We start from the raw sequence: 144179 nt of genomic DNA, 5'->3' as shown, positions 1-144179 counted from the left end.
CTAGAAGTGAAGCCATGGGACACAGTCCAGCTGAAGTCTCTGGGTGTGACAAAGGTGGTCATTGATAGGAATGTTAGAGGAGTAAAACTATCAGAAACCATGGGAAAACCTACCTTAAAAGACGTCTAAACCAGGCGTGGGGCTCCACATGATTAATCCCAGCACCCGGGCGGCAGAGGCAGACGGACCTCTATGAGTTGCAGGCCAGCCTGCTCTACAAAGCAAGACCAGGATAGCCAGAACTGGTTACACAAAGAAACCTTTTCTTACAAAAAAAATATAAAAAAAATCCTTCTAAATTATAAATTTTAAAATTATATTTTTCTGTATGCATGCTTTGTGTGTGTGTGTGTGTGTGTGTGTATCCCATTCATGCCTGGTGCTCTGGTGTTCTCGCCAGTTGAAGGTTTGATAACAAACTAGAGACATGCTTATAAAACTTAATAGGTGTTCAGAATTGAAACATGCAAATCAAAACAACCCTGAGATTTCACCTTACACCAGTCAGAAGGGCTAAGATTAAAAATTCAGGACACAGCAGGGGTTGGCGAGGATGTGGAGAAAGAGGAACACTCCTCCACTGCTGGTGGGGTTGCAAATTAGTACAACCACTCTGAAAATCAGTCTGGCGTTTCCTCAGAAAACTGGGCATATCAATTCCGAAAGATCCTGCTATACCAGTCCTGGGCATATACCCAGAGGATTCCCCAGCATGTAATAAGGATACATGCTCCACTATGTTCATAGCAGCCCTATTTATAATAGCCAGAAGCTGGAAAGAACCCAGGTATCCCTCAACAGAAGAATGTTTGCAAAAAATGTGGTATATATACATAATATTCAGCCATTAGAAACAATGAATTCATGAAATTCTTAGGCAAATGGATGGAGCTGGAGAACATCATACTAAGTGAGGTAACCCAGTCTCAAAAGATCAATCATGGTATGCACTCACTAATAAGTGGATATTAGCCTAGAAAACTGGAATACCCAAAACATAATCCACACTTCAAATGAGGTACAAGAACGGAGGAGTGGCCCCTTGTTCTGGAAAGACTCAGTGTAGCAGTATAGAGCAAAACCAGAACAGGGAAGTGGGAAGGGGTGGGTGGGAGAAGAGGGGGAGGGAAGGGGGCTTATGGGACTTTTGGGGAGTGGGGGGGGGCAGAAAAGGGGAAATCATTTGGAAGTAAATAAAAAATATATCGAGTAAAATAAAAAAAATTTAATAGGTAAAAGAGGAAATATTCAGAGTCAGTACGAATAATTTGATTTTCACATTTATATTCTACAGCTGAGAGTGCTTCTGTTCTTCAGTGTCTGGATGCTCCAGTTCTGTCTGATTCTGTTTGTCACAAGGCCTACCCACGTCGGATTACTAACAATATGTTCTGTCTCGGCTTCCTGGAAGGTGGGAAAGACTCTTGCCAGGTGAGTTCTTGTTGCCTATCTTTATCTGTCACTATGTCTGTCACGAGATGGTCTACCAGTCTTACCCACCGTTTTTCTCATATAAAACAGAAAATGGTAAATCTCTACCTGTGTCTCATTCTGGGAGGGGAGGGAGGGCTTTGAGAAAATATGTTTTCTCTTTTTGATAGGATGATAAATATTAAGCATAAAGAGGCCAAAGCGTTGATGCTGTGTGAACTGTAAACCCCGGCACCCTTGAACTGTGGGGAGGAGTCCGTAGGAAAGAGACAAACCTTGTGAGTCATAGTACACCTCTGCAGTCTCACTATTTTTTGTACACTATCCCCAAAATGACTGCAGGAAAAAGAGGTAGGGCCATAAAAAGAACAAAGTAATAGAGAAACTGGATATTAAAAAAGATAATAAGTGTTTTGTGGAGGATCAGTGGCCTGCAAAAAAATAGCCCTGGAATCCCATTATTTCTCTGGGCATAACCAAGTCTATTTTACCTTTGCTACTTAGTTGGACTCTGGTGGCCCTGTGGTCTGCAATGGACAAGTCCAGGGTGTTGTTTCCTGGGGCGACGGCTGTGCTTTGGAAGGGAAGCCTGGTGTCTACACCAAAGTCTGCAACTACCTGAACTGGATTAATCAGACCATTGCTGAAAACTAAGTCCCTCTATCTCGACAGGAGTCACCCGCTGGTGACCTTTCTTATGTGTCTAAAATCTATACGGAAATAAAACTTTTCTGTGCTCTAAATGTTTTGAATCTCATTGCTAAGTAAGAAATTGAACAGCATATAGCTATTAAAGAAAGGTTAGATGTTCCTCAGTCATTCACGGGACCTAATCAGACAATTTCACTGATCATCTGCTGTATTCCAGACTCTACATGAAAGATCATGACTGAAATAAGGATTCCTTGAAATAAAATTACTCTTAATATATCAGATTATCCATGGTATAAAGTGTTCTTACAATCCACATTGAGTCATAATATATGTAGTATATCATGTGCACATGATATCCCAAAAAGTATGGAGACTTAAAATTAGTTGCTAAAACTCAAATTGTTATTAGAAAAAGTATGATAGCACATAAGCTGTTCTTAGCCCTGATGCATGTCTCCTTGTATAATATGCTCACTTTATCTTTCATTTCCAAACCACACAATGTTTCATGGAAATAGTAGAAGAGAAACTAATTATTTGAAAATGTTTGGATTCACAAGTTTCTTATATTTTCTAGCTTTACCTACTCTGCTGGTTCAGTTTTCCAGGATCACTCTGTATTCCTATGCCCTCTGGAGAGTTTTTTTTTAACCCATTTACAGAGTTATCGATACAGTTCTATCCCAGAACAAAAATATAAGCCACAATAGGGAGTGTATAGCAGCAGATAAGTCTACAAAATGCAGGAGTAATACTTTTAGGACAAAAGTTCTTGCATTATAGAGGGGTTGACTGGAATTTTCATTCCTTGATAAGATTCACCACTCCTTACCTTGGATCCTTGGAAACTCTCCTCCAATTCCTCCATTTTGTCCATGGATCACCATGAAAAGGTTTTTTTGTTTTGTTTTGTTTTCTGGTGAATAAAACTTACTTTAATTTTAGCATCACACAACAATAGTTTTATATTGCCGTATGATGTGATCAAGAAGATACAAAAATTAAAATTTTAAGTCAATATTTACTTTAAATATGAACTCATTACATTAAATAGAAATAGCATTTTACATTGACTTTTAGTATTTTTCTAAATATTCTTTCCTAATTTTGTGACTTTAGTATTAGATACAGAGATGATTTTTATTTAATTTTCTACCAGTTCCAAGAGGCAACACTTGTGTAGGTTTTATAAAAAAGAGTCACTCATAAATATACATTTGTCATGTTATATGTTCAGTTTAATAATATAGTTTGAAAACGCCATCAGCAATAGATAAGATAAATGCATTTAATTAAGGAAAAAACATTGGTGAGCAGGGGGAAAGGGCATGGGTTATAGGGTTTTCAGAGGGGAAACCAGGAAAGAAGATAACATTTGAAATGTAAATAAAGAAAATATCTAGTAAAAAAAAAAGAAAAACATTGTTATTTCAATACTTTATTGTCACACATTTTCAGCTTTTCTGCCACATTCTTATTAATTTTTAATTAATTATTTTATTTATTTATATCCTAAATGTTATTTCCCTTCAGATCTCCCCTCTCAGAGTTCTTCACCATATCCCCCTTACTCTTAATAGAAACTGGAAGCAACCCAGATGTCCCTCAACCAAAGAATGGTTTCTTTAGACAATGAAAACGGTTTTGGTAGAGGCTCAAGACAGTATTCCTAGGAATATCTAGCACAGGTCAAAGAAAAGGACATTAAGGCATCTGAGCAAAAATGCTTCAAATAAGGCAGAGGCAGGCAGACTTCTGAGTTCGAGGGCAGCCTGGTCTATGGAGTGAGTTCCAGGACAGCCAGGGCTACATAGAGAAGCCCTGTCTTGAAAAAAAAAAACACCCTCTAAGAGCAAGAATTGACAAATGGGACCTCATAAAATTACAAAGTTTCTGTAAGGCAAAGGACACCATCAAGAGGACAAATCGGCAACCAACAAATTGGGAAAAGATCTTCACCAATCCTACATCAGATAGAGGGCTAATATCCAATATATATAAAGAACTCAAGAAGTTAGACTTCAGAAAACCAAACAACCCTATTAAAAAATGGGGTACAGAGTTAAACAAAGAATTCTCACCTGAAGAACTTCGATTGGCGGAGAAGCATCTTAAAAAATGCTCAACTTCATTAGTCATTAGGGAAATGCAAATCAAAACAACCGTAAGATTTCATCTTACACCAGTCAGAATGGCTAAGATTAAAAATTCAGGAGACAGCAGGTGTTGGAGAGGGTGTGGAGAAAGAGGAACACTCCTCCACTGCTGGTGGGGTTGCAAATTGGTACAACCACTCTGGAAAGCAGTCTGGCGGTTCCTCCGAAAACTGGGCACCTCACTTCCAGAAGATCCTGCTATACCACTCCTGGGCATATACCCAGAAGACTCCCCACCATGTAATAAGGATACATGTTCTACTATGTTCATAGCAGCCCTATTTATAATTGCCAGATGCTGGAAAGAACCCAGGTATCCCTCAACAGAAGAGTGGATGCAAAAAATGTGGTATATCTACACAATGGAGTACTATTCAGCCATTAGAAACAATGAATTCATGAAATTCTTAGGCAAATGGATGGAGCTAGAGAATATCATACTAAGTGAGGTAACCCAGACTCAAAAGGTGAATCATGGTATGCACTCACTAATAAGTGGATATTAACCTAGAAAACTGGAATACCCAAAACATAATCCACACATCAAATGAGGTACAAGGAGAAGGAGTGGCCCCTGGTTCTGGAAAGACTCAGTGAAACAGTATTTGGCAAAACCAGAACGGGGAAGTGGGAAGGGGTGGGTGGGAGGACAGGGGAAGAGAAGGAGGCTTATGGGACTTTCGGGGAGTGGGGGGGACTAGAAAAGGGAAATCATTTGAAATGTAAATAAATTATATCAAATAAAGAAAAAGAAAAAAATATTTAAAAAAACACCAAATAAATAAATAAATAAATAAATAAATAAATAAATAAATGCTTCGAATAAATGGATCAGGTTTAAAGTAGAAAAATAAGCCTCTACAGTAAGATGAGGCAAGCATACTAATTTAATCAGCTCAGACTACTGTGACAAAATTCCAGTGGATTGGAGGCCTTCTCAACACATTTAAATTTCATATTTATGGATGTAATTAAGTCCTAGATCAGGGTATTCATATTTATGGTTTCTAAGAAAGGCTAGTTTCCTGGTTTTCTACTATGTCCATAATCTTTTGGTATAGGTGAGAAAAGTGAATACAATTTGATGGTGACAATTTTCCGTCTTTGTTTCTGAGTGCTTTACCTGAAGACATCACTATACAACTATCCTGAAGTTTAGGGTTTTCTTGTTGTTGTTATGTGTGTTCAGCATGTTTCTTGGTATCTAGACCCAATTTCTCCTTTAAATAACACACACATGACTGTGTCAGATTCCTATGAATATCAAGAAATCCATGAAAATACATTAGCAATTGAATCTATAAATATAGATCTGTATATTTTTTTAAATTCCTGGCTCCCATGAGGAATTCTAAAGTTACTTATAGACTAAAACATATAATTTCAAATTTTGTCAACTATATTAATGGTTTGAGATAAAAATATAAACAGGATCATTGTAAAATAAAATCAGTCATAAGACAGACTTATTTCCCAATTTGTTGGTTGCCGATTTGTCCTTTTGATGGTGTCCTTTGCCTTACATAAACTTTGTAATTTTATGAGGTCCCATTTGTCAATTCTTGATCTTAGCAACCAACAAATTGGGAAAAGATCTTCACCAACCCTATATCAGATAGAGGACTAATATCCAATATATACAAAGAACTCAAGAAGTTAGACCCCAGAAAACCAAATAACCCTATTAAAAATGGGGTACAGAGTTAAACAAAGAATTTTCATATGAAGAACTTCGGATGGCAGAGAAACACCTTAAAAAATGCTCAACTTCATTAGTCATTAGGGAAATGCAAATCCAAACAACCCTGATATTTCACCTCACACCAGTCAGAATAGCTAAGATTAAAAATTCAGAAGACAGCAGGTGTTGGCAAGGATGTGGAGAAAGAGGAACACTCTTCCACTGCTGGTGTGGTTGCAAATTGGTACAACCACTCTGGAAATCAGTCTGGCGGTTCCTCAGAAAACTGGGCACCTCACTTCTGGAAGATCCTGCTATACCACTCCTGGGCATATACCCAGAGGATTCCCCAGCATGTAATAAGGATATATGCTCCACTATGTTCATAGCAGCTCTATTTATAATAGCCAGAAGCTGGAAAGAACCCAGGTATCCCTCAACAGAAGAATGGATGCAAAAAATGTGGTATATATACACAATGGAGTATTATTTAGCCATTAGAAACTATGAATTCATGAAGTTCTTAGGCAAATGGATGGAGCTGGAGAACATCATACTAAGTGAGGTAACTCAGTTTCAAAAGATCAATCATGGTATGCACTCACTAATAAGTGGATATTAACCTCGAAAATTGGAATACCCAAAACATAATCCACACATTAAATGAGGTACAAGAAAAATGGAGGAGTGGCCCCTTGTTCTGGAAAGACTCAGTGTAGCAGTATAGGGCAAAACCAGAACAGAGAAGTGGGAAGGGTTGGGTGGGAGAACAGAGGAAGGGAAGGGGGCTTATGGGACTTTTGGGGAGTGGGGGGCTAGAAAAGGGGATATCATTTGAAATGTAAATAAAAAATATATCGAATTAAAAAAAGAAAAAAAAGACAGTCTTATTTCTCTTTCTCAGACAGACACATCTATATGACAGAATTCTGACTGTTGATCAAGTTAATGAAGTACAGAAGAGGTAATATTTCTAATCTGAGTAAAATGGCTCTTTAGGCAAACCTTATTCTCATTTCAGTACAGAAGATCAAAGCTCAATTTCAGGACCAGAATCATTGTGCATCCAAGTAGCATGGCACTGAGGACCATAAGACTAGAAATCACCAGTCTAAAGTCGCTCTGGGCCACCTGCAAGGCTCTGTTAAAAAACAAACAAACAAACAAACAACAACAAAACAAGGTTAAAAGTACTATGGTTCAATTCTCAAAAAAAGCACATAATTTTCACCAACCAATCACACAAAATCTTCAAAGTTAATATTTCCAGAAACATCTTCATAGTGCTGGAGAGGCTACTCCCTGGTGAGAGAGCCCTTGCTGCTTTCCCTAGAGATCCAGGCTGGGTGCCCAGCACTCACAACCACAGTTCCAGCAGCTGGAACACACTCTTCTGACCGCCATGGGCACCCAAACAATATGCAACACACAAGCGAAATATATGTGTACATACAGCTAAAATAATAAATGACAATTCCTTTAATATTGTTTTAATCTTTCATAGCTTGTCTAAACTTATTTTACATTGATTTTTCTTTATTATAGAATCACAGTACATATAACTTTCAGAGAAGAATCAAATCATCTAATGAAGAATATTGCTTGATTTAACGTGATTTATAAGAAAACTAAGAAATTCAAACATTGACGATTTTATTTATGTGTATTCATAATTTATCTCTTCTTAGTAATTCTGAACTGTTCATGTGAAATCTGAAGAATCAAATCTAGGTGATCATTATCTAGGTATTTTGCTGATTTTCCTGTTTCCACTGTTTATTAAATAAATCTGAACTGAAAATCTACTTGTAGTCATGAGATAAAGGATTGTTTTAGTTATGTATTTGCAATCCTTGCCTAATCTTTCCTGCCCTGTGCTTTGCTTCATCAGGTAAGCACAATATCATTTACAACTTCCATTTGCCGGTTTTCTGTCATTACACCTGTAATCCCTGCAAGACCATAATTTCCGGAGCTCCATAGTCACTGTCCGTTTGTCACACCCAACATTCACAGGTGAAAACACAGCAGCCCCACTTTCATCTATAGTCAACATTGCAAGTCACCTACAACTGCTATCAATTATCTGTTTTGCCTATCCAGCAATCATAGCCTGCAAAGAGATTTAAAATAGCAGTCGCAAAGGGGCGGGAGGCAGAGATCCTAAAGAAGCAGAGATCCTAAAATAAACAAAAGCAGAGGAAGAGAAGGAGGAGGAGGAGGAGAAGGAGGAGGAAGAGGAGGGAGGAGGGAAGAGGAGGAGGGAGAAGGAAGAGGAGGGAGGAGGAGGGAAGAGGGAGGAGGGAAGAGGGAGGAGGAAGGAGGAAGGAGGAGAGGGAAGGGGAAGGAGTAGGAGAAGGAAAAGGGAATTTCTTTGAGCATGTATTATGGCTACCTCTCCTGTAGCCTCTGGTGCCCTAGGTCGTCCCAAGGACCCATAACTAGGCATGGGCGGTCCTCATAGTGCCTGTTTCCATCTCAATACTGGTCTGAATCTTTGCGATCTCAATACTTGCTTGTCTTCAAAATTGTCACCTCTTAGGCAGGGCATCATCAAAGCTGTCTGTGGAGAGATGAAAAAGGCCCTCAAGCCCATGTCTCTGATCAAATCTTGATCTCTAGCTCAACCAAACGAACAGTCACCACGGTTAATACCGGGCAACGTCTGTTGGAATTCTCCGCTACCTAGAGAGTTCACTGAGACTCTGAAGAGGAAATCCAGGCCCTTAAACTCAGCATAACTAAAACCTTTCAATGTGTTTGTATTGCTGGGAAAGGCCACACCACTGATACCTAATCATCTAAAGAATCCCTTAATGGAGTCTTCTCTCTCATCAGAGGGCACATTGTTTCCCAGGCAAGGAGTGTGTAGGGTGGCAATTTGGGAAGTTGGCATCAGTTGACACTGAGTTCTGGAGCAGCTTCGTGGGACACTGTGAGGGATAAAATAATTATTGGAGGTGCCTAACATGCTCAGCCATCCTCACAACCACAAACAGTTAAGAAATCTCCTTCTGGTCATCTGTGTCATCAACTGAGCTAACTGGTTTCAGGACAGGCGTTTCTCCACCAGTCTACCATCCTTAGTCAGAAAGTGTGTGAGGGAGATGGTCTTTACTCAGTCTCTTTTTCTGAGGCCATCATGCTGTGCAGGAATTTTTAAGGCCATCTCCATAAGCAGATAAGCACCTTACAGAATTAAATACATTGACCAAGCTTAGCTTCATTTTTGTTTAGCCATGTGTAATCTACTAAAATTTGTCTATCTTATACAAACTTCAGAAAGCAGTTTTTACATTTTCAACTTATTAGCTGTTATTTACTTTTAAGTCACTTAGCAACTAGTTAAATACTATATGAATTACACTATTGATTTTGTGTTTTATCAATATTCCCAATTTTTTAAAATATTCAACTGCAAATTTATGCTAGCTACAAGAAATTCAGGCATGGAGGATGGAGCAGAGACTGAGGGAATGGCCAAGCAATTACTGTCCTAACACGAGACCCTTCCTATGGTCATGATTTTTTTAAAGGAATGTTTTCATCATGGAAAGTCCTTGCTTCCTCGGTTATGGCAAATAGTTATATCAGGTACAATAGTATAGGTTGGCAGATGTGATGCTTTAGAACTCAAGAGTACATTGCTCAAGACTCTTCTGGATTTCATAGTTTCATAGTTTTCACTGAAAAATCAGGTGATAGATTTTGTATCCTGAAATATTTTCCTTTATATGTGACTTGTGTTTTTTTTTCTCTTGAAGTTTTCAGAACAAATTTCTTTGTTTAGTTTAGTTAATGTTTAAACTGATATTTTGCAGGGAGTTTTTCTTTTTTTGTTCCTGGCCTTATCTATTTGGTGTTCTATTAGCTTCTTGTAACTTTATGAGTATGTCTTTATTGAGTTTGGATAGTTTTTCTTCTATTATCTTGTTGGCCATCTGGCTTATGACATTGACCTGTGAGTTTTGCCTCTCACCTACCTAGACTGGGGCATCCAGCACCCTCAGGCCCAAGGGCCTCTCCTCCCAATGATGTCCAACTAAGTCATCCTCTGCCTCATATGCGGCCAGAGCCATTCTTTGGTTGGTGGTTCAGTCCCTTGGAGATCTGAGGAGGGGGGATGTCTGGCAGGTTGACACTGTTGCTTCTTCCTTGGGGCTACAAACCCCCTCAGCTCCTTCAATCCCTTCTCCAACTTATCCATCTGGGACCCTGTGCTCCATCCAACGGTTGTGAGCATCTTCTTCTGTTTTCATCAGGCTCTAGCAGAGCCTTTCAGGAGACAGCTGTATCAGGCTCCTGTCAGCAAGCGTTTGTTGATATCCACAATAGTGTATGGGTTTGGTGATTATGCATAGGATGGGATGCCCAGGTGGGGCGGTCTCTGGATGGCCTTTCCTCTGTCTCTGTTTCACACTTTGTCTCCATATTTCCTCCCATGTGTATTTTGTTCCCCCTTCTAAGAAGCACTGAAGCACCCAAATTTTGGTCATCTTTCTTCTTGGGCTTCATATGCTCTATGAATTGAATCTTGGGTATTCTGAACTTTTGAGCTAATATCCACTTATCAGTGAGCACATACCATGTATGTTCTTTTGTGACTGAGTTACCTCAATCAAGATGATATTTTCAAGTTCCATCCATTTTCCTGTTAAATTCATGAATTCATTGTTTTTAATAGCTGAGTAGTACTCCATTGTATAAATGTACCACATTTTCTGTATCCATTCCTCTGTTGAGGGACAGCTGGATTGTTTCCAGCTATTATATTCTAGCTATTATAAAAAGACTGCTATGAACATAGTGGAGCATGTGTCCTTATTACATGTTGGAGTATCTTCTGGGTATATGTCCAAGAGTGGTATAGCTGGGTCTTCAGGCAGTATTATGTTCAATTTTTGAGGAACCACCAGATTGATTTCCAAACTTGTTCCAGCTTGCAATCCCATCAGCAATGAAGGAGTGTTCCTCTTTCTCCACATCCTACCAGCACCTGCTGTCTCCTGAGTTTTTGATTCTGACTGGTTTGAGGTGGAATCTCAGGGTTGTTTTAATTCACATTTCCCTGATGACAAGCATGTTGAACATTTCTTTAGGTGCTTCTTGGCTTCGAGTTTCCTCAGTTGAGAATTCTCTATTTAGCTCTGTTCCCCATATTTTAATAGGGTTACTTGGTTCTCTGGAGTCCTACTTTTTATTTTTATTTATTAGATATTGGTCATCTATAGGATGTAGTATTGGTAAAGATCTTTACCCAATCTGTTGGTTTCCTTTTGGTCCTTATTGACAGTGTCCTTTGCCTTTCAGAAGCTTTAAAATTTTATGAGGTCCCATTTGTCAACTTTTGATCTTAGAGCATAAGCCATTAGTGTTCTGTTCAGGAACATTCCCCTGTGCCCATGGGTTTAAGGCTTTCCCCCACTTTCTCTTCTATTAAATTCAGTGTATCAGATGTCATGTGGAGGTCCTTCATCCATTTCGACTTGAGTTTTGTACAGGGAGATAAGAATGGGGCAATTTGCATTCTTCTACATGTTGACTGCTGGTTGAACCAGTACCATTTGTTGAAAATGCTGTCTTTTTACCACTGGATGGTTGTAGCTCCTTTGTCAAAGATCAAGTGACCATAGTTGTGTGGGTTCATTTCTGGGTCTCCAATTCTATTCCATTGATCTGCCTGCTTGTCATTGTACCAATTCCATGCAGTGCAGTTCTTATCACTATTGTTTTGTAGTACAACTTAAGATCATAGACGGTGATTCCCCCAGATCTTTTATTGTTGAAAATAGTTTTTGCTATCCTGAGTTTTTTGTTACTCCAAATGAATTTAAGAATTGCTCTTTCTAACTCTATAAAGAATTGAGTTGGGATTTTTATGGAGATTGCTTTGAATGTGTATATTGCTTTTGACAAGATGGACATTTTTACTATATTAATCCTGTCAATCCACGAGCATGAGAGATCTTTCCATAATCTGAATTCTTTGATTTCTTTCTTCAGATACTTGAAGTTTTTGTCATACAGATCTTTCACTAGTTTGGTTAGAGTCACACCAAGATAATTTATATTGTTTTTGACTATTTTGAAGGGTGTTGTTTCCCTAAGTTCTTTCTTAGTCTATTTATACTTTGAGTATAGGAAGGCTACTGATTTGTTTGAGTTAAGTTTATATCAGGCCACTTTGCTGAAGTTGGTTGAAGTTGTTTATCAGCTTTAGGCATTCTCTGGTGGAAATTTTGGGATAAGTATACTATCATATCAACTGCAAATAGTGATATTTTGACTTCTTCCTTTCCAATTTGTATCCCTTTGACCTCTTTTGACATCTAATTTCTCTAGCTTGAATTTCAACTACTATATGGAATAGATAGGAAGAGATTTGGTAGCCTTGTCTAGTCCTCGATTTTAGTGGGATTGCTTCAAGTTTCTCTCCATTTAGTTTGATGTTCGCTACTGGTTTGCTTTATATTGCATTTGCTATGATTAGGTATGGGCCTTGAATTCCTAATCATTCCAAGATTTTTAACATGAAGGGATGTTGAATTTTGTCAAATGCTTTTTCAGCATCTAATGAAATGATCATGAGGTTTTTATCTTTAAGTTTGTTTATGTATTGGATTACATTGATAGATTTCTGTATATTGAATCATCCCTGCATCCCTGGGATGAAGTCCACTTGATCATGGTGAATGATCATTTTGATGTGTTCTTGGATTTGGCTTGCACGAATTTTATTGAGTATTTTTGCATCAATATTCATAAAGGAATTTGGTCTGAAGTTCTCTTTCTTTGTTTGGTCTTTGCATGGTTTGGGTATCAGTGTAACTGTGGCTTCATAGAACGAATTGGGAAGTGTTTGTTCTGTTTCTATTTTGTGGAATAATTTGGAAAGTATTGGTGTTAGATGTTAGGTCTTCTTTCAAGTTCTGATTGAATTCTAGACTAAAACTATCTTGTCCTGGGCTTTTTTTTGGGGGGGGAAGGGGATTGGGAGACTTTCAATGACTTCTTCTATTTCTTTAGGGGTTATGGGGCTGTTTAGAAGGTTTATCTGATCCTGATTTGTATAATTACTATCTTTCTACTTGGTTGATTTTAGCCCGGAGTTTATTTACTGCTGTCTACTCTACTTGGGTATATTTGCTTCTTTTTGTTCTAGAGCCTTCAGATGTGTGTCAAGCTGCTGGTGTATGCTCTTTCCAATTTCTTTATGGAAGCACTTAGAGCTATAAGTGTTCCTCTTAGCACAGCTTTCATTGTGTCCCATAAGTTTGGGTGTGTTGTACCTTCATTTTCATTAAATTCTAAAGTCTTTAATTTCTTTCTTTATTTCCTCCTTGACCAAGTTATCATTGAGTAGGATAGTGTTCAGTTTCCACATGTATGTGGGCTTTCTGTTGTTTTTGTTGCTATTGAAGACCAGCCTTAGTCCTTGGTAATATGATAGGATGCATGGGATTATTTCAATCTTCTTTTATCTGTTGAGGCTTGTTTCATGACCAATTATATGGTCAGTTTTGGAGAAGGTACAATGAGGTGCTGAGAAGAAGGTATATTCTTTTGTTTTAGGATGAAATGATCTATAGATATCTGTTTAATCCATTTGTTTCAAGACTTCAGTTAGTTTCACTACTTAGTTTCTGTTTTCATGATCTGTACATTGATGAGAGTGGGATATTGAAGTCTCCCACCATTATTATGTGAGGTAGCATGTGTGCTTTGAGCTGTATTAAAGTTTCTTTTATGAATGTGGGTACCCTTGCATTTGGAGCATAGATGTTCAGAATTTATAGTTGTTTTTCGTAGATTTTTCCTTTGATGTCTATAAAATGTCCTTCCTTATCCTTTTCACAACTTTTGTTTGAAAGTTGATTTTAATCAATATTAGAATGTCTAATTCAAAATTAGAATGTCTAATATTCTATATTAGAATGCTCCAGCTTGTTTTTTGGGACCATTTGTTTCCAGCCCTTTTCTCTGAGGTAGTGTCTGTTTTGACACTGAGGGGCATTTCCTGTATGCAGCAGAACAGTGGGTCCTATTTATGTATCTAGTCTGTTACTCTATGTCTTGAGAATTGAGTCCATTGATGTTAAGAGATACTAAGGAATAGTGATTGTTGCTTCCTGTTTTTTTTTTTATGTTATTTTTATGTTTGTATAGCTATCTTCTTTTGGGTTTATTGAAAGATTACTTTCTTGCTTTTTCTAAGTTTCCCCCTTTGTGCTGACATTTTATATCTATTACCCTTTGTAGTTCTGGATTTGTAGAAAGATGTTATGCAAATTTGATTTTGTCATGGACTATCTTGGTTTCTCCATCTGTGGTAATTGAGAGTTATGCTAGGTATAGACGCCTGGGCTGACATTTGTGTTCTCTTGTGGTCTGTATGACATCTGCCCAGGATCCTTTAGCTTTCATAGTCTCCGGTCAGAAATCTGGTGTAATTATAATAGGTCAGTCTTTATTTGCTACTTAACCTTTTTCTCTTACTCTTTCTTTGTTTTGTGCATTTGTGTTTTGACTATTATGTGACAGGAGGAATTTCTTTTCTGGTTCGATCTATTTTGAGTTCTGTAGGCCTCTTGTATGTTTATGTGCATCTCTTTTTTTTATGTTAGGGATATTTTCTTCTATAATTTTGCGGAAGATATTTACTAGCCCTTTAAGTTGGAATTTGTGTATGGAGAGCCGTAACACAGGGTCAATTCTAGGGTACTGGCAGAAACCAGAAGGATCCTGTACTAGGCTGTACCTTGGTTCCTGTGTTCTGATGGTCTGGGCAGGTCCCTCTTGGGCCAGGAATTTGAGCAGAAGTGGTAGTCTTACCTATGCTTACAGGCGTGTCTGCACTCCTGGGAGACCAGCTCTCTCCTGGTGGTGTTCCGGTATAGAGCGCGGTGGCACAGGATCCTCCTGATATATTTTTAAAGCTGTAATTACTTATGAAATAAATTATTAGTTTAGAAGATTTATTCATTTTTATTTTATGTGTATAAATACTTCTCAGCACATATGCTGGAGTACTATCTGCTTTAAGAGGTTTGGCAAGGCCTTCATATTTTCTGGGGACCAATCCTCAGTCTTCTGCAAGGTTAGCAAATGCTCTTAAGTGCTGAGCCATTTTTTCAGGCCCAAGAAATTAAGCATTATCAGAGTCACTGTTCATCAAAACATGTTTTCATGTAAAATCTTTTAAATGACAAATTTATAAAGAACTATAGTTTTCAAAAGTTCTTTTAAATATTTATGACCAGATATGTGCACATCTGGTTTATTATATTGTTGATTTATTTATTAATATGTAAATATTTAGAGATCTTAGTGTACATTCGGTTAAGACATACAAAATGAGTAATGTGTTCTCTTTTGAACATTATGTACTACATGTAATCCTCCAAAGTATGAACTAGTCATTCAATTCTTGACATTATAATTTTTAAATCATATTTTCTAAATATTTAAACCTTTAAATATTATGTAAATCATGTTTTTAAATATTTAATCTGCATCTATGTGCCTTGAGTAAGCAACCTTTTTGTTACTGTCCACAGGAGTGGGAAGCAGTGCTGCATATCAGGGAGTAGCCTCTCTGCAGTCTCCAACACAGCCCTTAAATCAGTAAGCATTCTCTCTTCCTTTCCTGATACGCTGATAAAGTACCTTGACAAATACAGCTTAAGAGAGAATGTGGCTGACAGGTCCAGAGTGGACACAATCCATCCTGGTACAGAAGGCCTGGAAGAAAGTGAGGCAGAGCACTTTGCAGCACAAGTCTGGGAGAAATGGGAGGGGAAGGGAGAGAGGTGAGGGGGGAATCAGGGGAGAGGAAGGGAGAGAGGAGGAAAGAGAATGAGGAAGGAGGAGGAGGGAGAGGAGGAGGAGGAAGAAAAATTATAGCCACACCATAAAATCTCCAATTCCAATAACAGTGGTATGCTTTCTCTAGCAACCCCCTAAAGGTTGTATCACCTTTACAAATAACATTACTTCCTGGGGACCAAATATTCAAACACATAAGCCTATGAGGAATGTTTCACATTCAAACAGCAGCAAGGCTTTGGGCCTTAATTTTTGTCAGCATAGGTAACCTATTTTATTCAGCCAATGATTTTAAATTTCACTACATATGTAGAAAATGAAAGAAAATATGAAGTATTTCTATGTAGCTGTAATGCTAATAGTTACTGATTTCTTCCTTATTAAATTAAATTGTGTCCTAAGTATATGTGCCTTCAAAAGAGCAAAGTTTTAAAGAATACTTTATCAGATTTTTATGCTCCAAACTAAACTGGGTAACTCTTGTACTCTGAACTGCATCAAGATAACTAGAAAGGACCAGGCACGGCATATTCCAAGCAGAACTACTCTAAAAAGATTTGTCACTGAGAGAGTAAAACTGAAAACAAATAGAACATGTTCCACTTTATACATTTTTAACTCAGAATACAAAGTTAAATTGGATTTTATGTTTTAAAGTCCCATTATTGACAAATTATGTTACTTATTAAGCTGAGGCAAGAATTCAAGTACATTTATGAAGGGATAATATGAACAACTTGACAGTATTGACATGATGTTTTCAAACAATTATTACCCTAAATGGCACATGGAGAAATAAGCGTAGTACTGTTTTGTCAAGTAGAAAAACTTTCTTCTATTCCATTGGTCCACTTGTCTGTCACTGTGCCAATACCATGCAGTTTTTAACACTATTGCTCTGTAGTATTGCTTGAAGTCAGGGATACTGATTCCCCCAGAATTTCTTTTGTTGTTGAGAATAGTTTTAGCTATCCTGGGTTTCTTGTTATTCCAGATGAATTTGAGAATTGCTTTTTCTAACTCTGTGAAGAACTGAGTTGGGATTGTGATGGGGATTGCATTGAATCTGTAGATCACTTTTGGCAAGATGGCCATTTTAACTATATTAATCCTGCTAATCCACGAGCATGGCAGATTTTTCCATTTTCTGAGGTCTTCTTCAATTTCCTTCTTCAGAGACCTGAAGTTCTTGTCATATAGATCAGATCTTTCACTTGTTTGGTTAGAGTCACACCAAGATACTTTATATTGTTTGTGGCTATTTTGAAGGGTGTCTTTGCCCTAACTTCTTTCTCAGCCTGCTTATCCTTTGAGTATAGGAAGGCAACTGATTTGCTTGAGTTGATTTTATAACCAGCCACTTTGCTGAAGGTGTTTATCAGCTGTAGGAGTTCTCTAGTGGAGGTTTTCAGGTCACTTAAGTAGACTATCATGTCATCTGCAAATAGTGATAATTTGAGTTCTTCCTTTCCCATTTGTATCCCCTTGACCTCCTTATGTTGTCTAATTGCTCTAGCTAGAACTTCAAGTACTATATTGAAAAGATATGGAGAGAGAGGACAGCCTTTGTCTAGTCCCTGATTTTAGTGGGATTGCTTCATGTGAAATGCAGATCAAAACAACCCTGAGATTTCACCTTACACCAGTCAGAATGGCTAAGGTCAAAAATGCAGGAGCCAGCAGGTGTTGGCGAGGATGTAGAGAAAGAGGAACACTCCTCCACTGCTGGTGGGGCTGTAAGATGGTACAACCACTGTGGAAATCAGTCTGGCGGTTCCTCAGAAAACTGGACATGAGACTTCCAGAGGACCCTGCTATACCTCTCCTGGGCATATACCCAAAGGATTCCCCAGCATGCAATAAAGACACATGCTCCATTATGTTCATAGCAGCCTTATTTATAATAGCCAGAAGCTGGAAAGAACCCAGATGCCTCTCAAAGGAGGAATGGATACAGAAAATGTGGTATATTTACACAATGGAATACTACTCAGCAATTAGTAACAGTGAATTCACAAAATTTTTAGGCAAATGGTTTGATCTGGAAAATATCATCCTAAGTGAGGTAATCCAATCACAAAATAATACACATGGAATGCAATCTCTGATAAGTGGATATTAATTAGCCCAGAAGCCCTGAATACCCAAGGCACAAATTGCATAACAAATGACTCCCATGAAGAAGTATGGAGAGGGTCCTGATCCTGGAAAGGATTGATCTAGCATGGGAAGGGAATATAAGGACAGAGAAAAAGGAGGGAGGTGATTGGAGAAGGGATGGAGAGAAGAAGGTTTATGGGACATATGGGGAAGGGGGATCTGGGAAAGGGGAAATCATTTGGAATGTAAACAAAGAATATAGAAAATAAAAATATTTAAAAAAAACTTTCTTCAAATTTAAACCATTACTGCTTTAAGCCTGTTGCTATCCAGTGACAAGGCAGAGTTAAAACTAAACCACAGAATATTTTAGGAGCAGTGTATTCAGAGAAAACTGTTCAGACAAAAGGGGAGGGCTTGTCATAAAACGATGCCACACAGTCCACTGTGGCACACTTCTTTAATCCCAGCACTTAGAAACAGACTGGCCTTGAACTTGCTACCTAGCCCAGGATGATCTCAAACTCTCTCTCTCTTTCTAACAATGAAACCTAAGCATGCATGTAAAGGATCAGAACTGCGATATGGTTTTCTGAATGAATCTGCGAGTATATGCATTGCATTCAGTTGTATGCTTTGTGCCAAGAAAATCAACAAAGTATGTTGAAACAGCTATGAGTTACATGCCAAGGGGACAGGGTTTAACATAGTCCATTGGGCAAAAGTACACAAGTAGAATATTACATAAGAAACATGCAGCTTTGTACCATGAGTTGAATATAGCTTATTTCATATTGCAATGAACAGTTCCCACTAGGTGAATTTGCTTCCATTCCCATAGGTGTCTCAGAAAGTGGGCAATGTTTACATGTGGTCCTGCATTGTCTTTCATCTGTCAAGGCTTGATCTCTATTTTTTTCTTTCATTTTACAGTGAAATCTCTCTTGTGGCACCTATGGCCCTGAGTGTCAATGACAAATCTGGAGGTACAAATAGTTGTGAAGAAATAGCCTTTTTCCTATTGCCCAGTGCAAAACTAGTGAGAAATCATGAAGATCTTTCTCTTCCTGATTCACCTTGGAGCTGCTGGTGAGTCTTTCAAAAGAATGTGTCTAAGAGATATAGCATATAAATATGTGCTTTGAGCTTAGAAATCAACAATGACTGTTGAATATGGTATCTGAAAGCAAGATGGTAGAAATATACAAAAATTAACATGTAGCATATGTATGTATAAATGCCTAATTTACATCAGAGAAAATTCACGGAAACTAAGCATCAAGTATATGAGGCATGGAGATATGAAAAATGTTCTCGAATTCCTGTTGTTTCCAAGACTTTTAGCATGAAAGGATGCTGAATTTTGTCAAATGCTTTTTCTGCATCTAATGAGATGATCATATGTTTTTTTTTTTTGAGTTTGTTTATGTAGTGGATAGCATTGATGAATTTCCTTATATTGACCCATCCCTGCATCTCTGGGATGAACCCTACTTGATCATGGTAGATGATAGTTTTGAGGTGTTCTTGGATTCGGTTGGCAAGAAATTTTTAAGTATTTTTGCATCAATATTCATAAGGGAAATTGGCCTGAAGTTCTCTTTCTTTGTTGGATCTTTGTGTGGTTTTGGTATCAGCATAATTGTGGCTTCATAGAACGAGTTTAGTAGAGTTCCTTCTATTTCTATTTTGTGGAATAGTTTGAAGAGTATTGGTGTTAGGTCTTCTATGAAGGTCTGATAGAATTCTGCACTGAAGGCATCTGGTCCCGTGTTTTTTTGTTTGTTTGTTTTTTTGTTTTTGTTTTTGTTTTTGTTTTTGTTTTTTTTTTTTTTTTTTGGTTGGGAGACTTTCTATGAACCTTTTTATTTCTTCAGGTGTTATGGGACTGTTTAGATGATCTATTTGATCCTGATTTAGTTTTGGTGTCGGATATCTGTCTAGGAAACTGTCCATTTCCTCCAGATTCTCCAGTTGTGTTGAGTATAGGCTTTTGTAGTAGGATCTAATGATTTTTTGAATTTCCTCAGTTTCTGTTGTTATATCTCCCTTTTCATTTCTAAGTTTGTTAATCTGGATACTGTCTCTGTGCCCTTTGGTTAGTCTGGCTAAGGGTTTATCTATCTTGCTGATTTTCTCAAAGAACCAGCTCCTGGTTTTGTTGATTTTTTTTGTATGATTCTCTTTGTTTCTACTTAATTGATTTCAGCCCTGAGTTTGATGATTTCCTGTCTTCTACTCCTCCTGGGTGAAATAGTTTCTTTTTGTTCCAGGGCTTTCAGGTATGTCATTAAGCTGTTAGTGTATGCTCTCTCCATTTTCTTTTTGGAGGCACTCAGGGTTGTGAGTTTTCCTCTTAGCACTGCTTTCATTGTGTCCCATTGATTTGGGTATGTTGTGTCTTCATTTTCATTAAGTTCTAAAAAGTCTTTAATTTCTTTCTTTATTTCTTCCTTGACCAAAGTATCATTGAATAGAATATTGCTCAGTTTCCATGTGTATGTGGGTTTTCTGTTGTTTTTCTTGCTATTGAAAACCACTTTTACTCCATAGTTATCTGATTGGAGGCATGGGATTAGTTCGATTTTCTTATATTTGTTGAGATCTGTCTTGTGACCAATGATATGGTCGATTTTGGAGAAGGTAGCATGAGGTGCTGAGAAAAAGGTATATTCTTTTGCTTTAGGATAAAATGTTCTATATATATCTGTTAAATCTAATTGTTCCAAAGCTTCAATTAGTTTCACTGTGTCCCTGTTCAGTTTCTATTTTCCTGATCGGTCCATTGAGAAAAGTGCAGTGTTGAAGTCACCCACAATTATTGTGTTAGGTGCATTGTGTGCTTTAAGCTTTAGTAAAGTTTCTTTTATGAATGAGGGTGCCCTTGCATTTGGAACATAGATGTTCAGGATTGAGAGTTCTTCTTGTTGTATTTTTCTTTGATGAGCAAGAAGTGTCCCTCAGTGTCTCTTTTGATGACTTTGTATTGAAAGTCAATTTTATCTGATATTAGAATGGCTACTCCTACTTGTTTCCTGAGACCATTGCCTTATAAAATTGTCTTCCAGCCTTTTACTCTAAGGTAGTGTTTGTCTTTGACACTGAGGTGTGTTTCCTGTATGCAGCAAAATGTAGGGTCCTATTTACAAATCCAGTCAGTTATTCTATGTCTTTTTATTGGGGCATTGAGCCTATTGATGTTAAGAGATATTAAGGAATAGTGATTATTACTTCCTGTCAATTTTGATGTTATTTTTAAAATTTGATTGGTTATCTTCTTTTGGGTTTGATGAAAGAAGATTACTATCTTGCTTTTTCCAGGGTGCAGTTTCCCTCCTTGTATTGGTGTTTTCCTCCTATTATCCTTTGTAGGGCTGGGTTTGTGGACAGATATTGTGTAAACTTGGTTTTGTCATGGAATATCTTAGTTTCTCCATCTATGGTCATTGAGAGTTTTGCTGGGTATAGTAGTTTTGGCTGGCATTTGTGTTCCCTTACAGTCTGCCTGAGCTCTGCCCAGGATCTTCTAGCTTTCATAGTCTCAGGTGAGAAGTCTGGTGTGATTATGATAGGTTTTCCTTTATATGTTACTTGCCCTTTTTTCTCTTACTGCCTTTAATATTCTTTCTTTGTTTAGTACACTTGGGGTTTTGATTATTATGTGACTGGAGGTATTTCTGTTCTGGTCCAGTCTGTTTAGAGTTCTGTAGACTTCTTGTATATTCATGGGCATCTCTCTCTTTAGCTTAGGAAAATTTTCTTCCATAATTTTATTGAAGATATTTGCTGGCCCTTTAAGTTTTAAATCTTCACTCTCATCTATGCCTATAATCCTTAGGTTTGGTCTCCTCATTGTGTCCTGGATTTCCTGGATGTTTTGGGTTACAACCTTTTTGCATTTTGCATTTTCTTTAACTGTTGAGTCCATGGTTTCTATGGTATCTTCAGCATCTGAGATTCGTTCTTCTATCTCTTGTATTCTGTTGTTGTTATTTGCATCTATGGCCCCTGATTTCTTCCCAAGGTTTTCTATCTTCAAAGTTGTCTCCCTTTGTGATTTCTTAGTTGTATCTACTTCTGTTTTTAGATCCTGGATGGTTTTGTTCAGTTCCTTGACTTGCTTGTTTGTGTTTTCCTGTAATTCTTTAAGAGATTTTTGTGTTACCTCTTTCATGACTTCTGCCGGTTGACCCAAGTTCTCCTGTATTTCTTTAAGTGATTTTTGTATTTCCTTCTTATTGACTTCTATCTTCACAGAGTTAGAAAAAGCAATTCTCAAATTCATCTGGAATAACAAAAAACCCAGGATAGCTAAAACTATTATCAACAACAAAAGAAATTCTGGGGGAATTAGTATCCCTGACTTCAAGCAATACTACAGAGCAATAGTGTTAAAAACTGCATGGTATTGGTACAGTGACAGACAAGTGGACCAATGGAATAGAATTGAAGATCCAGAAATGAATCCACACACCTATGGTCACTTGATCTTTGACAAATGAGACAAAAATATCCAGTGGAAAAGAGATAGCCTTTTCAACAAATGGTGTTGGTTCAATTGGAGGTCATCATGCAGAAGAATGCGAATTGATCCATTCTTATCTCCATGTACTAAACTTCACTCCAAGTGGATCAAGGACCTCCATGTAAAACAAGACACACTGAAACTAATAGAAAAGAAACTGGGGAAGACCCTTGAGGACGTGGGCACAGGGGAAAAGTTACTGAACAGATCACCAATAGCTTATGCTCTAAGATCAAGAATTGACAAATGGGACCTCATAAAATTACAAAGTTTCTGTAAGGCAAAGGACACTGTTAAAAGGACAAAACGGCAACCAACAAATTAGGAAAGGATATTCACCAACCCTACATCTGATAGAGGGCTAATATCCAAAATATACAAAGAACTCAAGAAGTTAGACCCCAGGGAACCAAATAACCCTATTAAAAAATGGGATACAGATCTAAACAAAGAATTTTCACCTGAAGAAATTCAGATGGCTGAGAGGCACCTTAAGAAGTGCTCAACATCATTAGTCATTAGGGAAATGCAAATCAAAACAACCCTGAGATTTCACCTTACACCAGTCAAAATGGCTAAGGTCAAAAACTCAGGAGACAGCAGGTGTTGGCGAGGATGTGGAGAAAGAGGAACACTCCTCCACTGCTGGTGGGGCTGTAAGATGGTACAACCACTGTGGAAATCAGTCTGGCGGTTCCTCAGAAAACTGGACATGAGACTTCCAGAGGACCCTGCTATACCTCTCCTGGGCATATACCCAAAGGATTCCCTGGCATGCAATAAAGACACATGCTCCATTATGTTCATAGCAGCCTTATTTATAATAGCCAGAAGCCAGAAAGAACCCAGATGTCCCTCAAAGGAGGAATGGATACAGAAAATGTAGTATATTTACACAATGGAATACTACTCAGCAATTAGAAACAATGAATCCACAAAATGTTTAGGCAAATGGTTTGATCTGGAAAATATCATCCTAAGTGAGGTAACCCAATCACAAAATAATACACATGGAATGCAATCTCTGATAAGTGGATATTAATTAGCCCAGAAGCTCTGAATACCCAAGGCACAAATCGCATAACAAATGACTCCCATGAAGAAGTATGGAGAGGGTCCTGATCCTGGAAAGGATTGATCTAGCATTGGAGGGGAATATAAGGACAGAGAAAAAGGAGGGAGGTGATTGGAGAATGGGTGGAGAGAAGAAGGTTTATGGGACATATGGGGAAGGGGGATCTGGGAAAGGGGAAACCAGTGGGATTGTAAACAAAGAATATAGAAAATAAAAATATTTAAAAACAAAGAAAAATGTTCTCAACTTCTTGGCAGGCTCTCTAAACTAGGAAAGGAAAGGAAACCACAGTCCACATAAAAGAAGTAATGGTCTTGATTTCTAAAAACATGGTGTTAAAATGGTTAAGTGCAAACCTGAAGACTGAAGAGTTGGTTATTTCTCAGGGAGAAGGGATATGGCATGGCAAAGATATCTTATGTGTCACAGATACAACCTTACAGTTTGAGAAAACTGTTGATGAATTCTTGTTAGTATAAAGTCACATGTCATTTGATTGTGAGAACAAAAAAAAAGAGGAATTATCTATTTTAATATTAGTACTATCAAATTTTTATTACTTGTAATGGCTATTTCTGGTTGTCAACCTGACTATATCTGGAATGAACTATACTCCAGAATTGGAGGGCTCACCTGTGATCTATATGTTGAGGCTGAAAGACACAAGTTTCTAACCTGGATCTTGGCATGGAGATATTGAGGCATAGTGACTACAAAAAGCATAGGCCTAGGTAAAGTAGTACATGCCTTTAATCCCAGGAGACTAAGGCAAGAAGATCTTGGAGTTCAAGGGCAGCCTGGGACAAAACAAGTCCGAGATCCAGGTGTGGTGGTACACACTTTTAATCTGGGCCACATCTTCTTCTAGAGACCTATATAAGGACATTGGAAGAAGAAAAGTTTGATCTTCTTTGCCTGTTTGCCAGCACATCTATTGGAATCTACTTCTACAGAAGACTAGCTGAAACAACTAACCTTGTGGCATTGAGCAACAACTAGATTCTTAGACTTCTAATTCACACCTGACAATTGTGAGTTTGACTACAGACTGTAAGTCATAATAAATTCCCTCAATAAAGAAAGACATTGAATATGTTTTGTGACTCTAGAGAACCCTGATTAATACAGAAGTTGGTACCAGGGGTAGTTCTAGAGGGGCAGAAGTATAGGGATAAGTCTTTTAAGAATCTCGAGTCAGTTTAATAATTTTCCAGCACCTTCTAATTCACCACCACCTTAAACTCCTGAAACCTCTCCAGATACTCTCTTTCCTAAGAGCTCAGAGACCATTACTAAGTAGCTTATTGAGTTTGCTAATTCATTCAAGCAGAAGTCTAGGGAATATGTATGGAAATGGATTTAAGGATGTGGGATAATGGTAGAAGGAACATAAAACTTGATCAGGCTGAGTTTATTGACATGGACCCTCTGAAATTCTGGTTTAAATATGAAAGCTTGCACAGTTAAAAAATATGATTCAAAAGTCTACTGAAAAGGACTTGGAGATGCCGGATATCCTTGGCTTAGTGTTCAGGAAAGGATTTTTAAGACTCAGGGAAATTGCAATGCTAGAGTAGATACTTTGTATAAAAGCTAATCCTCCACAATGGGATAGCCCAGAAGATATGCTGTTCACAAACCTAAAATACAAACCCTAAGACGCAAATTGGTGATGCAAACTGGTTGGATGAATTAAATGTAATGGGTTTAATTGGGCCCCAAGTTAGCAAGGGCCAGGTGTCAGCACTAAATTGCCAGAGACAAGGTGATCATAGTTATTATAATGGGCAGTGTAGACAACATGTTACAAAATGTTACAAAATGTCATAATGACCTAGCTCGTAATGATCAGCACAGGAAAGGTGAAATTTATAATGGCATAACTCATACTGACCTTTGGTACTGTCATGGTGTTTCCAGGCATGAAATAGATAGGAAAAAAACCTACTGCATATCTGTTTGATCTGTATAAGCAGAAAGATTCTCAACCAAATGAAAGAAAGGCTACATTGGATAATGGCAAAAGGCAATCTTGGCCAGTGAATTAGTTTTCAGATGTGAGCCCGTTGGCAGACCCAGCAGCCCCTGAATGAAAGGATGGTCAAGTTCCCCTGAAGAAGGATCTTAATGAGATACCTAAAAGTCTTGCTGTTAGCCTTTCTCCGGTTCTTCCCCAAAGGGACATGTGGCCTTTTACAAGGGTAACTGTACACTGGGGGAAAGGAAATAATCAATACTGGTTCTAAATTGACAGGACATGGATCCCAGGAGATCCCAAGAAACACTGTGGACCTCCAGTTAAAGTAGGCACTTATGGAGGACAGGTGGTTAATGGAGATGTCCAACTAACAGAAGGTCCTGTGAAGTTTTGACTAATGGCCAACTCATAGGACAGTAGGTCCCTGATCACATTCTGGGATCATTTCCCCAGTTCCAGAATGTATAATTGGGATAGATATACGTAGAAATCAGCAGAAAATTCACATTGGTTCTCTGACCTGTGGAATGAGGACTATTATGTTTGGAAAGACCAAAAGGATGCCATTAGAGTTTCCTCTGCCAAAGAAAATAGTGAATCAAAAACAATTGAGGAATTGCAGAAATGAGGGCCACCATCACAGACTTGAAAGTTGTAGGGGTAGTGGTTCTCATCTCATCTCCCTTTAATTCTACCATCTGACCAGTGCAGAAGACAGATAGATCATGGAGAATGACAGTTGACTATCAGAAAACTAAATCAGATAGTAACTCCAATTGCAGCTGCTGTATCAGATATATTTTGTTACTTGATCAAATTAACATCACCTGGTATCTGGTATGCAGCTATTGATCTAGCAAATGCCTTCTTAGTATCTGTCCATAAGGATCACCAGAAGCACTTTGCTTTCAGTTGGAAAGGCCAGCAGTATACCCTTAGATTTTGCCTAAAGGATATATTAACTTCCTGCCTCCTAACTTAGTTAAGTCATAACTTAGGAGGAATCTTGATCACCTATCTCTTCCACAAAATATTACATTGGTGCTCTATATTGATGACATTACACTGATTGGTCCAAGTGAGCAGGGAAGTAGTAACCACTTTGGATTTATTGTAACACATATATGTATCAGAGGATGGGAAATAAATCCAACCATAATTCAAGTACCATCTACCTCTGTGAAATTCTTAGGAGTCCAGTGGTATGGGGCATGCAAAAATATTCCTACTAAGGTGAAAGATAAGTTATTGCATCTGACCCTCCCACATTTGGTCATTAATTTAGAAAATGCTTTACATCTAAATCTCATGGAGGCATTTCCTCAAGAGAGGCTCCTTTCTCTGTGATAACTTCAGCTTGTGTCAAGTCGAAACACAAAACCAGCCAGAACAATTGAATCCTTGTCAACTTGACACATATGCACATCACTATTAAGCCTTAACGCTTACTTTTTTTCCCCCTGGTGAAAATTTTTCGTTTAGCTCTGTACCCCATTTTTTTCTTTTCTTTTTTTCTTTAATTCAGTATATTCTTTATTTACATTTCAAATGATTTCCCCTTTTCTGGCTCCCCACTCCCCGAAAGTCCCATAAGCCCTCTTCCCTCCCCCTGTTCCCCCATCTACTCCTTCCCACTTCCCTGTTCTGGTATTCCCCTATACTACTGCACTGAGTCTTTCCAGAATCAGGGGCCACTCCTCCGTTCTTCTTGGACATCATTTGATATGCAGATTATGTCTTGGGTATTCAAAGTTTCTAGGCTAATATCCACTTATCAGTGAGTGCATACCATGATCTTTTGAGACTGGGTTACCTCACTTAGTATGATGTTCTCCAGCTCCATCCATTTGTCTAAGAATTTCATGAATTCATTGTTTCTAATGGTTGAATAGTACTCCATTGTGTAAATATACCACATTTTTTTGTATTCATTCTTCTGTTGAGGGACACCTGGGTTCTTTCCAGCTTCTGGCTACTACAAATACGGCTGCTATGAACATAGTGGAGCATGTGTCCTTATTGCATGCCAGAGAATCCTCTGGGTATATGCCCAGGAGTGGTATAGCAAGGTCCTCTGGAAGTGTCATGCCCAGTTTTCTGAGGAACCACCAGACTGATTTCCAAAGTGGTTGTACCATCTTGCAATCCCACCAGCAGTGGAGGAGTGTTCCTCTTTCTCCACATCCTCCCCAGCACCTGCTGTCTCTTGAGTTTTTGACCTTAGCCATTCTGACTAGTGTGAGGTGAAATCTCAGGGTTGTTTTGATTTGCATTTCCCTAATGATTAATGATGTTGGACATTTCTTTTTAATTTTTGTTATTTACTGATTTATTGATTTACTTAAACACTACTTATGCAGGCTATTTGCCAAACATGACTTCACTTGTTCCCTAACACACAATGGCCTGAAAAAAAAAAAACTGAAACAATGAGCTGTTGCTCTTAGCAACCTGCTGACTGCCATGGAGACTTCTATGAAGTCTTGCTTGCTTGCCTGCCCCACCTTGTGTTTTTTTTTTTTTTTTTTCTCTCTTTTTTTTATTCGATATATTTTTTATTTACATTTCAAATGATTTCCCCTTTTTTGGCCCCCCACTCCCTGAAAGTCACATAAGCCCCCTTCCCGCCCCCTGTCCTCCCACCCCCCCTTCCCACTTCCCCGTTCTGGTTTTGCCTTATACTGCTACACTGAGTCTTTCCAGAACAAGGGGCCACTCCTCTGTTCTTCTTGTACCTCATTTGATGTGTGGATTATGTTTTGGGTATTCCAGTTTTCTAGGCTAATATCCACTTATTAGTGAGTGCATACCATGATTGATCTTTCGAGACTGGGTTACCTCACTTAGTATGATGTTCTCCAGCTCCATCCATTTGCCTAAGAATTTCATGAATTCATTGTTTATAATGGCTGAATAATACTCCATTGTGTATATATACATTTTTTGCATCCATTCTTCTGTTGAGGGATACCTGGGTTTTTTCCAGCTTCTGGCTATTATAAATAGGGCTGCTGTGAACATAGTGGAGCATGTATCCTTATTACATGCTGGGGAATCCTCTGGGTATATGCCCAGGAGTGATATAGCAGGATCTTTCAGAAGTGACATGCCCAGTTTTCTGAGGAACCACCAGACTGATTTCTAGAGTGGTTGTACCAATTTGCAACCCCACTAGCAGTGGAGGAGTGTTCCTCTTTCTCCATATCCTCACCAACACCTGCTGTCTCCTGAGTTTTTAATCTTAGCCATTCTGACTGGTGTAAGGTGAAATCTCAGGATTGTTTTGATTTGCATTTCCCTGATGACTAATGAAGTTGTGCATTTTTTAAAGATGTTTCTCCGCCATCTGAAGTTCTTCAGGTGAGAATTCTTTGTTTAACTCTGTACCCCATTTTTAATAGGGTTATTTGGTTTTCTGGGGTCTAACTTCTTGAGTTCTTTGTATATATTGGATATTAGCCCTCTATCGGATGTAGGATTGGTGAAGATCTTCCCAGTTTGTTGGTTGCCGATTTGTGTTGGACATTTCTTACGGTGCTTCTCAGCCCTCCGAAGTTCTTCATGTGAAAATTCTTTGTTAAGCTCTGTACCCCATTTTTAATAGGGTTATTTGGTTCTCTGGGTTCTACCTTCTTGAGTTCTTTGTATATATTAGATATTAGCCCTATGTCAGATTTAGGGTTGGTGAAGATCCTTTCCCAATCTGTTGGTTGACATTTTGTCCTTTTGACAGTGTCCTTTGCCTTACAGAAACTTTGTAGTTTTATGAGGTCCCATTTTTCTATTCTTGATCTTAGAGCATAAGCTATTGGTGTTCTATTCAGGAACTTTCCCCCTGTGCCCATGTCCTCAACGGTCTTCCCCAGTTTCTTTTCTATTAGTTTCAGGGGGTCAGGTTTTATGTGGAGGTCCTTGATCCATTTGGAACTGAGCTTAGTACAAGGAGATAAGAATGGATCAATTTGCATTCTTCGGCATGCTGACCTCCAATTGAACCAGCACCATTTGTTGAAAAGGCTATCTTTTTCCCACTGGATGCTTTCAGCTCCTTTGTCGAAGATCAAGTGACCATAGGTGTGTGGGTTCATTTCTGGGTCCTCAATCCTATTCCATTGATCAGCCTGCCTGACATTGTACCAATACAATGCAGTTTTTTATCACTATTGTTCTGTAGTAAAGTTTGAGGTCTGGGATACTGAATCCCCCAGAAGTTCTTTTACTGTTGAGAATAGTTTTAGCTATCCTGGGTTTTTTGTTATTCCAGATTAATTTGAGAATTGCTCTTTCTAGCTCTATGAAGAACTGAGTTGGGATTTTGATGGGGATTGCATTGAATCTGTAGATTGCCTTTGGCAAGATGGCCATTTTAACTATATTGATACTGCCAATCCACGAGCATGGAAGATTTTTCCATTTTCTGAGATCTTCTTCGATTTCCTTCTTCAGAGATCTGAAGTTTTTGTTGTATAGTTCTTTCACTTGTTTGGTTAGAGTCACACCAAGATACTTTATGCTGTTTGTGGCTATTGTGAAGGGTGTCATTTCCCCAATTTCTTTCTCAGTCTGCTTATTCTTTGAGTATATAAATGCTACTGATTTGCTTGAGTTGATTTTGTAGCCAGCCACTTTGCTGAAGTTGTTTATCAGCTGTAGGACTTCTCTAGTAGAGTTTTTTGGGTCACTTAAGTATACTATCATATCATCTGCAAATAGTGATAGTTTGACTTCTTCCTTTCTGATTTGTATCGCTTTGAACTCCTTATGCTGTCTAATTGCTCTAGCTAGGACTTTAAGAACTATATTGATAAGAAATGTAGAGAAGGGGCAGCTTTGTCTAGTCCCTGATTTTAGTGGGATTGCTTCAAGTTTCTCTCCAATGCTTACTTTTTAATCACTCCCAAGATCTAAATAAATTAAAAAGTCCCACATTCCTTGCATATTAAAATTTCAATCCCTTTAAATATCAAATATCTTTTATAATTCAAAGTCTCTTAACTTAAAATACTTTCTTACTTCAAGAAGGAAAAAATACCAGGACACAGTCACAGTCAAAATCAAAATCAAACTCTAACTGTCCAATATTTGGGATCCACTCATCATCTTCTGGGCCCCTCCAAGGCCTTGGTTCACTTCTCCAGCTCTGCCATTTGTAGCACACAGCTCATCTTCTAGGCTCCAACTACCTGTACCCCACTGTTGCTGGTGTTCTTGGTTGTCATCTCATGGTACTGGTTTCTCCAAAACACTGCTGTTTTCCATTGCAACCGGAATTCACCAATAACCTCATAGACTCTCTTCATGGTGACAAGCTTCAACTGCTTGGCATGACCCCTTCAGCCCTAGGCCTTTAACTGCCACTGAGGCTGTACCTTCACCAGTGGCCATCTATAGCCTCTCACAGGGGCTTTCATGATCCCTTCATGCCTTCAAAACCAGTATCTCCTCGGTGACTCTTATACATTACCAAGTCCAGCTATAGCACAAGGTGCAACATTGATTATCTCTGGAACACAGCTCCTTTGTGCTCTCAGAAAACATTTCCAAGAAGATTTCACCTCAGTGATGCTGGTCTCACTTAATTTTTAGCTCCTGCTAACTAGTATCAATAGTCCCATTAATACCAAGGTTTCACCTTAGTAGTTCTGGTCTCTTGTTAACCACAGCTAATTGTTCAGCCCTAGCTAACCACATAATCTTCACAATCAAAACAGCAACAGCCCTGAATCTTTAATCTTTCCACTGAAAATTTTCAAACCAGGGCTCTATCATTTACACTGTTCGCAACATTATTTTCCAAGCTCTTACAGAACATCTTAATAAAGAGCTCTTAATACCCAATGGCTCTTATAGACCAAAGTTCCAAAGTCCTTGCACAGTCCTCCCCAAAACATGATCAGGTTGTCAAAGGGATACCCCAATATGCTGGTACCAATTTGTCTTACTCAGGGTTTCTATTTCTACACAAAATCATGACCAAGAAGAAAGTTGGGGAGGAAAGGATTTATTCAGCTTACATTTCCACATTGCTATTCATCACCAAAGGAAGTCAGGACTGGACCTCAAGCAGGTCAGGAAGCAGGAGCTGATGCAGAGGCCATGGAGGGGTGTTAACTTACTGGCTTTCTTTCCCTGGCTTGCTCATCCTGCTTTATTATAGAACCCAGTACTACCAGCCCAGGGATGCCACCACCCACAAGGGGCCCTCCTGACCTGATCACTAATTGAGAAATTGCCTTACAGCTGGATCTCACTGAGGCATTTCCTCAAAGGTGGCCCCTTTCTCTGTGATAACTCCAGTTTGTATCAAGTTGACATACAAAAGCAGTAAGTACATTATTAAAACTATATATTAACTATATATTTGCCATATTAAACAGGTATAATTTTAATACAGACTCAGAAACTTCTCCCTCAAAATTAGATTTTTAAATACTATAAAACAAAGCCTATATACCACAATTAAAGTCACTCATAGCTACAAGAAATCTTAACAAATATGCAGGTTATAGTTCTCAATGTTAAATGCAGTGATAAATAATAGAAAAATGCAGTAATAAATGGTAGAGAGATAATCAAGGTTAAAAAAAGATCAGGGGAAGGTAATGTAATGCTCTATACAATGCTCAAACACTTTAGGTTAAATCCAAAGAAAAGGCTGACAAGATAAAAATTCAAAACAATTATTTCCTTTCAGAGCTAGGATATTCTCAAGTGGTTTCTGCACACTCTGTTTCTATTTATCTGCTAGAAACAGCTAGTTCACACCAACGTACATCACCATAAACGTACACAACCATCACAGAGCTTAACTTATTTGCATGGATGTTGAGTCCAATTCTACCTTAAAAGTGATATTAATATCCAAAATAGCTGTTGAAAGACATTTATTTTATGAGTTTCTGCTGTGTTGTGAATACCCTTATATGTATGTGAAAATACATATATATTCTTACATGTTTATATAACACCAGTCAATGTTCAACAAACATAAAGCATTATCTAAAGGTGATTGCTTACTTATATAAAGAGGTTCATATAAGAGGCATATAATAAATTATGAAAATACCTACACTGAAGCTGGGTAGTGGTGGCACACACCTTTAATCTCAGCCCTCTGGAGGGAGAGGTAAGTGCATTCCTGAGTTCAAGGCCAACTTGGTCTACAGAGTAAGTTCTAGTGTAGCCAGGGCTACACAGAGAAAAAAGCTACATTGAAATTAATGAAATACTAAAACGAAAAGTAACAACTACCTGTCTCAAAAAAACTACATTGAAATTAATAAAATACTAAAAAGAAAAGAAAGAACTACCTACCTAAAACCCACATTTCCTGATTTGGTGACAGAGAACACTATAACCTCCTGTTTTATTAGTCTTCATAGGCTTCATGTATAGAATTATATGACCAATCTGTATAACAGAATTTCTTCCTCTTCCCTGACAGCTGCTATTCCCACTAATTATAATACTGTCAAGATTATTGTAGGCTACACATGTAAGAACATCTCTGTCTCCTACCAGGCATCCCTGAATGTTAGCTACCACTTGTCTGGGGGGCTCTCTTACCAGTGACCAATGGGTACGGACCACTGCTCACTGTTACAAGCCGTAAGTATTCAATATTCACAGTCCTAAACTGTCATTTTCCCTTAACTCCATAAAAACGTAAACAACATAGTAACATAGTTGACGAGTTAAATATTTTTTGTATTTATTATTTACTTGGGGATGGGGTACATGTGGAGGGCAGAGTTGCTATAGTTATTTCTTTCCTTCTACCATATGGATTCCAAGAATCAAGCTCAGGTCATCAGGCTTAACAGTAAGCACCTTTACCTACTAAGTCTGCCTGATGGATTCAAAAAAGAAAAATCAGAGTCTATGTGTGTTTATTACTCATATTAATTGAATAATTGATGACAGATGTTGCCCTTGGGTTTTACAGACACTTTTCTTTTTTTTTTTTTTTTTTTTTTTGTCTTTTTTTTTATTTGATATAATTTATTTACATTTCAAATGATTTCCCCTTTTCTAGCCCCCCCCCACTCCCCGAAAGTCCCGTAAGCCCCCTTCTCTTCCCCTGTCCTCCCTCCCACCCCTTCCCAGTTCCCCGTTCTGGTTTTGCCAAATACTGTTTCACTGAGTCTTTCCAGAACCAGGGACCACTCCTGCTTTCTTCTTGTATCTCATTTGATGTGTGGATTATGTTTTGGGTATTCCAGTTTTCTAGGTTAATAACCACTTATTAGTGAGTGCATACCATGATTCACCTTTTGAGTCTGGGTTACCTCACTTAGTATGATGTTCTCTAGCTCCATCCATTTGCCTAAGAATTTCATGAATTCATTGTTTCTAATGGCTGAATAGTACTCCATTGTGTAGATATACCACATTTTTTGTATCCACTCTTCTGTTGAGGGATACCTGGGTTCTTTCCAGCATACAGACACTTTTCTAAATAATGAATTAGTTTAGAAACCCGAGCCTATTTATACTGTATCAATAATTATATCTCAAAGGCTATTATGAAACTGTCATATAAAATGATAAAATGCATCATATTTCTCTAACATGGAAAAAGGAGAATATATTCTCTGCTCTAAATGCTTTTTATCTCTGAAGCCTTTCTTGCTTCCCCTTACATTTTTGTGATCAAAGGTGATTGCTTGGTCCAAAATCTCACTCAAAGTACATTTCTCTGAAGATAATTTTAGACCCGCATAGTCCTGAAATATATCATTCAATGTTAAAAAGTCTTTTTTGCTGAGATGATATAGAAAATACAACAAAAATTACCAGAAAGATATCAACGTATATAATTTACATGTGATTGGTAATTGTCATAGAATTAGATATTGGGCTAGTATATAGAATATTAAGGGATTCAGTTCGAGAACACAGTTTAAGAAACAGGTCTTTGAACCTCAGATCTGTCACTACTAACATTTTCATCCAAGAAAGAAAAACTAGTTGGTTAGAACAGTTTAGAAAATCTTCCAGGAAAAAAATAAACCTCCTAAATACTCAGACCTAGACAAGTTGGAAGAAACAAAGTATTGTGAGAGCAAAGAAAGAATGGGAAAGAAATATCATGGGATCCTGTGGATGATTATCCATTTCTGCTCTTCACAGACAGCTTCCCAGCTCTTCATTGTCTAAATGCTCCCATCCTGTCAGACTCTGCCGCATGGCCTAGCCACATCATATTACAAGGAACTTGCTCTGAATCGGCTTCCTAGATGAGGAAGGTGAGTTTGTTTTCCTCCTCTGTCCGGCTAATCAGTCTTGCTTCTCTTGAAGCATTTCTCCATATAAAATGCAGAAGATTATAAATATGTATGTGGGAGCTAGAAAAAATGGCTTAGTAGATAAATCACTTACTTCAAAGGTCAACAAGAGACTCTTTCTTGATAAATAAAAATGGAGCCCCGTGAAGGAAGATATTGAACATCAATTTTAGGTCTCTATTACCCACTCATACATGTGCATATGCTTCCCTACACACATATCACAATAATACAAATTGTGTGTACAAAAATTACAATATACATGTACACACACACTCCACATACATATGCAAAAATAAAATTAAAATAATTTTTCTGAGGTTTAATATGAAAGATGAGTAATAGATTTAGGATAAACTAAGTTTTGTTTGTAATTCAGTGGTTAGAATTGGGGGTTAAGATACTATAGCAATGGAGCACTTAGCATGGCTGTCCTTGAAGAGGCTTTACCAGAAGCTAAGACAGATGCAAATACTTGAAGCCAACCTTTGGATTGAGGTCAGGGACTCCTACGGAATAATTAGGGGAAGGAGTGAAGGAGCTGAAGGGCATTGTAACCCATAGGAAGGACAACAGTATCAACCTGACCCCTCAAAGCTCCCACAGACTAAGAGCTTTGAGGGGTCAGGTTGATACTGTTGTCCTTCCTATGGGACAACAAAAGAGCATAAATGAGCTGGTTCTTGGCTCCCAGCACATATGTAGCAGTGTACAGCCTTGTCTGGCCTCAGTGGGAGAGGAGGCACTTAATCCTGTAGAAACTTGATGCCCCAGGGGATGGTGATGCTGTGGCAGGGGAGAAGTTGGGATAGATGGGTGGGTGTGGGGGCCACTCTCTCAGAAGCAAAGGAGATAGGGGATGGGGTAAAGAACTTTGGAAGGAGGGGCCAGGAAGGGGGACAACGTATGGAATGTAAATAAATAAAATAATTTAATAATAATTAAAAAGGATACCACAGCAATGGTGTCTAGACAATATACACAGGCAACATTTTAAGATGGATTGCAAGAAACTCTTCTGGAAGAGCTGGTGAGGTGGTCATAAACCTCCAGTCTTCACCTTTTATTGCTTCTTCAATACTGTGTCAGAAGGAAGTGGGATCATCAAAAAAATTTATCCATGCTATAGTACGAAGATTGTGTGCTGGATTTCCAGGAATAAAGTGGGTACCCTTTGAAAGACTGAAGAAACAGCCCCTAGGATAATGAAGGAATACCTCTAATCTCATTATCTCATCTGAGCATCAACAAGAACACAGATTGTCTTTTTCTTCTTGGTAAGTATGACTCTGGTGGCCCCACGGTCTACAATGAAGAACGCCAAGGTATTCTCTCCTGGGGCACAAGCTATAGTGAGAAAAGGAAAACTGGAGTAGACACCAAAGTGTGCAACTACCTGGACTGGATTCAACAGACCACTGATGCAAGCCAAGCATCATTCCTGAGCCACCCTCTCATAGTCAACTTCACCTTTGTACTGTGCCTGAGATGGGTATGGAAATAAAAATGTATTCTGCCACACACTTATCTATGTATTGCCTTTATTTGGTAATGGTGAACTTTTGCTTTACACTTGCTGAGAGAAGGCTTTCATCAAGTTTCTTGTCATCCTTGTTTCCTCAAGGATGCAGCCACTGATGAATTGTTCATTTTTCAATAAATAAGTTCCTATGCATGGCAGCAATCAAAATTAAACTGAATGATTTTTAAAGACACCAACATAAGGAAGATTTTTTTGAAGTATGATTTCATTATGGTAGAAGACTAAGAGAGGGTAATAGAGATGAAAACTCAGAATAAAATTATACAAGCTGAATAGTTTATATACGAGTATGTATATCTATACACATGTGTACATGTACATGCAATAACAATAGTGAAAACAGAAAAAATGAGAGAGTAAGGAAGGGTGGGTATATGGGAACATTTGGATGGAGGAAAGGAAATAGAGAAATGTAAGTATATTATAATCTCAAAAATTAGAGAAAATAAAATATAAATGCAGTATATACATGTATAAAATTGTCAAAGAATAAAAACAGGTCAAAAGATAAAAAGATGAAAAATGAGACCATGGGCAAAATGTCAAACAACTTTATGGAAAGAATTTGAAGGACTTTTTTGTCAGTCATTTAACCTAATCAATAAAATCTCACTGATCCCAGATGGTTTGACATGTGGAAGACTAAACATTTTGGTTGTGAAAATGACTATGGTAATGGTTTCCATTACATTAAAAAAATTAGGTGTTTCATCAGAGAAATTTTGCTCCAATAAACATTTAACATGAGTTATAAAACTAAGACAATTACACTAAAATGCAGAGTTAAAAGTAATTTCCTAAGCGCATTTAAATAGTTTACAATTAAGGTAGAACAAAGCCCAGGTTGTCCACATTCCCAAAACACCATTGCTCCTTCCTGTGACAGGGTGCTACCTTTATTATTATTATTACTATTATTATTATTATTATTATTATATTTTAAAATCTAAAACCACAGCTTTTCTCTATTTATTCTTTATTCTTCAAGATCGTGTTTTGCAAAAGTGTACTACTACTTGTCATGGAGTCTGTATTGAATGTTTGGATCTTAGGGCTAGAATTTCTAGGAACTAGGGTCTAATTGGAGGAAATATAACATTGACAGGCATGGGACCCAGTCTCATCTCCTTTCTACAGCTTCTTGTCCACATTAAGGTGAGTACCCTTTGATACATGTTTTCATCACCTCGGTGTTCTGTCTCACCATGACCCAAAATGAATGCAGCCCAAAAGGTTGACCTCTGAAAAAATAAATACTTCCTCAAATTATCTTGGCTATTTATCCAAATAATGCAAAACTTGTGATCTTAACATTAAAGTAGCTGTGGTCCTCGGCAATAATCTACCCCTATCCCATCCCACCAATTAGCTCAGATTGTGTGTGAAGTTAAGGAGAAAATTTTAAATGGTCAATACGTACATTTAAAATCTGATTCCAAAGGTGGTGATTATCTGTGCTTTGAGTCCAGTATGAGAATAGATCTCTCTTTCTCTTTCTCTCTCTGTCTCTGTCTCTCTCTGTCTCTGTCTCTCTCTCTCTCTCTCTCTCTCTCTCTCTCTCTCTCTCTGTCTGTATCTCTCTCTCACACACACATTCACACACATACACACACACATATACTCATATGCACACATACACATACACACATGTACTCTCTCTCACACACACATATGCTTGCACACACGCGTGCACACAAACACACACACACACACAGCCTCAGTTCCTTACTGGCTGTCACTCAAGCCATCATTGCCTCAACAATCATGCACTTTCTTCCTGTTGTCATCTGAAAAATGATGTAATGGAAAGCACACAATGAGAAGTGGAGTCTAAGCACAGATAACACTGAATAGATGGAGTCAGCTTGAATAAGGAAGCACCCTAGGGTGCAGCCCACCATGCTGATAAGTTTAAAAATATATGGAGGTCAGCTCAAGTAGTCATCACATAACACCAGACCCCACACAATTAAAAGTCATATACACTTTCCAGGTTTGGAGGGTACAGAGTCTACAGATCAAGGCAATGGAAGGCTAGAGTTCTGATTTTCTGGTGTGCCCTCATAACTCCTGTAACAGCACCCTTATGTGATCACCTGAGCTACCTCTGGTCCTTCCACCTTAAAAACAGTCCATCATGGGACGTCCACATTTCCCAAAATACTTCACCTTTTCAAGACTCCTCTGTTTTGAACCATCTTACCCCAGTTTAATATTTTAACACAGCTATGAGAGGAATACAAGCATGTTGTCCACAGAATACTTTGACAATAAACAGGGTATAGGAAGATGGTTACACCATTACTTAATGTCTAACCCTTTTTAATTCTTGTTGATTTTTGATTAGATAAACTCTGTAGCTGTTTGTATTCTAATGCTAATTATGCCCCCCCAAACTGTTTGCACAAGAAAGTCCGCACATAGTTTCTAGGAACCTGCCCCCAGTTAATTTTGATTAGTAAAGAAAGGTGCCAACAGCCAATAGTTAGGGAGGAGAGATGGAGGCGGGGTTAGGGCTTGGGACTTTGAGGAAGCAGGAAGAGAGAGAGATCAGCTATGTTTTAGAAGAGTGTGGAGAAAGAAGAGACACAAAGGCCGCCATGGGGTAGAGAGGCTAGGAAAGCACCCAGGCTCTGGACCAAGAAAACGTGGCCCAGACAGCTGACTAATTGAAGTTTAAGACAAATGGTTGGAACTGGAAAATATCATCCTAAGCGAGGTAACCCAATCACAAAAGAATACACATGGAATGCAATCATTGATAAGTGGATATTAACTAGCCCAGAAGCTCTGAATACTGAAGACACAATTAGCATATCAAACGATTCCCATGAAGAAGGAAGAAGAAGGCCCTGATCCTGGAAAGGCTTAATCCAGCATTGTAGGGGAGCACCAGGTCAGAGAAAAAAGAGAGGGAAAGATAGGAGAATGGATGGAGAGAAGAGGACTGATGGGACATATGTGGAGGGGGGAACTGGGAAAGGGGAAAGCATTTGGAATGTAAACAAAGAATAGAGAAAATAAATATATATATATACAAAAAAAATAAAAGAACAGCCAAGATGGAACATAAAAATGAGTACATAGTAACTTGGAATAATTGGCAGGAGGTAAATTCTAGCAGCATGGAGGTTAAGTGGTCACTCAGCTGTTGGGCTACTTAAGGCATATGAAAATATAAAGGCTAGGTGTGTGTGTCTTTTAAATATTAATACTACAGTCTGAGTTAAAATGTAATATTATTGCCCCTAAGGTGAAGCTAAAAGTTTCTTAAGTGTGAAATCAATATACTGCTAAGGGTAAATCTACAACCTCAATATAATTTTCTTAGTTGTCACTAAATCACTCTGTTTTGTTGAGAGGAATATTGAGGGAACAGGAGAGGAGAAATGGGGGATGAATATGATCATATTTCATTATATACACTAATAAAATTCTCAATAAGAAGTAGAGATAAACCCACTTACTATTTGTTACCTATCTCGAGGTGAGGGTGGCAATCAAGAAATTATGTCAGATTTTCTTATTAAAAAAAAGAATACAGTTCATTTGGAAAAAAGCAGTGTACAAAATAACAAAAATATAAAAAGAAAAAATTAACTCCTTTCATTTACTATTCCAGCCAAATAGTATCATCAGCTGGGTAGCTTTGTCCCAAATCTTTTTGAAGGTGAGGAAGATTACTTGAGTTTTAGGTGGAGAAATTCAGAGTCAGGGTTGTTTTGGCAATCATTAGGGAAACTCTAATTCACTAAATAGAATAATGTTCTGAGAGCCTCTGAAGATGGCAAAGAGACACTGCAAAGACAGAGATGCCCAGGGAGGCAGGTTCAAAGTCACAAGCAGGGGTCAGGGAAGACAACAAAGAAAAGCCATGTCACAAAGAGGGGAGGGAAGCAGTCAGCAGGTACATCTGGTGACTGGGAAGGGTTTTAGTATCACACAGGAAGCACCAAGAACCAGTCTTGGTCTTCTTCCTCTCCACCTACATTAGAGCCAAATCCTGCTGACTCCCATACATCTTGACAGATCAGATCCTGAGGAAATAATTTGAAGATTTCTGTAAGATCCTTGCCTTTTCTTTGTGCCACAAGTGTTTCTCCTTCAGCTATTCTGGTCAAGGATCCAAGTCTCAAGATTGGACAGTTGACAGAGTGACCACCTGGACTGCTCTAGTGAGATCATAGCTTGATATGAAGACTTTTTTCATCTTCGCTCTCTTGGGTCTAGCAGGTAAGTTTAGAGTCTAGTTTCTGTTTAGGGTGAGATCCAGAAAAGTATACCAGTGGTTGACATAAAGGTGATGTAACGACCCACAGCTTATGAGATAGGATGGGCGATGAGGAATCATTTTAAAGACAAAATTAGCTGCTGAAGGAAATCAAAAACAGGACTCTCATTTCATATATTTTCCTAACAACATGTTTTCTCAGTCTCTCTGACATCTGGGATATTTTTGAATATTGTTTGTGCCAAGGCTTTGCAGAAAAATCCCTAGGAACAAAACAGTAGGCACTTGAGCACATGATTTCCCCTGAAAAAGCTACCTTTCCTTTTCCCCAAGAAAATGGTAAGAAATTTGGAATCAGGAAGGGAGGTGGGTTAATCTTAAGTTTTCATGCCAAAGTTTTTACTGCCAATGTCAAAAGGTATTATATTTACACCCCTATTATTGGCAAAAGTTGTTAAGAACTAATACTTAAAGTGCTTAATGATTTTATTCATTTTCCTAATATAGTGTTATCAAAATTTCTGATCAGCATCAGATGAGCCCATGTGATAGTATTAGACAGATCTGATATAGATACATCTCAACAAAAATAACCATTAGTTTCTTTAATATGTACAGATTGTATGACACATTATGTTATGTGAAAAATTTAAATGTCAAAAGTGAAGACCTTGATATCTCTGAATAACTTTCATTAGAGAAAGCTACCCTAGCTAAACTAGCTTACTAACTTTTTGTTTCTTTTCTTTCTCTAGTAGCAAATACTCCAGAAGCTATTCTGAAAGAAGATCACAGTTCAGATGAATACTTACCAGAAAATTTTAATGTTCCTTATATGGTCTATCTGCAGTCCAAGCCAGAGCCTTGTGTTGGGACTCTCATCGATCCTCAGTGGGTGCTCACTGCTGCTCACTGCTCCTTGCCGTAAGTGGTTTCTTATTCCCAAGAGCTTGGAGGGTTCTGTGCTGTTGAAGTTGGTCTGAGAGGCAACTTTCCATGCTTTTCATGGAATTAGAAGTTCCAAGAAGATAGACTCTTCTTCCATTTTTATGTACTTCAGTACAGAAATCAGTAAGAAGTCTTACAAGTTTCATTTCAATACTCATCAATAAATATCCTTCAATCATTTACTATACTATAAATACTATTCAGATAAACCACTGAGGGAGCAAGATATAAGTAACTTTTCCCCATGGACTATACATGCTGATAGAAAGAGTAAAGCAAAGCAGAGAAGGGATCGGGAGTAAAAAATAGAACAGTAGAGCAAGGTGTGGGGTGTGTCACGTGGGATGTATAATGAGGTTATGTTAGGCCTCTTTGAAGATATGAGGCCAGCAGGAAAAAACACAAGTCTGCTAAATGAATAAAGCCTGAGTATGTTCCAGAGCCCTTAAGGGAACAGCACTGAGCAGTCTCTGATGTAACAAAGGTTTGAGAATCAGTGCTGGCAGACTATAGGGGTCATAGTCACAGGATGAAATTGAAGGCATGGATGGAGATCACATCATATAAGTAAAGAGAAAGCAGTGAAGTTCTGTGTAATATAAGGCAGCTCTTGAAAAATCTACGTGTCAATCATTTTATTGTAATGAACTCACAAAAATACCACACAGTTAAAGTAACAGAACCACTCAAGCAAACGCTGTCTTATTGAGTTTTTATACATTCAGAATGGCCATTCTGAAGCCATGGAACTTCACTTATGGATTTATGGCTTCATTATCAATTACATTCGTATGCACTTATTTATAACAAGAAGAAAAAAGTTACAACAAAATTAGGAGAAAAATTAGTTTTATATCTTCTTTTACAACTCATGTGTTCTTTATCTTCATGTTATACTTCCTTATTACACACTACTAAACCACACACTGTCATTCTTTCTATACGTTATTTTATAAGCTGGTATATATTTGCTTAATATATGCATGCATATAGTACAAGTTAGGATACACATATAAGGAAGAACATTGTATCTTTTACTTTCTGAGAATCTATTTTTGTTGTGTGTCCTATTGTGAATCTATTGAGATGATAGAGACACACATCAGTACTTGCTGCTCTTGCAAGAGGACCTGGATTTGGTTCCCAGAACCCACATAGCTCAAAGTTCCAGGAGAATTTTATGTCCTATTCTGGCCTTCAGAAACACTTGCACATACATGGTACACATTCATACATACATTCAAAGTACTCATATACATAAAAGAAAAGAAAAGAGAATATTTGATTTTTTTTAAAAAGAAGAATAAATAGTTTTACTCAGAACTTCAGCTCCATTTTCACACTTATGACAGTTAGCCTTAAGGTTGTCCAAGAAAAGTTTAGCTCAACAGAGTTTGAAGGCTTGTTCTCTACATTAGCATATATTACATAGGAAACAAATGCAGTTGACAAGATGCTGGAGCTTGTCAATAAGACTATTACCCATAACTATTATGAACTGCTTTTAAAAAGGAATATTTTTTTTCTTGGTATGTTGCATGACTGGTTAGTTTGCCAAAGGGGCATCTATCTGGCTCTGAATTTGCCTAGAGGATATAACATGAAATGATGACTTGGTATCTCTACAACACTATTTATGTAGTTTGAAGAATTTAGGAAGTGTAGACAATGCCTGACAAAAATAATTACATAGTCCCAAGAAGAGCAGTGGGTAGGCTAAGGATGTTAGAGGCAGTTAGGAACTGCTCAAAAGCTGCCTGTACAGACAGGGAGTATATAAAGAGCACTAAAACCATCAAATGCTGTGGATTCTCTACTGACTGCTAGTTCATACTGTTCAAATCCTAATTAAAATAAGATCTACTGAGTTGACAATAGATTGTTCATCCCATATGCTTAGCAAAAAAAAAAAAACATAATCATCCTGTAAACTGCTATTTTATAGACAAGGTTAGTAAACTTCAACTTTGCAGTTGAAAAGTAAAGCTAAATTGATTGGATATGGTGACTTTTTACATTTTTTTTTGTAGTTTGTCATTCAGTGACTGTTTTTCTCTTCCTTCCCTCTGCCTTTCTTTTCCCCCAAGAACTAAAATCCGACTGGGAGTTTACCGACCCAACATCAAAAATGAGAAAGAACAGATATGTAGTTACTCATTGGCTGTAGTCCATCCTAATTTTGATAAAAAGTTCCTGAAAAATGACTTGATGCTGATAAAACTCTCATATCCTGCTACTATCAATACATATGTGGGAACTATAGCCATAGCTATGGAACCAATAGCGTTTAATGAAACCTGCTTCATACCAACATGGACCTGGAATAACTACAAAAACTGTAAGTGTTTGGCTCTGATCTTTTCAGCCTTGAGAAGATGTGGTTGAACATAATAATAGAAAGAGGTAATATTTATTTTAAAAAAAAGGCCTTAATCCTGCAGCGATTACCAGCAAGACTTGGTCTCCCAGGAGGTGACAGGATAAACTCATCAGACTGGTGCAGGGAATTTATTGCTCCAACAGCAATAAATAGGACAGGCAGTAATTTAGAGACTGTGCTATTTCTATAATACTTGAGAGCTAGGACTAGTGCACTGAATCGAAATAGATTTGAAAAACTTGGAGTCCTCACCGACTAAGATGATATTCAAAGTAGAGCCTGGGCTTCTCAGTGGGAACTGCTGCAAACCTACCGTGCACTTCTTAGGAGAGAGGTCTGGAAAAGCAAAGCAAACCTTTTGTGATAGATGAGGAGATAAAGGGCACTTTCAACTCTACCACAGAAGACCCAGACTGTGTCTAGGACATATGGACACATTCTTTCCACTGCACCTTGAATGAGGAAGAAATGTTGAAGGAGCAAAATCTACCCTCTTGCCAGGGCTGATTCCTTTCAGAGTATAATTTTCATACTTTGTATTACAGATGAATGTTCTTCACTTGGGGGTGCAGACTTGAAGGGTTCATAGACAAGTTCGCTAGTATAGCATATTTGTAGTTATATCTCTAACTTGATACTTGTCATGTGAAAATAATCACAGACCATAGTATGAGCACCCAACCCTTTGCCCTATGGATTCAACATGGGAGGAATAGAGAGATCTGCTGTCTGCAGGAGCCACTCTTCCAACATGGCTTTCTAACAGGCTTATTAGTCCTTGATGGCTCTACCTTCGTGTGACTGTTTATTTTAGGTTTTCTCAAACTTGTTTGGTCAGGTTTAAATCCTGCTTCTGGTGTCATAAAAAGAAAATGGACTTTCCAAATAAATAGTTTTTCACATAAAATAAACTATAGGAATATTAATTTTCTCAGTATTTTGCAACTTTTTATTTTAGAAACAAACTGTCTAGGAATCTAAGAGAATGTTCCTTATGAATAACAAAATGCATTTCTTTGTTTTTTCCATTTTTTGTTAATCATTCCATTCATTTAAATCTGAAATGATATGAAAATAACATTTCATAAAAAGAAAATGAACTTTCCAAATAGTTTTTTTCACATAAAATAAAGTATAGGAATATTAATTTTCTCAGTATTTTGCAATGTTTTGCTTTAGAAACAATCTGTCTAGGAATCTAAGAGAATGTTCCTTATGAATAACAAAATGCATTTCTTCGTTTTTTCCATATATTTTTGTTAATCATTCCATTCATTTACATCTGAAATGATATCCCACTTCCTGGTTACCCTTCCACTAACCTCCTATCCTACATCTGCCCTCCCCTTTGCGGGTATAACGGTGCTCCCCCACCCACCCACACTCTTCTGCCCTCTACTCTGGAGCATCAAACCTCCCCAGGACCAAGGGCCTCTCCTCCCATTTCTGTCGGGCAAGGCCATCCTCTGCTACATATGTGTCCAGAGCCATGGATCCACCCAGGTAGACTCCTTGGTTGGTGGTCTAAACTCTGGGAGAACTGGTTGGTCAGATTAGCCTATGTTCCTCTTCCAATGGGGTTGCAATCTCCCTCAGCTTCTTCAGTCCTTCCTCCAGCTCCCCAACCAGGTTCCCTGAGCTCAATCTGTCTGATGATTGGCTCCAAGCATCTGCATTGGTCAGTTGCTGGCCAGACCTCCCAAGGAAACAATACCCAAGGTTCCTGTCAGAAAGTGCTTTTTGACCACAGCAACAGTGTTGGGTTTGATGTCTGCAAACATGATGTATCCCCAAGTGGGGCCAGTCCCTGAATGGCTAGTCTTCTGTCTCTGTTCCATTTTTTTCTGTCCCCGTTTTTTCTGTAGACAGAAACATTTCTGGGTTAAAAATTATGAGATGGGTGGGTGGCCCATCATCCAGGGGCCAGGCCTATCTACTGGAGGTGGTCTCAACAGACCCTATCTCCCTCTTCTCTGCTCATTTTGGCTATAGTCATCCCCATTGGGTCTGAGAGCTTCACACTTCCCTGATGTCTGGGACCCTCCAGTGGCTATCCTCATCCCCCCTCTTCATATTTTTTTGTTCAATTTCCAGTCTCTCTGTACCTCTCTGACATCTACAATTCCTGTTACTGTCTGCCCTCCTTATTTCCTCCCCTTACTTTCTGCCTCCCAGGTTCCCCTCTCCCTCCAGCTCCCATAATCGTCCTGTTCCCCCCTCAATGCAGAACTGAAGAATCCACACTCTGGTCTTTCTTCCTTCTAAGCTCCATATGGTCTGTGGCTTGTATCATGGGCATTGTGAGCTTTTGGGCTAATATTCACTTATTAGTGAGCACATACCATGTGTGTTCTTTTGGGTCTGGGTTACCTCACTCAAGATGATATTTTCCAGTTCCATCCATTTGCCTAAAAATTTCATGAAGTCATCATTTTTAGTTGCTGTGTGGTATTCCATTGTGTATATGTACCACGTTTTCTGTATCCATTCCTCTGTTGAGGGCCATCTGGGTTCTTTCAATCTTCTATCTATTATAATTATAGCTGCTATGAACATAGTGGAGGATGTGTCTTTGTTACATGTTAGAGCATCTTCTGGGTATATGCCCAGGAGTGGTATAGCTATGTCTCAGGTAGTACTATGTCCAATTATCTGAGGAACTGCCAGACTGATTTCCAGAGTGGTTTTTATCACCTTGCAATTCCACTAGCAATGGAGGAGTATTCCTCTTTCTCCACATCCTTACGAAAATCTGCTGTCACCTGAGCTTTTAAATCTTAGTCATTCTGACTGGTGTGAGGTAGAATCTCAGGGTCATTTTGGTTTGCATTTCCTTGATAACTAAGAATGTTGAACATTTCTTTAAGTGCTTCTCAGATTCCATTCAAGATTTCTCAGTTGAGAATTCTCTATTTAGCTCTGGACTCCACAGGGTTATTGGTTCTCTGGAGTCTACATTCTTGAGTTCTTTGTATATTTTAGATATTAGCCCTCTATTAGATATAGGGTTGGTACATATTTTTTCCCAATGTGTGGGTTGCCATTTTGTCCTATTGACAGTGTCTTTTGTTGTACAAAAGTTTTTCAATTTTATGAGGTCTCATTAGTCAATTGTTGCTTTTAAAGCATAAGCCGTTGGTGTTCTGTTCAGGAAGTTTTCCCCTGTGCCTAAGTATTTGAGGCTCTTCCCCACTTTTTCTTCTATTAGATTCACTGTATCTGGCTTTATGTTGAAGTCCTTGATCCATTTGCACTAGAGCTTTGTGCAAGGAGATAAGAATGGATCAATTTGGTCTTCCTTCTTCTGGGGTTCATGTGGCTTGTGAATTGTATCTTGGGTATTCCTAGCTTCTGGACTAATAGCCACTTATTAGTGATAATAAGTGCCATGTGCGCTTTTTTGTAATTGGGTTACCTCACCTAGGATTAAAGGGCCTTGTCAGACATCGATGAGAGGAAAGACCCTAAGTCCTGTGAATACTCAATGCCCCAGTGCAGGAGAATGCCAGGACAGGCAAGCTGGAGTGGGAGGATTGGTGAGCAGGGGGAGGGGGGATGGGACAGGGGGTTTTCGGAGGGGGAAGGAGGAAAAGGGATGACATTTGAAATGTAAATAAAAAAATCTAATTTAAAAATGGATGAATTTGCATTCTTCTAGATGAAGACCACCAATTGAGCCAACACCATTTTTTCTTTTTTCTGCTGAATGTTTTTAGCTTCTTTGATCAAGTGACCATAGGTGTTTGGATTCATATCTCAGTCTTTAATTCTATTCCATTGGTCTACTTGCCTGCCTCTCTACCAATACCATGCAGTTTGTTTGTTTGTTTGTTTGTTTTTATCGCTATTGTGCTATAAATTGAAGAAGACCTCAGAAGCTGGAAAGATCTCCCATGCTCATAGATTGGTGGGATTATAGTAAAAATAGCCATCTTACCATAAGCAATCTATAGATTCAATTTAATCCCCATCAAAATTCCAACTCAGTTCTTCCTAGAGTTAGAAAGAGCAATTCTCAAATTTATTTGAAATAGCATAGGATATTGAAAACTATTCTCAACAATAAAAGAACTTCTGGGTGAATGCCTATCCCTGACCACAAACAAAATACATTTCATGTGGATTTTGCCATTGATTTGTTTAAGCTTTATTTGAAATAATTCCATCACACCTTGCAAAAATAATTTATTAGGCACATTTGAAATAAAGCAGACTACACTACATGACAATTTCATTGTATCAGCTCTGTATATCAAAACAATGAAAACTAATGGCAGACTACTGCTAAAAGACATCTGTTATAAAGGTCCCAGTATCTATTAGGAAGTCTTTATTCCAAGTAACTTATTTTCACGTAGTGAAATTTCAAGCAAATTTTTCCTGAAAATAAAACTAAATATAACTTCTCTCTCTCTCTCTCTCTCTCTCTCTCTCTCTCTCTCTCTCTCTCTCTCTCTCTCTCTCTCTCTCTCCCTTCCTACTTGTTTTGGTCTAATTTACATGGAACTGTCTTACTAGATATGCTATCAACTCCTTGAGTAATACAATACTTCACTCACTTGATAAATTGTCACTTCCTTTTTTTTTCTTACTATCTCTATTAGAGATCAAAATACTTAGTATCTTGTTAAAGTTTATGTTCCCAGATACTTAGAGTATAGTAGCAATTTCTATGATGGAGATGAGCAATATGACCTCTCAGGTAAACATGTGTATATACATCTCTATAGAGATACATACTCACTTAAATAACCATTAATAGCCAAGAATTACATAATGTTGTTTCAGACAATGAGGAAAGATATGTCATAACAATTCTGCAAAATTTATTGTATAGTTTAAAAATATCCTATCAGGCTGGAGAGATAGCTCAGTGGTTAATATCACTGATTGTTCTTCCAATGGTCCTGAGTTCAACTCCCAGCAACCACAACCATCTGCAATGGAGTCTGATGCCCTCTTCTGGTGTATCTTAAGAGAGTAATGGTGTACTCATATTACCATTATATATATATATATATATATATATATATATATATATATATATATATATATATATATATAATCATTTTTAAAAATCCTTTCAAAAGTATTATACCAAATTTTTCTATGTTCATATGTGTTTAGATACACAATTTGTTACTCCTTTGTGACAACAATATTCACTGAAATAACACGCTAAGCAGGTTTATAACCTAGGCATGACAAACTATAAAATGTAGCTTAGATAAGTAGTAGTCTTTACAAATTAGATTTGTGTAAGTAACTTTGCCTAGTGATACATGTCTTAGAACATTCCAATGTTACATGAGGCATGACTTGAGTTTTTGGGCTATCAAAATGGCTTTTCTAGTAAAGGCACTTGCCACCAAAACTGATGGCCTTAGTCCAATACTCATAACCAACACAATTGAAACAAAGAATTGAATCCCACAAGTTGTTTTTTTACCTTCCCTGATTCACTTTGGCGAAAGTACATGTAGGCATGCACACACATGTACACATACACAAATATACAAACTCTCACATAAATAAATATATTAAAAGAGCAATTATATATATATATTATGTGATAAAATGTAAAGAAGATGAAATACTCAACAAGTTTTGTAGTAATTTTGGAGAACAGTGGTATTGCTTCTTTTTCTTTGTGCACATTTATAATCTTCATATATTTTCAAAACATTATGAATTATGCACAGCAGATAAAAACTATACACCTAATGGTGAATAGATGGATAACTTTGGAATCTACTTCTCCAACATGGAGATTCTGCATGAGGAACTCTTAAGAGTGATTGGTGCGTCTATAGTTACTTGCATTGAATATTCTCAAGGATTAATACATTCACAAAATCGGGGCTGGTTCAAGGTCACTGGTCAGAAGAACAGCTCTGAATCTCATCTATTTTTTCTTTACCACAGTTAGTGATCCTGACGTCTTGACATGGGTAAATGAGTATTCCCTTTCCCCAAGTGACTGCTGGCGCATTCTCCATCAACAGAAACAAGAAACAAGACTAAACATTATGTGCATAGGATATTCATCTAATGCTGTACCTGCAACTAAGGTATCTTTTCTTTCTCCATGCAAGAAGATAGTACAGGATCCACCAAAGACAGAGGTGGTGTGGGAATTTCAAACATCACATATCAAAAAGATCCTCCAGAGACTAAAGAGAAGAAAAGCTGATGTCCTTCTCCCGGACTTAACATTCTGCAATGCAGTTCATTCCCCTCCCTGTCTTAAGTGAGAGAAGTCTAGGATAGACTATCTGTCCTTCTACTTGCACTCAAGTTATATAAAACTTGAACTGAAAAGGGAGAAAAGACATCAGATAGAAGTAAATATTATCACTTCTTTCATACAATGGATTCATTCCCCAAGATGCTTTGGCTACTGTTACATGCCATATCTTAAGATTTATTCTTGATCTGTGACAACAAATTGACATTATCACCTTATCTCTTTTTATCAGGAAGTCTCAGCTGCTCCAGCCATCTGCAATGGGAGGGTGCATGGAATATTGGCCTGGGGGGAAAGCAGGTATAACCAAGGGAGGTGAAGGCTTCTTCACTGAAATTCATCCCTATGCAAGATGGATCTTAAAAATGATGCAATCACACTGAGAAGTACCACTCAGTATAAAACAATGCAATCTCTACAATGGTTGAACAACTCATCATCTGTCTTACTGAAAAGATTCCAAGGGAAAATACCCAATAAAATATCACCAGAAATGTATGACTCCTACCTTTATCATAATGTAAACTTTGAGAAAAATGAGAAATTTAGTAACAAACTTGTTTATTCACACAAAAAAATGATCTATCACCAGACACTTAGTAGATTCTGATTGTGCTAAGAGAAATGTGTGTGACTATAAAGTGTCCTTTGTCATAATTCAGCAGATTCTGTAATCTTGTAATGATTACTCTAATGTGGATGATCAATAGTCTTCAGTTGAACATAATTCTAACTATTCTGCATTGTGGGAGAATCACCAAGGAAGTAGACAAACTGCATAGGAAGTAGATAAACTAAACATAATTGATTAAAAACCAAAGAAGTATATAACTGTTATGCATCCTCAAAAATCTTTGTATATAACAACACCTGAGGGAGAAAACAGGCTTTAGAGAAGGAGAAATAATATAATAATTTTATGTAGCTTGAAGTCAGTCCCTGGCCATATCTAAACTGCAAGCTGCTCTTTGCCCATCTCTTTCTATCTCATCCCATTTCCCCAAGTCCTCTTTTGCTTCCCCAAGTTTGCTTCCCTGACTGGTGCTCTGCTGGGAGCCTGCCTGGTCTGGAATAGGCTTGAAGTAGGACTCAGCATTGGATGTTGCTTTTAAGACTGATGTTTTCTAGAAGTAGTTTGGCCTTCAAGCTCTCTAACTATACTGAATGCTTACTGATAGCTTCTAAAAGTTTCTTGAAACTTTCTTGCTTATTCTATGGTTTAAAAAAAAGTTGACTTCAGCACTCTTAACTAAACTAGATCCCTGAGATCTCTCAGACATTGAGCCACCAACCAGGAAGCATACACAAGCTGGTCTGACACCAGCAGAGGACTGGCCCAGTGGGAGATGTGCCTAACTGTGGAGAGGCTTGAGGCCCCAGAGAGTTGTGAGACCTGGTGGGGGGCAGGAATAGGCCATCATCCTCTTGAAGTAGGGGAGAGGAGGAATGGGATGAAGAACTGTGGGAGGGCAGATCAGGAGAGGGGCAATGACTGGACTGTAAAAAATTAAAAGTAATTAAAAAACAAAAACGCTGGCTTCTTTATTCTTTAACTATATGCTTTATAAACATTATAACCCTCTGTGTGTTATTGTCTTAGTCAGGGTTTCTATTCCTGCACAAACATCATGACCAAGAAGCAAGTTGGGGAGGAAAGGGTTTATTCAGCTTACACTTCTGCATTGCTGTTCATCACAAAAGGAAGTCAGGACTGGAACTCAAGCAGGTAGGAAGCAGGAACTGATGCAGAGGCCATGGAAAGATGTTCCTTACTGGCTTGCTTCCCCTGGCTTGCTCAGCCTGTTCTCTTATAGAACCCAAGAACACCAGCCCAAAGGTGATACCACCCACAAGGGGCCCTCCCCACTTGATCACTAATTGAGAAAATGCCCCACAGCTGGATCTCATGGAGGCACTTCCCCACCTGAAGCTCCTTTCTCTGTGATAACTCCAGTCTGTGTCAAGTTGACACACAAAACCAGCCAGTACAATTAACCCCTTGTCAACTTGACACACAAACACTATTAAACCTCAACCCTTACTTTCTTATTCATCCCCAAGATCTAAATTACTTTAAAAGTCCCACAGTCTTTACACATGAAAAGTTCAATCACTTCAAAATGTCCAATATCTTTAAAATTCAAAGTCTTTTAAAAATTCAAAGTCTCTTAACTGTGTACTCCACTAAAATACTTTCTTCCTTCAAGAGAGAAACATATCAGGGCACAGTCACAATCAAAAGCAAAACTCAAACTCCAAATGTCCAATGTCTGGGATCCAACTCACGATGTTTTGGGCTCCTCCAAGGTCTTGGGTCACTTCTCCAGCTCTGCCCTTTGTAGCACACAGCTTATCTTCTAGGCTCCACCTGCCTGTACTCCACTGCTGCTGCTGTTCTTGGTAGTCATCGCATGGTACTGGCATCTCCAGAACACTGCTATCTTCCACTGTAATTAGGCTTCACCAATAGCCTCTCATAGGCTCTCTTCAGGGTGACAAGCCTCTGCTCCTATGCGTGACCCCTTCAAGTCCTGGGCTATCAATTGCAACTGAGGCTGCACCTTCACCAACGACCTTCTGTGGCCTCTCACTGTGCCAAGAACCTCAGCTGCCCTTCATGACCCCTTCATGCCTTCAAAACCAGAACCATCTGGGTGACTCTTACACAGTACCAAGTCTAGCCACAGCACAAAATACAACTGTGGCTATCTCTGGAACATAGCCTCTGTGCTCTCAGACAACACTTCCCAGAAGGTTTCACCTCAGTGATGTTGGTCTCTTCTTAATCACCACTAATTTCTTAGCTCCAGCTAACCAGCATCAATAGTCCCAGTAACACAAAGGTTTGCTTTAGTGGTTCTGGTATCTTGTTAATCATAGCTGATTCTTCAGCCCCAGCTAACCAAAACCACAGAATCTTCACAAAACATGGCCCCTTTAAGAGTAATCTTCCCTCTGAAATTTCACAAACCAGGCCTCCATTTTCTGCAATGTTCTCAACTTTATCTTCCAAGCTCCTACAGAACATTCCACAGAGCTCTTAACACTGAATGGATCATCTAGCCCAAAGTTCCAAAGTCTTTCCACAGTCCTCCCCCAAACATAGTCAGGTTGTCACAGGAATATCCCACTATAGTGGTACCAATTTGTCTTAGTCAGGGTTTCTATTCCTGCACAAACATCATGACCAAGAAGCAAGTTGGGGAGGAAAGGGTTTATTCAGCTTATACTTCTGCATTGCTGTTCATCCCAAAAGGAAATCAGGACTGGAACTCAAGCAGGTTAGGAAGCAGAAACTGATGCAGAGGCCATGGAGTTTCTTACTGGCTTGCTAATTGAGAAAATGCCCCACAGCTGGATCTCATGGAGGCACTTCCCCAACTGAAGCTCCTTTCTCAGTGACAACTCCAGCCTGTGTCAAGTTGACACACAAAACCAGCCAGTACAGTTATTTAACTCTTTATGCTTAAATAAACACTGGAAAAACTTAACTCTTTCTTACTCTTCGGTGCTTCCTTAAATGCTAAAAATTTAACTCTTTATTACTTTTGCTTTAATAAGAGCTAATAACTGGTAATTAATGCATGCTGCTTAGCAGATAGGAATTAAATAAAAGGATTTATTGCTAGTGTTCCTTTTTCTGGTGAGTTCCAGAACCCTTTCTGGCTAAGCTGATTAACTCTTTGTGAACCAGAATGGAAGGAAAGGAGAAGAATTAAGATGTTTTAGACAGTCAAATATGCAGACACATGCACATTCAAACATTACATTCATACACACACACACTGGCTAGGCCTGACTTTCTGTCATAATGAACTCAACAAATATTCATTCATGGTTACATGTATGCACATACAAACATATAAATGGACATACATTTGGATGATGGATGGATTATGGATGGATGGATGGATGGATGGATGGATGGATGGATGGATAGGCAAAGCTTCCCAATCCAAACCATTCAGCTAACAACTTTATTTCTTCTCTCTGGTCTTTTATACCTTCTTAGACAAAGCATTCTTTAGAAAATTACCTTAGAGATAAAATATTACATAGAATGGAAGTTAAAGAAGGATGTTGATATTAAGTTCAAAGCAGTGTTTCATTATAATATAAATTCAGAGCAACAGTTTTTACATGGCTTTGCCTAATCAAAGTGCACAACTATAAGTTTATCCTTAAATCTAAATATCATTTTCTTGAACACAAAATTATACAGTCTATTTCTCTTTTTAGTATAATTATGAAGGATCATTGTTATTTCTTATTATGCAACCTTTATCTACTATTGTGAGGAGTAGGCACATTCTATTCTTGATTCTAACTTTATTACAACTTTCTAGCAACCAAGACCATCTCTAAAAACATTCTTCTTAAAATTATTTGAATCAAGTCAGGAACTCTGTAGAATCATTATCTATTTGTCTGTATAGCATCACTACAAGATAGTGCATCTTTGTAGGTCTGTAGAAATCTGTTCAAAAGTATAGGTCGATATCTAGTGGTTGTTACATATTTAATAATAGCAGGAAAAGCATCTAATAGCAGAAATCTTTCCTCAGGTTTACTCTTCTTGGCCTTGCCTAGAGAAGTAAATCTGTCATAGATCTTAGTCCATGGTGGAACCATCTCAGGAATAGTACCTGCTATTTTTTAGCTGCTCCTAGATCACTCTTGGTAGTGCTTCCTGCTGCCATACTGAATTACAGCTATGTTTGTGCCAGGGATTTCTATAACTCTTAAATCACATCTTCAGAACTTAATGATCATACATTACAATTAATTGCATTATTCTCCACAGCAGTTCTTAATTTCAAAGCTTCTCTCTCCTCAAAGTTCTCTTTGTGAACTAGCCACCAATTATTTCCTCATATTATATTTAATAACTTTGCTATACATGCCTATGCAAGAAACTAATTTAAACTCATCAATATCACACAAAAATGTGAAAGTATGGACTGGGAAGATGGTTCAGACATTAAGTGCATGTTCTGCTCTTCCAGAGGACTTGAGTTCTCCCAGCACTTCTTATATCAGGTGGTTTACAACTATAACTGCAGCTCCCATGGATCAAGTGGATCTCCACAGGCATCTGCATTCACACATAATACCCACATCTGTATACATGCAAATCCTACCGGCGTGCACCACTACAACTGGCCACATCTGCATACAAGCACACACATAGACACAGACACAGACACATGCCTACATACACTTAATAAAATAAATGTTTTAAATGTTGAAAAAAGGAGGAGAATTTGTTGGAAAGAAGGAAGGCAAGGATTACCTCCCTATGAGTTATTGGTCAGGGAAGCCTCAGGCAACCAAAATTACACAGATTACAAATTGCTATAACCTTGATTTCTCAGCACAACTGTATTTTAAGACTCTACTTCACTTTGTCATACACTCTGGTGAATAACATAGGGAAATCAATTTCAAACTGATCAGGACAATCTTCTGGATGCTAAAAGTGCCAGAAGTTGTCATTCAGTCTAAAGAAGAAAATATATCAGAGATATTACCCAATGCTGCACCTTGCTACAGTCTAACCTGTCAGGTAAGATGTGCTTATTGGTTCAATAATGATATAACTTCAGTGGGGATAAACAACTTGTTTCTGATTGTATCTGAAGCACTTTACAGAGAGAATTCATGCATGGTACTATAAACCTAGTCAAAAGCCCTAGGTTGGGGAATGACATGATAAGGGAATCTAATTTTTTACTAAATGGTCATGTTTTCAAACTATATTCTAAATAGGTTTATATCAAATAGATTTTCACAGTTCTCAATTTTGGCCATAGGAAGCTGTCTCTCAGAGAAGAGGAGACAGAACCTATAGAGACCACCTCCAGTAGATAGACATGGCCACTGGTCAGGGCCTAGGGTCACACACCCATCTCAAAGTTTTTAACCCAGAAATGTACCTGTCCAAAGGAGAACAGGGACAAAAAATGGAGCAGAGACTAAAGTAAGGGCCATCTGGGGACTGCCCCAACTGGGGAGCCATGCTGTCTGCAGACACTAAACCCAACACTGTTTCCATGGACTAGAGGCACTTGCTGACAGGAACCTGGTGTGACTGTTCCTTAGGCAGTTTAGCCAGCAATTGACCAATGTAGATGTGGATGCTTGGAGCCAACCATCAGACTGAGCTCTTTGTGTGTTGGGGGTGGTGGTGGCAGAAGGACTGAGGAGCTGAAGGAGATTGCAACCCCATAGGAAGAACAACATCAGCTGGGTGGACCATCTAGTGCTTTAGGGACTAGACTACCAACCATGGAGAATACAGGGAGGGATCCATGGCTCCAGATACATAGGTAGCAGAGGAGGCCTTGCCTGACATCAATGGCAGGGAAGGCCCTTGGTCCTGTGGAGGTTTGAAGCCACAGCATAGGGGAATGCTTGTAGGAAAGGGCTGGCCGGTGGAGGAGCACCCTCATAGAGGCAAAGGGGAGGGAAGAGAGGGAGGTTGTGGGATAGGGAGCTTGTGGAGGGTTAACCAGGAAGTGGGATATCATTTGAGATGTAAATTAATGGAATGATTAATTTTAAAAAAGCATTCTCAAAAAATGAAGAAAAAATAAATGTCCTTCAATGATAATGACCTGAGCATGAGATAATGCAAAGGTGAGACAAACACATTCTGCTTCCTAGTCATGGCAATTTTGTCCGCTCCTCTGCATTTCTTACCCAGGAATCCTAAAAGCCTGACCTCTTCCACCCTGCCAAGCCATTGGTCATTGGCTATAGATTAATCCAAAATTGAGGACAGAGACCTTCAGAGTACAGACATGCAGATTCCCATGTGATTTGGGAAACCAAATTAAGATAAAGCATTAGTGGTCTTCAATAGCAACAAAAATAACAGAAGGCCCACTAACACATGGAAGCTGAACAATGCTCTACTCAATAATAAATTGGTCAAGGAAGAAATAAAGCAATTAAAAGCTTTTTAGAATTTAATGAAAATGAAAGTACAACATACCTAAACTTATAGGACACAATGAAAGCAGTGCTAAGAGGATATCTCATAGCTCTGAGGGCCTCTAAAAAGAAACTGGAGAGAGCTTACACTAGCAGCTTGATAGCACAACTGAAAGCTCTAGAACAAAAAGAAGCAAATACACTCAAGAGGAGTAAATGGCAGTACCAAAAGGCTGAGAAGCACCTAAAGAAATGTTAATCATCCTTAGTCATCAGGGAAATGCAAATCAAAACAACCCTGAGATTTCACCTCACACCAGTCAGAATGACTAAGGTCAAAACCTCAGATGATAGCAGATGCTGTTAAGGATGTGGAGAAAGAGGAACACTCCTCCATTGTTGGTGAGATTGCAAGCTGGTACTACCACTCTGGAAATCAGTCTGGCAGTTCCTCAGAAAACTGGACATAATATCACCTGAGGACCCAGCTTTACCATGCCTGGCATATACGCAAAATACTCTTTAACATATAATAAGAATACATGTTCCACTATGTTCATAGCAGCCTTATTTATAATAGCCAGAAGCTGGAAAGAACCTAGACATCCTTCAACAGAGGAATAGATACAGAAAATGTGGTATATTTACACAATGAAGTACTACTCAGCTATTAAAAATGATGAATTCATGAAATTCTTAGGCAAATGGATGGACCTAAAGAATAGGTAACCCAATCACAAAAGAACACACATAGTATGTACTCACTGATAAGTGGATATTAGCCCAAAAGCTCAGAATACCCAAGATACAATTCACAGACCACATGAAACTCAAGAGGGTAGACCAAAGTGTGGATACTTTGGTCCTTCTTCGAAAGGAGAACAAAATATTCATAGGAGCAAATATGGAGACAAAGTGAGGAGCAGAAACTGAAAGAAAGGCCATCCAGAAACTGTCCCTCTTGGGGATTCTTCCCAGATACAGTCACCAAACTCCGACACTATTTTGGATGTCAAGAAAGGCTTGCAGTAAGGAGAGCCTGATAATAGCTGTCTGAGAGGCCCTGCCAGAGCTTTGCAAATACAGAGCTGGATGCTCACAGCCAACCATTGCAATGAGTGTGGGGTCCCCAATGGAGGAGTTAGAGAAAGGACTGAAGGAGCTGAAGTGGTTTGCAACCCCATAGGAAGAACAACAATGTCAACCAACCAAACCCTCCAGAGCTCCCAGGGACTAAACCACCAACCAAGGAGTACACATGGCTCTGGCTGCATATGTTGCAGAGGATGGCCTTGTCAGGCATCAATGTGAGGAGAGGTCATTGGTCCTATGAATGTTTGATAGATACCCTAGTGTAGAGGAATTAAGGGCAGGAGGCAGGAATGGGTGGGTGGAGGAACATCCTCATAGAAGCAGGGGGAGGGGGTATGGGAGAAGGGGTTTCCAGGAGGGGGGGAACTAGGTAAAGGGATAACACTTGAAATGTAGATAAAATAGAAAGGAAGGAAGGAAGGAAGAGAGAAAGAGAGAGAGGAGAGAAAGAAAGAAAGAAAGAAAGAAAGAAAGAAAGAAAGAAAGAAAGAAAGAAAGAAAGAAAGAAAGAAAGAAAGAAAGGAAGGAAGGAAGGAGGAAGGAAGGAAGGAGGAAGGAAGGAAGGAAGAAGGAAGGAAGGAAGGAAGGAAGGAAAGAGAAAGAAAGAAAGAAAGAAAGAAAGAAAGAAAGAAAGAAAGAAAGAAAGAAAGAAAGAAAGAAAGAAAGAAAGAAAGAAAGAAATAGGCAAAGCATTAGATCTAATCCCCTATAGTTTTGTAGGATCCTTCTCTCTATATTAGTCCTTCGCTCATTCTGCTCATATTTTTTTCTCTTCTAAATCCTGGTTCACTTTTCCACAGAATTCTCCCTATTTTTTTCCTTTTTTTTGCTGTTTAGCATCCTTCTAGTCACAAACATTTCCCCATGGCATGTAGAAATTCATCTCAAAGACACTATTATATGGGTATCTGACTCACTTTACCCCCAACATTGTGATATCACATAAGGTAGTAATTCTTAGTATATATCTTGCCTTTGGACTATGACCCTAGAGCTCAAAAGCTTCTTCTCTCTTGCCACTAAGTAACAAAAACCAAACAAAGTATCAGCACATGGTATATATTTGTATTGTTTTTATTGTTGTAGGCAAATCTTAATGCCTTAAAATAGCACATGTTTTATGACCTCAGTTTACCTGCCTTCATAGTTCATTTACAACTAAGCTAGTCTTACTCCTCAGTTTCTGAAACCTTCCAAGTAAACAACTATTCAATTACTCATTTTCCCAGTAAAATTCATGTCTAGTACTTACACTTTACCAGGCTCTGATTTCCTGCTTACTGTTAGCTGAATGTCACTACAGGTTCATGGACTATACTGCTTTGAGAGATTGTCAACAGCTGGATTTCCTCACCATACCTTCTTTGCATTTAGTCTTCACAACATTTGATGTCATCAAGCAATTGTGGAGATTCTCTTGTGGGTGTTTAGAAAAACTCATAAAGCATATAATTTGTCCTCATGCATTAGCATCAGCACATGGATATATCTGACAACTTCTCGAGTATTCTATTAAGCAAGCACTGCTCATGTTCAAGTGAAGAGGATCACATAGATTTGTATGATTTTTGTAGTATGCCAGCTCAGTTTCTAATATCATTGGATTAATAATTTCCATGTGTGGATTTAGCACACTTTATTTATCCACTAACTATTTGATGGACATCTTGGGTGCTTCCAAGGTTTAGCAACTATGGATAATGAGTTTATAAATATTAATCTGATGTTCCCATTGCGTAAATATTTTTAATTTATTAGGTAAAAAAAACAAGGAGGATAATATTTAGCTTCTGAGCAAACTTCTAAACTTCATGAACATCATCATCACCATATTTTCTTAGGGTTAAGTGAGATTACAGAGGGAAGACGAAAATCTAATAGAGCTAGGATTCTCTTTGAAGGTTTTTATTTTTTATTATGTGCATTCTTGTGTGTCTGTGTGAATGTACATTAGTACAGAGACCAGAAGGAGTTCTGGAGCTAGAGTGATTACAAGCCACCAGATATGTGTTCTGTGAAATAAACTTAAGTCTTTCACAAAACCAGGAGATAATCATAACTGCTGAGCTATATCTCCACCCTCAGAATTAGTACTCTTACAAAATTTTTTATTTTATGTATTTTTCATATATTTTGATAATATTTCTTCTCCTCCTACAACTTTTCCAAGATTGTCCCATCTCAGTGCCTACCTGACCTCATACTTCATGCTCTCTCTCTCTCTCTCTCTCTCTCTCTCTCTCTCTCTCTCTCTCTCAGCAAAAACAACAACAACAAAAAAAGAATAAGATAAAAAAATAGAAAGACTAAATGCACATGAAACCAAAACACCAAGAAAAATTTTGGAGTCCATTCTGTGATTTTGTGCTGGCCAACTACTACTGAGCATACAGTGTGCCCTGCAGTATGTAATTAATATAGCTTTGGTATGTAATTGGAGAAAACATATTTTCCTTTCCCAGAAGTTATCATTTGAAACTAGCTTCTTGGTTAGGGTGAGGCTTTGTGTTTTCCTTTTCTGGGTGTTGGCATTTTGTCTGGTCTGAAGCTCTCACAGTTTCTGTGTGTTTATTTGTATCAGCCCTGTTGTATCTAAAAGCTAATGCCTCCTTGGACTCATCTACTACCTTTTGTTCTCTCCTCATCATCTTCCACAAAGATCCCTAAGCTTTGAGCGAACAGATTTTATAAAGACTACACATATAGGCCTGAGTATGTCAACATTTCTCATTCTCTTTACATTTACAGTGGCAGATTTCTGTCTTAGTAACTATCTACTGCAAGAATAAATGTCTCTGGTCAGGGTTAAGTAATGTTCTGATCTATCTAGATAAATCGATATATAGATGTCATCAGAATCCATTTTATTGCTATATTCCCTTATCAGAGAGTAATAGAAGATTTTTCCCTAAGGTCTGTAATCTATTTCGTTTCAGGTTCTTGACCACTTTAGTAGCATCAGGTGTGGATGGTTACTCCTATGACATTTTTTGCCAGTATAACACCAGTATATTTTATAATCAGAATTGTTATAGGCACAAATAAAGATTTGCAGCTCAGTGATGGATTAATTTTCTCTTCAAGTAGAATGCTAGACAGTAGGGGGGTGAAGCTTCTATTCGTGTGCCAGCTTGATTGCTCCAATTAGATGACATAAGTGAATAGTGTTTTCAGCAATAAGTCGTCTTTGTCACTAGATTTCAGAGAGTAACCAATAGCCTTGGAATATCCCATAATGTTTCAATGGCACTATGGGATCCCTTTAGTCAATGATTCCACACTATGTAAACTATTCCTATTACTGAAGCATTGACTTGGTGGTACAAGACCTCTAATTAGGGCATTATCTCCTATATTACATGATGATTTCATATAAATTCCTTTAATACATAAATATGTTTCAGTATTTTTTCAAAGACCTTTTATGCTAATTGTCTTTGTCGTATTCCCTCATTTACCCTGCCCTTCCATCCCCCTTTCCATTTAACCTTCCTATTCTAATTTCCCTTAACACTATATTCTATTTCCTCTTCCTTGGGCCACTACCTCCTGTCCCTTGCTGGGCACTCACATTTGCAGAATAAAGCATGCAAAGAAAGCTTAAAATCTAATATCTGCATATAAGAAAAAACATGCAGTATCTGTCTTTTAGGTTTGGGTTACCTCACTTGGAAGGATATTTGTTTCTACCTCCATTCATTTATCCTTCAAATTTCATAGTTTGTTTTCTTAACAGTGGAATAATGTTCCATTGTGTAAGTGTGCCACATTTCCTTATCCATCCATCACTTGAAGGATGTTCACACTCCTTCCAATTTGGGCTATTATAAATAGAGCACCAATGAACGTGGGAGAGCAAGCATTTCTCTAGTAGCTCATAAAATCCTTTAAGTATATGCTCAAGAGAGATATAGGTAGATATTGAGGCAGATCCATTCATTTCAAGATGCCTGAGAAGCCTCCCCTCTTTCCACAGTGGCCGTACTAGTCTGCACTCCCATCAGAAATGAGTAAGTGCTCCCATTCTCTCACATCCTCACTGACATCTGCCATCATTTGTTAAATTACGTTGACCATTCTGACTCACGTATGTTAAAATCTCAAGGTAATTTGAGTTTGAATTTCCTCATGGCTACGGATATTACACATTTTAAATTTGTTTCTCAGCCATTTCTGTTTCATATTTTGGGATTTCTCCAAGTATTAGATTTTTATAAGAAAAACAATCGTTGCCCCACGGGAGCAGTGGTTCCTTCCTCCTTGGTCTGTGAGCCAGTGGAGGCTACATCCTGCCTCTGCTGCAGAGCCTGTCTGTCCAGAGTAAGAATGAGCTCCAGGAAAGTGCTGGCCATTTGGGCCAGAAAGCAGAGGCCAAAAAGAGAGAAATATTCGAAAAAGTGTCTATCATCCGGCAAAAATTGGAGACGTCTTCAATGGTTGATATCATGTTGTTAGGAAGGGAGGATGGGGACACTTTTCTACCATCTGGCTGTGCTGGGATATGCAAGGGAAAAGATTTGTTGCAATGAAAGTTGTAAAAAGTGCCCAGCACTATACAGAGACAGCCTTGGCTAAAATTAAACTGCTCAAATGTGTTCAAGAAAGTGACCCCAGTGACCCAAACAAAGACATGGTAGTTCAGCTAATTGATGACTTCAAGATCTCAAGCATGAATGGGGTTCACGTCTGCATGGTCTTTGAAGTACTTGGTCACCATCTCCTCAAATGGATCATCAAATCCAACTATCAAAGCCTCCCAGTATGTTGTGTGAAGAATATCACTCAACAGGTCCTTCAAGGGTTAGATTATCTACACAGTAAGTGCAAGAACCTGCCAAAACACAAAATGCGAGCAAGATAATGCACCAATATAAAGCCAGAAAGCATCTTCTTGTGTGTGTGTTCAATGAAGGGCAGCCAAAGCCACTGAGTGGCAGAAAGCAGTGAGTCTTACTGAACAGCAAAAACCTATAGGAAAAATATCCAAAAAGAAAAAGCTGAAAAGGAAACAGAAGAGACAGGCTGAATTGCTGGAAAAACGCCTACAGGAGACTGAGGAATTGGAGCGAGAAGCCGAAAGGAAAATCCTAGAAGAAATATCACCTCTGCAGAAGCTTCCAGTGAGCAGGATGGAGAATACCAATCGGAGGTGAAACTAAAATCAGACAAGTTGGAGGACACAACTGAGGAAAAGACAGCAAAGGACGATGGTGAAGTTGAAGACCAGGACGATAAAGAAGATGCAGAGAAGGAAAACACTGAGAAAGATGATGATGTTGAACAGGAACTTGCAAAGTAAACTCTACATGGATGGAGTCCCCTAAGGCCCACAGCCATATTAAAAATGGCCCATTTTTTTTACTGGAGCAGCAGTTGGTGGATGAAGAGGATGGTGAAAATGACTGGGCAAATCTCAAGGAGTATAGGCTGGGTGAACCAAATGCAGAGAGTGATTATATGCACAGCAGCTCCTACGAACAATTCAATGGTGAATTGCCGAATGGACAACATAAGCTCAGAGTTACCCACAGCGCTGTTTTCTGGACCCTTAGAACCTGTGGCCTGTAGCTCTGTGCTTTCAGAGGGATCACCACTTACCGAGCAGGAGGAAAGCAGCCCATCCCATGACAGAAGCAGCCTCTAGTTTCAGCCTCTAGTATTGGCGATGTGCAAAAAACAAAAACCTGGCAGCTGACATATTGGAGAGCCCTCTGGATCCACGGAATGCAGATGAAATTAGAGTAAAAATTGCTGACCTGGGAAATACTTGTGTGCGTATACATTTCACAGAGGTTATCCAGACTCTTCAGTATAGGTCCATAGAGGTTTTGATTGGAGCAGGTTACACCTGCAGACGTTTGGAATACAGCATGCATGGCATTTGAGCTGACCACAGGAGTCTATTTGTTCGAACCGCATTCTGGGGAAGACTATTCCAAAGGTGAAGACCACATAGCTCACATCATAGAGCTGCTAGGCAATATCCTGAGGCACTTTGCTCTGGAAAATATTCCTGGGAATTCTTCAACTGCAGAGAACAGTGGCACATCACCAAGCTGAAGCTCTGGAGCCCCTTGTAGAAAAGTATGGCTGCTCCCATAAAGATGCTACACAATTACAGATTCCCTGATCCCAATGTTAGCGATAGTTCCAGAAATATGAACCTCAGCTGGCAAATGCCTTTGACATCTGTGGTTGAATTCTTAGCAAATTCTACAAATATAGCATTCTGAGCTAGCAATATTTTCCCAGTACACTGGGCCAAATCAGTGGCTATCATGCTTTAACACGGTTACACATGAGCTGACTCCACCCTCAGACCTTTGCTTTGCTTTGAGGTACTATTGTTTGACACTTTGCCTCCTGGGCACCGTGGTCCTGGGGAAGAGTGGTCTTTGTCTTCAGCTAAGTAGTTTACTGGCCATGTTCTTCTGGAAACAATAACATGTCTCTAAGCATTGTTTCTTGTGTTGTGTGACATTCAAATGCCATTTTTTTTTTAATAAAACTTGCCCCTTTGTGTTTTGGCAGGTTCTGTAACTATGAAGAGATATTTTAGCTGAGTATTATATAATTTACAATCTTAAGAAATTATCAGTTGGAACCAAGAAAGAACAAAGAAATGTACAACTTTATCTTCTGGAAAAGGGAAACCATTCCTGTATTATAGTGTATGTAACTATTAATTTGCATAAATAGGGGATGAGGATTCACATGTAAAAATGTTACCCAGTCCTAAGCGCTTTTTAGCCTACATTGCATGTTGCAGATTTCCACTGCTTCAAATAGAAGCTGAGCAAACTTTTCATCCCATGACAGCCCAAGTGGTTCTGGTTTAGGTGCCATGCCCTCTGTGGCACTTTAGAGGGAGAAATACTTTTAAAATTTGACATTATAATCTAGCAGTTCCATTTGTATTTTGCATATTTGTAAAACTATGCTTAAAGTATAAGTCATTTCCACTTAAAATGTGATGGATGACCCAATCCCATGTAGTGTCACCTCTTACCAGCACTGGAAGTTAAATACGTAGACTAAATTGGACAAGAGAACATGTTCAGTGTGTGGAATAAAATATACATATATATGTATCCATATATATATATATATATATATATATATATATATGAAAAACATAATCATGTTTGTTTAAAACACAAGGTGTGGCTTATACAGTTTGAAATGCAGTAGACAGAACACCCCTCACAACTTAAAGGTAATAGCAAACATGTCCATGCCATGGGCAGCTTCCCTTGCCTTTTCAATACTTCCCATGAATGAATGAGAAGGTCTTTTCCCCTTTGCAGACCACATATAGTTTTAGTTTATGCATTTTCTTAAAATTAACTGTAGAATCCAGAATACAAACCATTAGTAGTTCATACTATTTTAGAATGTAACACTGGAGGTATATTTAGCCTCTTTTAGAAGTCAGTGGATTGAATCTATTTTTCTTTAAATTTTATTCATTAAGGTGCCTCGTTTTTTTTCTTGACTTTGTCCATTATCATTTATCCATATGCGTTTGCAATAATTAGATTATGAAAAGCTAACAAATGTTGTAACCATAATCCATTGTTTGGGGTGCTTGCACTTGTCTTAAAAATTAAAGTGATTTTCAAAAACAAAAGAAGAAAAAGAAAAAGAAAGAGAGAAAGAAAGAAAGAAAGAAAGAAAGAAAGAAAGAAAGAAAGAAAGAAAGAAAGAAAGAGAGAGAGAAAGATAATAGTATAATAGTCTATTCCCTCTCCTTTTCTGTGTATATAAACATATGGGAAAAGCCAAGTGACCCTCCAGAAGAAGGGACCTATCCCTCGGCCAAATTTGTCAGTAACTGGAGAAATTTGGAGCTACAACCTCCAAATCTATAAGAAAACTAATGCTTGTTACTCAAGCTACATCGACTGTGCCATTGATTTTGGCGATCCAAAAAGACAAAATGTTCAGCAAGGTGACCACTTGCTCAGATCTTATACTCCACATTCAAGTCAGCTTGCTTGTTGCTTGTTGAGTTTTAATATTTTCTATATTTTTGGATACAGATATTTTAACAGATGTGATTTACAAATAGCATTACCTAATCTATATAACATACCAGTGTCGTCGTGGTGTCAGGATACTTTTGGCAGCACCCATTTCCTTCACTGTCTAACACTGCTTCTAGCTTGGGGGCTCCTTAAAGATAAAAATGGAAACATAAATATGCGGATACACAACCCCACATATTCTAGCTCTGGTGAGGTTTGTATTGTTTTAAATGATGCCTGGTCTGCATTATGAAGAAGATAGCTGAAGTACTTCAAAGGCACCGGGTGCTAAGCAGAGGGGTTACTGTCAGTGCCAGAGTACAGATAAATACCGGTGCCTCACAAATGGGACAGATAGCATCATAGAGATGGGAGGGGTCTGCATCATGTGTGCAGCTCAGAGAGCAGTCTTCCTGCATAAGTCAAAGAGCAGGAGGTTGTGGAGACACTGTGAACATCTCTCTTGGATTAAGTAACTTCTTGAAAAGAAGACACAACTGAGATCTAGAGAACGTAAGAGACCAAGTTTGTGTGTGACAAGTTATTTCTTTCCTCTGACACTCTATACTCTGATGGGGAGAGCTTTTCATAAAGTAAATCCTAGTGCTGAAATAATTCATCAGTATTGTATCTCCTTCTCTCTTCTTTATGCTTTACAGAGACACTGAGCTAAAATCCACATCAAAACAGCTATCAACATCACAATGAAGTTGGTCTTCCTTTGCATTCTTTCAACCCTGCTTGGTGAGTATCTTCACATCTGTCACTAGTTGCCAAAGAGGAGTCCTTGGGAAGGCACAGAAGATAGAAAACTGATAGAGACATCATTTCAGTCTTAGTAAATGACTATTTCTGTATCTCTCAGCACTGCCACAGCACCTGCCAAGATTAGTTACTTCCTTTGAGAACACCTGCACTTCAAATTGATTGCTTATGTACTTTGAAGGAGGCATGGACATCTACAAGATATCATTCTACATTAGGAGCTTACTCTGGACCTGCCTGGAACAGGCATTGATAGATATTGTGGCACAGGGACAGGAAAGAGCAGGCCCAGATTAAAAGAGGAATCTAACTAAGGAGTGCAGCAGCAGACAAAAGTTGAAAACTTTTGACATGGCTCAGCTCCATACTCCATGATGACTGTGTTAGGAAAATGTTATTTGCTCTGTCTTCTAAACATATCCTAAGTCAATCACATCTCACTACATAAACTGTTCATGATACTCCAAACCAGCATCTCTTCACTGGAATATTCATTTGCTCACATAATAGATCCCTATTTCTATATGTTCTCCTTCCAGGGTTTCTAAGAGGGTGTTGCCATCACTTCTTTACTTAAATCTTTAAGTAGTCCCACTTCCACTTAGAATACAAGTCTGCATAACTCCAACATTGCACAAAATGCACTAGCCATTGTACATTACTCTCCACCACCACTGTCTTTACTTAACTCACGCCATGTCAGCCACACTGGCCTCTGTGATATTCCTTAAACAGGACCTAGACCTCATATTCTGGCAGTAACTGTTTCCTCTTTCTGGAATCTCTGGCTCCACACATCTGATGACCTAAATCCTCGGTCTCCATGACATTGTTCTTTGCTGTTAGCCAACCCTGGTTACTGATTGTTGCATGATGCTTAACTTCATTATCTGAAATCCACCCCCCCACACACACACACAACTTGTACATCTTTATCTGGACTAACTTTATTCCCATAGCCAACCAACATACTATTTAGTTTACTTGGGTTTTGTGTTCATTATTTTTTAATATCTTTACCAATTCAGTTGTTTAGAGCATGGTTTTCTATTTCATTCACAAGCTAGCTCAAACTCCTAAACAGAGCTTGGCATATACTAGTATCTGACATTAATTGATAATATTATTTACTCCCTTGTTTTTCTTAGACTCTGAGAGCATTTGCCCTATTGTCAAGGTACTGGCTTTCATTGCTCATGGTACACTTGTTGAAAGAGAGAGATACCTTGTGAAAGTCCTTGTATCAGTTACTATTCTCATTGCTATGACCAAGAACTGACAAGAAGCAATATAAAGGAGAAAGGCTCACTTGGCTTATGACTTGAGGGAGCATTCCATTATGGTAGGGAAAGTACAATGACTGAGAAACCTCCGAATTGGTAGCAGAAACATGAGGCTGCTTGCTCACATCTATGCAAATTAGACACTAGTCAGGAAGTGGGATAGGCTAACAAACACAAAACTTGCTCCCTAGAGATCTTCTCCAAACATCACCACCAGCTGGCATTCAAGTGTTCAAATATGATCCTTTTTTTTTAAATATTTTTTTATTCGATATAATTTATTTACATTTCAAATGATTTACCCTTTTCTAGCCCCCCCCCACTCCCCGAAAGTCCCGTAAGCCCCCTTCTCTTTCCCTGTCCTCCCACCCACCCCTTCCCACTTCCCCGTTCTGGTTTTGCCGAATAATGTTTCACTGAGACTTTCCAGAACCAGGGGCCACTCCTCCTTTCTTCTTGTACCTCATTTGATGTGTGGATTATGTTTTGGGTATTTCAGTTTTCTAGGTTAATATCCACTTATTAGTGAGTACATACCATGATTCACCTTTTGAGTTTGGGTTACCTCACTTAGTTTGATGTTCTCTAGCTCCATCCATTTGCCTAAGAATTTCATGAATTCATTGTTTCTAATGGCTGAATAGTACTCCATTGTGTAGATATACCACATTTTTTGCATCCACTCTTCTGTTGAGGGATACCTGGGTTCTTTCCAGCATCTGGCAATTATAAATAGGGCTGCTATGAACATAGTAGAACATGTATCCTTATTACATGGTGGGGAGTCTTCTGGATATATGCCCAGGAGTGGTATAGCAGGATCTTCTGGAAGTGAGGTGCCCAGTTTTCGGAGGAACAGCCAGACTGCTTTCCAGAGTGGTTGTACCAATTTGCAACCCCACCAGCAGTGGAGGAGTGTTCCTCTTTCTCCGCACCCTCTCCAATACTTGCTGTCTCCTGAATTTTTAATCTTAGCCATTCTGACTGGTGTAAGATGAAATCTTAGGGTTGTTTTGATTTGCATTTCTCTAATGACTAATGAAGTTGAGCATTTTTTAAGATGCTTCTCCGCCATCCGAAGTTCTTCAGGTGAGAATTCTTTGTTTAACTCTGTACCCCATTTTTTAATAGGGTTGTTCAGATTTCTGGAGTCTAACTTCTTGAGTTCTTTATATATATTGGATATTAGCCCTCTATCTGATGTAGGATTGGTGAAGATCTTTTCCCAATTTGTTGGTTGCCGATTTGTCCTCTTGATGGTGTCCTTTGCCTTACAGAAACTTTGTAATTTTATGAGGTCCCATTTGTCAATTCTTGCTCTTAGAGCATACACTATTGGTGTTCTGTTCAGAAACTTTCTCCCTGTACCGATGTCCTCAAGGGTCTTCCCCAGTTTCTTTTCTAGTAGCTTCAGAGTGTCTGGCTTTATGTGGAGGTCCTTGATCCATTTGGATTTGAGCTTAGTACAAGGAGACAAGGATGGATCAATTCGCATTCTTCTGCATGCTGACCTCCAGTTGAACCAGCACCATTTGTTGAAAAGGCTATCTTTTTTCCATTGGATGTTTTCAGCCTCTTTGTCGAGGATCAAGTGGCCATAGGTGTGTGGGTTCATTTCTGGATCTTCAATCCTGTTCCATTGATCCTCCTGCCTGTCACTGTACCAATACCATGCAGTTTTTAACACTATTGCTCTGTAGTATTGCTTGAGGTCAGGGATACTGATTCCCCCAGATTTTCTTTGGTTGCTGAGAATAGTTTTAGCTATCCTGGGTTTTTTGTTGTTCCAGATGAATTTAAAAATTGCTCTTTCTAACTCTGTGAAGAATTGAGTTGGGATTTTGACGGGTATTGCATTGAATCTGTATATTGCTTCTGGCAAAATGGCCATTTTAACTATATTGATTCTACCGATCCATGAGCATGGGAGGTTTTCCCATTTTTTGAGGTCTTCTTCCATTTCCTTCTTCAGAGTCTTGAAGTTCTTGTCATACAGATCTTTCACATGTTGGATATTAGCCCTCTATCTGATGTAGGATTGGTGAAGATCTTTTCCCAATTTGTTGGTTGCCGATTTGTCCTCTTGATGGTGTCCTTTGCCTTACAGAAACTTTGTAATTTTATGAGGTCCCATTTGTCAATTCTTGCTCTTAGAGCATACACTATTGGTGTTCTGTTCAGAAACTTTCTCCCTGTACCGATGTCCTCAAGCGTCTTCCCCAGTTTCTTTTCTAGTAGCTTCAGAGTGTCTGGCTTTATGTGGAGGTCCTTGATCCATTTGGATTTGAGCTTAGTACAAGGAGACAAGGATGGATCAATTCGCATTCTTCTGCATGCTGACCTCCAGTTGAACCAGCACCATTTGTTGAAAAGGCTATCTTTTTTCCATTGGAAGTTTTCAGCCTCTTTGTCGAGGATCAAGTGGCCATAGGTGTGTGGGTTCATTTCTGGATCTTCAATCCTGTTCCATTGATCCTCCTGCCTGTCACTGTACCAATACCATGCAGTTTTTAACACTATTGCTCTGTAGTATTGCTTGAGGTCAGGGATACTGATTCCCCCAGATTTTCTTTGGTTGCTGAGAATAGTTTTAGCTATCCTGGGTTTTTTGTTGTTCCAGATGAATTTAAAAATTGCTCTTTCTAACTCTGTGAAGAATTGAGTTGGGATTTTGACGGGTATTGCATTGAATCTGTATATTGCTTTTGGCAAAATGGCCATTTTAACTATATTGATTCTACCGATCCATGAGCATGGGAGGTTTTCCCATTTTTTGAGGTCTTCTTCCATTTCCTTCTTCAGAGACTTGAAGTTCTTGTCATACAGATCTTTCACATGTTTGGTAAGTCACCCCAAGATACTTTATACTGTTTGTGGCTATTGTGAAGGGGGTCATTTCCCTAATTTCTTTCTCAGCCTGCTTATCCTTTGAGTATAGGAAGGCCACTGATTTGCTTGAGTTGATTTTATAACCTGCCACTTTGCTGAAGTTGTTTATCAGCTGTGGGAGCTCACTAGTGGAGTTTTTTGGGTCACTTAGGTAGACTATCATGTCGTCTGCAAATAATGATAGTTTGACTTCTTCCTTTCCAATTTGTATCCCTTTGACCTCCTTATGTTGTCAAATTGTCCGAGCTAGTACCTCAAGTACAATATTGAAAAGATAAGGAGAAAGGGGGCAGCCTTGTCTGGTCCCTGATTTCAGTGGGATTGCTTCAAGATTCTCTCCATTTAGTTTGATGCTGGCTACCGGTTTGCTGTATATTGCTTTTACTATGTTTAGGTATGGGCCTTGAATTCCTGTTCTCTCCAAGACTTTAAGCATGAAAGGATGCTGAATTTTGTCAAATGCTTTTTCAGCATCCAATGAAATGACCATGTGGTTTTGTTCTTTGAGTCTGTTTATGTAGTGGATTGTATTGATGGATTTCCGTATATTGAACCAACCCTGCATTCCCAGGATAAAGCCTACTTGATCATGGTGGATGATCGTTTTGATGTGTTCTTGGATTCGGTTGGCAAGAATTTTATTGAGTATTTTTGCATCGATGTTCATAAGGGAAATTGGTCTGAAGTTCTCTTTCTTTGTTGTATCTTTGTGTGGCTTTGGTATCAGCGTAATTGTGGCTTCGTAGAAGGAATTGGGTAGTGTTCCTTCTGTTTCTATTTTGTGGAATAGTTTGAAGAGTATTAGTGTTAACTCTTCTTTGAAGGTCTGGTAGAATTCTGCACTGAAGCCATCTGGTCCTGTGCTTTTTTTGGTTGGAAGACTTTCTATGACTCCTTCTATTTCTTTAGGCATTATGGGACTGTTTAGATGGTCTAGTTGGTCCTGATTTAATTTTGGTATTTGGTATCTGTCAAGGAAATTGTCCATTTCCTCCAGATTCTCCAGTTGTGTTGAGTACAGGCTCTTGTAGTAGGATCTGATGATTTTTTGGATTTCCTCAGTTTCCATTGTTATATCTCCCTTTTCATTTCTAAGTTTGTTAATTTGGATACTTTCTCTGTGCCCTTTGGTCAGTCTGGCTAAGGGTTTATCTATCTTGTTGATTTTCTCAAAGAACCAGCTCCTGGTTTTGTTGATTTTTTGTATGGTTCTCTTTGTTTCTACTTGATTGATTTCGGCCCTGAGTTTGATGATTTCCTGCCTTCTACTCCTCCTGGGTGAAATAGCTTTTTTTTTTGTTCTAGGGCTTTCATGTGTGTCATTAAGCTGGTAATGTATGCTCTCTCCATTTTCTTTTTGGAGGCACTCAGGGCTATGAGTTTTCCTCTTAGCACTGCTTTCATTGTGTCCCATAGATTTGGGTATGTTGTGTTTTCATTTTCATTGTGTTCTAAAAAGTCTTTAATTTCTTTCTTTATTTCTTCCTTGACCAAGGTATCATTGAGTAGAGTATTGTTCAGTTTCCACATGTATGTGGGTTTTCTGTTGTTTCTGTTGCTATTGAAGACCACTTTTACTCCATAGTGATCAGATAGGAGGCATGGGATTAGTTCGATCTTCTTATATTTGTTGAGGTCTGTCTTGTGACCAATTATATGGTCGATTTTGGAGAAGGTACCATGAGGTGCTGAGAAAAAGGTATATTCTTTTGTTTTAGGATAGAATGTTCTATATATATCTGTTAAATCTAATTGGTCCAAAGCTTCAATTAGTTTCATTGTGTCCCTGTTTAGTTTCTGTTTTCCTGATCGGTCCATTGAGGAAAGTGCAGTGTTGAAGTCACCCACAATTTTTGTGTTAGGTGCAATGTGTGCTTTTAGTTTTAATAAAGTTTCTTTTACGAAAGAGGTTGCCCTTGCATTTGGGGCATAGATGTTCAGGATTGACAGATCTTCTTTTTGTATTTTTCCTTTGACCAGCAAGAAGTGTCCCTCAGAGTCTCTTTTGATCTGATATTGAAAGTCACATAATAATCAAAACACCAAATGTTCTAAACAAAGAAAGAAAATCAATTTTCTCTGATATTAAAATGGCTACTCCAGCTTGTTTCCTGAGACCATTTGCTTGTAAAATTGTCTTCTAGCCTTTTACTCTAAGGTAGTGTTTGTCTTTGACCCTGAGGTGTGTTTCCTGTAAGCAGCAAAATGTAGGGTCCTGTTTACGTATCCAGTCAGTTAGTCTGTGTCTTTTTATTGGGGCATTAAGTCCATTGATGTTAAGAGATATTAAGGAATAGTGATTGTTACTTCCTATCATTTTTGACGTTATTTTTTAAATTTGATTGCTTAACTTCTTTTGGGTTTGATGAAAGGTTACTATCTTGCTTTTTCCAGGGTGAAGTTTCCCTCCTTGTATTGGTGTTGTCCTCCTATTATCCTTTTTAGGGCTGGGTTTGTGGATAGATATTGGGTAAACTTGGTTTTGTCATGAAATATCTTAGTTTCTCCATCTATGGTGATTGAGAGTTTTGCTGGGTATAGTAGTTTTGGTTGGCATTTGTGTTCTCTTAGAGTCTGCATGAGATCTGCCCAGGACCTTCTAGCCTTCATATTCTCAGGTGAAAAGTCTGCTGTGATTCTGATAGGTCTTCCTTTATATGTTACTTGGCCTTTTTCTCTTACTGCCTTTAGTATTCTTTCTTTGTTTAGAACATTTGGTGTTTTGATTATTATGTGACGGGAAGTATTTCTGTTCTGGTCTAGTCTGTTTGGAGTTCTGTAGGCTTCTTGTATATTCATGGGCATCTCTCTCTTTAGGTTAGGGAAGTTTTCTTCCATAATTTTATTGAAGATATTGCTGGCCCTTTAAATTGTAAATCTTCACTCTCATCTATGCCTATAATCCTTAGGTTTGGTCTTCTCATTGTGTCCTGGATTTCCTGGATATTTTGGGTTACAAGCTTTTTGCATTTTGCATTTTCTTTAACTGTTGAGTCCATGGTTTCTATGGAATCTTCAGCATCTGAGATTCTTTCTTCTATCTCTTGTATTCTATTGTTGATATTTGCATCTCTGTCCCCTGATTTCTTCCCCAGGCTTTCTATCTCCAAAGTTGACTCCTTTTGAGTTTTCTTAGTTGCTTCTACTTCTGATTTTAGATCCTGGATGGTTTTGCTTAGCTCCTTCACTTGCTTGTTTGTGCTTTCCTGTAATTCTTTAAGAGATTTTTGTGTTTCCTCTTTCATAACCTCAGCCTATTGACCAAAGTTCTCCTGTATTTCTTTAAGTGTTTTTTGCATTTCCTCCTTGTTGGCTTTTGCATTCTCCTGGATTTCTTTCAATGATTTTTGTGTTTCCCTTGCAAGGGCTTCTAACTTTTGATCCATTTTCTCCTGAATTTCTTTAAGTATGTCCTTCATGTGTTCCTGTACCAGCATCATGACCAGTGATTTTAAATCCAAATCTTGTTTTACTGGTGTGATGGGGTATCCAGGACATGCTGGTAGAGGAGAATTGGGTTCAGATGTTGCCATATTGCCTTGATTTCTGTTAGTGACATTCCTGCGTTTGCCTTTTGCCATCTAGTTCTCACTGGTGTTACTTGGTCTTGTCAGTGCTGGACTCACCAGTGCAAGCTGCCCCTTCCCCGTTGGCCTCTGGTGCATAGGCCCCCTGCACTGCCTGTAGATAGGGTGCTACTGCCCAGGCTGATCAGATCCTGAAGCAGGCACCCAAAGGCTCCTGCTGGGGCCCGCTGGATTCACTGGAGCACACTGACTTCTCCCAGCTTGCCGCCCAGAAGCCCAGCTAGCCTCTGGCAGGACCTGGAGATGTGGTGTGGCCGCCCAGGCTGATCTGGATCCGGCAGTGGAGAGAGTTGAGCTGAGGGCTTCCGCCTGAGGCCTTGCCCCAGATTGTGTCTGTGGACCAGATGGAGCCCGTGTGCACCCGCAGGGAGTACTGAAGGTGTATGCTGCTGTGACCTCCCCTGTGTTCCGCTCACTCCGCTGGGCAGCCGGGCTGGCGCACTCAAGGTTAGCCTGGCCTCCCAGGCCCTGAGTCCAGGCAAAAACCTGGGAGGCCAAGGTCTGAGCAAAGTTCCCCTAGGGCTATGACTGTTAATTGGGTCCGCCAGGTGACCAGGATGGCGGGCATGCGCGCCTGTGCTCCCTGAAAGCGCCGGGAGAGTCTGCTGTGCTAACAACCTCCTGGGCGGGTTGACTCACAGATGGCCCACCAAGCCGCCCAGTTCTTGGGGTCAGTCCTGTGCCTTTTGGGGCCTAGACCCCCGCTTTGTTAGCCTCAGGCTATGCCCCTCTGTCGTCCTGCAGGCAAAATGGCGGCGCGCGCGCAGGCCCAGGCAAAAAAACCTCCTGGCTGGGTTGGCACCCCGATGGCCCCCGATCAGCCCAGGGCCTGGGTGCAGGCCAATGCCCGTCGGGCTCAGACCACCGCGGTGTTGGCCTCGGATTATGTTTGTGTACCTCACTCTGTCCGATCCCTGGAGTCTGAAACCAAGATGGATGAGCCTCTCCTGACTGGTGGGAGGCCGAGTTCTGAAGTGGCTTCCGTGCAGGAAAGGCGCCGCACAACCGCAGCTGCTTGCTGCCCCGCTGGTCAGCGAAGGTCAGTGGTCGTGGGCGCAGGGCCTAACTGGACCCTGTGTCGCCTTGGTTCCACTGCTGATGGCCCTTCAGCTGGACCAGCCACTGCTGCACTGCCGCTGCCGCCGCCGCCGCTGCTCTAGACCTCAAATATGATCCTTTATGGGGCATTTTATGTGCAAATGTTAATAACAAATTTGAAATTGGTAAAAATGGTTTAGTAATTAACTAGTTTAACAGATTCCACTTAAATTTATAAGAGAGAACTTGTATTTCTTTTTAAAGTCATTCTTTATTGTATATGTAAAATGAGGGGTCTCATGGGAAATGGTACCTTTGTAAAAGTTGTAGGCTACTTTATGAGCTAGGTGCGCTCATCGTTGGGTTATGGAGGAATGAAACTCAGATTCAGGCTTGCTCAGCAACCATCCCACCTACTGAGCTTTCTCACAGGCCTAAGAGAACTCACAATTCAAGTAGAAGAATAGTTCCTTACAACTAAAAGGATAATTACTTTTTAAATTTTAAAGTAGATGTTTCTATCACCTGTCATTGTCTTCAGAGTGAAATAAGTTACTTTAAAGATTTCATTTACTATTTAAAAGTGCTAAAGAGAAGGGTTCACTAACTTGAAGCTAGTGAAATATATTTGCCTCCCCATTTTTTTCTTTTACTTTGCGGTTGTACTTTTGAACACTTTAGTTTTGTTTCAATGTGTTTCTTAGTGATTGATTAAAAAAAAAATCCCATCCCTTTCTTTCCAGGTACTTTTGCCTATAATCCAGACCACATAGCTGGCACCACTCCCCCCTACTTGGTCTACCTGAAGTCTGATTATTTGCCCTGCACTGGAGTCCTGATCCATCCTTTTTGGGTGATCACATCTGCACACTGCAATTTACCGTGAGTGATAAGAACTTCAAACTGTTTTATTCAAGTTCTCAGGTCATACATAGGCCTAGCAACTTGTATATGACTCTCAATAAATGACTCATGGAAGATCTTCAGTGAATGGTTTTTTGGGGAATACTAAATAAGGTCCATATGATTGAAGAAAATTGATAAATTATTTTTAATCAATATTCCTCTATCATTCTAGGAACCTTCGGGTGATTCTTGGAATAACAAATCCATCAGATTCCATGGAAAGGGATGTGGAGGTGTCTGACTATGAGAAAATGTTCCATCATCCATACTTCTCAGTCTCTTCTATTTCATATGACCTCATGTTAATCAAACTGAAAAGAAGGATTAAGCACAGTAACTATGCAAAAGCGGTCAAACTGCCTCAACACATTGTGCCTGTGAATGCCATGTGCTCTGTGTCTACATGGGCCTACAATCTATGTGACATCAGTGAGTTCAAAGCATTAAGTGATGGTGTCTGACTTTGCCGGTATTCTCTGGGGAATCTGCTCTGAGCTTTTGTAATTCTTTCATAAGACTTTCTTCAAGCTTCTGTTTTTACTGTTTCCTTTTCCTTTGCCTCGTTCTAAGACTTTCAGTCTTTTCTCTGATAAAAGCAAAGAACTCTATCTTTTTTGCTTATAAATATGAAAGAAATAGTTTCAATAAAATAATATGTAGCAAAATCCTATTTTTTGTCTCAAAGCTTCAATTTTCTAGATGAAATACAACATGGTATCAAAAATTTTCAAACGATTTCAAGCAACGAATGAGCTCAAATTCTTGAAATAGGAAATACATAATAAGATATTGAGTATAAGATAAATCTGTGATACTGTAGCAAATCAGCCAAAGCATTACTGTGTAGGACTGAAAAAAGATACCTGAAGACTAAAGAGAGAGAGAGAATGAAAGAAGTTGATCAACTGATGTATAGCCTGGTGCTTGAGTGTACAATAAAGTGATTAGAGTAAATAATAATATTGTTTAATTCAGAACACAAAACTTCCTAAAACAATAAATGTTGAGTATTCTTATCAACACCAGAAAATTATAACCTAGATCACTCTAATTTGGTATAAAAAAAGAAAAATGATTTCCCTTCCCCCTCAATGTACCTTATTTTAGTTTAATTCATGAAATAAATATTTCTGAAATTACTCTCAAAAGAAATGTGGAGCTGTGAACATATTGTTATACTAGAAAGTAAGACAAAGAAGTCAATATTTACTTTTAAAAAATTAGTGTCATATTTTCAAATAAAGATTTAGAAGTAAATACATATTCAAATTTAAAAAGTAAAATCTCAAAATATAGAACATTTTCCAAAAAATCCTTAAGAAGAGCATCTGTAGATAGACAGTACTCTGGTTTCCTTATTCTCATTGCTTGACAGATGAGAAAGCCTTTCTTATATGAGACTTTGGTGTAAAAGAACCAGCTTGAATTAGAAACCAGAAGAGACAGTACTGCTTAGTCTAGCTGGTTTTTCTTCTTTCCTTTTACTAGTGTCTTCAGTTGTTCTATATTATTATTACTATTACTATTATTATTATTATTAATCAGATAATTAGTTTTGCCATCTGACAAATAAGTAAATAGACTATAATTTGTAAGTTGCTTCAAGCTCTAAAATTTGCATAGAAAAAGATACTCTCTAAATGTTTAAATTTCCAGAAAAAAATTTAAGCAATTTGTTTCATTTTGTTGCCAGAATATCTCACATATTCCAACCCACCCTCCTAAGGGTGGTTTGCATTATAACAAGGTGTTAATTTGATAATCTACTGTATACTTACTGTTTAAACTTCTTGGTTTTCATTTCTCAAAATCTGAACTCCTTCCCTGATAATAGAACAAATATTGAAAAAAAGAAGGAAAGCAAAGGAAGCTTTGGTACTAAAAAAACTCATGACACAAATGATTTTCCTTTTTCCTCTAGCCAAGGACCCTGACTCACTGCAGACTGTGAATGTCACTGTAATCTCCAAGGCTGAGTGCCAAAATGCCTACAAAGTCTTTGACATCACAGAAAACATGATCTGTGTGGGCATCGTGCCAGGGCGGAGGCTGCCCTGCAAGGTAATGGACTCTTGATGCTTTCCTTTCCTCATTGGATTCTTTGCTGTTGCCTGAAAGATGACCTGGTTTTCTTTTTCTGTAGGAAGTAATGGCTGCCCCAGCCGTCTGCAACGGGGTACTCTATGGAATCTTGTCTTATGCCGATGGCTGTGTTCTGAGAGCTGATGTCGGCATCTATGCTAGCATCTTTCACTACATGCCCTGGATTGAAGATACCATGAAAAATAACTGAGCTCCCACAACAGGATGAATTCAGAGACATGTGGCAAAGCATGTGCCCACAGCCAACCTCACAATTAAAATAAATGGGCTCATTGGACTGTGAGAGACACTGGCTCACTGCTATACATTCAGTGATTTAGTAGTCACATATATGCAACCTTTTCTCTCTCTGTCACTGAAAATGGGAAGCTGAGGACTTGTCATTTCTCAATCCAGCTGATAATAGAAGTATTTAAAGGGGGTCACATCACAGTCATTTGAGGTTATCAAACTTGCTAGGCATGTTTTCAGAAAGTTAAACATTATATTTGGAAAAATGTCTGACAATAAATGAATGAGCTAATAGAGTTATTAGCTGGAGGGAGGATTTAAAAGTAGGAACTGTAAGAGGCACTGCACTAAGTCTTATACCTTATAACTCTAATACCAGATATGGATAAGTCTTAGTCACTCTTTTAGAATGTGTACTTGCAACCTAAGGTTAAAGTTCAAAGTTCAATAGTGCTTATAATAATAGCAGATAAGTAGGGATAAGGAACTAATTTTCCCTGTGCATGTGCCTGTTCACGTGGTTAATGTTTTGAAGTGAATATTCACAGTATTAGGTTTCATCACCACATCCTCATGCATTCAGCTCATACGTTGCTTTCGCGCACTGACGTCAGCTGCCTTGGGAGCTCGCCTTCATTTTGGTTATCACTCAAGCATTCTCCTTTCTCCTCTTTTCTGCTCACTTGCACAGCTTCACTAACAGCCACTGCGTTTTAACTGACAGGTTTTCATGGGGAATTCCATGGCCAGTTGACTAAATGTTCAAAAAACAGCACAGAGACAATCTGTAGCCACTACAAGTAGACCACTGGGGCCTTTGAGTACAAAAAGTTCTGAGGCCAAATCTTGTCTTTGAATAGGTACTAAAACCTCTAAGTTATCTAAGCCTCACCTAAGATTTCCTGGAACCAAAACTGTGTGTCATTTGCTAAATGTGGACCCTGGAATTTTAATTATGCAAGAGACAAGTAGTATTAAGCTCATAACATCTCACCTTCCAAAAATGTCTTCGAGCTTAAGAAACTAAGAAAACTTCAGGAGGGCAAACTGTGCTGAGGAATCTGAATCGCAGGAGTGTGGGCGCCATCTGTCTGTCTTACCATGAGCTCCAGGAGGTAACTTCTTTTACTGGAGATAATGTTAGTGAGGGGGAGGTAGAATGCTTAAGTCTTGAAGGCAGTTCAGGGATAAGAGTGATTATAAGGGTGGTGTAATACAAATGCTCGACATTCCTCTCTGGTCTTTTGTTTTACAATGGTTTAAGTGATACTAGTGACTCTTGTTCATAAACAGAAAGCAACCGGTAGCCAGGGCTTTAGGGCCAAGGCTATCATGCAGCTCCAGCATGAGGCAAGTCAATGTCTCGGGCAGATGAACTTCTGAAGATCTGAAGGAGCAGATGAGAGAGACAGGTGAGGGAGCAAGGAAGCCCTTGTTGGGTTACCAAATAAACTTTGAGCAGCATGAAGAATTTTGGGCAAATGGTGACCTCTTGTGTAAAGACCTTTCATTCTCCACAAGGCTAAGGTAGCAGTATCTCAACCAAAGAGAAGGCTTTAATTTGTCTTGGCAGTTCCTCGCTCCCATAGCTTTCAGTTGCCCACAACCTACCTCAGACCTGGTTTGGGATCCTGTGCTTCATGATAATTCACTTTCTGCCATCTCCCTTCCTTCTTCGTCCCCTCACAACTCCTTTCCTTCCTCTTCTCCTTCCCTGATCCACTCTCCTCCATGCCCTCCATTCCTCCCCACTGTCCACCTAAGCCTTGCTCTGTAATTCTGAACTTCTTGTTGATTTCTAGCCATTTGCCTGGTTGCTGAGCAGTCTTCTTGTTCTGTTCTTTACTCTAGGTATGGCCTTCTTCAGATTACAAATCAAGTTCTAATTTAGGGCTTTCTGGTGCATTCACTGCTCCCTAAATGCCAGTTCTAGACCCTTATGTGTTTCTAAGGATCTTATTTTCTGAAACACATGGTCAAATTAGCTCTATAGTGAATATATTTGGGATTTAGAGCAAGTGTCTCTCTCCCTCTGTTTATGTATGCATACTAATGAGTGTGTGCATTTATGCCTGTGTATATGTGTATGTATATATAATGTGTCTGTGTGTATGTATTGTGTCTTGAATGGGCATGTGCATTTATATGTGTATGTGTATGTATATAATGTATATGTATTTGTACATATGTATGTGTATGTGTTTATTGTGTGTGCATGTATGTATATTGCGTGTGAATGTGTGTATACGTATATGTATATATGTGTGTGTTGTACACATGTGTTGTGTATAAGCATGTGTATATGTGTATGTACTGTGTATGCGTGAGCATATATGTGTATGTGTGTGCATGTGTGTGTGTGTGTGAGTTTGTGTGTGTGTTTAGATTATGGATATTAAACCCATGTCCTTAGGATTTCAAACTTATAAGACAGATACTTTATCTTCTGAGTTATTTCCCCATCTCAACACAACTTTCTTATCTAATGTTTTCCTTCAGGCATAGTCTTCATAATTTTTTTTCAACTGCTTTGATTAAACTGATATTTGGCAAAATTTTAGATTTAGTAGTTTTGAGCTCAGAAGTCTGATATGGGAAAAATATTTAGTTTTCTTTTAAATTTACTTTGTTATATTAAATGGCATATTAAATATTGAAACATTTTAAATAGCATAATGCAAAATAAATTGAACTAATAGAGGACTACAAAGAACCTTTTAAGACTGAGTTTGTGAGGTCAGTGTGGGTGTGGGTAATAGAAACATGGGCATTATAAAAACAAGGGTGTTTCTTTAAAGGGTATAGTCAGAGCTACACTTCAGCAGTTCAGTGTTTATATGAGCTCTCAGAAGTTCTCTTGGCTTTAATCCAACCCCACACTGGGAATTGAGTCAGATATTACACACAACCTGCTATTCACTACCCGTATTGTGGAAGGAAGAGCTAATACCAACCGATGGTTTCAGTGGTACTCTGCATTATATTGTACCAAAAGAGTGCACCTGAACCGTGTTGCTTGGCTGCCTGCTGGGGTAGCCACATGAGCTGTCTACATCCCAAATTCAAAAACTGCAGTATAGGAGGATAAGAGATGTCTTCTAGTCTCAAGAGGGGGAAGAGCCAATGTCTATGCTCTGAGCTCTCTAGATCCTGACCTTCAGTCACCTTATAACTCACGCACAAAAAGAACATGTGGTAAAAGCAAGGAAAGGGGAGTCCTTGCTAGGGCAAGGTGAAGCAGAAGTCTGGGTAGAAAGGAAGAAGGCTCAGAAGGGCTTGCTAAGAGGAGCAAGGGTTGGAAGGCAGGGATGTCTGTGTGTGGTTTTTGTTCCAATGCCCCAGCAGAGTTTACCGCTGTGTCTGTACTGCACGTGCAGTACAAGGTTCTGCCCTGGCTCATGTTAGCCACTTGCAGCCTCAGCTCTGTATCAGTGACCCGTGTGGCCAGGTAATCAGCCCCAGGAAGAGATTTGACCTCTTTGTCCCCGGGACTCCGCAGAGAAACGAGCCACTGTAGTTGCTTTTGAAGATCCTGCTGATACCAACTCATCCAGGGATACTGGGAATTCTTCAAGATGCAGCGCAGGTTCACAGCTTGGCCACGTGGTACTAGACCCCACCTTGGTTTTTGCTCCAGAAAAGTCATTGTGGGGTCTGAAACAAGATGAAAAACTAGCAAACTTCATGTATCGCCAACTTAGCTACACCCTGAAGAGGAAAATACATTTGCTATGCAGAGAGAAGACAGTGGAAAGCCTTGACTAGGGAGAGTGGCTATGCCAGATGACTGTCTTAAAGGACTTAGGGGTGGCTTCTCTGCTTGCTAAGCTAGAGGGCCCTACCTCTCCCTCCCTCTACCCGCTGGCTTCCTCATTTGCCATCTGACCTGTAGCCACAGAAGCCGTGAGTACAGTGATGCACAGAATGCAAAACTGCCACATCTCTGAGACCTCAGGTTCTATCAGTGTGAGGTATGCAGGGCAACAGGCAAGAGAGGAGAATCCAAACCAGTAAGGTGGCAACCAGAAGTTTGTGGCTGAGGTTCCAAAGGGCGTGACTTCCTCAGGAAACTGACTATCTTAACTCAACTTTCCCCTAAAACGAAAACCTCAAACTGAAGTTTTGCACCCTTTCCTGTGGTCTGAGAATGCTCTCTCATCCACACCCCTGCACACTATACACTCACTACTGAATTGAGTGCAGTCACTGGACCCTTGCATATTCTCAGTGGTGGTCAGATATTCCTGGAAGTGATTTGTGTAATCATCACCTGCCAATACAAAAAGTTTATGACCAATGAGCTGATGCAGGACATAGGTGGGACATCCAGCAGGAATAGAGAGAATTCTGGAAAATAGTAGAAGAGGGCCTGGCAGATTCACTTGGGAACACAGAGGAGGTCAGAATCATGGGAACTGAGGAAGTAACTAGTCACTAAAGGTAGAATAAAAGTAGAGATTTGCCTGGAACATTGAGGCAAAGAACAGAAACCAACAGGTAGAGGAACTCAAAGGATAGAACAAAGAGAGATTCGAGCTGAAACTCTGAGGAGACAGAAGAAAGAAGACAAGGAAAGGAAACCAGCCATGTAGCTAAAGCCAGGTTAGAATAAAAGGGATAATAAGTCAGAGAACTAGCTGGTGCTTATGGCCCAGGCATTTATTAAAAATTAGTCTCAGAGTCATCACTCCAGGAGCAGGGATGGAGGAAAAAATGGTTTTATTTTTTTCAAAGATTTGAGTTTGAGTCTCAAACTCTTTCAAGAGAGTAAAATGTCTCCATATAACTGAACATGTAGAAGCTGTTGCAGTATTATATTAGGCTGTGTGCTCTGAACACTCATCTGTCTGACTCCAAGAAGGCAAGTAGAAAATAAAAATGAGAGTTTTGTCCTGAATAAAGAAAAAGATGGCCTTTTCTGTAACTGGTCTGGCAGAAATAAATTCATTCAAAAGAGACACTAGTATCTTTCGATCTGAACACCAGGCTATCGATATAACAGACCCCAAAGGAAGGGAAATTTACCCATGAATACATGCTGGAAGAAGGGAAAGGCACCAGTCAGAGAGGGAACATGTCTCTGGAAAGAGATTTCACACAGCTTTAACAATCCTAAGCAATGGGCCAATGGGGGGTGGGGGGCAGGCCCATACTTTGACATAGATTGCATATCCTTGGCCCTCTAAGCTTCCATCTCAATTCAGGACCCCTAAGACTGACTTGGGGAGTTCACTGGATCTCTGGATCTCTTTTTCCAGGTTACCAATGTGTTTACACTGAATAAATCTTTTCCATTTTTTTTTATTATCGATTTGGTTGTTTTAACTGGTTTATTGAGGACAAGTGGACAGAGTCGGCTTTTGTTAGGTCTCAATCCCAAGACAAATGGCTAACTGAGGTGCTTATTTAACACATCAGTGTGGACCTGGATGCCAGGTTTACCCAGCATTCCTTAGTCACTATCTATTATATGGTGTGAACAGCATACCAGCCCTCTACCCTAAACTTCTCCAGTCCAGGGGCTCAGCTGCCTTTTCTCCAGCTACCTTCCCCTATAAATCCAGAAATTTTGCTGTGCTGTCCTTTTATATACTCTTTAACCTCCTGTTCTCCTCTCTTCCCTCTTCCCTCTTCCCTCTTTCCCCAATCTGTTCCTCCAAGTCCTCAGAGGTCCAGGTTCAGGGTAAAGTTCGTGCTGGACTTTTTTAGATGTCTCTGCCTCTGACTATGGTCTCCCTCATATTTACAGTAAAACTCTTCTGCTTATGTTGGGAATAGGCGTGTCCTTCTCCTTTTGATTTTTTTCATTTAGCTTTGACCCACAAGTTTAATAACACTTTTACCCTTCATTTTTCTAGAGCATTTACCTTTGAAAAAACAAGTTCTTCCAGCTTCTATAAATCTCCTTAAAAAGCTAAATAAGCTCTCTATGAGTCTTAAGAGCCAGGAGGAAGAGGGTAAAGAAGAGATTCCCTGGGTCTGAAGTCAGTGGCCCCTAGCTCCTCCAGGAGAACTCTGGTCCTTTCCTAAGGACAACACTCTGGCCAGCCAAGCAGACTCCAGGATAAGGGAACCTGGGCCTTCTCAGTTTACTGAGCTATCTGTCCTAGCTTCACACTGAACTCTCTTCAGCCTAATCCTCTAACAAGATTGGGATCAGAATGTCTCTCACACTCTAGTTATCTCCCTTGCCACCCTTCCTGCCTCCCAAGGTCAGTGCCTCCAGGGATCTGCCTGTCTCCTCTTATCGTGACCAGCTTGCAGTCCTGAGCCAGGTTAAGCTTCTTGTTTCCAGATCAGATAGCTAGCTAGCTCCTCAGGGCCACCACAGGACTAGTGTTGGAGGTCATGGCTACCTCCCTCATTTCCCCCCCACATCCCCAACTTCAGCACCTAACAGTAGCCAAGGACTTAGCAGCTTTTGAGTTAGTAAGTAATTCAACTTAGGTCTTTTTTTTTTCACATTTTTATTACATTTATTTATTTATTATTGGGGCAGAAAAATCATAAATACTACAGTATCTAAAGAGGACAACTCACAGTACTCTGCCACATACACCTCTTCTACCTGATAATCTTAGACTGAACTCATGTCTTCAAGCTTGGCATCAAATACTTTCACCAGGGAGCCATGTTTCCTGGCCTATATTCATTCACATTTACATTGCAGAAATCATTAAAGCCTATGCCTTCTCCAAAACATTGGTAGAGATGACCCAAGCTGCTGACATCCTGATGGAATAAAAGGTAGAGAGGAATAAACTCGCTGTTTATCTGACTGCTTGGTACTGGGATTCTCCATCTTCTTCGCTGAATTCTCCCAGTACTCCAAACTTGATTATTGACCTAGCATTGTCTCCTGGCTTCCCTGCCCTTCATTGTATGTCATTTTTTTATTTGATATATTTTTTTATTTACATTTCAAATGATTTCCCCTTTTCTAGCCCCCCACTCCCCGAAAGTCCCATAAGCCCCCTTCCCTCCCCCTGTTCTCCCACCCACCCCTTCCCACTTCCCTGTTCTGGTTTTGCCCTATACTGTTTCACTGAGTCTTTCCAGAACCAGGGGCCACTATGTGTCTTCTCTGTTGTCTAGTGAACTTCAGGCCATGCACTGAGGATCCAATGAAAAATAATTTACCTCCTCGCATTTGGAGATATTAAGTCTTTAACAGTGCAGATTTCTTCTTCCCTGAGAAGTAATCAGCAAATGACAGCAATTCCTTCCGCTATAATACATGGTCATAGCAAAGCACTGGGGTCTGCTGTCCTGGGAGTGTCAGTGGCTTGAGGAAGTAATACAAAGTGAGACGATGACACAGGCTTCCTTGTAGTCTGTCATTCAATTCCACCACTGTCAGGGTGTGTGACCACACCCTATTGATGCTTCTCTTTCCTTCCCCCACTTACTTATCTAAAAATTAAATGAGCTGCAATTGCTACGAAATTAAACAGACTCAAGTTTCATTATGATCCATTATTCAAATATTCCTTTTTGGCTTTAGTTGTTTACATAATACCAAGGCACTTGATAATGCGAACACTTGGCTATACCTGGAGGGGGGAAGAACTGAACTGTGATTTCTTTGAAAAGCTGCTCATGTTTACAGTACAGAAGAATAAATCACAAACTGTCCCACAGGAAAATTCACATCTGCTTCTAATTTTTCCCCTTCTTCTTCCCCTCACTGTTTGCTCCTCTGCATGAATTGCTAAAATCAAAGTTGCCCAGACTTGTCCTTTTTTCTAGAAGTCTTTCATCTCTAAATGTTCTTCTTAGGATAAGAGACACAGGTTCCTGCAGGAGACTGAAATTGTATTATAGTCTTTCCCCTTAACAACTCTCTCCTCCACTGTACCAGGAAGTCAAAAGACTGTGCTTACATTTCACTGCCTCTGTTCTACAAATGGACACAATGGTGAAAGAACATAAAACTGAGGTGGGGAAGGGCATATACCAGAGGAATGTTATTTGCTAAGGATATTACAGAGGTAGGATAGAGATGGAGAAACAGAGAGGTGGGGGAAACACGAGAATCAATCTCCTTGGCTCTACAGGTTGGCATCAGGCATGACCCTGTCATAAAGTTCTTTTTTTTTATTCGATATATTTTTATTTACATTTCAAATGATTTCAAATGTGTAGCCCAGGCTGGCCTCGAACTCGTGATCCTCCTGCCTCTGCCTCCTTCAGCAAATCCTACCGGCATGTGCCACCACAACCGGCTGTTCTTATGGAAAACTGTATGACTATAATTTCACATTAGGACCCTGAATTTAATTGAGACAATCCTACTCTGTGACCTTCTTGTACATGTCTGGCTCAAGTTATATAAGTGGCACCATTCTGTAAACAGTGGATAATCAGATCAGAAGAATACTAACCTGTCCCTCCCCCCATGGCACCATGCCTGGCACAAGTATCGATACATATAAGTCCAGACCTCTTGAGTGTCTGTCTGCAGGAAAGCTCTTCTGGGCCCCAGAAGCCATGACCTGTGCTTGCCTCTTCAGGCTTTTCTTACTTTTGGTCCCGGCAGCCTTTCTCCAAGGCAAGCGCCTGGGTCCTACATCTCCCCTTCGTTATTCCAGGTTCCTAGATCCTTCCCGTGCTGTTTTCCTGCGCTGGGACTTTGATTATGAAGCTGAGATAATCACATTTGAGCTCCAAGTACAGACAACTGGCTGGATTGGCCTGGGCATCACAGATCGCTACACTTTTGTGGGAAGTGACCTGGTAGTTGGAGGAGTCCTACCCAACGGCAATGTCTACTTTTCGGTAAGTCTAAGGATAAGCAACTTGTGTTGAGTTGAAGATGGCTTCATTTCTATAGTCTCCAACCTCCAACCCACAGAAGAGCTCCTTCCTTGGGTTGAGGATGGCTTTCCGTCTAGAAAAGAACTTTTCTTCTGCAAACATAGCCAAGCACAGCAAACATTAGTTGACTACAGATTTCTCCCTACAAAGATGTTCTAGCACTTCAATCTGTCTTCTAGACCACTTATCTGTCAGACTTTTAAGAGAGAAGAGGTTTTATACTGTAAGAGTCTAATGCAACCTGCTTTCTAGGGGCAGAGTAAGTAGAAGTCACTGAAGAAATTCAGTTATTAGAATAGTCTCTGTCTCCAATGTCCTTTACACCCACTCAGCTGGACTTCAGTATGGAATTGTCTAATAACAGCAATAATAGCAAAAGAAGCAAAATTGTGCTTTTGTTCTGAATTCTTTTCATTTTAAACCTTATAGCATCACTGAGAGGGATTACTATAATCCATTGGTTGTCAACCTTTCTAATGTTATGACCCTTTAACACACTTCCCCATGTTGTGGAGACACCCAAAAACAGAATTATTTTTGTTGCTATTTTATAACTGCAATTTTTCTGTTGTTATGAATTGTAATATAAGTATCTAATATCTGGGATATCTGATATGTGATCCCTGTGAAAGAGTCCTTTGATACTCCAAATGGGTCATGGCCCACAGGTTGAGAACTGCTGAGAAAATCTGCCTTTTACAAATGAAATAGTAGTTCATTTGTCTCCCCAGACTCACACATTCTAAGCTCAAAATCACAGCTCTGAACTGCACTTATATAGTGTTATGATCATCACAGTACACAAAAATATATAATCAGAGCATCATGAAAAAGAATATACAGATAATTCAGAGAACAAGTTTTTCTAAAGATTTCAATGAAGGATTATTAACATTTACAAAATTAACATTTGAAGTAAAAATAATAAAGCCAGGTGGTGGATCTCCAATAGATATGTCTATCTCAGAAACACATCCATTTGTGCAATGTAGGGAGCTGGCTTGCCATTTTAGCACATACCTGCTGTCTCAACGCTTAATTGTTTGGCATGCTGGCTCTTATTTCTTAATGATCACTGGACCCCAGGATCAGCACCTTCTGGATGAAGACACTCTAGAACAGGATGGGAGCCAGGATGCTGAACTGCTAAAGCTCACCGAAGATTCTGTCTCAACCACCATGCGCTTTTCCAGGCCCTTCAGATCCTGTGATCCACATGACCATGACATTACGGTAAGATGTGGAAAAGGGAAAAATATTTAGCCACAAACAGCTTCTTCTGGGAATATATAGTCACCCTGAGTCAGGCATCCAGTCACAATTCATGGGATTTTTTATCCTTTATCTTCTTGGGTACTGCCCAATTGTATCACCTCTTAAAATCTGCAATGATTCCTTTGCATGATCTCACCCAGTGACTAAGTGCTCACCCATTTTATTCTTCCCCTGTTAAAGAACTCTAAGGAATTCCATTGAATATCAGTGTTTGGAGTTCAAGTTTGATTCAACTTTCTTATTCTGCAGGTGTAGAAAGAAAGAATTGGAAAGCTTTAATCATGACAAATGAGTTAACCCCAGAGGTAGAACTAAAGCCACACTAATCTTGTCTCAAGTTATTCTCATTCCACAGTATAGATGAGTAGCACATATAAGAAACTAGGCACATGCCAAGTGCTGTTGAATGTCAGGCCTTCAATGTTCATGGTACCCATAGAGTGATACCATGAGGGTCCTGGCTGCCTATGGCCTGGATGACATTCCAAAGATGAGTCGGGAGCATACTTTTGTCAAGTCCATCTTCTTGCTTCAAATACTACAATATGATGATCAAGATGCCCCTGAAGACACCATCATCTACGACTTGAAGATCAGTGATGTAAGACCCCAGCATACCATCTGTCTGCCTCCACCTTTTTCCATCTCCCCACTCGTCCCAGACCCTTCATCTTGTACCTAGTACCTGCATATTCCTTAGTATAAAGTTACTATGAATCCTCTTGACCCTGTGAGAAGGCCCAATCTAGCCCTAAGATGATCCCTGCTTCCTAACCTGTTTAATTCCCTGCTTTGGGGGAACTCTCATTCCTCTTCCACTCAGCTTTTTGGCATCTTTTCCCAGTTCCTCATTCCAGAGGATGATACCACATATGCCTGTACCTTTCTTCCACTCCCTATTGTCAGCAAAAAGCATCACATCTACAAGGTATGTGAACCAAGAGACAAAGTCTGCCAAAGTAGGGAAGGCTCTGTAGCAAAGCAATGGGCATACTGGAGTCTGGAGACAGAAAGGTTACTATGAGGAAATAACAGGGAAGGAAATGTGGGCTAGGGCCAGGTGGAGTTTTATAGGATTGGAAACCACATAATTTCCTGGGGCCAGAACTATAACTACTAAAAGTATTTTACTCAAGTGAAGAGTAAAATACAGAAGATAGTAATTAGTATGTTTTTGAAAATAACAATTTCAAGTCCCATCATGATCCCAGAATTTTTCTTTTATCAATAGAACTAGCAAAAACAAGAAAAAAAGCACTGTCAGCCAGTAAGAAAATTGAGTCAGAGTAAACTCAAAATCAGACTTCTAAATTCTTTTAACTGTTATTACTATAGGCCAAGTACAAGAATATAACTTTACAAGTTCCAAGGTATACAGGGGGGGGGGATGGGGGCATTTAAAAATAGATTTCAAATGAATGTAGATACCTTATATGCAAATTGTGATCTTCTGACTGGGGTCACTAAAGACAGAGTCATTGGAAGGTCCCTGGTGACTGAGCACTGTGAGCTGCACTCTCCAAAGAAGTGTATTTAAAGAGATTGGGGGTAGACAAAAGAGTCTAGTAGAGTTTAGAGAAAGTGATAGGTTTCAGGGAAAGAAACTGGTGAGGACAAACTCAGGAGTAGAGAATGGCATAGCTTTGGGAGGCAGGAAGGACTGGAAAGAATAAGAATATGGCATAATCTTAACTATCATCTCCCTCCTTTCTCTGCCCAGTTTGAACCGATATTGGTGGAAAGAAATGAGACGATGGTGCATCACGTGCTCGTGTACGCATGTGGCAATGCTAGTGTGCTCCCCACAGGCATCAGTGAATGTTACGGATCAGACCCTGCCTTCTCCCTCTGCTCCCATGTCATCGCAGGCTGGGCAGTTGGGGGCCTTGTGAGTCCTGAGATGATGGCATTTTGTGACAAAGGGGTGCATACTGTTGGGAAGACAAGAGAGCACAGAAGTTCTGGGGTTTTTCTTTTTTTCTTTTTCTCTTCTTTTTTTTCTTTTCTTTTTTTCTTTTTCTTTCTTTCTTTTTTGGACATTTTATTTATTTACATTTCAAATGTTATCCCCTTTCCCGGTTTCCCCTCCAGAAATCCCCTATCCCATTCCCTATCCCCCTACTTCTTTGAGAGTGTTCCCCTACCCACCCACTTCCTCCTCACCACCCTGGCAGTCCCCTACATTGGGGCATTGAGCCTTCACAGGACCAAGGGCCTCTCCTCCAATTGATGCCAGACAAGGCCATCCTCTGCTACATATGTGGCTGGAGCTACGGGTCCACCCATGTGTACCCCTTGGTTGGTAGTTTAGTCTCTGGGAGCTCTGAGGGGTCTGGTTGGCATTGTCTTTCTTCCTATGGGGCTGCAAACTCCTTCAGCTACTTCAGTCCTTTCTCTAACTCCTCCATTGGGGTCCCTGTGCTCAGTCCAATGGGTGGCTACAAGCATCTGTCTCTGTTTTTGTCAGGCTTTGGCAGAGCCTCTCAGGAGACTGTTATATCAGGCTCCTGTCAGCAGGTACTTCTTGGCATCCATAATAGTGTCTTGGTTTGGTGTCTGTATATGGGATGGGTCTCCAGGTGTGGGAGTCTCTGGATGGCTTTCCTTTCAGTCTCTGCCCCATACTTTGTCCCTGTTTTTACTTTAGACAGAAGCAATTCTGGATTAAAAGTTTGGAGATGAGTGGGTGGCCCCATCCCTAAACTGGAGACCCTGCCTAACCTCTGGATATGGTCTCTGCAGGTTCTAACTACCCCCTACCCCCCCCCCACTTTGTTGGGAATTTCAGATAACCTCATCCCCATTGGGTCCTGGGAGCCTCTTGCTTTCCTGGCATCTGGGACTTGCTGGTGGCTACCCCTAGTTCCCCGTTACCCATTGCTACACAAGTTCTGAAAGAAAGGTTAAAAAACCAGGGCAGAGCTAGAGCTTATATCCAAGCATCTTCTCTCTGGCCTGTCTCACATCACTACCATGTTTTCCATTCACCACAGAGTTACCAGTTTCCAGATGATGTAGGCATCTCAATTGGAACCCCCTTTGACCCTCAATGGATCCGACTGGAAATTCACTACAGCAATTTTCAGAACCTTCCTGGTGAGTAACCAAAGGACTCATGAGAGGACATCTGGTAGAGGCAACTGGTTTCTCTGGATGTGGGAGATATGTAGTATATATGCTGGATTCTGTTACTCCCTGCCCATTCCAGATTCCCTGAATATTGTGACCCACTCCCACCCTCTGAGGAGAGTGTTTCTTTCTACTCTAGGTATCCGTGATACCTCAGGGATGCGACTGTACTACACCTCACACCTTCGCAAATATGACATGGGAATCCTCCAGCTGGGCATCTCCGTTTTCCCTATTCACTTTATACCCCCGGGTGCTGAGGCTTTCTTGTCCTATGGGCTATGCAAGACAGACAAGTTTGAAGAGGTGAAGCTGAGACACATGCATTCTCTGAGGTTTCTTGTTCTCCATCAGAGTTCTGGTCTAATTCCGAAACTCACATGTCTGAACCACAGATTTGAAAAATGACTAAAGCCAAGTGCTCAGAAAAGTAGCAAGCACACATTCTGCAGGAGAGAAATGTGTCAGGACTTTAGGGGCAAAGAACTTGGTTGGGTAAAAAGTGAGACAGGATGGTTTGGTGGAAATAGAGTGAGTGGGAGTATCCATCTGGAAAAGCAGAAGACAGAATATAATGGTCAGGAGACAGGGAGAAGGGATGGAAATGTTGTCTTCTTAGTATGGTATGACACAGCCAATGTCATTCATAGCATGAAGACCATGACTTCATAGTAGCTGTGGCTGTCTGCAGTAAGCCAACCCAAGACTGGTCCTATCACCTCTGAGTCTTAGATCAAAAAGGGCCTTTCTTTGCTAAAGTATTGGCTACTGATGGGTTGTGGGAGAAAGATAATCATTGTGCATTCACCAATTATCCTGGCAGGATCAATCAGATAGTTCCAAACCCATGGTCACACAGATGGTCATACAGTTTAAACTCAGTGGGTGCCATACAACAAGACAAAATAAAACAATAGCAGAATTACAAATATGGGAAGGGGGCTTGTATGGAAAAGGGTGAGTAATAGATTAGCAAATAGATTAGAGGGAGAGAAATAGTTACCAGAAGACACTTTGTGCATGAAATTGTCAAAGAACAAACTCAATGAAATCTAAACACAAAAGGATAAATGCTCTACTATGTTCATAGCAGCCCTATTTATAATTGCCAGATGCTGGAAAGAACCCAGGTATCCCTCAACAGAAGAGTGGATGCAAAAAATGTGGTATATCTACACAATGGAGTACTATTCAGCCATTAGAAACAATGAATTCATGAAATTCTTAGGCAAATGGATGGAGCTAGAGAACATCATACTAAGTGAGGTAACCCAGACTCAAAAGGTGAATCATGGTATGCACTCACTAATAAGTGGTTATTAACCTAGAAAACTGGAATACCCAAAACATAATCCACACATCAAATGAGGTACAAGAAGAAAGGAGGAGTGGCCCCTGGCTCTGGAAAGACTCAGTGAAACAGTATTTGGCAAAACCAGAACGGGGAAGTGGGAAGGGGTGGGTGGGAGGACAGGGGAAGAGAAGGGGGCTTACGGGACTTTCAGGGAGTGGGGGGGCTAGAAAAGGGGAAATCATTTGAAATGTAAATAAATTATATCGAATAAAAAAAATAAAAAAAATTAAAAAAAATAAAATAAAATAAAATGTTAAGAGAGCAACTAAACCAAGAAAAGCATGCTATCAAACATCAATGGAAGGAAAATAAAGCTTGAGTACTTGACCAATCTGGTGTTCCTTCCTGTTATAGATGAATGGGGCTCCAGTGGCTAACATAAATGTATCAGCCTGCCTGCTCCACACCCACCTAGCTGGGCGGTCACTGCAAGCTGTGCAATACAGGTAATTAAAAACCTTGAACCTTTCCCTTCTGTGTAGGGGAATAGTTACTGCTTCTGCATGATGCTATCCCTGGTTAACAATGAGGAGATAAACTCGAGAGAGTGGAATAGACTATGAAAGAAGAATCTTTTAGGTTTACTTCATTTGCAGCCCTGAATGAGGATACATACTGCATCTTTATTGGTCTGGCCCTCTCTGCTTCGTCTTCTCATTTCTGTCTGTCTGCTCTTTTCTCCCTCTAGAAATGGAACCCAACTTCAAGTAATATGTAAAGATTTTTCCTATGATTTCAATCTGCAAGAATCTCGGGACTTACCTCAACCTGTAGTGATTAAGCCGGTAGGATCCTGAGGAGGGATAATGGCTGGAGCAAGGGGAGAACAGACTGTAGCTCATTGTTAGCCCAGACAATCCTAAGACTGTAGCACTTCCTCTTTGACTTCCTCTCTGCTCTCATATTTCACTGTGAATAGGGGGATGAGCTGCTCATAGAATGTCATTACCAGACGCTGGATCGTGACTTCATGACTTTTGTAAGTGTCTTTCTCCACAGCAGTAACAATGACTTTAGCCTTTGAAGAAAGATATATCCTGGTTTAAACTAATAAGTCTAATTGTTCAAACTTATGTTTTCCTCTCTTCCATGAGACTTTTCATGTTCTTAGAATTCCATGCATCTAAGATAGAGATTCTGTACACTTCCTATTGGTGACCCACTAAGACCATAAAAGAATGTGTTATGGTATCTCTATCTTTCACCTTCCCAATGCCATTAATGAACTTGGTGTCATAACTGCCCTGGGTTGGAATGCCCGCTTAACCATTTGGCAGCTTTATTACCTAGACAAAGTATTCAAAATCTTGGCTTCATTCTAAATTCATAAGGAAAGAATAATGCTACCATCTCAAGATTATTGAAATAATTGATTACCACATATACAACAATTGGACCATCACCTACCTTATAGTAGATGGTCATTTAGAGCTAACTATTGTTACGATAATTGTGGTAATTATTGTTACCATAATTACCACATATAGGACAATGGGACCATCACCTACCTTATGGTAGGTAGATGTTCACTTAGAGGTAACTATTGTTACAGTGATTACAAAGAAACCAACAATTTTATATAGAGACCAATTCAGTGCTTCAAAAAAGATTGCACGATTTCAAGAAGGAAACATAGCCATACATCTTATTGTAAAAATCAAGGTAAAAGACATCAAAAATGAAAAAAAAGGGATTACAGTTTAGGACTATTTCAGGAATCACAAGACAACACATGCATCATATGATAACAAGTGGATGTGACACACAGCACATGCTGAGTTCTGGAGATGAACAGAAATGGCAAAGCCATCCATCAGCAAGGAAAGCTTTGAGTGCACATGAAGAACAATGAGTCAGGTGGGATTAGAGAACACAGGAAGACATAAGAAGTAATGGAACAAGTCTGAGGGATTTGTGGCTAGAAAGAGTTCTCAAAGCAGAAAAGAAACTATCTTGCCTATACTAGATAGCAGGGTCTAATTGTTAAATTGTATTTGCCAGCTCAATAATAGAGGAGAATAGATTGTCGAGAGTTTCTTGTATGTAATCAAATAATTCATCTTAGAATAAATTATCACACACATTATATTATATTATATTATATTATATTATATTATATTATATTATATTATATTATATTATATTATATTATATATTATATATTATATTATATCATATACCGTATCATATCATATCGTATCATATCATATCATCATATTATATACAAATGATCAGCAGTTGTAGAGAAAGTAGACTATAATAAAGCCCGAGGGCTAGTTGACACTGGCAAAGTAGGAAGTCTAACCCACACCAGGGGGTAGTGCTGGAAATGCAGAAAATAAGAAAAATATGTAGAATATTCTGAAGAATAATTCTTTAGAAAAATATTAATACTTGTTCAATGGTTGGAAATAGAGGAGGAGAAAGAAAGCGACCTGGTAAAATGTGGTGAGCTGGACTCTATGGGAAGAAAAAGAGCTCTCTGGAAGAATGACAAATTTCACAGTTTGTTGTTTGCCTTTTCCCTATTTGCATGCTTTTGTATCCATGTCTCTCCCTCTCTTTCCTTCTCCAGGGAGGTGCCAGCACCATTAATGAGATGTGCCTCATCTTCTTCTTCTACTATCCCAGAATTAACATCGCCAGTTGCATGGGATACCCTGATATCATCTATGTGACCAATGAGCTGGGGGAAGAAGCATCAGAGTGAGTCAGTCTAACAGCAATAGCCGTGAACGCCTGAGAAGGAGCCTGTCAGTGAGCGGCCAAATCACACCCTGCCCCTCTCACCCTTGCTCACATTCAGGGTTGATTCAAAAACTCTGAAAACAAAAGTTTTTCAGAAAAGTTTATGTATCAGTAAGGGCATTCAGACAGAAATGCAGATGACAACAGACCCATGAAAGTCAAATCCCTTGTGCATATTCCTGTCCTTCAGGCTTCACTCAAAAACCTGTTTACTTTCAGGTCACAAACTGTAAGTGGCCACTCTTGTGTGTCTCTAATAAGAGGCTGCTAACATCTCTCTCAACAGACACACATACAATTTCAAGGCAATTGCAGATCTCTCTCTCTCTCTCTCTCTCTCTCTCTCTCTCTCTCTCTCTCTCTCTCTCTCTCTCTCTCTCTCTCTCTCTCCCCTTTCAGATTTCTCACTCTGTAGCCCTGACTGTCCTGGAATTTTATCTGTAGATCAGGTTGGCATCAAACTCACAGAGATCTACTGGCCTCTGCCTGATAAATGCTAGGATTAAAGGTATGCACCATCACAACTAATTGCAGAGTTACAGAAGTTAATCTATCCACCTTTCAGACCCTATGGCACCTATGTCCTTAAAAAGCATCCTTTGTCCCATGTCCTAAGTTCTCTCTGGTATTTTTTTTTACCAAACTCACTAAGAATATCCATTTAGTTAAGCAACATTTCATGTGACTTATACTGGTATAGAAGGTTTATAATAGTATGGAAGCAAAAAATGAAGGTGTTCATTAACATATTTTGTCTGAGCTATAATTCAGCATTGATTATTGCCATGACCCTGCCTTAACCCTACTTCCACAGGAATCCCATGGAGAACCTGATGGTCCTGAATAATGTTGAATGGACTCCAGAGAACATTAAGAAAGCCGAGAAAGCCTGCAAGGAGTCCCAGCAGACAGTATTGATCAAGACCATTGATGTGCGTGTCACAGTAGAAGCCACCCTGCAAGGCTGAGGGATGATATTGGGCAAGGCAAGGACAGTCAAAGCTTGATGGCAGCAAATGACAAAGATAGGCAGTGTGAATTGGGAGAGGGAGTCACAGGGTGAGGGAGTCACAGGAAGAAGAAAGGCAAGCTGTTGCTCTCCTGCATTGTATAGGTTGTTGCAACCTCCCAATTACCCTGTAAGGTTGGGACGGCACAGTAAAGTTTCAGGAAATGGAAAGATAGTAGGGATAGTTTTGAAACTACTCAATCTTTTCCATCTCCTGCAGGAAGAAGTACAAAATACAACAGGTTGGATTCCTGATATTATACCAACTCCTCGAGGACCCTGCTTAGAATCTTCTGGAGGCAAAGTGGAACCTCAGGACAAGACTCCTGCAGGCTTCAGGGCTGCACCAATGGCCCTCTCTGGCTCCAATACTGCTACTCTGAGGCACCTGCCCATGGTTGCTGTCCTGTTCCTGCAGGGTAGCCTCTCATGGCTCCTTGCAATGCTGCAGACTGGAGCATGATTCTATCTCCTTGGAATGCCTACTCTTTTATCATGAGCTTGCTTATTTGACCTCTCTGTGTCCTTTGTGACACTTTCCATAACCGAAATCATAATACTGCAGGTTCTAGGTTTTTATTCACAATTTACTGTTCAAATCATTCTTAAGGTTTCAGGACTATTGATAGGATCACATGTTTTATGAGAAATTCTGCCTCCAAATCTGACTGTTAGATGGTGGATCCACTCTCCAAGAATCCTGGTGTCCTGCTTTCTTTCAAATTGATGCTATGAGTGAGTTGGGGCTTGAGTACAGAGGGAGATGATGATAAACCCTTTGGCATGTGTGTGGCCCTGGAGAAAGTATTACTTCTCTCTTCTAATGATAGCTAATGTTCAGTCTTTTAGAGCAATGTGAGTATATACATGTACTAGAGAGTAAAGGGTAATTTTTGATGAATGAAGGAACTCTGTGTACATAGAGATACAATTTCTAAGTATCATATTAAATAGAATTCAACTTGCTTCCTTTGGCAGTCTCTTTTATTTGAATCTTTGGTCCAGGAAAAGCAGTTTGGAAGCCTCTTGAATTACCAGGTTAAAGCATCAGGCAGGTTTTGTTGCCCCAAATACAACATGCAACATGTCATCCCTGTTCTCTACTGTTAGATGGTCTTTGTTTATCCTACCTCAAGTTGTATTGCCGCATGTGAGTCACTCAGAATGAGGAATCAATCTGGAAACCTGAGGTGAATTGAGTTCTGAGAATAAGTAAAAGTCAAACTAAAGAAAAGCAAGTTCTTTAGACAATGCTTGTCTAAAGCAGCACAATGCTTGTCTAAGAACTCTATGGAGGAAAGAATAGACACTAAGAACAAACATTTTGTGGTGTTTCAATTCTTATTAAAAGCCCAGAAGAGTGAACTTATTTTGTATTTTCTGGAAACCATGTCTATCAATTCTCAGCTAGATTTAAAGTCACATTGCCAATCTATGAATTGTCTTAGTTTTTACGTCTTCTAGAAGGCATCCCCTAGCTTGGGTGTACCAAAGTGTTTGGCAGGATCTTAATCTCCTGATAATCAAGAATATGATTTCAGCAAACTCCCTATCACAGATTCAGGGGCTGTGACTAATGTCAGAGCTCCGCTTACTGATGGAATGGTCCCTCTTCTAACAGTGCTGAGGTATACTGAGGGCACGTGAAAAAACAGACTCATCACTTCCTTGTATATGGCAATACTTAAGGCTATGCATCCTCAGGATGACAACACACTCTACTCCTGAACTGGTCAGAACCACTTCCACACCCCATAATATTTAAACAGAAGTTCTTGCCACCTTAATCAAAGAGGGTTTTCCAAGTTTATGTCTCTTTAAGTTGTCTTCGTAGAGCACTTATATTGTCCAACGTAGTAGGCAATCTTTTGAGGATGTATTGAATCAGATGCTGATGATCTGGGAAATGTGGCATAAGGAAATTTTTATGGTTCAGAAATTTTAACCCATACAATCCTTAAAATCTATTTCTCCTCTGGTATATTTTATCCAGGTATACTGAAAGGTCTTGGATTTGTGATTCAAGGAGGAGGACATTGAGACAGATTGACTTTTTTGAAAGATTATTAGAAGAGTTAGTAATATCATAAAAAAGGCAACAGCATGGCAGGGATTAAGGCGAGCTTCTTCTTATAGGTTTCAGAAGAGGGAGTTTATATCTCACAGTTGATGAACTTACTGCATATAGTCAGCCTATCTCTAATTCTAGGAGGAAGGTAATGGAAGGCTAACCCTGTATTTCCAGCAAGGAGGAAGGGAATCTTGCTAACTTGTGATTTAGAGGCTATGGGGTAAATAGGGGAAATGGGTACATTTATTTAAGGTATACTTGTAACAGGAGTGGGGGATGTGCCATCAATAGCCCTCTGGGATCTTGAGGCTGGTAGCTGGGACATGGAAACTTCTTTGCTTTAATTAGAGTTAAGATTAAAAAATGGGGTACAGAGTTAAACAAAGAATTCTCACCCGAAGAACTTCAGATGGTGGAGAAGCATCTTAAAATATGCTCAACTTCATTAGTCATCAGGGAAATGCAAATCCAAACAACCCTGAGTTTTCACCTTACACCAGTCAGAATGGCTAAGATTAAAAACTCAGGACACAGCAGGTGTTGGCGAGGATGTGGAGAAAGAGGAACACTCCTCCACTGCTGGTGGGGTTGCAAATTGGCACAACCACTCTGGAAATCAGTCTGGTGGTTCGTCAGAAAACTGGGCACTTCACTTCCAAAAGATCCTGCTATACCACTCCTGGGCATATACCCAGAGGATTCCCCACTATGTAATAAGGATATATGCTCCACTATGTTCATAGCAGCCCTATTTATAATAGCCAGAAGCTGGAAAGAACCCAGGTATCCCTCAACAGAAGAATGGATGCAAAAAAATGTGGTATATCTACACAATGGAGTACTATTCAGCCATTAGAAACAATGAATTCATGAAATTCTTAGGCAAATGGATGGAGCTAGAGAACATCATACTAAGTGAGGTAACCCAGTCTCAAAAGATTAGTCATGGCATGCACTCACTAATAAGTGGATATTAGCCTGGAAAACTGGAATACCCAAAACATAATCCACACATCAAATAAGGTACAAGAAGAATGGAGGAGTGGCCCCTGGTTCTGGAAAGACTCAGTGTAGCAGTATAAGGCAAAACCAGAACAGGGAAGTGGGAAGGGGTGGGTGGGAGAACAGGGGGAGGGAAGGGGTCTTATGTGACTTTCGGAGAGTGGGGGACCAGAAAGGGGGAAATCATTTGAAATGTAAATATAAAATATATTGAATAAAATAAAAATACATTGGAAAAAAAAAAGATATCAGCTATGACCCCAGACCTGAGGTGGGGGTACAGGGACTAGCAAAATCATTGGAAATCAGTGGCCAGTCTACCTAATTGATGAGCTCCAATTTTATTGAGAGTTCTTGTCTTAAAAATAAGATGGAATGTGACTAAGGAATATATTTTATATTGACTTCTGCCATTCATACACAGGAGGTAACATGTGCATGTACTCATACATGCACAGACAGAAATATACACATATACCTACAGATCATATATATAAAAACAAATGTTCAAACCTGTAACTCACCCCTAAGCCTGTGCTGCCAAAAATGCGGTATATTGGGCTTCTCTTAGTGAACATACAGTGAAGGTGATTCGTGACATGCTCTATAGAAAAAATCATGAGTTTGTTTCTGTTGGAATCATCAGGCAAGAGCCATGTGTTCCCTAAATTAAGAACTCAGCTTTGTTCAAATGGCTATAGCCTGTGGGTCAATTAAAGAAACAAGGGTAACTGATGAACTTGTTTTCCTCATGTGGAGTACTACTGAATGATTCAAAACATAGAACATCTATTGTGCCAGGTCAGAAATTTGGGAAGATATTTATAGAAGGGGAAGAGATGTTCAACTAGAGTAAATCAAAGATGCTGTGTGTGATGTTGGTATAATTGACCAGTATAACAAGTTGGGAACATATGGTGTAGACCTAAGGAAATGGCTTTTAAATTCTTTGGTCTTAGGGTCTCATTATATTCAAAACCTATAGAGAGAATATCTTGTGTCTATATGGATTTGGTATTTGTGATTAATAAATTTGATGGCCTATGGCTTAGGTAGAAGATGAAATGAGACATCTGGAAGGTAGAAAGAATTCTGGGACAGTGTCAGAGACAGGAGATTCACCCATGACGATGTGACTAGACAGAAGCAAGGTATCTGAGCACAGGTAACCAGCCATGTGGCAGAATGAGAATAAATGGGTTGTTTTAAGTTATGATCTGGTCAGAGAGGAGCCTAGCTATGTGGCCAAGGTATCTGTAAATATATTTTGAGTCTGAGTCTTATTTCTTGGACCATGGGACTAGGGGAGAGAAACAGCCCTAACATCAACAAATGGTGAACCAATATAAAGTGAGGACTTACTTATAACCCATGTTTAGACTACAAGATGCAGTTAAAAAGCAGAGAAAAGTCAAGATCATGGGACAATAGACATAGTCTTTATAAATAAATAAATAAATAAATAAATAAATAAATAAATAAATAAATAAATAATAAATGACAGGTCAAAGCCAGAGCTTCCCAAAACAGCACAAGACCAGCAGCTGAGATTTCCTAGCCAAGGAGCAGGGACCTACAGAAAGATAGTATGGAAGGTGAATTTTTTTAAAACTCCCTACTGAATTTAAAGGGGCTTCTCCCAAGGACAGAGCACAGTACTGACAAAGGGGAAGAAACAAACTTCCACTTACAGACAAGCTAAATATAGCTGGGTCCAGAGGTGGTTGGGAAAACCCATAGAGACTTCCCAGAAACCACAGCCATGGGCAAAGGCTTGGCATGGCAGGTCAGCTTATCTTGTCCTCTCATGTCATAAGGAAATGGATCCCTATGTTAGCTGTTGTGTCCAGAGTCAGACTGTAGGCCATCTATCCCTGTAAAGAAAGGGACAGGGTCTGCTCCATCCCCTGTGCCTACATTAGTTGTGGACAGGATAAATTTTGGGTTGAAAGGTTTGTGAGTGGATTGGTGTTTCTATCACTCCACTGTCTCAATAAAGGAGGTGGTCTCTTCAGGTTCCATATCTCCAATGTAATAAGTCACAGCTAATGTCACCCTGATTGATTCTTGGGTACCTCTTTTATCCCATGTCTCTGTCTTATCCTAGAGATGGCCTCCTACACCTCCTCACCCCGTCAGTTGCAGATTTCCATTTATTTTCATTGTCATCTAGCCATCTTCCTTACACCTGATCCTCAGCCCCCATTTGCCTTCCCATACCCCTCTCTCAAGTCTCCATCTACCTCTTATGACTAATACATTCCTCCTTCTAAATGACTTTCAAGCTTCTTCCTTTGGGCCTTCCTTATTGCTTAACTTCTTTGGGTCTATAGAATATAGCCTGCTACTTGTATTTTGTGAGTGAGTACACACCATGCATATCCTTTTAGGTCTGGGGGACTTCCTCACTCAGGATGGTATTCTCAAGTTTCATCCATTTTCCTGTAAAATTCATGGTGTCTTTGATTTTAATAACTGAATAGTATTTCATTGCATAGATGTACCAGATTTCCTTTATCCATTCATCAGTTGTGGGACATCTAGGTTATTTCCAATTTCTGGCTATTAGAAATAAAACTGCTTAAGACCCATCCCATGGGCAAGCACCAATTTCTAACCCCATTGATGACACTCTGTTATGCTCACAGACAGGAGCATGTTGTCCTCTGAGAGGTTCCATCCACCACCTGACTCAGACAAATACAGACACCCAGAGACAAACAGTGGATGGAGCTTGAGGACTCTTATGAAAGAATATAAGGAAGGATTGTAGGCCCCAAAGGGAATAGGAACTCCACAGGAAGACCAACAGAGACAACTAACCTGGACCTTTGGGGCTCTCAGTCTGACCAACCAAAAACATGCATGGGTTAGACCTAGACCTTCCCCCTCATAAGCAGCTTGGTCTTCCTGTAGGACTGGAATAAATGAAACAGGAGCTATTCAAAAAGCTGTTCTGTAAAAGTGATATATATGTTCTACTAGCTGGGCTGCTGTGTTTGGCCTCAGAGGGAGAGAAGCACCTAGCCTCTCAAAGGCTTGAAGTGTCAGGCTTTCTGGAATACCCAGAGGTCCTGCCCCAGACACTTAAAGGAGAAGGGGAAAGCGTGGGAGGAAGGATTGTGGGAGGGGGTGAGCAGGATGACAGTGAGCAGGATGGGAAGTGAATAAGAAAAAAAGAATTAAATTGTTTATCAGCTTAGGTATTCTCCGGTGGAAGTCTTGGGGTCACTTAAGTATACTAGCATATCATCTGCAAATAGTGATATTTTGACTTTTCCTTTCCAATTTGTACACTTTTGACCTCCTATTGTTGTCTGATTGCTCTGGCTAGGACTTCAAGTACTGTATTGAATAGACAGGGAGAGAGTGGGCAGCCTTGTCTGGTCCCTGATTTTAGTGGGATTGCTTCAAATTTCTCTCCATTTAACTTGATGTTGGCTACCAGTTTGCAATATATTGCTTTCACTATGATTAGGTATGGGCCTTGGATTCCCTATCTCTCCAAGATTTTATCATGAAGGGATGCTGGATTTTGTCAAATGCCTTTTCAGCATCTAATGAAATGACCATGTGGTTTTTTTTTTTCCTTTAGTTTGTTTATGTAGTAGATTACCATGATGGATTTCCATATATTGAACCATTCCTACACCCCTGGGATGAAGACTACCTGATCATGGTGAATTATAGTTTTGATGTATTATTGGATTTGGTTGGCCAGGATTTTGTTCAGTATTTTTGCATCAATATTCATGAGGGAGATAAACAAGTTCAGCAGAGTGGCTGGATATAAAATTAACTCAAGCAAATCAGTAGCCTTCCTCTAATCAAAGGATAAACAAGATGAGAAAGAAATTAGGGAAATGATACCCTTCATAATAGTCCCAAATAATATTTCATTTATACCTACGTGTGACCCTAACAAAGCAAGTGAAAGATCTGCATGACAAGAACTTCAAGCCTCTGAAGAAAAAATAGAAAAAGGTCTCAGAAGATGGAAAGATGCCCCATATTCATTGATTGGCAAGATCAATATAGTAAAAATGGCCATCTTACCAAAAGTAATCTACAGATTCAATGCAAACCCCATCAAAATTCCCAATCAATTCTTCATAGATCTAGAAAGAGCAATTCTCAAATTCATCTGGAATAACAAAAATCTCAGGATAGCAAAAACTATTCTCCACAACTAAAGATCTGGGGGAATCACCATCCTTGACCTCAAGCTCTAATAGTGATTAAAAAAAAAGCTGTTTGGTATTGGTATGCAGGCAGGCAGGAGGAAGATCAATGGAATAGAATTGAAGACCCAGAAAAGAATCCACACAAGTACAGTCACTTGATATTTGAGAAAGGAGCTAAAAACATCCGGTGGAAAAAAGACAGCATTTTTAACAAATGGTGCTGGATCAACTGGAGGTCAGCATGCAGAAAAGTGCAAATAGACCCATTTTTATCTCTTTGTACAAAACTCAAGTCCAAGTGGATCAAGGATCTACACATAAAACCAGACACACTGAAACTTATAGAGGAGAAAGTGGGGATGATCTTGAACACATGGGCACAGGGGGAAAGTTCCTGAACAGAACACCAATGACTTATGCTCAAAAAACAAGAATCGACAAATGGGACCTCATAAAACTGCAAAGCTTCTGTAAGGCACAGGACATGGTCAATAGGCCAAAATTGCAACCAACAAATTGGGAAAAGATCTTTACTAATTCTACATCTGATAGAGGGCTAATATCCAATGTATACAAAGAACTCAAGAAGTTAGTCTCCAGAGAATCAAATAACCCTATTAAAAAATGGGGTACAGAGCTAAACAGGGAATTCTCAACTGAAAAAACTCAAATGGTTCTAAAGCACCTAAAGAAATGTTCAGCATCCTTAGTTGTCAGGGAAATGCAAATCAAAACAACACCAAGATTCTATCTCACACCAGTCAGAATGGCTAAGATGAAAAAATCAGGGGACAGCAGATTCTGGAGAGGAAGTGGGAAAAAAGGAACACTTCTCCATTATTGGTGGGATTACAAGCTAGTAAAACCACTCTAGAAATCAGTTTGGCAATTCCTCAGAAAATTAGACATAGTATTACCTGAGTACCCAGCTATACCACTTCTGGGCATATACCCAGAAGATGTTCCTACATGTAATAAGGACACATGCTTCACTATGTTCTTAGCTGCCTTATTTATAATAGCCAGAAGCTGAAAAGGATCCAGATGTCCTTCAACAGAGGATTGGATACAGAATCTGTGGAATATATACACAATGGAGTACAATTCAGCTATTAAAAACAATGAATTCATGAAATTCTTAGGCAAATGGATGGAACTAGAAAGTGTCATCCTGAGTGAGGTAACCCAGTCACAAAAGAACACACATGGTATGCACTCATTGGTAAATGGACTTTAGCCCAAATGCTTGAAATAAACAAGTTACAATACACCCAGCACAGGAATCTCAAGAAGGAGGACTTAAGTGAGGGTGCTTTGGTCCCTCTGAGAAAGGGAACAAAATACTCACAGGAGCAATAAGGGAGACAAAGTGTGGAGCAAAGACTGAAGTAAAGGCCACCCAGAGACTGCCTACCTGGGGATTCATCCTATAAACAGTCACCAAACCCTGACACTACTATGGACAACAAGTGTATACCAAAAGGAGCATGCCATAACTGTCCCAGGAGGGGCCCTGCCAGAGCCTTACCAATACAGAGGCAGATGCTAGCAGCCAACCATTGGTCTGGGTGTGGGGTCCCCAATGGAGGAGCTGGAGGGTGACCCAGAGGAGCTGAAGGGGTTTACAGCCCCATGGGAAGAACAACGATTTTGGCCACCCAGATGCCCCAGGACTCCCAGGGACTCAACCATCAACCAAAGGGTACACATGGTTCCAGCCAAAAATGTGGCAGAGGAATGCCTTGTTGGACATCAGTGGGAGGAGGGGTCCTTGGGCAGGTGAAGGCTCAATAGATGCCCCAACAAAGGAAAATCTGGGGGGGGGGAGTGGGTCAGGGGGAGGGACATATATGTGACTGCAGGGTTGGAAGGAGGGGTTGGAGGTCTTTGGAGAGGGGGTAAATTGGGAAAAGTTTAACCATTGACAATGTAAATGAAGATGATATTCAATAAATAAAACAATAAATTAAATTATAAAAAGAAGAAGAAGAAGAAGAAGAAGAAGAAGAAGAAGAAGAAGAAGAAGAAGAAGAAGAAGAAGAAGAAGAAGAAGAAGAAGAAGAAGAAGAGGGCTTAGCCACATACTGCACAGCATCTGAGCTAAAACACAACAGACACAGGAAACAGAGACAGACAGATCTCTATGAATTCTAGACCATCCTGATGTATACAATAAAGTCAAGGCAAGATGCTCTGCTGATAGATACAGCCACTTTTAAATTACAATCTCTTCCTTATTGTTAGTGTTTTGGTTTTTATTATTATTATTACTTTTATTTTTTTACAGTCTAATTGTTACCTCTTTTTGGTCCACCCTCCCACAGTTCTACCTCCCATTCCCCCCCTGCTCCTTCTCCCCCCACCTGCAAGAGGATGTCTCCACCCCTAACCCCACCTCACCCCCACCCCACTATTCCCTCACCTCCTACCTCCCCACCCACACATTCTACCCCACCCCACTCCACCAGACTACCCCACTCCACCAGACTACCCCACTCCACCAGACTACCCCACTCCCTGTGGCCTCAAATCTCTGGAGGGTGAGGTACTTTTCTCACTGATGCCAGACCAGACAGGCCTCTGCTATATATGTGTTGGGGGATGGGGAGACTTGCCAGCTAATGTATGCTGCTGGTTGGTGGCTCAATACCTGAGAGATCTCAGGGTTCTAGGTTAGTAGCGACAGCTGATCTTCGTAGTCTAAAATTCAAAATTACACATTTTTCCTTAAAGGTACTACTGTTTAGGTTTTTACTTAAATAAGTAGGAATTTTCTTACTTGTGCCCTCCGCCCAGCCTTTGATCAGGAATTTCAGAGCTATGCTAGCCACTACTTCCTACCTAGGGCACCTAGGGCGGAACTCTAGCCCATTGTTCTCCAGGGACCTGCAGTTTCTTGAGAGGCACCTGACACCAACCACCTAGGGAGCAAGCAAACCAGTTCTGCAGACCTGTTTCCAGGTTTCCAGCCTTTGGGGGAAGGGCCCCCACCCTCCACCCCCCTCCCCCACCTATATATTTCAAGAACCACATTAAACTTTGAGCATTGAGCAGGAAATCTTGTCTCGGCTTCATGTTTCTCTCGCCACTCTGTTTCTATCCGCAGCTTTCCTTCCAGGGAACCTGGTAACCCGTTCGACGTAGCAGCTGTGGGCACCTACACTTACTAATTTAAAAAATAAGTACATTGGAGAATGGATGGAGAGAAGGTTTATGGGGCATATGGGGAGGGGGGATCCGGGAAAGGGGAAATCATTTGGAATGTAAACAAAGAATATAGAAAATAAAAATATTTAAAAAAAATAAAAATAAAAAAATAAAATAAAAAATAAGTACAAAACAATATTAAATTTACATAAAGAAAAAAGGGGAATACAAATATATTTATCCACATAATGTATGTTTATAGTTTCAAATTTAAAGAAAATGCTTTTTTTTCTGTTGCCAAAAAGCATTTTGCCGTAGGAAAGAAAGATATATTCTCTTCATCAATGTAAGGATCTAGAGTTGGAGTTAGGGAGAAGTTGTTTGCTTTTATCTTTCCAGGAGAGGAAAAGTATCTAACTAAGGAATCCAGAGACCACTGTACAAGAAAAATATCTAAAGAAAAATAATGTATCATTAAGAAAAGATATTACAAAAAAGAAGTAAACTAATATTGTATAAAAAAATAATACTGTTAAGCTTATTAACTGTATTGTATGTTAACTATCAGCTTTGCAATGCAGAATACAAATGCCTTTCATTTGAGGAGATAAAGAAATCAAATAAACACACATGGTGAAGTGGAAACTTGAAGGGTTCTTTGGAAAGTCAGTTGTGTTGGATGGTGTTTTGCTGGGGTGAACATGTGAAGAAGTGTTTTCCTGAAGTGAACACTGGGGAAAGACTAAAGCAGGCATGTGAAAGAACATGCGATGAGGGATTCTTTGCTAACAACACGCATGTGTTGGGCTGCCTTACATTGAGAAGCTGAGCTGCCTTTGGGTTATTTTAAGTTATGATCTAGGCAGAGAAGAGCTTAGCTATATAACCAAGGTATTAGTAAATATTTTGAGTCTGAGTTTTATTTCTAGGAGTATGGGGCTGGGAGAAAGAGCCAGTCCTAACTTCAACAAAAACCAGTCAGCACATCATATTGCTTATGTGAGTGATACCTGTTAACATTTACTGCATCCAAAACTTAAACTGAGTCATTTATAAAATATTTTATATTTATTTTTGTTAATCGAAAATAACAATGTATCTACTACATTTTAACATAAATAACATCTTTGTGAAAAATACACACATTTTGAGGCAAAGACAAAGAGTAAGAATGGTATTGTTTTACATTTCATAAGTCTTTTTAATGACTTGTACCTTTTTTGTAGCTGTTTCTATGTTTACCAATTGCAATAGAACACTGAAAAGTCTTTTAAAACTGCCACTAATGTACCAGTAAGACAAAAATACTAAAAGAGACAAATAATAACTTGGTATTATGAAAACATATGTGATACTATTGAGTTTACAGAAAGTCTGGGATACTCTACAGTTTTCATACTACATTTTTAGAATACCATTCTGGGGCTAAACCTTCAATAGTGCCCAGCTGGCTATATTTAGTAATATTCATGAGTTTATTGATGAGATAGACTTAGCTAAAGAGGGAGTAAGTCGAAGATGAGTCATAAATTTGAATATGAAAGACCAGGGCCATTCAGGATGTCTGTAGGAGAGACATCACAAAAGATAATAATAGTAAAATACAGTAAAAGGATAGGTTCTAAATTCCAGTGCAGCATAGGCTGCCTTGTGGGGCTAAGCCTTTATAATCTAACCTCTGTTAAAGTAAGCTGTAGTTTGTAGGCACATCAGAGTCCATTGTTTGTGGGAGTAGTAGGGGCCTAAAACTAACTCATAAGATTGGTTTCAAAATTCTAGAGCACTTTGGTATCAATAAATATAGAGTAAGTTGAGTATTCTTAATCTGAAACTTTAACACATTTTACATACTAATTTTAAATACAATCCCACAAGCAGAAAAACTTCTCACCTTGGACTTGGCTTTATATGTAAAATTTAAATGATAACTAAAATTATCTTCAAGCTTTATGTCTAGGGTATACTAATGAATTTCCTGTTTAGATCTCACTTTGTATTGGCAGATGTTCAGAAACACAAAATATAAACTGTGAAATTTTTCTCATCCCAATTATTTGAGAAGAGAAAGGCTCATTCTGTGCTTATGAAACCTGTAGAGTATCATCAACACCAGAGTAATTATTGAAACTATACCCAAATTATGTTTCTAACACTTTTAATCATGTATTTGCTTTCTTTAATGGTAAATGCTATATATATAATTTAATGAGTTCAATGCTTGAAGTTGAGATGTATATAAATCTATAACAATAGTAGTTTCTATGTCTATACTAATAGCTGGAATTCTTTTGAAAGCAAAAGATGGTTTTACTGTGTATTCTAGTAAGCTACTCTATATACAGACATGATAGAATATTTCAAAATCAGTTTAAACTATTGCTGTAAGAGATGTAATTTGAGCACCACTGGGGCTCTCCCCAATATTGGATCAGGCTTGTAACACATGAAAAGAGTAGGAGTGAAAGTATTATATCAATGACACTTGTAGCAATAATGCTCACAGAATGTGGTATGGTATGGTATGAGATACTAAGATTGCAAATGAAGGTATGTATCAATCAACCAGCAGAACCATAGAAATAATAGCTAGCATAAAAAATAATTTTGGTATGTATTTTGACATTAAGATAAGCACGTATACATTCTTTGGTAGGAGTTATGTTTGAAATAGAAACATCCTTATACATGTATATTTTTTGCAGTTTTCAAAATACCTATGTTTTGGAAACCAAGTTATCCTAAAGACTTAGGATTCACAAAGAGGTGACAATCTTGTATCAGATGGGGTTCTAGCATAACAAGTGATTCTCAACCTGTGGGTCATTACCAGCATATGGATGGCATATCAGATTATCAGCATATCAGATATTTATATTATACAATTCATAATATTAGCAAAATGACAGCTATGAAATAGCAATGAAATGGTTTTATGGTTAGGGGGTCACCACAACATGAGGAATTGTATTAAAGGTTCACAATATTAGGAAGGTTAGGAACCACTGCACTAGAACTTTGAATGAGATAATGACAATTAGCATTTGGAGTAGTATTTGGAGTCAATGGCACACACTTTGACTGCTGGTCTACTGGAAATGGTAGCAGTTAAAGTGTAAGTGATCACATTTGTTGTATTAGTGGCAGCATTGACTATATGAGTAGGTAAATAACTGGTTTCTGTGTAATCAAATGTGTTTCTGTAATTGTGAAAGCTATATCTGACATTATTATGGCATCTGGATTCACAAGGTGTATGCTGATGCCCATGGCACTGCTGGATTTATTTCTTTCAGTAGTGTTTCCAACACATTCTGCATTGTATGTAGTATTGATGGTGAGAATACATGTGATTCATGGAATGAAAGTATTGGAAATGACCTGTCAGAAATAACTAAATTTGTGTGGTTTATGTTGAAAATACATGTAACCATTGAGATAGATGCTGTAGTAAAGTTGTCAGTAGCTTCAACAGTACTATTTCTGTTATTCATTCTACTCTCTGGGAAAGGTATGATTATACTAGGAACACTAGAGTTTGCTGTGGTAGAATCTATAGGAAATGGGGTTGGTATATCAGTAGGAGTAAAATTAATTGTAATATTAGGAAAGTGTATTGTATAAGGTGTGACTGTGGTACAAAAAGTTGAATTGGTGCCATCAAGAGTAGCACTCACAGAAAAAAATGTAATTTTATCAGAATATATGGTACTTCTTGTGACATCAGCAGTATGTGTTCTATAAGGTGTACTCCCCATAGGTGTAGAATCACTAGCGCTATCAGTAACAGGAACTATAAGAAACACAGTTGCTATATCTGGAAGAGAAGAGATGACTGAGACATTAATAGTACTTCTCTCAGTAGCTGTCAGTATGACAGGAATGATAGCACTAGTGCTAACAGTAGTAGGACATGTAGGGAAAGGTAAAGTTAACTCAAGATTGTGGTATTAGTTGTGTTGTCACCAGTAGTTGTCTTGGTACCTGTGGCTGTGACAGGCATCACATCACTAGTGTTAATAGTAGGAGGACTTGTAGGGAAAGATAGGTTTAAGCCAGGAAATGTGTTGCTAGTTGTATTGTCAACAGTACTTGTTTGAGGAGTTGTGGTTGTGACAGGAAACACATTGCTAGTGTTAGCAGTAGGAGAATTTGTATGGAAATGTGTAGTTATGCCAGGCAATGTGGTATTAGTTGTATTGTCAACAGTACTTGTCTCAGGGGTTGTGGTTGTGACAGGCATCACATCACTAGTGTTAGTAGTAATAGGAATTGTAGGGAAAGGTGTAGTTGTGTCAAATGTGGTGTTAGTTGTATTGACAAGAGTACTTGTCTCAGGGGTTATGGTTGGTACAGGCATCACATCACTAGTGTTAGTAGTAGGACTTGTAGGGAAAGGTGTAGTTATGTTAGGAAATGTGGTGTTAGTTGTATTGACAAGAGTACTTGTCTCAGGGGTTGTGACTGGTACAGGTATCACATCACTAGTGTTAGTAGTAGGACTTGTAGAGAAAGGTGTAGTTATGTCAGGAAATGTGGTGTTAGTTGTATTGACAAGAGTATTTGTCTCAGGGGTTGGGGTTGGTACAGGTATCACATCACTAGTGTTACTAGTAGGACTTGTAGGGAAAGGTGTAGTTATGTCAGGAAATATGGTGCTAGTTGTATTGACAAGAGTACTTGTCTCAGGGATTGTGGTTGGTACAGGCATTACATCACTTGTGTTAGTAGTAGGAGGAATTGTAGGGAAAGGTGTAGTTATGTCAGGAAATGTGTTATTAGTTGTATTGACAACAGTACTTGTCTCAGGGGTTGTGGTTGTTACAGGCATCACATCACTAGTGTTAGTAGTAGGACTTGTAGGGAAAGGTGCAGTTATGTCAGGAAATGTGGTGTTAGTTGTATTGACAAGAGTACTTGTTTCAGGGGTTGTGGTTGGTACAGGCATCACATCACTTGTGTTAGTAGTAGGAGAAATTGTAGGGAAAGGTGTAGTTATGTCAGGAAATGTGGTATTAGTTATATTGACAAAAGTACTTGTCTCAGGGGTTGTGCTTGGTACAGGTATCACATCACTAGTATTAGTAGTAGGACTTGTAGGGAAAGGTGTAATTATGTCAGGAAATGTGGTGTTAGTTGTATTGACAAGAGTACTTGTTTCAGGGGTTGTGGTTGGTACAGGCATCACATCACTTGTGTTAGTAGTAGGAGAAATTGTAGGGAAAGGTGTAGTTATGTCAGGAAATATGGTGCTAGTTGTATTGACAAGAGTACTTGTCTCAGGGATTGTGGTTGGTACAGGCATTACATCACTTGTGTTAGTAGTAGGAGGAATTGTAGGGAAAGGTGTAGTTATGTCAGGAAATGTGTTATTAGTTGTATTGACAACAGTATTTGTCTCAGGGGTTGTGGTTGTTACAGGCATCACATCACTAGTGTTAGTAGTAGGACTTGTAGGGAAAGGTGTAGTTATGTCAGGAAATGTGGTATTAGTTGTATTTACAAAAGTACTTGTCTCAGGGGTTGTGCTTGGTACAGGTATCACATCACTAGTGTTAGTAGTAGGACTTGTAGGGAAAGGTGCAGTTATGTCAGGAAATGTGGTGTTAGTTGTATTGACAAGAGTACTTGTTTCAGGGGTTGTGGTTGGTACAGGCATCACATCACTTGTGTTAGTAGTAAGAGAAATTGTAGGGAAAGGTGTAGTTATGTCAGGAAATGTGGTATTAGTTGTATTGACAAAAGTACTTGTCTCAGGGGTTGTGCTTGGTACAGGTATCACATCACTAGTATTAGTAGTAGGACTTGTAGGGAAAGGTGTAATTATGTCAGGAAATGTGGTGTTAGTTGTATTGACAAGAGTACTTGTTTCAGGGGTTGTGGTTGGTACAGGCATCACATCACTTGTGTTAGTAGTAGGAGAAATTGTAGGGAAAGGTGTAGTTATGTCAGGAAATGTGGTATTAGTTGTACTGACAAGAGTACTTGTCTCAGGGGTTGTGCTTGGTACAGGTATCACATCACTAGTGTTACTAGTAGGACTTGTAGGGAAAGGTGTAGTTATGTCAGGAAATGTGGTGTTAGTTGTATTGACAAGAGTACTTGTTTCAGGGGTTGTGGTTGGTACAGTTATCACATCACTAATGTTAGTAGTAGGACTTGTAGGGAAAGGTGTAGTTATGTCAGGAAATGTGGTGTTAGTTGTATTGACATCAGTAGATGTCTCATGGGTAGGGGTTGTTACAGGGGTTGTCCCATCACTAGCGTTAGTAGTAGGAGGAGTTGTAGGGAAAGGTGTAGTTGTATTAGGAAGTATGGTTGAGAAAGTACTTGTTATTTCAGGTGTGGTTATGAAAGCAGAACTGGTCACAGTTTCAGTGCTAGATTCAGATGGATGAGGGCTTGTGGGCAATACAACAGTTGCATTTGGTGTGGGAGGTATAGGATCTCCATAAACCCAAGTAACCTCAGTCAGCTTTTCTAAGGTCATATTCTTTCCAGTCAATCCAATTGTTAGTTTCTGCCAAGAAAGAAATGATTACATTGGTTTATTAGAACTCATTAAACATTATGTTGAAGACACTATTCAACTTTTACTTTAACAAAAAATAAAAAAATATATTTTTTCTTTCTTAAAAGAGTACATGACACATTTGTCTCTACATATATTGGTCCCAGCTTACCATAGTAAGGTTTTCTCTGTGTAACTAAGTGCCAGAAATCTCTTTCTTCACATTTCTTATGTGTGAGCCATAATGTTCTCAAATGTTTACAGTTGTGGTTAAAAATAACATTTATTTTGACTTTTCATTTTGCCATTGATATTTTCCTTTCTGGACAGCAGATGAGTTTAATGTCCTCATTACTGTCAATGCTAAGATAGTGCCTGGCATATTAGAGGCATTGAATATCATACAGAGCTTCCCCAAATAGTACACTGTGATTTTCTGCTGCTAGGTTTATTAGTTACAATACTTTTACAGTAATTTTGAATCCAATAATCCAAGGATTTGTCTAAGTATGTAACAAAGAAGACCACAGGGACACAAGATCCGCATGGGTGCTCAGAATGGTCATTTTTCCAAATTCCAATGCTAGTAGAACATTCTTTTCTTCATTTGGAAGGAGAGACTACTACTATTTATTTCCAGTTCTCTAAACCATTCTGTTTGGGCTACTGCATCTGAATAGTTCTAAAGTTACTATTCAGATTCTAAAATGGCCATTACACTGGGTGCTATTCTATCAGTAACCCATCTTGCAAACTGTGGTTTCACTTGCTTCCAGAGGTGAGCCAAAGCTGTCACTTTCATAGTCTCAATAGTCTTATATTTCTGACATTATGTTTTGTTAGGCAAATAAACACATCTCATATTATGAGTGAATCATATTCAAGCAATAGTAGTAACACTTAATTGCCAACTTGAAGCTTAAAAAGAACCATTAATTTTCGCAGGACTGAGCAAACTGCAGGAAGAAGAAAGGGTTCACAGACATTCCTTGGCTTTAGCCTCTGAGAAAAAAAAAGTTTCTATGTTTTGTTAGGCAGCCTAGGAAAACAAATCTATTCAAACCTAATCCAATTCATTAGTAAACACAGCAGAAAGGGTGTCATCCGGCTTCAAATTTTCAATATCAAACTACAAAGTGACCACTAATGTTGTATTTTTTACCACAGTCTTCACAGATTTTCAGAAAAATGTGCAACCCTTCTAACATATATAACATATATAGTAGTAACATAGATAATTTAATAGAGTAATAATCTGAGTTCATGATAGTATTCCTTTCAGACGTACCTGATTGCTGGGCTCACTTGTGAAATTATTCTGGTTGAATTTCTGGTTGCTGTAGGTACAAATGACTTGTACCACATAATTATAGTTTAAACCCCAGATTTCAATGTATCCAATTTTCAGTGGATTTGTGTCACTCAGATACTGGTTATGTAGGATCTGGATTTGCAAGGTGTTCTATAAAAATTCATAAGGAGAAAACATATATAACACACATGGAGTAAACTATGTTCTATATTGCACTGTGAAAATATTTCAAATTACTTGTAATTGTTTTTGTTTCTAATATTTATTAAATATTTCATGGGACATAGTTCCCAAGTATTAGCCATGATAAATTTTATAATGTCTGAGACGGGTAATCTTGATTTTCAACCATAACTGGAGTCAACTTAAACTAGTTGGGCACACCTGGGAAGAGTTTTCTTGATTGGATTATTTGAAGTGACAAAACACATCCTAAATCTGGACAATATATCTTCTAATAACAGCCCACATAAAAAGACAAAAGTAAGCTGTTTTCTTTTCTTCTGCTTGCCTTTATGCGCTCTTGTAATTTATCTATGCTACACATGAGACATTTCTTTCCTGGCATTAGAACCTATTGCTGTGAGATTCCAATATAGGCTGAAGACGAGTTGAGATATCCAGCCTCATGAACTGAACAACTTCCAGATTCTTGGTTTGTCAGTCAGGAGACAGCCATTATTGGACTAGGCAGGCCACAGCCTAGATGCGAGTCTAGCAAATCCCCTCTATATGTGTTCTTGTGTTCTTTTTTTTTTTTTGGTGTGTGTGTGTGTGTGTGTTTATTCTATGTTCTATCAGTTCTGTTCCTCTGGAGACTCTTAATACATTGTCAAAGACAAGTTTATAAACTAAAAAAGGTTCTGTTAATTATTCTTGGTGTAATCACAGTAATTCTTACAGTAAAGCATTAATTATGTTCTTCAGATAAGACAATTATGATTGTAGAAAATGGAGTCATCCATTTTCATGGAGTTAAGTGGCATAGATGGAGTGGACTGAGGTTATGTTGGTATAATATAGTATCATAGTAAACTGTCACTGAATTAAGAACATATTCAAGGAATAGCAAATTGTCTAAATTATGATCAAGTATTTAAGCATCAATATGAGTCAAAATGAGATAAATTGTGAGTTGCTAAACAATTAAAGCAAAATGAAAATCACAGCAAAAAGTATTATGGGTGTTAAGGAAATGGAAGAAAAGTCACTATGGAAATGGAGTAGACATGAAGAGCAATAATGAAGACGTGGCACTTCAGAAGTCCTAGAAGGACGCTTGACTATTACACGCAGCAAGAATCAGGCAATTAATGGGGCCAGATCAACAAAGACTAGTATGGCAGGTGCTAAAGTAAACAGTGAAACAATACTCGTTAAAAACAAGGTGATTGTTGAGGCTTTCCCCCTACCCCTGCCATCCCAGCATAGCTGTAGCTATTTTTTCCATGCCTGTCAGCAATTCTCTATTGTTTCTGTAATATGCTTGCCAGCCATTTCATATTGTTGACAGAAAAATAACAAAGAGCAGGGCCAAGCAGACCACATACCAGTTATGTCCTATATATTCTGAGGTTTATTAATCTTAAGAAATTCCACATCCATAAGATCTTCTTAGGAATAATAAGAATAAATGTCAGTTAGCCAAATAAATGTTCTGTCTAGCTAGCCAAAATAACTTGAGTCAGAGCTGACCACCAGGCAGCACTTCCTGCACCTGCACATGAACTCACTGTTGGTTTTGTAGTTTTTTTTTTTTCCATTATATGCTGGGCCTGAAAAATGGTCAAGGTCCAGTCGTAGCTCCCAAGGTTAGGCTGTAACCCTGATCAATCAATCAGTCTTGGCACATGTGTTCAGTAAAATATTTTTGCTTAACTGAGACTGGAATCTGAGTGGTTTGTGTAGCAATTCCCGAACCCCAATGGTTATGACAATTCTATGGAAGACTAGGGAGACAGAGACAATAGAGTAAATCTGTGTGTTGCTTGATTCAGATAACATCAGAAAGAGAAATAAAAATATTCCATTATGTCTTAAGTATAACTAACAATATCAAATGTAATGGCACATGATTATAAACCCAGGCATACAGAGGGTAAGGTGGAGGTATCCTGCATTAAAATCCTATTGGGCTACACAGCAAGTTCAAAATCAGTCTGGGCAAGAGAAGATGGGATTCCATGTCAAAATAAATAAATAAAGAGCTAGACAAATGGCTCGGCGATTAAGAGAACTTGCTGTCCTTTTAGAGAACACAGATTCAGTTTTCATCACCATGCCAGGCTCACAACCACTTATAACTGCAGCTCTGAGAGATCTGAGGTCTTCCTCTGGCATTCTCAAAGACCCACACACATAAATATTTTTTATTAAAAATATACAATAAGGTATTTTGTGACTGGTTTGGCATACAGAACCAATGTGAAAATTCAAGGAAAGATATATAACTAGAAGAAGACAATTAGTGATTACCTTGTTGATTTAAGAGCTTATTATCAAATTTATTTCCATTTTGAAATCTACTTGGAAGAAATGTTCACACTACAGAAATGTGCAAATGCTACATATACCCCCTCCCACCACCAAGCTGGTTTACCAACCAAAGTGGCATTGACAGTAATCACTGAGACCCCAGGAAAAAAATGGGAGTTTCTTTTAATTTAGTATCATCTTTAGAGTGGGAAATGCCAAGTTTTAACCCAGAAATATGCATAATTGTAAGATAGGACAGGGGAGTATTGAACAAACATCTAATATTTGAAAGTACTGTTACAATTAATTCATACTACATTAGCCCATGTTTTAAGTTAACGGATACATGGTAAGCAGATTCTGGACATTGACTTAGAATAATTTACATAATCCTCAAGAGAAGAAGACAGATTGTCACTGGAATCATACAACATGTTGATGTATATTAACAGCATTGTTGCCTCTAATTATTTATTCTTTTATAACTCTCATTTTCCATGTGTTTCTTATAATGTTGCCTTTCTGAAATAGATATGATGAGCTCCAGCACCACACCCAGTTCTCCCCCAATTGGTTATATATTCTTGGCTAATGAGAAATTAGTCAACTTGATACAGAATGTAAATTTAAAATAAGAACTTGATATTTCCATTTCTACTTTTTAAAGATGTAATGATTGATTTATGCATATGTGTGCATGCACCTGTGTGCATTTATGGGCACTATACAGATGCAGATGCCTTCAGAGGCCAAAAACACTAGTTTTTCTGCAACTGGAGTTACAGGTAAGTACAAGCTGCCTGAAGGGAGTGATAAGAACCAAACACAGCTCCCCTGCAGAAACAGGAATCACTTTTAACCACTGAGTCATCTCTCAAGCTCTTTATGTTACAGGCTATTTGATCATTATACAGAGAAAACCTGTTTGTTAGCAAAATGTGAAAACTTAGATATCAGTTTGTCAGATGCAGTTAGCTGTATCCTAAAAAGATGCAGTTTGAGTGTTCCTCTAAAAGCCTCCATAGAAGAGGGCTTATGGGACTTATGGGGAGGGGGGAACCAGGAAAGGGAAAATCATTTGTAATGTAAACAAATAATATGGAAAATAAAAAATAAATAAAAATAATCACATTGAAAAAAAGAATACTAAAGAGTGGAAAGTTTCTGCCCATTTTAAGGCAAGTGGGAGAGGTCTTGTGTTCTTTGTTCTATCACCTGAAGCAAAATCATCTGGGTGCCCTTAGGGTACTCCATCTTAAAGATGGAAATTGCTGGGCTCCTACTTACTTGGCTTGGAGCTCCCTCACCCAATAGGAAGGTGACAATCCTGCCAAGAGTGTAGGAGAAGGAGCTTAGATACTTCTTTTATAAGCAATTAGATCTTTGATAGGGTCACTTTCTTTTGGTTTGGAAGAAGGAGCTCTGGGTAGGAGGTAGGGATTTTCTCTTTGAGTTTGTAGGACCGACAAAAAACAGATGGCAGAATATTGGTAAAACAGTATTCTAGCAAAGAGAGCTAAAAAGTGCTCTTGGATTTCGAGCAGTTCAAGAAAGGCTAGACTAACTTGATAACATGAGACAGAGAGAAAGAGATTTCTAAAGAGTCAGTTTAGTTGTAGAATCAGGTGTGTAAATAAATATTCTGTATATAGTTAAGAAAATAAAGTTACCTTACTAAGCTAGCATTTTTACCTCAGTTTATGCCTCCTATGTCTTTATTGGTATAAAAATTAGATAATGTAAAGATTGCACCTTCACTTCTACTTCATGATATTTCACCATCATGAAAAGTCATTCCCAGACATCCCACATAAAGTTATTTTAGCTCAGCTTCAGATCAGCTATGTGAGTATATCCAAACTCATCCAACCCTGGCACCAGACAGGTGACTCTCTGCAGATACATATGGTCCAGCCAGTGTAGATCAGATCATCTGAACTTTGTATATTCATTAATTCACTAAACTTTTGCTGTCAAATATTTTGCTGACAAGGAAGCCATCAAGTTACTAACTATAAAAGAGTATTACATAATGGATCACTTATGTAATATTTGTGCTTCAAAATTTTATCAGCTAGAAAACTTCTTATCCCTAGAAATAAGGTATACATTGAAGAATCCATTCCCCTCTTTCAGGATAATATGAGCTCCATTTTTTTTTTCAAATAATGTTGGTATTCTGGATAAGTGTAAAATAAGGACAGCTTTCTTATTTTATTGTCAATAACATAAACTGGGCAAGTGTAGGCAGGAACTATTTCTTCTTAAGATAATACATTTATATAGCTAGTGGATGATGTCTGATTTGTAGGTACCTGGAAAAGCATTTATGAACCCAATAAGGTAGTCTTACCTTTTCTGCTGTAAAGGTGGCCAAGAAATAGTTTCCTTTTTCATATGTATCTGACAACAAAAAGAAAAGAATAAACAGTTATCTGCTTCAGTTCTAGCAGATTATCTCATGCTGAGCCCAAAATATCTTAAATGTATCACAATGACCAATGAGTTACGTTTCATTCTCCTAATAAACAATAAGGATAATCAACAAGCCCTTACTAGCTTTGGTCCCTAACACTAAAGGAAAATGAAGTACCCCTTGCCATTTCAGGTTCTTATCTGGCATATGCTTTCTTACACACTGCAAGACCACCCGCCTAATGATGGCATCATCTACAATGTGTTGGGCCTCACATGTCAAACAGTATTTAAGAAAATATGCCACAGACTCTCCCAGCCTTCTCCCAGATTTCTCCCCCCAAAATATGCCAGCCTCTCAGGGTTTATTCCTTAATTAAGATTCCCTCTCCTAAAATATATGTAGCTTATATCAACCTAGCATAACTATAACCAGCATGACTATTTGACAAAAAACAAAACAAACAAAAATCAATAACAACAAGCAAACAAATGAAAAAAAAAAAAAACAGGACCAGTACCAAACATGGAAAATGACCACTTGAGTTAGAGTAGTCTGACAGATTTCTCCAAAGTATAGACTATTGCTGTATCCTTGGTTGCCTCTCAGAGGTTAAAGGTAAATCACTTTTGCCAAAGTTACCACATACTTTGGACATAGGACTCAGAGGATTTGAGCTGGATCTAATCTGAAAGTCTTCTTCCTGTGATCTAGCCTACATAGTACCAGAAATACTCAATAAACTGTCTAGGGAGGAAAGCAATCAAATAATCCTATCCAGCTGTGACCCTCAGTAATTAAAACTATAACTAGTATGGCAAGATATACCTAAGGTACAATAATAACAGTCATATCTTAGTGGTAACCAGCAGTTATCCAATCAGACTTCAGGTCCATTCAATAGGAGGGAAGTCGTATCTAGTACCAGAAACCTAGACAACTACCAGGGCCTAATGAGTTCATAGATCATAAAAAAGAACCTACTACCATAACTTTACTAGAGCAGTATAATTCCTAACTGCTTTCTAAAACTCATCTTTATACCCACAAATATGTGTAGCTCATAACCCTCATCAAAGTAGCTTCATTTTACAGCAAACAGACACCATAACAAAATAAAAAGAAGATGATGAAGAAACCAAAGAGATGGAGAAAGAGGAGGAGGAGCAAGAGGAAGAGGAGGAAGAGGAAGAAGAAGAGGAGAAGAAACAAATCTACAAATGGTCATAATGCAGCTCATACATGACAGATATAGATACAATACAACTTCTCAGGCAACATCTGGAAGCCAGAGCAGAAAGGTTATAGGAGGCAGGAGATAAAAAAAAATCTGCTGTGATATTTTTTGTTTCTCCTATAATGAAAAAGAAATTAATTTGTGAAACCTATAAAATATGGCTGCTAAACAATCCTTAAACAATGATAACACAATAGACTTGCTAATACAAAAAAGAGAAATCTCATGAAGTTACACCCCTGGATAAAAAAAGCACATGTTACTAATTCCTACTGAGGTGGGAAAATTTATATTCTCCTAGGCGTACAACCCCTAATTGGTTATATAACAAAAAGTAGTCAGCCCTGAAATAATATACACACAAGCCAGGTAAAATAAATTCATTGGGTTGTGCTAATGTGTTTATAAATGTGTGTGTGTGTGTGTGTGTGTAAAACAACAATAAAAGAAAAAGATGCCATTGATTTGATAAAGAGTAAGGGAAATGATGTGGTAAAGGTTAGAGGGAAGAGAAAAGGAAGGAAATGATATAATTATATTTTAATTTAAAATTTTATAATAAACTATTCTTGAGAATAGCTTAAAAACTTTAGAGTATATTTTTCATGGGATATTTCATAGGAATGGTGCTCACATGGAGTAATTCCCAATGTCCAGCTGTGTGTCTGCTATTACATTCAGCAAAAATAAACTAGGTTTACAAATTAAATTTGCTGTGTTTTCAGCTATATAAAAATTTAACATTTTCTTAGGCATATAACAACAGAAAAACAACGATAATACAACATTATACCTAATATGTGCTTTTTCTAATTATCTACCATTAAAGTTTTTGTGAGTATTTCGTGCTTGTAATGAGAATAAAGAAAACTAGATGGAAGAAATCCTTATATTAGTGAAGGAAATAGGCCATGATTTTAGAAAGTGTGACATTTTGCAAGATCAAAATGTTCTAGTCCAAAATAATAGTAGTAAATGTGAGAGCAAGTTAATGGCACTGTGCCAGTATTCTTTAGAAATGCCTGAGCAAGAGGGTGTTCCAATGATAATTACAGGTGAGGTGCCAGTTACCTACAATAAAATGAGTGAAAACTCATCCTGAAGACAGAAAGCATCCTCATGGTAGCTCTTAATTTCTGTGTCATCAAGAGTTTTGTGAATGTCCCTGTTTATGAGGGAAAAGACCTAAGTAGAACTCTGACCCACAAGGATGACTGATCATGATCAGCCTGATATTGGCGTGCATACTGTTTCATCAGAGTGGAATGGTTCTGTGAGGATAGATCAGCCTTGAATCCATGTCAGGCTTAGGAACTTGCAAGACTGGGGAACCAATAACTACAATAATTTCCAGTAGCGTATATATGAGCAAGCAAAGTTTCAGGAGCTCCCCAGACACCACTGACTTTTTGGCAGCAGCCAGCACAGAGATGTGGTTTTGGTCCCACCAATACATGCTGAGCTTCTCTGACAAAGTTACTCTGAATGGCATGCAGGCTCTCTGGGGGTTCGTACTCACCAATGCTTTGTCCATCATCCCAAAACAGCTGCCCTTCAGCCTTCCCATCATTATCCAAAGCAACAGTCAATCCCATAAAATTTTGTCGACTATAAAAAAAAAAGAAGTCATTATGTTTTACTTGATTGTGGGTTGTAGGAACAAAGAATATCTGCTGAAAACATTTCTTATCCAGAATCAAAACTCAATGTATTAATGTTCATAAAATGACAAAAATAGAGTGAGATGAAATATAGGATACAAGTCAGCAGACCATTTAAAGTTTAATGAAGCATTTGCCAGCTTCAACTTTCAATATTCAAATATGCATACTTTCCAACACACCCACTGTAATAGTACAGCAATATGATGTGACACCAATTTCTTAGTAACAGAATTCAAGAAAACAGCTATCCGGTGCCAGGGAATAAAACCCAAACTATGTAGGTTGCTATTCTCAGCCTTCCATGAGCTAACTCAACTGTTTCAACTTAACCTACCCAAGCTAATGTTTACCTTTAGTTCTTTAACCCACCTAGAACCCCTCCTTGTCTTCACACAGACAAATCCTATTTATGATTTAAGAGCTATCTCAGAGGCCTGTTTCAGGAAAACCATGCTTTTCATCAATGGCTGAAAGTAGACTGCCCTTGTGTGTTTGTGTGTGTGTGTGTGTGTGTGTGTGTGTGCATGTGTGTGCGTGTGTATGTGTGTGTCTGTCTGTCTGTCTGTCTGTCTGTTTTTAATATGCTTCTTGATATGTTTTCTTAATGACTGTGTGTGTGTGTCTGTGTCTGTCTGTTTTAATATGTTTCGTGATATGTTTTCTTAATGACCGTGTGTGTGCATGTGTGTGTGCATGTGTGTATGTTGTGAAATCTCTTTTTAAGTTCACCAATGTCAGCCTAGAAATGGCAACTACATTCCTATGCAATCGCTGCAAGTGAAGGTGCTCTTTCATATTCCCATTTCCTATAATGGAGAAAATGGGGAGGGAAATAGGTTTGTGTTTTCAAGAGAATTTTTACTCCAGAAAATTGTGCTCTCAACACAAGAGCACAAGCAAATGATCACCCAAGGATTAAATTCATGAACTTGCCTTCTAAATCCTATCAGAAGCTACCCATAAATTCCAACTAGTAAAACCCCTCTGCAATTTGGTTTCTATGTAACTTGGTTATTTCTCCATATACCCTGGTAAAGAGCCAAGTCACCGAACACTGCTTCATCATACCTGTGGTAAGTGTTCAATCCAGGCTCTTGTGAAGGCAGGATGTAGCCTCCTCTAATGTGAAGGTTGATGTGGTCGAGAGGAGCTGGCAGTGTTTTCCACTCACCTGTTGAATTGCTGCCAGATCCCTAGAAGGGATAGATAGATAAGAAGTGGTGAAAGGTAAATCAATTAAATGAGTTGTATATTTTACTAAAAATTCTTCCTTACTAGGAGAGCATGTTGGAAGATCAGCAAAGTATTGTAAACATGAGAAAAAAATCTATTTTTATTTTTTTCTTAAACCTTTGAAAACCGAACGCTTTCTGTAAATGTCTAGAAAAGACATACGGTAGACAACAGGAGATATAGGTGCTTATGTGTTTCCTATGTCTTTGTGCAAATTCCCATTTATACAGCTCTGGCTATGACTAGAAAGACTGGAAATTATTCCTTTGTCATCTGAGAACTTAGGAAAAAGTTTTAGCTACCTCTGTAGACTAAACAGCATCATTTGGTTCTTCCTAAAAACATTTCAACTCACCGTGCTGTAGTCATACCAACGGGCTCTGGGGAAATAAGCATAGACCTCAAAGGCATTCTGAAACAAAATCAGTGTGTCAGTATGAAAATCCAAATAGAAAGAAATATTGATATTTAAAGCACTTTTTATAGAATTAAAACTAAGATGAAATGTTATTAGCAATGTCATGAGTTTGAAAAATCTTAATATGTTTCAAAAATTCCTCTTTAAATATACAGAAAAATATAAAATAATATTAGATCATAGAATTCGAAACAAAAAATCAGTGTTGAAAAGTTTTTATTAATAAATGCCTTATGGTTATATATCTTCTTTTGATGTTCTATAAAGTTATTTGAAAAGAATAAGGTAAGCAAGACATGAAAATATATAAAATGGTTTTCCTCTGAAGATAGTGAGATGTCTCAGTAGGTAGAGACATCTGTTAGCAACCCAGAAAACATGAGTTTAATCTCTGGATGGCACTTAGTAGAAGGAAAAAACTGATTCCAAAAAGGTGTCTTCTAATATCTGTACATGTGCACACACTTAGAAGCTCAATAATTTTTTTTTAATTTTAAGTAAAATGATGTGTTTTTTTTCCTGTGGCTTTGGATCATGTGATTGGAAGGTATATGGCCTATGCTGAGAAACTCACACTGGCCAGAACAGGACTGATCAGGAGGGCTGGGCCCAGCATGAACTGTTGGTCTACATCCCATGTTGTATTGTCTTCCGTGAACCTGAAAAATCCAATATGATAAAGCTCATCCGTGTAACACAAACCAATATTTACAAATGTTCCCAGACCCACTTCTTGAGGAGAGGCAACACTCACTCATGAAGAAGTGGCCGGATGACAGTGCTGCCCTCTGTGTGAGCTTTGTGCATCAGAGTATACAGATATGGCAGCAGGGAGTATCTGATCCTCAACACTTTTCTTGAGTACTCTTCAAAAGTTGAATTCCAGGCCTTGGGGTCTTGTCTCTAAAGAGGGAGTAGGCGTGCAACAACAGGTGAGATCTTCTTCACTGCATTCCAAGAATCTCAAAAGAGGACAGCTGGACACTTCCTTCCCCCACGTGTAAGCCACATGTTACTTCTCTTGTCATTTCTAGCCTATTTCTTTCTGTTCCCTTGGCCACTTATAAAACTAGTATAAATGCTGCTCCACTTTTTCACCTATTCCGAGGTGATGAAGACAATGTAGCTTTGGCTTTGTGTGTGTGTGTGTGTGTGTGTGTGTGTGGTGTGTCTTATAGTCCTCTAGAGCACTGATTAATTTATTTTTTTGAGTAAAATGCCAATTCCATATTTGTTCAAACAGGGGAGCACATTAAATTGTAGTTAAATGTAGCAGCTAGAAAAACATTTTTTTTCTTGACAATAATGCCTGAAAGAAATGAAGAAAAGTGTACTATTAAGATTTATTCATAACCTTAGAGGTCTGAACTTTGTGTATACTCTAAAACATGAATGTCCTGGTGGTCTCCACGATTTGTCAGGAAATAAGAATGACACACTTGTTGTTAACAGTCCTTATAGGCACCACCCAGCAGTTACCTAGCAACAGCCAGACAGGCTTAGCTTACTACAAAAGGGACTGTCTGGCCCCTCTTCCACTCTCTTACTTTCTTACTCTAACTTTCTAACCCCTTTCTCTTGCCTTCCCCTGCCCCTATTTCTCTCCATGTGTTCCTCATCATCCTCTCCTCTTCTCTTTCTCTCCTCTCCTCCTCTTCCTTCTCCTTCTCTCTTCTTCTTCTCTTCCCCCTCTCTGTCTTTCTCTACCTCTTCCTATGCCCTAAATAAACTCCATCATACTCTGTCATATGGCTGCTGCCTCCGGGGAAAGGAAGCCTCAGTATGGGCTCACCGAGGCACTTCCCCCACCCTCTCCCACTCCATACCAGGCTCTTTAAAACATAGCCTCTTTCTTTTTATAAAAAGTTTTTATATAAAACTTGTAAATTTGAAATCAGCTGCGATTTGCTTTTTTCTACAATACATATGTAGCAAGGGCAATGACTGCCTCACCCTAGTCCCAGCCGTGTTGTGGTTCCTGGAGAAAGGATAAAAGGCTCCCAGCTGCATCCAGCGGATACACATCTCATATTCAGCATCTCCAAAGAACCCACAAATATTTGCTCCTGTCTAAAAAGAATCAAAATCAGAGTATCAACAAGGTATTCTTTCAAAACATACACAGATACATGAAATCTCAGTAAGGTGCAACGGTCCCAATATGACTTACATAAGGTATTCCAAAGAGACTGAACTCCATCATCCCTGCAATGAAATAAAATGGCCATGTTAAATGAAGACAGCCTTTGGGTAGGAGAGAGGAAGTTCAGCCTGAGGTTTTCTTACTTCATTAACAGCTCTGGGAGATTCCTGATAAACATACTCTGACAGAGCATTCAAGTTCAATTGCCTTTACTGCCAAACTAAACATATAAAGTATATTCAAATCATACACAGTGTAGTTCCACTCTCACCACCAGCAAAGGCCCCTGGGGACAGCCCCACACACCGATGATGGATTTCCCCAGCTGGTCCCAGGCAGCTGTGTTGTCTCCGAGCCAATGTCCTCCCCAGCGTCCAGAAGAGGGGAATGTGGAGCGGGTGATGACGATCCCTCTCTCTCCTGTCACCTCCTGCACAGCTCTGGTTGGGGAAACAAGGAGGTGGATTTGAAAATGACAGCCATGGGATTTCACTGCAGAGTATGCCGTGTGCATGAGGCAGTAGAGCAGTTGCACTAAGAATCAGAGAACTTCTTCCAGAAGTGGGGATATGAGCCACAAGGAACCTCCCAGCAGGGTGCAAGGATCTCATTCTTAAAAGGCCCAATTAACTGGTTAGATGTAGAGGATGGCGTGAGTGGTAAAGCAAGTGTCTATAGAACAAATGCTACACTCCAGGAACACATGAATCAATCCCTCATCTGTCACTGCATAATCCTCATGAGGGAATTTTTCTTGAGTTCTTATTACTGTTAGGAAACCCAGCACAGGTAGCTTCCAAGGATCATATAAATGAATATGTACATAGACTTGGGTTCTAAATGTAGGGAGTGGTTCTGATGCTAAGGCCCTGTTCCCCAACCGGTTCTATAGGCTACATCTAAATGATGGCATATATGCTTCTGAGTATTATTAGCATATTCTGTTACAGTTATATAAATATGGTTTTTATATAGGTACTCATAGTCAGGTTTAAAAAAAACTGCATGAGACAAAAATCAGTGGAACAAAAGAAGGACCTTAGTATGTTTTCAATACAAATGTTGGCTAAAGACAGTATACAGATCAGTGGACACAGATGCATGCTCCCTTACTGAATGCTCTCTGGGTAACTCAGAGGCTGGAAAGGAGAGGTATTTTCAGAAAAGGAATAAAAATCCATAGGCACATCATAACATGTGCATATCTGTGCTTGCTATCTCTCTGTCTTTCTGTATTGCTCATTGTCTGTCTCTTACTCTCTCCCTCTCAAACAAATACACACACACACACACACACTCACACAGACAGAGAGAGAGAGAGAGAGACATACACACACACACACACACAGAAAGGGAGAGAGAGAGAGAGAGAAAGAGAGAGAGAGAGAGAGAGAGAGAGAGAGAGAGAGAGAGAGAGAGAGAGAGAGACGCACATATCAATTAATTTAATTTTTTAAAAAAACAAGTGAAGCGTGATTCTGGCCTTTAGCAAAGGGTGTGGAGGAGAGAATCACCAAGCTGTGTGTCATTCATTAAGGAAACCAGGTAAGAGAATGGAGTGGGTAGAAAAGATGGGTCAGTCTGAAGCGTTTTCATGAAAGGAGTAGATGTAAGCTGGGTTCACTGCATTTCCTAAGAGGTCAGGGTAGTAAGCATGAATGACTGATAAAGCAGAGAACATCTAAGTGTATGGGAAGCATGGAAGTTTAAAAGTATAGCTCTTTTAAACTATTAAAGAATGATGTGTGTATGTTGTATGTGTGTTTGTGTGTGTGTGTGTGTGTGTGTATATTTGACAGTTTGAGGGGTGTCTGTGTCTGAGTCAGCAGGAGTAGTTTATGTCATGTACTCATGAAATGGTAAAAGGAAGACATCCTGCTAAGTGCTCGCAGCACTCAATTTCTGGATTCCTTTTGTCATTTAATGGCAATGATAGGAGGTGTGGCATTGGCTAACTAGGAAGTGGTATTAAGACTGTGTACCAATCTAAAACCAAGGCCCGAGTTCTAACCCAATACAACAAACAAATGGCAAGGAAACAAAGGCAGTTCATAGAGGAACAAGCTCCCCTGAAAGATCATTTGTAGATTGTGTTTCCCCAGGGAGGAGATGGAGTGGATGGGATCTATGTCAGATAGGATTTCTGTGAGGAGAGAGGAGTTGCCAAGGAGAGGTTTCAGGAAGAAACTAAAGCAAAGATTCCATTCATATCTCCTGTGTGCTGCAGTTTGAGCTCTTCAAGTCCCCTCTCTGACAAGAGAAAATCCTGTCCTTCTAAGACCCTTCAACTGTCACTTCTATGAAGTTTTCCTGGATTGGTTCAGTTGATCACTTTTCCTTCTGGTTGTTTGACTTTTCCAGAGGAGGGACTCCTCTACAGATTACTTCTTATTCTTCCTCACATAGTCTGAGGTAAGATTACACTGGAGGATATGAAACACCTGTTTTCTTATTCCGTAGGAAGAAGTTGTTTTCTTCAAAAACTAGTTTCTGCTTGGTCAGAGTGCAAGGAACATTAAATGCTTTTATATAGAACACCATAAACTTGGAGTTTATGATAAAAAATTCAACTTCCTGACCTTGTAGAACCTTTATGCAAAAGTTTAATCCCCTCCCCTAGTAAAGCTTTTATTTACACAAAGACCCCCTGCATTCTTGGAAATTAACTACGGGGTAGACCATCTCTTTCCTCTTTCCTTTATCGCCTTTGGGCTATTTTTTTTTTTAAATTGGCCAATCATGAAAGACTGAAGTTTGACAGCAGTCAATGGGGGAAGACACAGTCAACACCTGAGTCAGAATAAAAATATATATATATATACTTCCTGCCTGTCAGTTTCAAAGGAAACTCCAATTCCCCAAACTCCAAACAACAGTCCAGCTGTCCAGAAATGAGTTCAACGTGGACTATAGGAAGATTTCTGGCAGTTAGATAAAAGCCAAAATTCTCCAGAAATGTGTGAAACTGATTCCCTTCTCCCAAAAGCAGTCATTTCCTTACCTCTGGTAAAGGGACATACAGTTCTCCCATTAACAAACACCTGTGGTGCCTATCAGCATATCATAGCTGCCAGGCCCCCCCTGTCCCCACTCACACATGCATCATTTATTTCAACACCTCACACCTATCTCCTGCTCCCCTGCTGCTACTCATCCACTCACCCTTCTTGTAACCCAGCTTTTCTTACTACTCTCTCACCTCATCTCTCATGCTGTGTCCCTCTATTCTCCCCCACTTTTCTAGCCCTGGCAATATCCAGTTTGTTTTTCTCTCTTCTCTGTTCTCTTCCAGATGCCTCTGGTTGTTCTCTCTCATATCTACAAACAAACAAACAAACAAACAAACATGCCCCTTCTCTTAACCACATAATGGAGCAGTCATGTGATAAGTTTATATACCACCCCATGTATACCCTCTGGATCAAAAGTAAAGTTTTTGCCATGTCCAAATGCTTCAGTTAAAGGGTTCGTGTAAGGTCTTTCTATGTGACCCCAAACTTATATCTGGCAAGAGGAAACTAGACCCGTGTAAATACAGTGACATCATGAAAGAACAGCTGAAAAATGAAAAAAAAAGAGTAAAAATTTAACAAAAATGTTTCTAGGAACCGTGATATCGCTTAATATCCTTGCCTGTGGATAGCTCATCGCAAACACCCTAAGTCCTCTAAGTCCAAGAAATAGGAAGAGAGGGCAGAGGACACAGAGACACTGAATGAAAATGACCGTAGGAGTGGATAATATCTTTCTATCCTGTAAAACAAAAACAAAAACCTAAACAATTTGATTATGACTCTGGGAGGTGGGATTATGTCCTCATTGTTACCCTTAGAGCTCAGAGGAGGTTCCTGCACAAAAGAAGATCTCAATGACTTTTTTAAATTTTGATAAGAGAATGTTTACAGTGAAGTCTGCCTTAAACAACCAAAACCTGAAAAAGGACATCTGTGAGATTTTTCTTCAAATAAAATAAACTATATAGGCAGAACAGATGAAAGAAACCATTTCTGAACTCAGAAGCCAACAGTCAATAAATGATAAAAATCATCTGCCCCAAAGAAACTATTAAATCTTGTCTAGACAGTGAGGCTTGTAACTGTCTCTCTTCAGGATACTCTCCCTCAGCCCATTCCCCAGGACCCCACAGAAACCCAAAGCTTGCAGCTCTTAATCTCACCGGGCAAGAATAAGACCACTACCAAAATTTTGAGTTAAATTTGGAGCAAGTGTTAATTAAATACTGGCCAGAATAATAGACTTTGGCCAGGTCCACTTTGGATTCCCTCCAAAATGGCTACCAGCTATGTTGGCCAGATGCTTATAAGGCAAACTCACAAGAATATATACTTCCAGTCTTTATCCTCACATATTTCCTGCCTTCCTATCTCCTGCCTAAGTGAGATCAATCACCCCCAGTGTTGTTGGATCAACCAAACACCTCTAGGGACATGAGAGCAGGTAGCTTGTATCTATATGAACAACAGCCTCCAACTTTGTTTCTAATCCAGTAGATGTCCTTAGGTGATGGGCTCACAGGCTGGAGGCATTTTGTTTTATAGATCTCTTTATAGTCCCAGTAATTAAAACTTGAAGCATAACTTTGTTCCTCACACAGATTCACAGTAAAATAAGAAATCTAAATTCCCTTTCGCTTTTCTTAAAAGTATTTTTCCTCAAACCATTAAATAGTCTCTTCTAACATCAGTTCTCCAGACAGCTTCTGTTCTGAGGGCTCCTTGTCGACATGTTTTGACTCAGAAGACAGATCAGGACTGAGAAAAAATTCCCACCTGTAGAGAATTAGTTTTCAAAACTTAAGCCTTGTGCTGGCAAGATCACTTGGGGTAAAACATTTGGCTAACATTTTAAAAGTGATTCCTGGAGGAGTAGAGCCATAGAAATCCTTGTAAAGGGCAAGCATTTTCTGGGGCACCTTGAACACTGTGTGGGCCCAGGCTCAGGGACATTCCCAGAGAAGAGCATGAAAGCCCAGAAGCTTTGTTAGAGTGCAGAGAGAAGCCAGAAAGGAAGGGAAGGCTGCCATTTAGTCTCCTAAATTTGCATTTACTTCCCCTTGGCAAAGGTAAAGGACTAAGAGGTCAGGCACTCAGTGTGGCAGAAGCAGACCTTAGATGAGCATCTCTCACACTCCAGGCCTTTGGACAGACTTTTCTTAGATGGTTCTCTTTTTAAAAACTGACTTTAGGAATTCTTTCTTTGCCCCTTGGAGATCTTTTATTGAAAAGCCTATGTCATGGGATTTAGAATCAGAATTGTCTTCCCAAGGCCTGAAAAGTATCTCTTTGAAATTCAATCATTAGGGAAGTTAGTAGGCCCCAACCCCCTCAGGCTCTAAAGGGGAATGGGAGGCAGCCTTAAAGGAGCCTACAAAGACCAGAGAAAACACCTTTTTTAAAAAGTAAGGCCAATTAGCAAACACAAGCACGCGCACACAGACAGACAGATAGACAGACAGACAGAGACACAGAGGTGGAGACAGAGATGTGGGGACAGAGGCAGACACAGAGACAGAGAGCTCCTAAAACCTCCCCAGACCTTAGTTTCAAAGTCCATACTAGAGTAGAGTTTGGTCTCTTCTGTTGCAGGGCCTTTCCGTATCTTTCCCATTTTTCATCACCTTTGTTTAGTGAGAATTTAATTGAGAAACTCTCTGATCAGGGATTGATTGAATACTGATTGATTCTATTAGCCTGTAGGTATCTAAGTCTCTAAAGGAAAGGATGGTAGTGGTGGAAATATGAGGAGACAGAAGAAAGAAAGGGGAAAGAATGGGAGGGAAAGGGAGAAGAGGGGAGGGGAGAAAGGGAAGAGAAAGGAAAGGAAACTGATGGCTGTAGAGAAAAGGCGCTAATCAAATAACAAAACAACAGCTAACTCTATGGACAGTGAAGAGATATTATTTATTACTGGAAATGTGTAAATTTCAACACTAACAATAACAACAAAAACCACTTGAAAATGAAAACAAAAATGTAATATACACCAAAAAAAATGTAGTCAATAGAAATGTTGCTGAAAAGACTTGGTAAGGAAGGAGATTAAACAAGATATAAATATATTCAACAAAAACTAAGAGAAAGTGTGTCTTATTAAAGTAAAATACGATCCATCCTATTATTAAATGGATAATGGGGCTGGATGGAAAGATTGGGAACTTAAAGGGACAGTGGAAGGGAAAGGACTTGGATGAAAGTAAAGACTTCCAGACCAATTAACAAAATTTGCTATTATAGTGGTCTCTATTGAGACAATATTTCTTTTATATAGAGGTATTTTAAATAAGGATGTAATATGGCAATGGGCCATGCTTAAGACCTAAACACATACAACCTCCAAATACAACCTTATTGTTTTCTCTTATGTATACCTGAAATATCTAGGAGTCTCACAAACAGGATTATAAACTATGCTTACAGTGAAAATATAGCCTAATTCCCTGTGCCAGCCTTTATCTTTGCCAACAGCAATAAAAGCACACTCACTCGTAGGTGGGTCTGGTCTGGGACCACCCGTATAGGCTGTGCACATCATAGTGTTGCACCCGGGAGCCATCTGGAAGGATCTGCTCGCTCTCCATGCATAGAGTCTTGCTGTTCAGGCCCACGTTCCTGCCTTCCAAATCTGAGGGAGAAATAATGAATTATTTCCCATACATCTTGATTTATATGTTGATGTCTATCATAACAAGTCTAATAGCTTGAGGGTTTTTTAATGTAGAAAAGCAACACCCTGTGATTTCATAATTAATTAAGGCTAAGGAAAACATGTAGGCTGGATAAAGTATCCTCTTATTTTAACTCAAACAATGTGCCAGCTCAGTCTCACCATGACAAACTCCTTTGATGTTAATACTTTTTCTTCCACTAGGTGGTAATATTCTCAAGGGAATAAATAGCTCTGGTTCAAATCAATTCTGTATTGATGTTTCTAAATCATTCTGGTTAGTCAGCAGTTGCCTAATAAATATAAAATTAAGAGAAGAAGGAGTACATGGGTAGATGGGTAGATGGATGGATGGATGGATGGATGGATGGATGGATGGATGGATGGATGGTTGGATGGATGGATGGTTGGATGGATGGATGGTTGGATGGATGGAGACATGACCAATAATGAAGACACTAAGAAGCCTGGATTCTAGTTGCAAATAGAGTGCTTTTAAGAACTTCATTTCTTGGGTTTCTTTGTGGTAAGAGGACTCAATATACTGAGACGTCTTGGACCAAAGCCTCTTACTCCATATTCTGGTACAGAATCTTTCTTAAAGTGTCTGAACGTTGATAGAGAGTTTAGTTTCTAAACTCTAATCAGAAAACCTTGTATGTTGGGGCAAGTAGATTTACATGCATATAGATGGGTTTATTTAAAACGTGGACAATACATTTTTAGCCATCCATACAATCAAGTATATTGCTTAGTTTCTTTTATAAAGCATTATGTCATTATTTCTGTCTAATTACTAACTTACTATGTTGCATATATTCAAAGATATTCTATTTGTGGATTTTATGTTATGGTGAAAGGATGTTTGCTCCCTCCCTTTCCCATTAAAAAAATTTTGGCTTAATACAAGACTAAAAGGAAAGAGAATCTTGAGCGGGAAAGAACTCATACCTGGCATGTAGGGTGGTTTATTGAGAATTTCACTGCGGCAGCCCCCGACAGCTCCATCCACGAAGTTTGAAGGCTCATTCATATCCTGAAGTAAGCAGGCAAAGAAAGAGTCTGTCATATCGGGGCGGCATGTCATTTCTAAACAGAACATGAATCTTAAAAATAGTGACTAGGTTGTGAAATCCTTGTCTTTAACCTTGTCATAGATCAAAGTGGAATTAAAAGATCCACATCAGATTATTGGAGTGGAGCCGTAAATTTTCCAGTTTACCGTTTTAGTCCTAAGAAAGTTATGTTATAGTGAAAATAATTGAGATAACATTGGACCCAGCACTTAATGAAATATCTTAATCTATTCCCCTACTCAACAAGCCTGTTTTTATTTCTCTATTCAAATACTTTGTATCTGTAGCCAGTGGCTGTTACAATCTTCCTCTACCTTTTCTTTTTTCTTTTTTTCTCCAGTACCACTTTTTTTATTAGATATTTTCTTTATTTACATTTCAAATGTCCTTTTTCCTGGTTTCCCCTCTGAAAATCCCCCATCCCATCCTCCCTCTCCATGCTCACCAACCCACCACTCCTGCTTCCCTGTCCTGGCATTGCCCTATACTGGAGCACTGAACCATTTTAGGACCAAGGGCCTTTCCTCCCTTTGATGTCCGACAAGGCCATCCTCTGCTACACATGCAGCTTCAGCCATGGGACCCTCCATGTGTACTCTTTGGTGGTGGTTTAATCCCTGGGAGCTCAGGGGGGTACTGGTTGGTTCATATTGTTGTTCCTCTCATGGGGCTGCAAAATCCTTCAACTCCTTGGGTCCTTTCTCTAGCTCCTCCATTGGAGACCTTGTGCTCAGTCCAATGGTTGGCTGAGAGCATCCACCTCTGTATTTGTCATGTATTTGCATAGCCTCTCAGGAGACAGCTATATCAAGATCCTGTCAGCAAGCACTTGTTGGCATCCACAATAGTGTCTGGGTTTGGTGACTGTATATGGGATGAATGCCTAGGTGGCACAGTCTCTTAAAGCACAGTGTTTGGGCAGGTTAAAGCTGTGTTTTCAGGTTTAGCTTACTTATTACTTAGGATTTTTTTTAAAAATTAGGTATATTCTTTATTTATACTTCAAATGTTGTCCCCTTTCCTGGTTCCCCTCTCCCCTGAAAATCCAGTGAGCCATCTCCCCTTCCCCAATCAACCCACCCCTGCTTCTCTGTCCTAGTATTCCTCTACACTACCGCATCAAGTCTTTCCAGGACCAAGGGCCTCTTCTCCATTTAGTGTCCAAGAAGATCATCCTCTGCTGCCCATGTGTCTGGGGCCATGGATAACTCCATTTGTACTCCATGTGTACTCTCTGGGAGCTCTGGGAGTACTTGGTGATTCATATTGTTGTTCCTCCTATGGCACTGCAAACCCTTTCAGCTCCTTGGGACCTTTCTCTAGATCCCCCATTGGGGACCCTGTGCTCAGTTCAATGGCTGGGTGAGAGTGGCCCCCTGTATTTGGCATGCACTAGGAGAGCCTCCCAGGTGATAGCTATATCTAGCTCTGGTCAGCCAGCACTTGTGGGCACCCATAATAATGCCTGGGTTTTGTAACTGTATATAGGGTGCATTCCTGGGTGGGGTAGTCCCTGGATGGTCTTTCCCTCAGACTCCGCTCAATCTTTTGCCTTTGTATTTCCTTTTGTGGGTATATTTTCCCCCCTTTTACAAATGATCCAAGGATCCATACTTTGTTCTTCCTCCTTCTTGGGCATCATGTGATATGTGGATTGTGTCTTTGGTATTCCAAACTTCTAGGCTAATATCCACTTATCAGTGAGTGCATACCATGAGTGCTCATTTGTGATTGGGTTACCCCACTCAAGATGATATTCTCCAGTTCCATCCATTTGTCTAAGAATTTCATACCTTTTATTATAGTCCCATCCTTACATATGATTCTACTACTGGAATAGCCTTAAAAATACTCTGAGTAGTTGTAATAACTCAGAAGCAATGCTTGAAATGAAACCTTTCATTGGGGAATGTATAGCTCAATTGCAAGGAGTGGAGGTCCTAAAAGAACGTTTGTTGTCAGTAGAATAAAAATAAAATCAGTCTATCTTAAGTAAGAATATAGGCAACAGCAAGAATTTGGGACTAACTATGCATTGTTTTGGGTTTCCCAACAACAATTTTCTTTCTTATAGAACAGTCGTTTTCAATTGGAGTTTGAAGGACTGTTTCTTAGGCCTTACCTAAAGACCAATGGAAAACATAGACATTTCCATTATAATCCATAGCAGTAGCAAAATTACAATTATAAAGTAGCTATGAATATAATTTTATGGTTTGGGTCATCACAATATGAGGAACTAACTGTATTGAAGGATCACAGTATTAGGAAGGTTAAGAATCCCTGTGTTAGAGAAAACATCTCATAATTTTCTGAAACTGCTTTTCAAAAGCAGTCTTTTTCAAAACTGCTTACATTTCTTTACTTTCTGACTTATCTGTTTGGATAAATTTGTGTTCTGTCACGAGTTTACAGTATGTTGTCTGTACTGAAAGGTCAATAGCTATTGAGGCCACAAAGCAATCACAGGACTCAAGTTTGTCTCTGTGTGCACTGTGAGCTTCTACTCTGACCTAGCATCTAGCAGCTCTTCAGAGCTGGCTTAGAATTTGCTTAGGGTTTCAGGAGTCTAGATGTGGGATGAGAAAACATAGTTGGAATGAATGAATTCCACCCCTAGAAAGATGCAAATGGAAGAACCCTCACAGACTTCTCTCAGAGACATCCCATCAATCTCCAAATTGATTCCTTGTCCATTCCCAGGTCTTCCCTGTCTTGCAGGAGGCACTTGAAGGCTTTGGAGTGGATGTGTCATCTGGGAAGCAAAGTCACGGGACTGACCATTTGGAAATAAGAGATGCCAGGATATTCCTCCCTGTTGCCCAGGCATTGGCATTCCTGTTGCCCATGTGTTAACATCTTGAGCAGCTGATACACCTCCTCAGTGGATTCCTCTACTGGACATGTCCTGGGGTAGCATTACAATAATCTCTGCTCTTCCTGGTCCTAGAAACTAAAGTACTTTGCTTTCAGTTATCCAGTCCTAGCTGCCTACTCTGATAGCTTATAAAGTGCCTCCCTTATTTCTAACTGCTTATGAGTTCAGAGAATTAAAGGTACACTTACAATCCACAGACCATCAAACTTCAGACTATTCTGTGGTTCCAGAGAATTTGAATAGAGCTCTTTTATCTCATTCTTCCACCATGCAGCTGTGCTGGTACGCAGGAAGTCAGGAAAAGCAACATAGGCCCTGTATAGCTGGAAGAGCAACACAGGCTTTCATGCAAAAGATCTCTCCCTATCCTGAAAGGAGAGTACTGAAGACAAAAGTGGAAATGGGCAAGCCTTGCGACCTGCCCAGACTCTGAACTAACAGTGTTTCTGCTGCCGTTGCTTCAGTTTACAATGGATACAAAGATGGAAGGAGCGGGAAAAGCCCTCTAAAAGCACCTTTAAAGAAAAAGAATTATTGTAGAATTTGATATTAACCATGGACAACAGAAAACTAACAGTATCTAAACAGTTGAATTGTAAAGATGCCTGGGATTCTTGTAGATTGGCCAACCTAAGGAGGAAATATGTGCTGCATGGTAACTAAGTATATAGGCTTGATGGAACAGAAGGCCTGAAGCCAAGGACTTTCCTTCTTCTAGCCTGATAGCTTTTGGTCCTCAAGGAATTCATCCAAAAACATCTGCTTGTGGTAGTTTAGTACTTGGGAATACATTCTAGACTTTGGTTCACTATTTTCTAGCAACATTATATTTGAATCGTAAATTATTGAACACATAGTGATTCATGGAATTTCATGATAATTTTCCTTTTATATCCTTCCATTTTGGTTGGCAGTCAGATTTTTCATTCAAGCATTTCCTTCTGTTAAAACTGACTACCAGGCAAGCAGACTCAAGTTAAAGCTATTTAAGCAAAAACAGGAAGCTACTTATCCACTAAGAGAAAACATAAATATTCAAATATTTATGATAATGTTAAAAAATTCTGTTCAACTTCACCTTAACTTGAGTCTCATGGTCAAGGGATGCATCCACATTAACGTTGGGCAACTCTGCCCACACCTAGACAAATAAGAAAAATCAAAACCTTTAAATATCTGCACACAGACCATGAGGGGTTTTCACACAAAGCTCCAAAGGAAGGCAACTCTACACGTGCCTCAATCTTTGTCATAAATTAAGCCATAAAATCTGAATGAACAGAATTAACCAGGGTGTCCTGAATTATTCCTCACATTTTCATCTTTTAAATTTTGAACTCAAGTAACTAACTTCATCTTAAGTGTATCTTCTGCACAATAATATTTCAAATGATTACTTGGCTCTGGTCTTATTTAATTTTTACCTATAAAATCTTTTTTTTTTTTACAAATAAATGTGAAATATGATGCTAAAGAAATGACTGATTGACATTCTGGCTTGCTTCCAGACCAAGGCTGGGCCCCTCATAAATTCATATGTCATCACATACTCTGCCATACAAACTTTATAATCCTTTAGGCTTTTTCTCAATATTTTCAAGCAGTATCAATATTTGTTGAGTAGTATATGTAGCACTAACACTCTATAGTACTAATCAATATTATTTGTAATTAGCGGTACATTAACTATACACATAGAAAAATCACCAGAGTACACTTATTGAGCACGTAATGCCTAACTCTCTTCCAGGATCTATATATTCTGGGATTTCAATAGGAAATACTGCTTGCTTCCTAAGCGTTCACAAAATTCCTACATAATTGTATACAATACTTTCTGCAGTCAATGACACTTCCTATAACACAGTTAAAGCAGGTACTGAGAGCCTTAAAAGAGGGCAGATGTGACAGCTCATATCTTGAAGCTCAAGTTCCACTGTGTTAGGTAAGAAGGCAGCATTCAAAATGAGAGCACATACCTAGGGCGACAGACCAGAGTGTGATAGAGTTAGGAAAGACATTTGAATCTAGGAGCTATTATCATCTGGGTTCCAGGAATCTGCATAAATTATCATTGATATCATACATGTGGGATGAGGATTGAAGCCGTAGGAAAAAAATCCAAAGCAACAAGATAAAGAGTTAGGTGTTTTGTTGTTGCTTTGTTTTGTTTTTGAGAATTATTGGTCCAAAGTGAATGTTTATTTTAAATTTATGTGGTAGAGACACAGATATCAGAGACCTAATGGATTATTAATTTTGGTTTTAAAAACACTCATGTCAAATATGATGGTGGGGATATCAGATTATTTGTAAGTAATGACACCATTTCATGTTTTAGAGAATTTCACCTGTAACTTTGGGTCTAATGTTTGCTGTGCTAGGTAGCATCAGAAAGATTCCTTCTTGTTTTGTAATGTATTCATCATCCAGCATATATTTACAGAATTTATAGAAACATACAGTGAGGTAGAAGATATAGCTATTTTTCTCAAGTCTTACCTTTCCCCAGACAATGTCATTGGAATTGGGCCATTTGATAAACACATTGTCTTCCTGTCCTCGAATGAATGTGAGATATTGTGTCTCATTACCAGAAATGGCTGGATCCTGTGGTAAGAGTTTTAAAATAAAAGATATGAATGAAACATCTCCAAGAAACTTCCACACCAAAAACTGACAATTCATAGTGCAGAATGAAGTGCACAATTCATTAGTGACCCAAGAAGTAGTATTAAATATTGTTTTTAAAAAAGTAGATGTCTTTACTGAGTACATTACCAAAATCAGTGAAGTATATAGTTACCGGTACCCAGAGGAAAATGCATAATTCTTAACAACAATCTCTTTCAAATAGAATAAAAATCTAGTCAATAAATGAAATTTCCTCTACTATAGAAAGTACGTACTCAGAGCTGTAGCTTATAAAATGGGGAGGAGATTTTCAGAAACTAAGAATATGAAAGAGTGATTTTCCCCCCAATTACACATAGTTCCATTCAAAAAGGAAGATGGGCAGGAGAAAAAAAGAATTAAAACAATATCAATCTCTGGAACCCTCAGAGTTCCCAGGGACTAAACCACCAACCAAAGTGTACACATGAATGGACCATGGCTCTAGCTGCATACGTAGCAGACACTGGCAATATCTGGCATCAATGGGAGGGGAAGCTCTTGGTCCTGTGAAGGCTCAATGCCCCAACATAGGGGAATGCTAGGGCGGTGAACAGGAGTGGGTGGGGGGAAGTGCCCTCATAGAAGCAGGAGGCAGGGGGATGGAAGAAGGGGTTTGCAGACAGGAAACTGGGATGGGAGATAACATATGAAATGTAAATAAATAAAATAATCAATACAAAAGAAAATAGTGATGGTTAGTCATAAATTTTATATGGTTATATTTGGAAAACAGCTTCCAAATAAGCCAGATTGGTAAGACTAATATTACCTTCAAGAGGAGGGGCTATGTACAACATTACCACTGTGTAATAGCAATAACCCTTAGGGAAGCAAAGAATTCTATTCTATGACCCAATTTAGAACTAAAGAAGCTATCCCCACCAACTGCATCTCATACTGACCCAGCTCATCTCTATATTATGCTGGTTTATAATTGTCAAGCAAAACATCACTGTCTAAAATTACATTTTAATACTTATTTCTTTATAGTCGTACTCCACTAGGATAAGTGATTTTTTAAGAAAACAATGCCATCTTATTTAATAATCTATTCTCTCCCTACAACTCTACAATAATGAACTTCAAACACCAACATTCAACAAATAAATCAATTAATAAATGAACAGAAGCCATACTCTAATTTTGGAAACTAAAAGATTCACTTGCTGATAATTAAGCACATTTGCATTCTGGTCTGTTTGTGAGTTCAACAAAAAACACCAGCAAAGTCCTGAGATTCATAACTTATAAGGATGATACCAATATGAATATTTTGGGGGGAAAAGTAAAGTGCTTTTGAGATTTCATTTTAATTACCACATTTCTTCCTTTCCATTCCTCCCTCCAAGCCCTCCCCAGGGAATACATCTACAAAATGCTCCCATACCCAAGGCTCAGGGAACATTGCACAAGAGTAGATGGAAAGACCTTAAGAACTAGAGGATCCTGAATTTTGCTGAGAGATCCTGTCTCCTAGTAACATCAGAAGCTACACCCATAAAATCTCACTAATATAACCACGCAAATATGAACTGAACAAAGAGGAGATGAACAAGCATGCCAAACTGCTCATAGACAAGCCCCAAACAGTCTTGAGCATCCCTTCCTCCCTGGGGGAAAAATGAGACTGAGACACAGCGGGATCTCTGAAGCACAGCCAGAAGCAGTGCAGAATTCTGTTTGCTGTATTCAGTGTTTCTTTCCACAGCTCTTACGTTAGCAAGAGCAAAATATCACTGAGTGGCATTCCAGAGACACAAAGATATATACTAAAGAAAAAAAAATTACCCCTTTAAGGTATCTTGGACTTTTCTTTCCTTCCTTATTTATTTGCTTAAAATTTTTAAAAATATTTATTTAAGGGGTTACAGAAAATTTCCAAAATATACAAAATTCCTTGTACCCATCACCCAGTTTCTCCCAGTGGAACTATTTTGGAACCCTAAGCAGGAGAACCAAACCTCTGTCATAATACCCACCAGAATGAGAATGAATCTCATGCCATGTGTCTTCATTTGATTAATCAGAACGCTGAGAGTTTGAAAGCTGGGGCTGAGGGTGAAGTCCAACTTTCTGTCCATGTAATCAATGTCTACATGCTGGACATCCTACAGGAAGCAAGAGGCAAGATGCTCAGGGTCCTACAGTAGATTCTCTGCAGGGACAGTAGGTGCTCTGCAGGCTCTGCCCCTGCTTCCTGAGCCAACCTGGGTTACTTGTAAATTCCAACTTCTAATATACTTCTTTGCATACTTTTCAATTCCACATGCTGAAATTGCTCTCTGATTCCTACTCACATGTCAATTGTCTACATTTGTCATCTACGTCTTCAACTACTGTTCCCTCTTTCCCTCCTTCCATTCCTCTCCCCCCCGCCCCCCCGCAACTTTCTAATATCAAACCTGGTGAGCCCATCAAAGTGCTTATTGAAATGTTCAGGGGTAGATAGTAAACATTCCCTAAAAAACAGACTTCAGATCTGATTGTTTGTCTGCTTCTGTGTTTGTCTGTACAGTAAATTTCACTGAATTTATTCATTAAAGAAGTGTCATTTTATAGCTGCCTCTACACAGCCTCATAAGAGGTTTCTGCACTGGGGTATTGAACAATAGGTAAAGTAGTTAATATGCAGATGAAAAAAGAAAGCAAATTATTTCCCTTTAGACTGAAGTGATAATCACCTGCATTGCCTTATGACTCTAGATGAAACTCATTTGGAGAAGCATAGAATTGTAGAAAAGCCAAAACGAATATATGTTTCCTGCATCCATCCCAATGCCTGCTGAAGGGCATATACATAACTCTTGCTCATGAATCTTGCAAATCAAGGTTTATCATGCAAAAAGGTAGCATATAATATATATAATTGTAAAGCATTCTAGAAAATACTATCTCCACAGATACTTTTCTTATACCAAAGTAATCACAGATTTAAGTCATATGAACCTATTTTCATTTTACAATTAAGACAAAAAACGAGAAGCAGAGGAAGAGGTTCATACATAAGGAATATTTGCTGCAACCATTTCGGAATACAAACTGCTAATTTCAGCAGCACTCTCGTATCCATAGCGACTCAGTTGGAAACCTAAGGCCCAGTATGGAGTCATGGCTGGTAGACCAATCAACTAGAATAAAAAATAAAATATCAATTACTACAATTTCGTCCTTACATGCTGTGTACTTTCACTTAATCACCATTTCACACCCCACAATTATTTTCAAAAGTTTATACTAGCTTAAAATATTCTAAGTGAAATAAATAGATCCTATTAGAGTTCATAAGGAAGAAGCTTGGTCAATTCTACTGAGTTCTGAGAACTCTCACTCAAGATAAATAAGGAAGTAAAGTGTAGAACGGCCAAGGAGGTGAAACACTATAGTTGAGGTTTTCTCAAATTGCTGAGCGATTACTCCAGAAACCTGAGACCTCCATCATGATTTTTTTATTACAGATTCTACAAAGGAATACTGAGCAAGTGGTCAAGAGAGAGGTGGACTCTTAACATGGTGACAGTACCCCATAGCACTAAAGTCTGGAGTGTCAGCTTGAGTATACATATGACTGAGATCTACAAAGCCACTGTCCAGCAGAAATAGGAAAAGCTCTTTGAAAAATTGTTTTAGATTTCAATAATACCAGTCCTTTCATTGGAGCACCCATGAGTACAATGAACAAAAGAATCATATGTTAGTGTTAAGAACATGATATCAACATGCAACAAATACATGACGGTTTGTCAGTGGATAGATGTGTTTCCAACCTGGGTATATTGTTGAGTTACAAGTTCAGGTGTTGGCCCCA

General features: G+C 39.1%; 5 protein-coding genes, 1 pseudogene and 1 gene segment (V, D, J or C); 5 read left to right on the top strand and 2 right to left on the bottom strand.

Annotated features, from left to right (window-relative positions):
* Positions 1–2174, top strand: part of LOC127678525 (trypsin V-A) — an 8468-nt gene extending 6294 nt beyond the window's left edge. The window contains exons 4-5 of the mRNA XM_052173547.1: positions 1295–1431; positions 1936–2174. Of these exons, the coding sequence (XP_052029507.1) occupies positions 1295–1431; positions 1936–2085 (287 nt within the window). The 3' untranslated portion in view covers positions 2086–2174. The remainder of the gene's footprint in view (positions 1–1294; positions 1432–1935) is intronic.
* A 38274-nt stretch (positions 2175–40448) lies between these two features.
* On the top strand, positions 40449–50380 carry LOC127678528 (probable inactive serine protease 58). The gene is made up of 5 exons (XM_052173550.1): positions 40449–40488; positions 41242–41410; positions 43522–43772; positions 49740–49885; positions 50294–50380. The coding sequence occupies exons 1-5, from the start codon at positions 40449–40451 to the stop codon at positions 50378–50380; spliced, it is 693 nt and encodes a 230-aa protein (XP_052029510.1).
* An 11715-nt stretch (positions 50381–62095) lies between these two features.
* Positions 62096–64296, top strand: LOC127677886 (SRSF protein kinase 2-like; annotated as a pseudogene).
* Positions 64297–66820: 2524 nt separating this feature from the next.
* Prss58 (serine protease 58) lies at positions 66821–78877 on the top strand. Its single transcript, XM_052173549.1, has 5 exons — positions 66821–66860; positions 76422–76560; positions 76757–77013; positions 78506–78645; positions 78728–78877. The coding sequence occupies exons 1-5, from the start codon at positions 66821–66823 to the stop codon at positions 78875–78877; spliced, it is 726 nt and encodes a 241-aa protein (XP_052029509.1).
* A 720-nt stretch (positions 78878–79597) lies between these two features.
* On the bottom strand, positions 79598–82964 carry LOC127677885 (T-cell receptor beta chain V region E1-like). The segment is given in 3 exon segments: positions 79598–79672; positions 82271–82572; positions 82805–82964. Coding segments are annotated over 3 exon segments (432 nt in total).
* Positions 82965–87408: 4444 nt separating this feature from the next.
* Positions 87409–97713, top strand: LOC127677884 (DBH-like monooxygenase protein 2). Its single transcript, XM_052172842.1, has 13 exons — positions 87409–87696; positions 88822–88968; positions 89450–89611; positions 89855–89938; positions 90731–90898; positions 92004–92106; positions 92279–92445; positions 93848–93939; positions 94182–94278; positions 94413–94472; positions 96069–96199; positions 97056–97173; positions 97471–97713. The coding sequence occupies exons 1-13, from the start codon at positions 87409–87411 to the stop codon at positions 97711–97713; spliced, it is 1860 nt and encodes a 619-aa protein (XP_052028802.1).
* Positions 97714–111582: 13869 nt separating this feature from the next.
* Mgam2 (maltase-glucoamylase 2 (putative)) overlaps positions 111583–144179 on the bottom strand; it is a 102258-nt gene continuing 69661 nt past the window's right edge. The window contains exons 30-49 of the mRNA XM_052172841.1: positions 144139–144179; positions 143377–143502; positions 142354–142482; positions 140201–140308; positions 138777–138839; positions 137887–138021; positions 134696–134780; positions 133564–133702; positions 127367–127500; positions 127088–127122; positions 126871–126987; positions 125672–125820; positions 125492–125576; positions 124855–124911; positions 124335–124459; positions 123122–123210; positions 120303–120352; positions 115451–115624; positions 114006–114171; positions 111583–113699 (exon numbers count right to left, since the gene is read on the bottom strand). The exon at positions 144139–144179 is cut by the window's right edge and continues 72 nt beyond it. Of these exons, the coding sequence (XP_052028801.1) occupies positions 111583–113699; positions 114006–114171; positions 115451–115624; positions 120303–120352; positions 123122–123210; positions 124335–124459; positions 124855–124911; positions 125492–125576; positions 125672–125820; positions 126871–126987; positions 127088–127122; positions 127367–127500; positions 133564–133702; positions 134696–134780; positions 137887–138021; positions 138777–138839; positions 140201–140308; positions 142354–142482; positions 143377–143502; positions 144139–144179 (4124 nt within the window). The remainder of the gene's footprint in view (positions 113700–114005; positions 114172–115450; positions 115625–120302; positions 120353–123121; positions 123211–124334; positions 124460–124854; positions 124912–125491; positions 125577–125671; positions 125821–126870; positions 126988–127087; positions 127123–127366; positions 127501–133563; positions 133703–134695; positions 134781–137886; positions 138022–138776; positions 138840–140200; positions 140309–142353; positions 142483–143376; positions 143503–144138) is intronic.

The sequence above is a fragment of the Apodemus sylvaticus genome, chromosome 2, assembly GCF_947179515.1.
Source record: "Apodemus sylvaticus chromosome 2, mApoSyl1.1, whole genome shotgun sequence".
Taxonomy (NCBI): domain Eukaryota; kingdom Metazoa; phylum Chordata; class Mammalia; order Rodentia; family Muridae; genus Apodemus; species Apodemus sylvaticus.
This window is presented reverse-complemented; position numbering and strand designations above follow the sequence as displayed.

What these genes read in the sequence shown, in the direction of transcription:
- LOC127678528 (XM_052173550.1), top strand. Translation starts at nt 40,449, where the DNA reads ATGAAGACTTTTTTCATCTTCGCTCTCTTGGGTCTAGCAG. An exon ending in CTGGAATAACTACAAAAACT is followed by an intron (nt 43,773 to 49,739) that starts GTAAGTGTTTGG and finishes TCTTTACCACAG; the next exon opens with TTAGTGATCCTGACGTCTTG. An exon ending in ATGCTGTACCTGCAACTAAG is followed by an intron (nt 49,886 to 50,293) that starts GTATCTTTTCTT and finishes TCTTTTTATCAG; the next exon opens with GAAGTCTCAGCTGCTCCAGC.
- Prss58 (XM_052173549.1), top strand. Translation starts at nt 66,821, where the DNA reads ATGAAGTTGGTCTTCCTTTGCATTCTTTCAACCCTGCTTG. An exon ending in CATTCTTTCAACCCTGCTTG is followed by an intron (nt 66,861 to 76,421) that starts GTGAGTATCTTC and finishes CTTTCTTTCCAG; the next exon opens with GTACTTTTGCCTATAATCCA. An exon ending in GGCGGAGGCTGCCCTGCAAG is followed by an intron (nt 78,646 to 78,727) that starts GTAATGGACTCT and finishes CTTTTTCTGTAG; the next exon opens with GAAGTAATGGCTGCCCCAGC.
- LOC127677884 (XM_052172842.1), top strand. Translation starts at nt 87,409, where the DNA reads ATGACCTGTGCTTGCCTCTTCAGGCTTTTCTTACTTTTGGTCCCGGCA. An exon ending in ACGGCAATGTCTACTTTTCG is followed by an intron (nt 87,697 to 88,821) that starts GTAAGTCTAAGG and finishes ACTGGACCCCAG; the next exon opens with GATCAGCACCTTCTGGATGA. An exon ending in TATTGATCAAGACCATTGAT is followed by an intron (nt 97,174 to 97,470) that starts GTGCGTGTCACA and finishes CATCTCCTGCAG; the next exon opens with GAAGAAGTACAAAATACAAC.